This window comes from Prionailurus bengalensis, chromosome A1 (assembly GCF_016509475.1).
Source record: "Prionailurus bengalensis isolate Pbe53 chromosome A1, Fcat_Pben_1.1_paternal_pri, whole genome shotgun sequence".
Lineage (NCBI taxonomy): Eukaryota > Metazoa > Chordata > Mammalia > Carnivora > Felidae > Prionailurus > Prionailurus bengalensis.
Window position 1 is genome coordinate 27735179 of NC_057343.1, and position 144179 is coordinate 27879357.

General features: G+C 40.8%; 1 protein-coding gene across 3 annotated transcripts; it reads left to right on the forward strand.

Moving 5' to 3' along the window:
• The first annotated feature begins 21100 nt into the window (after positions 1–21100).
• Positions 21101–120704, forward strand: EPSTI1 (epithelial stromal interaction 1). Of its 3 annotated transcripts, XM_043579458.1 has the most exons (12): positions 21113–21437; positions 38198–38256; positions 39893–39976; positions 42724–42797; positions 43436–43519; positions 54090–54163; positions 73505–73598; positions 81406–81438; positions 84081–84164; positions 106936–107009; positions 113532–113631; positions 120159–120704. In XM_043579458.1, the coding sequence occupies exons 1-12, from the start codon at positions 21259–21261 to the stop codon at positions 120165–120167; spliced, it is 948 nt and encodes a 315-aa protein (XP_043435393.1). In that variant the 5' UTR covers positions 21113–21258; the 3' UTR covers positions 120168–120704. The 3 variants fall into 3 exon arrangements, with proteins under 3 accessions (XP_043435410.1, XP_043435402.1, XP_043435393.1); XM_043579467.1 differs by lacking the exon at positions 81406–81438 and having other exon boundaries at positions 21107–21437; XM_043579475.1 differs by lacking the exons at positions 81406–81438; positions 84081–84164 and having other exon boundaries at positions 21101–21437.
• The last annotated feature ends 23475 nt before the right edge of the window (positions 120705–144179 follow it).

The following is a 144179-nucleotide window of genomic DNA, read 5'->3' on the forward strand; positions in this document are numbered from 1 at the left end:
GTGGCAAGTGCAGCGAGCATAAAGGAAGATGGGTCTAAAAAAAGAAGAAAGGATTCACAGAAGACAGCGTTCAAGCTGACTATGGGAGAATGAATACAGATTTGCTGGATTGATAAGACTGAGACAGGCTTGGGGGAACAAGGTATGAGAAAGCAATGTGTATGAACGGTACTACAAGTAATTCAGTTCTGCTAAAGCTTAAAGTATAGACAAGAGAATATAGATAGATGAGAGTGGACAGATAACCAGAGGAGGGCCAGATATTAAACAGCTTTACTTAATAAGAAAAGGCATTTGGAATTGACCTTATAGGTAAAGCCAAGACATCAAAACATGTAGACTGTGGCAGTGACACGATCAGATCTACACGCTAAGAAGATCATTCTGGTAGTGGTGTGGGATTGATGGGTCAAAACAAAAGGAGGGAAATCTGCAAGAAAGTTATTTCAAAAGTCTCAGTAAGAAATGTCGGGTGCTGAACTAGGAACGTAGGCAAACACGGCAAGGAGGGATATGGTGACCTTTATTAGTTTCCTCCCCACTTCAATCCCTCTTGGCCCCACCCAAAGGGACCCAAGGATTGACTCTGCCCCCAACTGTCAGGGTCGGTCCTGAGTAACCTAAGCCAACCAAGGTATCACATCATTCTAAGCATATGTTTGTTTCATGGATGGCACATATCTCTTCTAGGACATTGGGGTTATAGAAAATATTTGCTGGGTGCTTCTGGGAGAGCAGCTTTTTCTCTCTTCTGCTAGACATGAACAGAGAAGCATAAAGACCTAACTGTGGTTGGCAATCGTGGGACAACCATGAGCTACGGTGACTGACCATTTTACTTCCCATCTCAAACTAGGTTACAGGTGAATGAATGTCAGTGCTATAAATAATTACGTTAGGACTTTAGGATGAAGCAAACACCGTTGAAAGCCACAAGGAGATTAAAAAGAAACTGAGGCCCTCATGATATTAACTACTATTTCAAGCTTCAATTAAAGTCTACCTCATCTCTGAACTTCTTAGTTTAAAGTAAAAATTCCCTTTGTTTTAATTTCTCTTTAAGTATTTAAAAAGCATAAAGGGGGGCGCCTGGGTGGCGCAGTCGGTTGAGCGTCCGACTTCAGCCAGGTCACGATCTCGCGGTCCTGGAGTTCCAGCCCCGCGTCAGGCTCTGGGCTGATGGCTCGGAGCCTGGAGCCTGTTTCCGATTCTGTGTCTCCCTCTCTCTCTGCCCCTCCCCCATTCATGCTCTGTCTCTCTCTGTCCCAAAAATAAATAAACGTTGAAAAAAAATAATAAAAATAAAAAGCATAAAGGTAGTAGAATGAACCCTCATATTCCGCAAATCCAGATTCAACAATTGTCAAGATTCTGCTGCAATTCTTCATCTATTTTCCTTTTCTGATGAAGTATTTTAAAGAAAATCAAGGTATCACGTCATTTCTGATTATTTCAGTAGGCGTTTCAGTGTGGACATGTTCTAATGTCATGTCGTTGTGAACCTAACAAAAATTGTTGATAGCCTTTTGTGTTGTCAGGGAGGAAGACTGTCCTCTGCCTTTCACAGTTCTTCTAGCTGGACTTGGCATCAAATTGACATGAGACGGATTAAGAGGAGAAAATCAAATTTAACAGGTGTACGTATGAGGAATCCATACAGACATCGAATTCTAAAGACAATGAGGCAACATGAAGTTTATATGAGCTAAGGAGAGGGGTAGGGTCTGAGGAGACAAAAAGTAGGAAGGCCACTAGCAGGAAGGTGAAAGGAGATGTTTTGGAAAAAGTTTGCTCTATTATACAGGTAAGTTTCTTAGGTAAATGGGAGTTTCTGTTAATAGCTCCCTTTCTGGTACGGGCTCTTCTTTCCAATGTATATCCAGGCAGTTGAGAATCAGGAAGAGGGCTTTTCCTCCATCTGCTGTGTTCAGATTATATTTAACTCAAAATAGTGTTCATGCCAAGGAGACCCACCTTGGGGCAGCCTGCCCTTGTCCAGTACAGTGTCATCTAATATCCAGTACTTATCCAAATTTCCCTGATTGTTACAAAAAAAACTTTAAAATAGCTGGTTTGTTCATGTTGGGATCCGAACAAAATCCAAACAAACATGCAGCAGCTGATGTTTATGTCACATTAGTCGCATTTAATCACAAAAATCCCTTTCCCCACATTTTTCATACCATTGACTTGTTGAAGAAACCATCACCCTAGTTTTAAGCCAGGTTTTAGTGGGATTTTCCATATTTGTCACCGAAGTAGTCTTACTAATCCAAGGGGAGAAATCTAAGGAGTGAAGAAATAGTGTCAAGAAGACAGGGGATTGAGCAGATAGAAGGGAAAAGGAAAAGGGAAGAGTTCGAAGTGATTCTTAGATTTCTGCCAGTGGCAACTACTGGGGTAGGAAAACACATATAGAAAAGAAAGAAAGAAAGAAAGAAAGAATGAATGAATTAGACTCTGTGCACACCAAGACTGAGAAAGCAGATGGGAGGAAGGGAGAGAAGGAGGAAACTACAAATAAAAAGCCAGAAAGGTAGAAGAGGTAGAAATCAGGAGAGAGTGGGGTCATGGAAACCAAGGAAATTTCAAAAAGGATGAAACAGTGGAAAATGCCAGATACCTGTAGGTAAACCAAGTAAGATGAGGGTCTAATGTGCCCATTGAATTTGACAAGTAGGTATGACATAGGCAGGCCAGGCCCGAGGACCCAGAAGGGGTCCCATAGGACCAGCCAAGGGGGTCCTTGGCTTCACGTAGGATAGAAATCAAACATCAGCTGGAAGGAAGTGAGAGCATTTCTTTATTGAAGATAGAGAAAGAATGCAGATACAGACAGAGCATCTGGGAAATTGGGAAAGGAAAGGAGAGTGAGTCTCTCCTTTGCTTGGGGTCTGCAGGGTTTTTTGAGAATTGTGGTCTCATGTACGTGTCCTCTCAGGCAACCAGGAACAAAGACAAAGACAAGTATCTAGGCATCCTCTGTAAGTCATTTATGTCCTGCAGCCGGTGGTGATCTTGTCAGGTATCTGGAGTCAGGGGTCTGGAAAACACACATGACAGTCTTAAAGTGACCTGGTCGCTCCTCAGATGTTATCTACTGTGCTGGAAGCTTCCAAAGAAATCATGAACTCTTTGACCCTTACAAAGAGGACATACCTATTATAAGGCATGTGGGGGGGGGGGGGTGCAGGTCCCAGCAAAAAAAAAAAAAAAAAAAAAAGGCAGGAAAATGAACAAAAAAGCAATTCTTCATGGAGTCCCCTTAGTTTCCCTATCTCAGGTGCTCACTTGTGACCAGAGCAAAAATAGTTTCATCCATCACCTCCCATCACACACTCTAGAATATTCTAAAAAATATTCTTCCAAAAAAAAAGTATGAGTTGAGCAATGTGGAATCCTATTCCCCTGTGCACTGATATCAGATAGTTTACATAGCACAAAGAGAAGGCAAAAAAACGAGTTAATTTGGATTTTATCACCCATCAGATGATTAGTTTTTTAAAATGACTATTGCTCACTCCATGATGGCTTGGATAATTGCTACAAAGTTCATCCCTTGGAACTTAAGTAGGAAGACAGTGAAATACTCTGCCTTCTTCCCCGTAATAAAATTCACTGAACTACCTAAGGCAAAGAAATACAGCTGAGGCGTGGTTTCAGGACTGTATTTCTAATCTGATAGGAGATTTTAAAAACAAAGAAAGAAGCCTCCAGGAAGTCACTAGGGGATAAGCCAAACAAAAATGCATTTTCAGTTTTTCGCTTCAACACGTATTTTCAGTTGACTGACTGCCAGTAGCTAGAAAGCTGGTTCTGGCCTATGTCAAAGGCAGTGAAGTAAGTGCCCTTCATGGAGGTGTCCACTCATGGAAAATGGGAATCTACATCATGTAGGCTCGTCTAATGGTCACCCAGAGCAGCTTCTGCTGTTCAGGTGCCAGCTAGAGATAATCCCATGAAAGAAAAGCTGGCACCCGTACGCACATGTTATTTTCTGGAGCCAATTTACATTTTGTGCTTTTGTCTTTCTGAGCCAGAACAGCATAAACAATGCCAAACCCGGTTTTCTGATTATTTTCAGGCTGATTGAATCTGGCACATGACATGGTTTTATCTAATTAACCCACATGTGGTACAAAACAAAACAAATTTGAAATGGAAAGCTCTTTCTGCTTTTATGGAAAGACGGAGGTGAATATATAATTATTTTGTCCTTGTCTCTCAGCCAGATTTATAGTTGAGAGAGGAGGTCTTTTTCTACCAGATAGCAAAACAAGTTCTTTGTATTACCTGACTATTATAATTAGAATTTATTATGTTTGACATGTTCCCGAATCTGGCCCTTCCTTTTTCTCTCTCTGTTCCAAAAGGAGAAGAAATGTGTGGAAGACGTGTTCCTAATTGTGGTATAATAAGAAATATAGTTGATCTTTGCCCCTGGTTCCTGTCACAGATCTCCTAAAACCCTCAGAATTGCTTCAGCAATACAGAGGAGCATCCCTTGCTATCCAAACTAAGCTGCTTTGGAGCGGCCAGAGTTTATGCTAATGAGTGGCTTAGGGTGGGGTCCCTGGATAGCCTCAGGATAAGGGGGGTCACAAAAACCAAGTAATTAGAAGGTTGCAAATTTCAGCCCCACCCACCAACCCAACCCACCAAGGAGGAAGGGGCTGGAGGCTGCACCTTAGGCTGTTAAAAAGTGCTGAACTAGGAGATTTGATGAGCTTCCAGGTCGGTGAACTCAGGAGCATCCTGCACCCCAGTTCTAAGGGGATAGAAACTCCTGTGCTTGGCACTCTTCTGGACTTTATCTTATGCACCTCTTTATCTGGCTGCTCATCTGTATCCTCTATAACATCCTTTAGAGGAAACTGGTTAACAAAAGTAAATGTTTCTCTGAGTTCTGTGACTTACTCTAGTAAATTAATCAAACCCAAGCAGGCAGTCTTAGGAACCTCCAAATTCTAGCCAGTCTATCAGAAGCACAGGTTACAACCTGGACTTGTATTTGGCATCTGAAGTGAGACTGAGGTTGCAATTTTGTGGGTCTGAGCCCTTGGCCTATGAGAGGTACAGATACGAAAAAGGGAAGATCAGAAAAACCCTGTGGTATTCAGTCAGAATCAGTGTAAATTCCGTTTTATATTTATCTCATAGTCTATCTGTATAAGTTTCTATTGCTACTATAAAATTACCACAAATTCAGTGACTTAAAACAACACTCATTTATTAATTGGCTCTTAGTTCTATAGGTCAGAAATCCAAGGGAGTTCAGTTGGGTTCTATGTTCAAGGTCTCACAAGACTAACATCAAGGTGTCCGTCAGGCTAGGCTTTTATCTGGAGGCTCTGGGAAAGAATCTGCTTTGGTCAGGTTGTTGACAGAATTTAGTTCCTTGTGGTTGTAGGACTGAGGTCCCTGTTTCTTTCTGGCTGTCAGACAGGGCCATTTTCAGCCACTGGAGGTCACCTGCATTCTTCAACATATTGTCCCTTCATCTTTATCTTTAAGCCAGCAACATTATGTCAAACCTTCTTGTGCTTCACATCTTTGACTTCTCTTCTGCTTCCAGCTGAAGAAAACTCTCTACTTTTAAAGAACTCACCTGAATAGGCAAGACTTACCTACCTGAAGCATCTGATTTGGCGCTTGAATGATATCTGCAAAACCACTTAAGAGCAGTACCTACATTAATGTTTGATTGAATAAATGAGAGACAAGAATCTTAGGGAAGCTATCTTTAGAATTCTTTTTTTCCCCATATTGTTATGGGAATCATGGGAATTAATCCCAATGGATTAAAATATCTGTATGGATGGATATGGAAGAGTGTGTGTGTGTGTGTGTGTGTGTGAGTGTGTGTATTTCCTATGCATGTCTTTGGAAAGAGCTTGGAAACAATGATACCCCAGTAAAAATATATGCACCTTGCACTCAAATGGTTTCTAAATATCATTCCTTACTAAATGGAGAGAGGGTTTCTTGGATAATTGTATGGTTGAAGCAGGAAAAGTACAAGATAAGCCTGGAACATCTTGTAACAGAAAGTAAGGAAGTACTCAAAAAATGATGGGGACAGGTCAAAAGTATCAGGAGCCAGCATGAAGGGATTTCTCATTGGCCAAATGTGGCAATCTAAATAAATAATGATAATAATGGATTATAACCCATTGAATAAAATAGATACCCATGAGTCCTTATTTGTATAAATGGATATATAAGGGAAAAGAGAAAACTCTTCCTTAAAGCAGAATGTCACCTAATAAGTGTTGAAGAGATGATGGAGCCAGAGATTAATTTTGCGATCACAAATGACTCAGGAAAAAAATATCAGGGAATGTTAAAACCAGTGTGTAAAAGTCTGATGAGGAAAGGGATATTTACATAGTCTCAGAGTATCTTCCCACAAATGACAGACCAGTTGCTTATTAATTATTCATTAAGTATACAATGGAGAAATTGAACATGTACTATTTTCAACAAATGATAATAGCATGACCAATTTTGGAATAAACTGCCATAATACATTTCCCAATCTGATGTACTGAGGAAAAAAGACAACCTCTGTTGTATTTCTGCCAAAATGCATAGCTTTATTGGAATCTTGAGGAACCATCAGACAAACCTTTGCAAAGAACACTGCAGAATTACTGGCCTGTACTCTTCAAAAAATGTCAAGGTCACTAGCAACAAGGAAAAAATCGGGAACAGGTCTAGCTTGAAAGAGATAAGAGTCACGACAGCTAGATTGTTCTAGACTGGATCTTTGATCACGAACAAAGGGGGCATGGGGAAAAAGTTTGCTCTTTGTTTGCTTAGCTATGAAGGATTTTTTGAGGCAAGTGGTAAAATTTAAGTGGCATATGTGGCCTAGATGGTAGTATGGTATCGATGTTAATTTCATGATTTTTATGTGTATACTATGGTTATGTCGAAGAGTGTCTCCATTTTTAGGAAATGCATGCTCAAGTATTTACGTGTAATGGGGCTGTGTGTTGCTGAAGGTTGAATTGCGATCCCCCAAAGAGATAATGTTGAAGATCTAACCCTATCCCTGTGAATGTGTCCTCATTTGGAAATGGGATCTTTGCAGATATAATCAAGGTAAACTTGAAGGCATACTGGTTAGGGTGGGTCCTAAATACAATGACTGGTGTCCTTATAAGGAGAGAGAGATTTAGAGGCACATGGACACACAAGGAAGGCCATGTGATGGCAGAGGCAGAGATAGGAGTGATACAGCTATAAGTCAAGGATTTCCAACAAATACCAGAAGCTAGAAGGCAAACACAGAACACATTGTCCCTCAGAGTATCCAGAAGGAACCAACCCTGTCAACACCTTGATTCCAAGCTTCCAGCCTCCAGAAATGTAAGAGAATACGTTTCTGTTGCTTCAAGCCACCCAGTTTATGGTACTTTTGTTACAACAGCCCTAGGAAACTAAGATAAATCAAATCACTTGCTTGCTATTAACAGCAGCATCTTATGTATATGATTTTCTGAACTTGAATATTTAAGGGGAACTGAAAGAGCTATACAATAATGTATTTCCATGTACATGTAAAAATATTTGTTCTTTCTCTATGCACATATCTTTAATCCACATACCAATGGAAGTCTTGCAAGTGATGTCACTGTGTCTGCTGTGGTCAGAATATGTGTGTTAGGGTTGAAATCCTAACCCCCAAAGTTGATGGCATTAGTGGGTAGGCCTTTAGAAAGGCAGTTAGGTCATGTAGGTGGAACCCTCATGAAGGGGCTTAGTGCTTTTATAACAGAGATTGACAGAGCTTTCTCCACTCCTTTTGCTATGTGAAGATACAAAACAACAAGTCTTACCCAGAAGGCCCTCACCTGACCATGCTGGCACTTTGCTCTTGGACTTCCAGGCTCTGGAACTGTAAGCAGTACATTTCTGTCTATAAGCCACCCAGCCTGCGGTATTTTGTTCTAGTAGGCCCAAACGGACTATGACAGTATCTTTTAATTTTTATTTTCTTACTGGATAGTATCTCCTTTAAAATGCCCAATACGATGAAGCAGAGTAAGATAGTGCAGAGGGTAGTAGAGAATTAAAGGAATTCGATTTGAAGCCTACTTTGGGAACTGACGTAACACAGGTAAAAATGCCTAACCATGTCTGACACACAGCAGTATGTACCCAGTAAATGTATATGTAAATATGTGCCCGCGCACACACACACACACACGTGTGTGTGTGTGTGTGTGTGTGTGTGTAAGAATTCTTATGCAATAGTTCTGAATTGCTTGCTTGAAATTAAAGATCAAGAAACTAACATTCTTCACAGGTTGTGTCAGGGTAAATAATGAGATAATAAATGGAAAATTTCTTTTTAACCTTGAACCTCTCCTGCAGAGAACATTTCCATTATCTGTAAAAATGCTACCATCACACTACTGCATGCTTACGATACTATTTATAGATCCAGGTTATTGGGTATGCCATTGTTAACTTGTTAAGTAATAACTATAAAAAACAAAAACCTTTATGATTTCCAGTGTGGAAGGATCACATTTGGCCCTGAAGTCATGTAAAAGCAAATGGGGAAGCGTGGTTTTACACAGAGGGAAACAGGTTCAGAGAGTCGCATAATTCGCTCAAGGTCATGCCGCTTTTAAGAAGAGACAACATGGGGAACTTTTCTTGTTTAAAATTCCTAAAGTGCCCGTGTCAGTCATCTCTTTGGAACACATCCTAGCCAGAAGTAAACACCTGGTTTGAAGCACAGATTGTTGATGGTACCAGAGAACGAATCCACCTATTACTATCATAACAGAATACTTTTGTTTGCTTCATTTATTTTCCCAGCGGGTTGAACATTCCTCTTGGCATATTCCGTAACTCAGGAGCATGTTTTTTTAAAATTTTTTTAATGTTTTCTAATTTATTTTTGAGACAGAGAGAGACAGAGCATGAGCAGCGGAGGGGCAGAGAGAGAGGGAGACACAGAATCTGAAGCAGGCTCCAGGCTCTGAGCTGTCAGCACAGAGCCCAACGCGGGGCTAGAACTCATGAACTGCGAGATCATGATCTGAGCCGAAGTCGGTCGCTTAACCGACTGAGCCACCCAGGCTCCCCTTTTTAATTTTGTTTTAATTTTTTTTGTTTTTTTTGTTTTTTTTTTTTTTGAGACAGAGAGAGACAGAGCATGAGCAGGGGAGGGGCAGAGAGAGAGAGGAGCATGTTTTTTTTCTTGGATTAAATACACCCCCTAAAAGGGAATAACAGCATGATGATGCAAGGCCATTTGCGTCTGAAAAGCATTGCTGACAAACACAACTAGGAAATACAAAACATTGGTTTTTTGTTAGGGTCCCGACTTCGTGTTTTGTGGCAGCCTCTGTGTGAGTATGTGAGGTTTTGAGACCAAATCTACTGGGTTGTTTTAATCTACCTTGAGCAGTAAAGAACCCCTATCTAGTACTGACAGAGTACGAACTGTGCCACTTCCCGCACATTTTTCTTGTTCTTCCTACTTTACAGCCGTGAGAAGTTATTGAATGCACAAGGGAGTATGGCTGATGTGGGCTTGCTTTTCAAAATACTTTTATTTCTATAACACTGTGCCACAAAACTCACGTCATCAAGCTGACGTCCCCATATTCCAGCCACAAGAACAGTGTGAGCTTCTCAGGGTCAGCTGCACGGGGGGCCAAGCAGAACCCACAGAATCTCTGACAAACAGATTTCCCAGATGTGTGTTCAGAAGGAGTTTTGAAAGCACTGTCGAACCAGAAATTTCTTACATCGATAAACAATGTTTATATCCTTACCTTTTCCACATTCTCCTAAAAAGTGTCAGGTATTCCATTCACGGAACAGCCTGTGTTTTAGAACACTCTGTGTGCATATTTTGTTGTCCTTTGTTCACAGGCCAGCCGATGAGTCTGCTCTATGTGGTACAACACCTACTCTATCACAAACCTCAAAAAAAAAAAACAAACCCGAATTGTTGTTCTGCGAGCAGCCAGCACTTAGTCTAGGCCTAATGTTCTGAGAAATGACCTACGGGAAGCAATACAAAATATAAGTTCAAGACTTCTCCCTATATATATTTTTTTTTTCAGTCTTCTAAGCTGTTGTTTTGTTACAGTTTAGTAACCTCTCTGTAATGTCCTTCTGGACAAAAAGCAAGCCAAGAGCTGCTCCTAAAGGAGCTGATAAGGATGCCTTATGAACTGTAGTGTTGTTTTTCATCCACAGTGCTGATTCTCAACCGTGGCTGTACATGGGAATCCCTGGCAAGTATGTAAAACCCCCAGTGTCCATGCAGTACCCCAGACCAATGAAATTGGAAATCTGGGGTGGGACCCAAGCCTCAGTGATTCTAAAGCTCTCCAAGTGATTCCAAAGTATAGCCAACATTGAGAACCACTGAGCTAGAATATAAAGAGTTGGTTCACCAACTGCAGTGTTGGTCAACAGCTTTTCCACCTTGTCTATGATTGTGTTCCTGATCGGACTTGAGTTTCGGAGGTTCGGGTATGTCTGTTTGTTCTTACACTCTCAGTGTTCACCCCACACCACCAAAACATTGGCCTGACTCGCTAATGCCCACTCCTGGGTACCTATACATTCTTACTAACTCATGGGCCTAGATCTGGAGTAAGCAGGGAGAGAATTCTAGTTCTCCTTCGATATTGATGTTTCTCTTCCATAGTGATAAAATTCCTTCTATAATTTAAAACTAGGGAAAAGGACACCCAAATTCTCTTTTCTGTTTAAACTCACTTTCTAGGTAGTCTCATCCAACCACTTGACTTTAAAAACACTTCATAAGCTAATGAGTTCCAAACTTGCATCTTCAGTCTGGACATCTTCCTTGAACCCACACTTGAACTTCAACAGCTTACTCTACTTGGATGTCTAATAGGCTCTTAAAACTCGACATGTCCAAACGTGAGCTCATGACAATACCCTTCCTCACCACCAATACCAGAAACACCCGTCTCACAGCCTTCCCTAACTTCATTGATGGTAACTCTATCTTCTAAGGCTGAAAACCTACATATCATCCTTGACTCTTTTTCTACAAGTCAAATCCAATCTGTTTCTGTTCATCCTACACTTAAAATCCTGTTCATTATACTTTTAAAATATATCAAGAATCTAGGCATTTCTCACCACCTCTACTGTGTGTGTGTGTGTGTGTGTGTGTGTGCACGTGTGCACATGTGCATGGTACAAGCCAACATCATTTCTCATCTGGATTATTGCACCTGCCTCTCAACTTGCCTCCCTGATTCTACTCTTGCTTTCCTTCCTGTCTATTCTCAAAATATCGGTGAGAGTGACCTTGTTAAAACATGCTATATCATGTTACTCCCCTGCACCAAATCCTCCAAATGCTTCCCATTTCACGCAGAGTAAAAGCCAAAAGCTTTACTATGACTTAAAGGACCCTATATGGTCTGGCCCCATATTAGGCTTTTATCCTCATTTCCTAGTGCTCTCTCCTTTTGCTCACATCAAACTTTTTGTTGTTTATCAAAGACAGACATTCTCTCACTTCAGGATATTTGACTATATTCCATTTGCTCAAGGCTGAAATTCAGCTGGGTTTCAACATGGGGCCCTAGGGAATGTTTTTGAACTGTATTAGCTTTTATTGGGTGGGACATATGCTGTGATTGGTCAGTACCTGTGTCATATTGGTTGTTCAATGTTTTGAGTATCAACACGCTCTTCCTGTACCCTTGAATCCCTGAGATCCCTATTGAGAGGTCACAAGAAGATATTCCCTGGCCACCCTATCTAAAATTTCATACAGATTTTACTTCCCATTCAATTTCCACTTTAATTTTTCTCCTTGTACTTATATTCGTTGTCCATTGCTGCATCATGTATTACCCCCAACATATAGTGGCTTAAAAAAAAACATTCAGTATGTGTTTCCCCCAACAGTTTCTGGAAGGCAGAAATTCAGGAGCAGCTTGGCTGTGTGGTTCTTGTTCACGTTGCACCAAGATGTCAGCTAGAGTTAGGGTCATCTTGATAGGGGCTGGAGGTTACACCAAATGGTCGTCTTCAAAGTTGGAGGAAACTACTTAAGGGCAAGAATAGCAGAACACAAGAATCATTAGGGGCCACCTTGGAGACCAGCTACCACAATACGACCACTGGTCCCCACAGGTTCACATGCAAGTTATCCTCATCTCCTCCCAAGACCCCCTCCCCCCAAGTCTCATGCCATTACAGCATCAGCTCAAAATCTAGACTCTTGTTATCTAAAGCAAGTCTGGTGCAGATGAGACTCCACACATGTAGTTCTTGTGTAGCTCATCCAGTATGGTTTCTCTTGACCTGAGACCTGTGAAGTAAAGGGTCAAGTTATCTCCTTCCAACGTATTCCACATAAAATGGTAGGATGTGCATAGGATAACCAGTATAGGTGTTTATTCAAAGGGGGAAAGTGGGAGGAAGTTGGTGCCATTGGGCTATAGCGATTCAAAAATCCAGCAAGATAGGGGTTGGTACTTCCTTGATTAGGACTCAAGGCATGAGAATAATTGTTTGTGGCATTTGGCTACACACTGTGGGCTTTAAGTTCTGCCCTTTGAGTTATGTTTCCTTTTCCATGAAAAGCAACCCATGTATGTGGTTGCTGGTGTTCCCCGCCTGATCTCTGTCATAATGAGACTTTTCATTTCATCATGAATCTGTCCCTTTCAGTCCAAACTGGTGGTATTTCTGAAAATAGAATTGTCTTAAAAAGTCTGAGGGGTTTTTTATAAATCTTACTTGGGCTTATCCCATTGGACAAAAACCATATCTTGTCTTCTATCTTCTTTGGTCTTCTGCCAGACTATTAAAGGACAACATTCTTAAGCTTCTGAAAGTTTTATTCTTTGACTGAATGGTTCCTTGAGATATTTATTTCCTTGGATTGTTCTGATGTCTTAACAAAGGAATTAATAGCCACTCTCGCATTTTCCACTTTAAATCAGGCTTTCATGATGGTTCTCTGATTTGATCTCTTCCTGGAGCCAATTCTTAACCTTAGCATAGTTTGCCATTTACAGAGGTTGAGAACTACCAAAATCAGCAATTCCTAGCTCCTTTTTGGGCAATAACCTTTCATTTAGGCTATCTCTATCTTCCCACATCTTACTATAAGCAGCAAGAAAGAATCAGGCAGCGGGGCGCCTGGGTGGCGCAGTCGGTTAAGCGTCCGACTTCAGCCAGGTCACGATCTCGCGGTCTGTGAGTTCGAGCCCCGCGTCGGGCTCTGGGCTGATGGCTCAGAGCCTGGAGCCTGTTTCTGATTCTGTGTCTCCCTCTCTCTCTGCCCCTCCCCCGTTCATGCTCTGTCTCTCTCTGTCCCAAAAATAAATAAACGTTAAAAAAAAAAAAATTAAAAAAAAAAAAAAAAAGAATGAATCAGGCAGGACCTTCCACACTCTGCCTGACTATCTCCTTACCCAGCTCACTTAGGTCATTAGGTACCTTTGCTTCCCACGTCACCACAGGTAACGGTGCTGCTATCTAACACCAAATATCAGGGACCCCTTCTATAATGTTCCTAAACTTGTGCCAGCATTGTCCTCAAAGACTTTCCAGCTTCTGCCCTCAGACCAGTTCTGAAGCCAAGCCCATGTTTTCATTTTAGACTGCACCAAACTTCCAGGTGCTATAATCTATAAGTTGTTTCCTGCTGCATTACAGTTTATCCCAAATTTGGGGTAGGAAGTGAGAATCACTGGAGGCCGGCTTGAAATCTGATTACCTCAGTATTTAACAGTATCTAACACATTACATATTTTACTTACTTGCTTTGTGAGTTGCCCATCTAGAATGAAAGAATGTGGCAGAGGGATTTTTTTTTTAATGTTTATCTATTTTAGAGACAGAGAGAGACAGAGCATGAGCAGGGGAGGGGCAGAGAGAGAGGGAGACACAGAATCGGAAGCAGGCTCCAGGCTCTGAGCTGTCAGCACAGAGCCCAACGCGGGGCCAGAACTCACAAACTGCGAGATCATGACATGAACCAAAGTTGGACACCTAACCAACTGAGCCACGCAGGTGCCCTGAGGGATTTTTGTTGGGTTTATCCACTACTGTAGCCTCAGTGTCTGGTTTATACTAGATACTCAAGAAATGTGTGTTAGGTGACTAAAGTAAGACTACACTTCCTGGCCTTTCTTGTAACTAGGTGTAGCTGTGCAACTAAATTTGACCAGTGAAGTGTGAGCAAAAGTGATGAGTACAATCTCTGGGTTGTACACCTAGAGGTAAACTCGCCCTGCAGTTTCCCTTTCTCCCTCCTCACTGGCTGGATTATTTATGCATTTGATGTAGATAAGGGAAGCACCCCAGAGAAGACAGAGCAACACAATAGAAGCCTGGACCCTTGACACCATAGTAAGTAACACCATCACTGTGCCAGCCCTGGCCTGCGTGTGCAGAGACTAGCACCTAAGAGACAATTTCTAAGCTGCTAAATCACAGTTATTTTGAGTCTCGACTATTGTGGCTGAACCTGTAGTTTAATCTAGGTGACGTGAGTGAGAGGGGCTGGATAGAAACACCATCACGCCTGAAAAGAGCTTGAGGAAGTTAGAGAAATGGCCAACTAGCCCTTTAGGATGACGACTATAGAACTTCTCATATGTAGTATTACACTGTAGGAATATACCACCGTTTATTCGTCGGTTATCTTGTCTTTGCCTTATTTCGCGTAGTTTTCTGGTTTTGTTAAGATATAATTGATATCCGCCGCTGTATAAGTTCAAAGTATACAGCAGGATGGTTTGATTTACAATCCATCTACTATTGATAGGTATGTAAATAGTTTCTGTTTTAAACTCTGATGAATCATGCTTGTACTGGACTTGGTGAGCACGTGAACAGTGGAATGTCTAGGTATGAAAATACTCGGCCTTAGAAGGTTCTGCCAATTTTCCAAAAAGGCACTAATTTACCAGTCCTCTAGTGGAGCACGAGAATTTCAGTTTCCCATCCTGACGCACGGTAGCTTTTTTTTTTCATTTTAGTAATTCTGTTGAGTGTATAGAGGTATCTCATTGTAATTGTAGTTTGCATTTCCATATATTTACTAGCCATTTGGCTGTCTTCTTTTTTTTGAAGTTTATTTACTTATTTTGAGGAGGGGGGAGGGGCAGAGAGAGAAAGAGAGAGAGAGAATTCCAAGTAGGCTCTGTGCTGTCAGTGTGGAGCCCAACGTGGGGCTTGAACCCATGAACCCAGAGATCATGACCTGAACCAAAACCAAGAGTTGGAGTCTTAACTGACTGAGCCACCCAGGTGCTCCTGCAAATTTAAATAGTATTGATCACTGTATTTATTGAGGATACCATGTTGGATACATGGTACTGAGCACTTTATGCTTACCTAACAGGTATGACAACTATCTTCAGTAGGTTTAGAACTCATTCCATTCTATAGTTGAAAAAACTGAAGCCCTGAGATGTTCAGTGGTTCACCCAAAGTCTCTCGTGTTATAAGTAGTGGAGACAAGATCTAAACACAGGTCGATCTGACAAAGCCTGAAGCGTGCATGCTGAACCCTTGTTGAATAACACGGGATTCACTCCCTTTCTTCAGACTGCATGAAACTTCATTATTGTAACCATTTTCATCACCCTCCCTTTGTTTTACTGGAGCCCCAAAAGAGAAGCCATATAGTTGGGAGGCTGCTGAGGACTACTCAGGAGAGTCTTGAACTCTAGCCGCTGTGGTATGCCTGCAGGGAATTCCTACCCCACATCGCACTCTTGGAAGCCTGCAAGGCCAAGGGAATTTCTAACATGACTCCTTTCTACAAGTAAAGCAAAATAGGAGGATCCTAAGTTTTATCCATAGAAATGGAACTCTTGTTGGCTGCCAGAAGATATTAGGGATGGACTACTGCCCCAGAATGTCTACAGAGTGCTCAGGGCCTTCCAGTTATGCCAACGGAATTCCAGCTTCACTGGGCACTGTACTCCTGTGACAGGCGTTTATATATTGGTAGGTAACACTATATACTGCTTTATTTCTATTCTGAAAGGGATTTCAAGATAAAACACACTGAGGATATAGCCCTATGATGTTTTAGCAATTGAAAGCTGGGAGCTGGTAGTACCAAAGTTAAGGACTCTTTGAGGACAAATTTAAGTATTATTGGAAACATATAAAGTGCTTGCATGGACAGCTCAAAAAAAGCCACAACACGATCTTCCATTTATATGGCATCAAGGTGCAATTTACGAACCACTTCCACAAATGTTATCTCATTTGGCCTTCACAAACCCCCGAAGGTAGATTGGACAGCTGGTCTTATTATGATTAATATTTCATCTTACAAATGAAGCAACCAAAGCTCAGAGAGTTTCAGTGTTTGCCCGAGGTCACAGAATTCTTAAATGGCTCTGCCGGGTCTCAAGTTCAGGTCTTTCTGCCCTTTGCCCCTATGCCATACTCTCTGTTACATACCTGGCTATACTTACAAAGGATGTGAATACCCACAGGAGTTGGCTTGGAGTTAAGACGTCAGGACAGTCAGAAGTTCCCTAAGAGAGGGCATTTTTGGAAAAGGCATAGTGGTGGGGTTTAAAATGGGTAGTGCTATGGAAAGTTTCTGTTTGGTTCATTTATCATGGCTAAAGAAACTCTTCAGGGGAATTTCTCTCCCATGCCACTGACAGAGTCTTCAGAACTTTCCCAGTGAAGGGAAATTTCTTTCATCCCTGTAGCCAGCAGAGGTCTGGTGACAGCTACCATACAGTGTGACAACTCAGAGATGGAAGCCATTACGCTTTCCTCAGATATGAATTTATAAACAAAGAAATGCAGCCACCTTCCGGAAGATCGCAAATATTATTAAAAGCACATTTCTCCTCATTTCCCCAAGTGACAGTATTCATTGTCATCAGAAAAACAGAGCGAACAAATGTACATCTTTCCGTTTCTACACTATGAAGCTCACTATTTTCACACAGTTAAAGAAGAGGAATTCTAACCCAAATTTAGCATGTTTTCTATTCACAAAAATTTGACATGTCGTACAAAGCACTGTCTATTGTAAAGATTATTTGACCACATAATTATAGGGATGAATGTTGGAGTGTAACGGTTTTTATTAATGTTGATTCTAATAGGTTTACAGACTTTGCCATAACCGTTCTGGGAAATAATACAAAGCTGCTCATGGGGGAAATTATAACAAATGAAAAGCATTCCAAATTCTGGATTTTGTCAAAAGATATATATTGTCACAATCATCTTCCAAAATGTAGAAAGCTCTATGTGGACTCAGAAGACCTAAATTCGGTTCTGCCACAAAGTTGTCACACAATACTGGAAGTCACTTGACTTCTCTAAGTCTCTGTTTCCTTCTGTCTAAAATGAGGTGATCTTAATCAAGGGGTTAGCATAAGAAGGTTCTGTCTGTTCCCCACTGTAGCTGCTGGGTCTGATGGAGTGAATGGTCTGTGCTTATTATTAATAAATATTTATTACCTGAACTTAAGGTGACTTATAATTGTAGCATTCCATGATTTATGGCATAAATTTAAAGAATTTCTAAAGAATGTGATATTGCCACAAATATGCTCTTATGCAAACATACACACACACACACACACACACACACAAAATGAGGAGTGCCTAGTAAAGTAGTCACTGATTCACGTAGATCCTTTGTTGGAAGAGAGAAATCAAATCTTTAACTGCTGTCCTCACCCTACTGGATTAATCTAACTTTTCACTGCAGAATCAAATTTAAGGAAGCATGATTTTTTGGAATTTTCAGAAATTAAGATTTTTCTCTTCCTTCCTTCCTTCCTTCCTCCCTCCCTCCCTCCCTCCCTCCCTCCCTCCCCCCCCCTCTTTCTTTCTTTCTTTCTTTCTTTCTTTCTTTCTTTCTTTCTTTCTTTCTTTCTTTCTTTCTTTCAGTAGGCTTCATGCCCAACACAGAGCCCAGTGTAGAGCTTGAACTCAGGACCTTGAAATCAAGACCCGAGCTGAGATCAAGAGTCCAATGCTTAACCAACTGAACCACCCAGGTACCCCTAGAAACTAAGATTTTCACTGAGACATTTTATGACAAGAAACAGCTGAGAATCTATGTCTGTATTTATTCACACTAATGAGAGAGTAATCGAAGGCAACTAATTTAAAAACCAGATATGTATCTTCATTTAGATCCTTGGAAGATAAAAGACATACTTGGATATGTTAGCATAAGCCCAAATTGGTGAAGTTTCTTTTTGATTTCATCTTATCTTTAATCTTATCCCAGCACGCTGGGCTAAAACTGCTCATTGTAGCCTTGAATTGCCATTTCCTATCAATGTCTCATTTTACAACGTTTTCCTTTGTGTATCCTTTTGAATCCTCTTTTTCTTTCCACTTTCGCTTCCCTCTTCCCCAACGAAAATATCTTTTGCTTAGATTAAACTCCTTTACCTAAGGAATGAATAAATGATTATTTCCCGGATGCAGTTACATTTTAAAAGAAAGCCATTTCCTAAGGGAATCTTTAATTGGCCAAATTTCAGGCCATTTAACAATCTCCCTAGATTTCAGGTAATCCCCCTTGTCCCTTAAAATATACAGGTAATTGTCTAGTACAATGATTCCTTGAACTTTCAAAGCCATGGAGCTCTTACTCAAACAAAACCAGGTAGCAATTCGGTAAACAGAAGAGATAAGGGCTGAGGCAGGGGTGGGGGTCCAGAATCTTCTCCACTCTCCCTATTTCTCTCCACTAGCCATTGCTACAGAGGCACACATCTCTGAGCAACCCTAGTAAAAGGCCAGCCCATATCTTCACACAAATACACAGACACATAAGGTGAAAGAATATGTGATATGCAAATAGATAACCCACTCTCAAGTATCCTAAAGGAGCCTGTAATGTCTACTGCAATAATAAACCACATTCACATTTTTTAACACTTTAGGAATGTAGCAAAATGACAAATGAACAGAATAAGCAATCTAGATTTTGCCTATTATCCTCTATTTCTATTTCATGTTTGCAACTTGGGTGTGCTACGCGGTTGGGTTTTAAAATAAATACGGTCAACCGAGTGTATTCCTTGAAGTCAGCGTTACTCGTACTAGTTCCTTTAGAAGAACTGATTTTCCTTTATTCAAACTTTGAATTGAATCCAATCACCAAAACAACTTCTTTCTTATCCTCTGAAATAAAAGTTCCAGTGGTATTTTCCCAGCAGTTGACAATTTGAAGAAAATTGCCTCCAGGAAGATCACCCAGATCCACTTTTGGGGGGACTCTGGAACTGCTTTTCTCACCCTGCAGGCACCTACAACCCGGAAGTTCCCCAATCAAAGTCTTTCACCCTTGCCAGAAACCTGTCCCTCCTCTTGGTTACTGATGAATGGTTCCGCTTTCCTCCTATACACAAAGCTAAAACCTTATAGTTACCATCAAACAGCAACCATTAAGTTACTGGGACTCTAAGCTAGGCATATTACCTAGATCAGGATTTTCCAACCTCAGGACTATTGACTTTTTGGGCAGGATGATTCTCTGTTCTGGGAGGCTGTCCAGTCCATTACAGTATATTTAGCAGCATCCCTGGCCTCTACCCACTAGATGCCAGTAGACATACCCCTCTCCCCCTTCTAGGCTTCACAAAAAATGTCTCCAGGCATCGTCAAATGTCTGCTGGAGGCAAAATCAACTGCGTTTGAGAAGCGTTGATGTGGATTGTCTCTTTATTCCTCACAGTATCCCACAAGGTACATACTGTAACTTCATTCCACATAATGCAGATCAGGAAACTGGGCCTCTAGGGAATTGAGTGACTTGTCCTTGGTCATGGGGCCGGTATGTGGCAGAGCTGGGTTTCAGAGTACTGTACAAACTGTCTCCCCATCTGTCCCATTTGCTACCTCTGGAGCTCAGGTCCCTTCTGCATCTACTTTTTGTTGTTGTTGTTGTTGTTTTTTTAATCCAACTATGTTAACCTTTCATTTGGAACGTCACGGGTTTTGTCCCCTCCTTCCTACTTCCCATGCTGTTGCCTTAGCTCAGATTTCCCACCTAGATTATAATAACTAGGCTTTGAGTTTCTCTCTCAGATTTCAGCCTCTTCGTTTTTCAATCTGTCTTTCACATTGCTGATAGAACTTTCTCAAACATATTATTACATAACTGCCCTAGGGAAAAACCTTCTGTGCCTCCCACGTTGCCCACAGCAGGGTTCTCGAACCAGCTGTGGTCCCAAACCAGCCCCATGGGTATCTCTAGGAAACTTGTTAGAAATGCAAATTCTTGGGCAAGCTGAGGGCTAGGCAGCAATGATTCTCCAGGCAGCCTTGCTCAGTAATTGATCAAACATTCAAGAAGTATTAGTTTCATAACCGGTCTGTGCAAGACATTGGGCAATGATTCGACTATGGAATGGAGATTTTTTTCCTTCCAAATTTGGACTTGCAAGACTCTGTATCTGTAGGTCTGGGGGGTGAGTCTCAGCATCCATATTTTTAGAAAGCTCCCAGACGATTCTGATGTGTAGTGGGTTGATCATGACTGTCCTAATGCTGGCTATACAAAAATGAGAGAAATCTCTTCCCTCCCATAACCTATGTGGTAGGAGACACGTAAGCAAACGCTAATGCCGCCATCATAAATAACAAGAGCTTGCTTCCCCTCTTTTGGGCTTTCTTTGGCTTTTGATTTCACTTTTGGCTTTTGATTCCACTTCACATTTCCTTCAACTTGAATGTATGTGCACAACAACGTAAAGCAAAATTTTGTTCAGATGATTTTATTTATTCACCTAATCTCTGACGTTCCAAGGTTAACCTATTGTTCAGGGTCTCAAATTTCCAGCAGTAACCTCAAATTAGGGGTTACCTATTACACAGGCCTAAAGTACCTTTGAGGGTTCTAGTCCCCTTGAGGCTACCTCCTCATCAGGCGTCCGTGGTTGACCACAGGTCTCTTCATTATTCTCTAAGGTGGCTGCGAGACCTTGAACCACCACGGGTAGGGGCGGAGCAGGCTCACTTCTCCCCGCCGCCAGGGCGGCGCAGCGAGAGCCCTCACCCGCGCTAAGGTCAGAGGGCGCCCGAGTGGAGAGCCCGAATGGGGAAGTCCTCCGGGGGCGGGCGCACCTGCCGCTGCTGGCGGGAAATCGAAACTCAAGCTGTTGAAACCGCTGCCCCTGCCCTTTCGAATCCCATCTCGAGACTCCCGAGGCGTCCCAGCCCGCGTCCCCGCCGCAGCGGCGGCCGGGCACCCGCGGACTCAGAGCTATGTTCACCCGCACTCGGGTGGTGGGCTCCGGGCTCGGCGCCCCCCCCGCTCCCCGCCCGGCCCGGGAGCCCCCCGGGCGGCCTCGGGAGCCGGGCCAGCTGCAAGGTCCCAGACCGGGTTCGCAGGCGACCCCCCAGAGCCCTTCGCAGGAGAGCCCACGGCTCGCCGGCCAGCGGTGGTAAGTACTTAACAACCCGGCTTGGGGGCGGGAGCCCAGACCTCAGACAGACTCGCGAGCACTTTCTTGATCATCGGAGTTTGAAACCACGGGGGCCCAGGAACGGGGTTTCTGAGAGAGTGCAGGCTCGTTTGCCTACCCAAAAGCTTTCAGGAATTATTACCTTATAACTTGAGTGTGCCAGTCTGCGGTTCTTTGCTAAATAACAGCTCTCGTTCCTTTCAAGAACATTGCTTCCCCGATTCTCGTGACTGGCTACAGGATTGAAAAGACGTGTGGCGAACTCGCCTGAGCTTCCTACGAACTTTACAGGTGTCTCCAGAACTCCTGCTCTTTAGCATGAATTATTGTTTTCCTTCCTGGTTTAAACCATCGATGCCCTTAAGTGGTGTCTCCGCGTCAGCTGCCGGGGCAAGGGCGGAGAGGGAATGTGTTATGGGGTAGATGCTCCAAATGCTGGCTCTGGGAGCACGCTTGCATCTCAACCAAGTTCCCAGATAAATGACCTCTTAGGACCAGAGGAGTGGGACCGGGTGAGGTCGAGAGTGGCCGCAGGGTTTCCTGTCATATAGGTAACCTTGACCTTGGTCTTTGGTTCAGAGTCTACAGTTGGTACCCTGAAAACGTTTGTTACGCCGCGTCAGTGATCCTCGCTTTCCTCCCAATGGAAGGAGCTTCTTTAACAGGATAGTATGGCTACACAGGGCTCCGGAAGTGCTGCTTCTGTGCATTGGAATCCTCTGAATAGTTTCATTTTCAGTTCCCCCCTTTCCATCAACCTGTAGTCGCACAAAAGACCTGCTGGTTGCCAAGGAACGGTGTATCACCATATGACCCGTAAACAGTAACTTTTCTTTCATCCCTTAACTTTGAAAGAAGTCATGAGTACTGGGCTTTTGATATTATTCCACTTAGGGTTGCCCTTAGATGGGGTGGGTGACCCGGGTGGTTGCAGTTAGAGATTGCCGCATTTGTCACCTTTGCGGAATGAGAGGTGTCTTGCTACGATAGAGGTTCATTAAATTCAAGTAATCTCAGTAAGCTGTAGCATTTAATGTAGCAGAGGTCATGGGCATACAGTCTCAGGTTGATGATGAACGCCCTTTACATGCCTTTTTGTTGTTAAAGAGCATCTAGTTAGATACAATCATTTATTTGCAAGCTCATATGATCTCATAAATATTAGCATTTGCATCTATCTGTTTTTTCTTTTTCTTTTTCCTTTCTTTCTTCTTTTTTTTTTTTTTTGGCTGTCAACATCCCCAGAATCTTGCTGGACCAAATTGCTCGGAAAGGGGCGGTTTTCTAATTCATTGTCCAGGCCTCAATACCTGAAGACCTCACTGCATACTATTTTGTGATTTTTAAGATTTGCCGATAGACCATTAGAGAGTACATGGGAGAGTTGGCTTTCACAGAGCTCTTTTATTTTTAAAAAATGCGAACCGGTTGCAATAAGTAGAGTGTTTTTTTTTTTAACGTTTATTTATTTTTGGGACAGAGAGAGACAGAGCATGAATGGGGGAGGGGCAGAGAGAGAGGGAGACACAGAATCAGAAGCAGGCTCCAGGCTCTGAGCCATCAGCCCAGAGCCTGACGCGGGCTCGAACTCACGGACTGTGAGATCGTGACCTGAGCTGAAGTCGGACACTTAACCGACTGAGCCACCCAGGCGCCCCAGCAATAAGTAGAGTGCTTTAGACTCATTCCCTTTTAGGTGTTCAGTAGAGGAGATCCTGTTTGGACCACTCCGAATTCTTACATCTCCATTAGTCACTTCTATTGTTTATTCTCACTTGTATCCTTTAATGCAACTGGAAAACCAAGGAAAATGGTTGAATGGTAAATAATGTCTTAGTAAAATGCACACACAAACCCTAAAAGAGGGCTTTATTCTTTTTTTTTTTTTTTTTTTTGAGCGGAATTATAGCATTTTCTGGTGGGAAGTAGAGAAAAAGGAAGGATGAAGTGCTTAATAAGCTTCATTTGTTCATTCTCAATATGCGCTATATACATGACAAAGGATTGGGATTTCACCTTGTATTGTGCACATCTTTCCATTAATTCCTTAGGGAAGTGCCAGTGAGGGCACAGGAGCATGGGCTTTGATGCCAGACTCCATGTTCTCATTCTGCCATTACTTGCTCTCTGAACTTCAGCAAGGTACTCAAGGACTTTATGCCTCAGTTTCCTCATTACTTGAAATGAGATAATACCAACCTCTGAGGGCTTCTTTATTTGTGTGTAGGTGTATGCGTAAAACAGAACTTCATGCCTGGCAGGAAGGAAATGTCCAGTAAATGTGGGATGCTGACAACCTTAAATTCATTTAACAGATGTTAATTGATCAAGTACTGTGCCGTCACCCTGAAGCGGAGTATTTGTACATTGTAAAAACACACTGGTTTAAAACACCTACTTCCATGTGGAGATGTTAAGGCAATCTCTTAATATTTTATTTTATTTTATTTTATTTTATTTTATTTTATTTTATTTTATTTTATTTTATTTTATTTTATTTTTTTCTCTTAATATTTTAAATGACTCCTGAGAACCTCCAAATAGACTCTAAGGCAAGGCTGTGTTCTTGACTATGTTTGGATTTAAATAATTATAAGTGCTAATTCATGTTGGCTTTCCCAATTATTTTTAGTTGGTGATTTTTATCTTGTCCCTAGGTATCATAAGCAATTTACACAGATTTAAAGAGAAGAAAGGCTTATATATACTTCGAATCCAAAGTAACAATTTACCTTCACTGTCCCTTTCAATATTTTGCTTTTGTAAAAAAAATTTTTTTAAATGTTTGTTTATTTTTGAGAGAGAGAGTGAGAGAGCACTAGCAGGGGAGGGTCAGAGAGAGAGAGAGAGAGAGAGAGAGAGAGAGAGAGAGAGGGAGACACAGAATCCAAAGCAGTCTCCAGGCTCTGAGTGTCGGCCCAGAGCCTGACATGGGGCTCGAACCCACAGACTACAAGATCATGACCGGGGCTAAAGTTGGATGCTTAAGCAACTGAGCCACCCAGGCGCCCCAATATTTTGCTTTTTGTAAATATCTCCCACTCACTTATATAATTTCTAGATAAGTATATGATTAAAGCATGGGTTTAATCTTATATATGAAGAAGGAGATTTTTCACCTGACTTTACCCAATTCTGGGCAATAGACTCTTGCTTGTGAAAACAACACAGGGTTCCCTCAGTTCAGGTACTTGTTTATAATCATACCCGGAAATAGTCCTTTAGCTTGATGCCATTTAAAGTAAATAAAAAGATATTCTGAAAATGAACCTATAATGTGGAATTTTGCTATACAATTTACTTTAACATCAGGTGAACTGAATTTGTATATAAATTAACATATTTGTGGCCTACTTTACGCTGAGAACTGAAGAGAGTTAAAGATAAGCAATAAAATAACATATGGAACAGTTAACATGTGAAAGTGTGTTATGTATATGAACTCAGTCCTCACAACAATCCTGTAAGAAGAGAGGATCTCTAGCTCTGGATATTTAATTACGAATTCAGGGACAAATAACTACTCAACAAGAGATAAGCCCTTATATGGCTTATAGTCTAATTGATGGGGTACACAGTTATTAGATAATTATAGGAATAACCCGATATGCACTATCAAGGGAAGCCAGGGCCTGAGTTCGTCTTGGGAGCAGGAGAAGCGTTACCAAGAAGTGATGTTTGCGCCGCAGTCTACAGGCTGGTTAGGAGGCGTGTGGTTTTTTTTCTGACATCAAACACATTATTCCAGCACCAACCAGCTTCAGTTCAATTCAGTTCTGACACTACCCAGAGTTAGTGCAGACCCCACAGGTTAGAGCTCAGTTTCACAAACCTGCCCCCGTTTCAGACACCAGCCACAAATGGGGTCCCCAGACTACCCACACTTCTGCCTGGCTGACTACAGATGTGGGGGTTTCCGTGACCTCTCTTCCCCTAGTTTTCTAGAACGAATCAGATAAATCGTGGAAACTGTTGTGCTTACGATTACAGTTTTATTATTAAGGATACAATTCCGGAACAACCAAATGGGACAGATGCAAGGGTAAGGTAGGAGGGTGGGGCATTGCACAGAACTTCCAGGCCCTGTTTAGGTGGGCCACCCTCTCCGCGCTTGGATGTGTTCACCATTCTGGGAGCTCCTCAGTCCTTACTCAAGAATTTTTATTCAGCTCCATTACACAGGCATAGTCGATTAAATCATCCTCTAATCTCATGGTTGGTTTTCCTGGCAAATCACTCCTATCCTGAAGCATTCTGGGGTCCTCTCGTTAGCATATAATCAACACTCTTATCACGTGGAATCCCAAGGATTTTTGGAGATCTGTGCCAGGAACCAGGGTTAAGGTCTAAGTATTTATCTTTTATTATACCACAGGAGTTTATGTGGCCCCTATGACAGCCAGGGAAACTTTGTGTTCAGATGTCCTTCAAAAGAACTTACTGTGGGGAGCATAGACAACTGGTAGCCCCAGCTGCCACCATCCATTATGCCCTTTGTTCTGAGAGCACTCTTATTCTGCACCCTTCCAGCCAGTGTCCGAACTTTCCAGGGTACTCATGGAAGCGTGTTCCTGGCCTATGTGGGACTTCTCTATTGGGCAGCTTTTGCCAGAAGACTCCCCACTGAACTCTCCGAGATTTTCTCAGAGCTATACAGCAGTCTGAGGCTCTTCCCGCTCAATCCCCGCCTCCCCTCTCTCCTTTCATAGGTATCAGACCTGCTCGTGTTCTTGAGGCTTTCACCGCCTACCCGCGCGCATTCCACTTTGGTCCTTCCTAAGCGTTTTCCCCCAAAACATCTCGCGTGTCTAACCCTGTCCTGATGTCTTCGAATTGGAGGACCCAAGCTGACACAGCCTCTCAGATACACCGCAGCCCTGATTACTAACTGCTTAGACTCGATGCTGTTGAAGTGCTATATAAGTATACTAGGGAAACCCACTCCTTTTTTTTATTTCCTCCCTTTGCGGTTCTAGTTCCCTCATTTCCTTACTCAAAGCTTCAATACTTTTCCCAGTTCGCTGTGCTCCAGGGAAGGAAATAAACCTGGTAACTCATACCCTTTGTCCTTTTCCCTTTGTCCTCGAAGTCTCAAGGAACAGTGAAGGGAAATAAAGGATGGCTTGATAAGACCACTTATTAATGGCCACTTCCCAATTTTTCTCTCTTTTCTCCTTAAAGAGCACTGTCAAACATTAGTATTAAGCATTTTATAGATATAGGATGGGGTATAAAGTGGAACATATAGTCATTAAGTTATAGCGTTCAATTTTTATGAGCATCACTATTGGAATAATTGTTGAGTATATTCTGAATCCTGAAATATAATGTCTTAGGGCTAAGACAGATCATCAAAAACTTATGTTCTTGACTCACCTCACTTGATTCTGAACTGGCTACATGAAATAGTCTTAAATTAAGTACAAGTTTTTACAAACGTATAAGAACTGCTTTCACTATTTCTTCTTCACCGCAATGCCCCAAATTTCTCTTCTGAATCCTCATATGACTCTGAGAAAGTAAGCTTTTGTTTATAGATGTTAAATGGCATGAAAGCATCAGGTTATTATTCCTCCCTGGGGATGGAGAGCTCCAGGCCCTTTTAGTGCTATGAAATAATAGTACATGGGAAGAGAAAAATCTATGATTGATTCCGATGAGTAATCTTCTTGACGGCTCAATATAGATGGCTATTCATTAGAGGACTATAACTCAATCTTCAGGCAAGGCTCATAAGCATTCAGAAAGTTTGTAAAACAACAGTGTTTAACTCTTAATGATAATTATATGGCTCAATGAGCTTGTTGGGTGTCTCAATGATTACTATATTCTACTAGCAAACTAATCAGTAGAACTCTGCCTATCTGACTTATTTTTGAAATGAGCTGTATGGCAAAGCATTCCAATACTGTGGTAGCTTAAAGTAAATTACTTGTGACCTAGAATAGTCAAAGTGGGCACCCCGAGAGAATAAAACCGAAATAACAATCAATAGCTTGAACTCTTATGTCTTGAACTCTTAACCATGTGCTAGACCTCGTACTATGCATGTCCTATAATTGCTTTTTCTTGATACAGTAAACACTTTGCCACTTTACAGTTGAGGAAACTGAGTCTTTGGAGATTAAATGATGTCCCGGAGTCTCATGGCTTTTTTTTTTTTTAGTAAAAGAAGCAGCACTCAAACCTGAGTCTATCTACCTAAGTCTAGATCCCGACCATGATGCGGAGCGGGAGGATGGAGTGGGAGTGCAGCTAGCTAAGCTTCCATCAATTGTCATATTTTCACATCAAGAAAATAGAAACTCTGTAGGCTAAAGGGAGTGGCATTGTACAAACGGTAATGTGACCTTTATGTACAGCTTTAAAATTATTTGGACAAAGAAGTCGTTTGCAAGAATGAAGTTTCTGTGGGGGTTCTCTTGAATCTGCTGCTTTTCTTAAATGACAGCTTGGTGGGCTTGCATTAAAATAATTCTCTTACTGTTTCTGTTTATGAGCAACCTAAACAGCATCCTGCCTTCCAGTGATCTTTCAGACTTCTGACCAAAGGCTAGTGTATGCAATGCATCTGACGTTCATGATCTGGTACAGGTGTGGGTAGGTAGGAGTTCATATATAACTGAAAAAGTCTTCACAAAACAACTCTCACCTTTCTTCTATGTGATGAACACTGACCTTTTCTACACTCATTTGTTAAAAATAAGCCCATTAAATTGGTTTCATGACCCATTAGTGGGTTACCTGTGTAGTGTGAAAATCATGGTTCTGTGCGTGGCAGAAGAGATTGCTGGAGTGGATGGAAAGGAGAGATAGTCTGGTTTGCTTAGATCCACTTTCTCTTCCTGTTTACACAGGAGGATCGAAATTATGGTTGTGTTTAGAAGGAATTTCCAACTTTTCTGCACTGGATTTCACCCCTCGGTATGGAATACATTTGGCATTCCGCCAAGTCTTGGGGCGCAATCACTTTTGCTCAAATACAATATCAAAAATGAGTGGGCATTTCTCAAAAAGTCTTTGACAGCTAAAACAGTGAAACAATAAATCAACAGGATGATGAAAGCCTGAAAATACATAATACCTGCAATGATCAGTAGACGCATGGCAGAAATGAGAAAAAAGAAACTTAGTTCAATTACACGGTAAGGTTACTTAACTCAAAGTCAGTAGAATGCTGTAAGGTTATACATATTGTTAAGGTTAATTGCGTCTATTCAGAATCTATTTGAATCTGAAACAAAAGCTTAACAGGAAAAAAAAATCATCAAAGATGAAGACTGCTTTTGAAGGGTCTGTTCTGTATCAGAGAATCAGCTAATGACGATCTTCCTTTGTTCTGTAATGTTCATAATTCCCCCCCCCCCCCAATACGAAACTTAAAAGGCAGTCTGTTAAAATCCTATAGAAAAACTAAAGACGTTTGTCATCATTAACACTCAAGGGCTAGTATTGCCCAGTGTATATTTTACTGGTGCACCAGAGAGTGGAAATCCTATGCGACCTAATCTTGTAAGCAAATCTGAGCCCCTAAATATTTCCTCATTGAAAAATTCTTTTTTTTTTTGGAATGTTTCCCCTGATTTTAAAAGTAAAGTTATATCTGCTTATTATAAGAACTCAAACATTACAAAAATAATATACAAAGTGAAAGTTCCCTGCAATTCTAACCCTTAGAAATAAACATTTCAAATGGTTTGATATGATGACATTTTAATTAATTAATTAATTAATTTTAATGTTTATTTTTGAGAGAGAGAGAGCGCATGAGTGGGGGAGGAACAGAGAGAGGAGACACAGAATCTGAAGCAGGCTCCAGGCTCTGAGCTGTCAGCACAGAGCCTGGTGCGGGGCTTGAACCCATGGACCGTGAGATCATGACCTGAGCCGAAGTCAGATGCTTAACCAATTGAGCCACCCAGGTGCCCCAAGACATATTTATTTTTAAAGTGTAGGCTGTGCTTTTTGACTCTTTAGGCCAAGTAGAAAGTCTTAGAGCCATTATGCCTTCTGATTTCTATTGCCAATAGAAGGTGACAGGCAGGAGAAGATATGTTCTCTTTCTAATCTTTATTTTAAAATGTGATTCCCCGCTAACTTACAGGCAGATTCTATTCTCACATTGATTTATTATTCAGTTGTGCAAGGAAACAGCCCTTGTTCTAACAATGGAATCTTGGATAATATCTTTTATGTAGTACTCTTCCCCCACGTTTCACCTGACTATCTAATCATGAGGAAGTCATCAATGTTTCACATTCAGATTGTGAGGCATTCTATAAATTCTATTAGACAGTTTACCTGGTGTATTAGGGTTCTCTAGAGAAACAGAACTAATAGATTACATATATGTACTATATATTATATATAGAGATTATCATTATAAATATATAATATTTATTACATATATAATATGTATTATATATGTAATATGCTTATATATTGTATATGTTTTATTAAGAGATTATTTCATATATATAAAGAAATTTATTATAAGGTTATAAGGTATTGGCTCACATAATTATGAAGGCTGAGAGGTCCCATGATCTGTCATCTGCAAGTTGGAGACCCAGGAAAGCCACTGTGTAGTTGGAAGTTCTAAAACCGAGAGAGCCATGGTGTACATTCCCCTCTAAGTGTGAAGGCCTGGGAACCAGGAGTACCAAGGGCAGGAGATCAATGTCTCAGCTCAGCCGTCAGGTTGAGATTGGTTTCCACCTTCCTCTGCCTTCCTTGTTCTGTTGAGGCCCTCAAGGGACTGGATGATGCCCCCCCCCCCCCAAAGAGGAAGGGCCATCTGCTTTACTCAGACCATGGATTCAGATGCTTACATTTTTCAGAAACACCCTCATGGACAACCCAGAAATAACGTTTAGCCAGACACGGGGGTATCCTGTTGCCAGGTCAAGTTGACACACAAAGTTAACCATCACACCTGGACTCTTCAGAATTGTTAGTCATGAAAGGAAGAAAAAAGTCAAGGAAACAGTCCTGGATTATAGGAGTCTATAGAGATTTGTCAAAAAATAGGCGTGTGTAATCCATGATTGGATCCAAGGTGTGGTGGGGGTAGGGAAGAATACTTAAAAAATTGGAACAGTTTAGAAATTTGTACAGAGACTACATAGTAATATTAATTTCCTTGGGTGTGATAGTTTTTAATGTGTAAGTAGGGGAATGTCTTTGTTCTTGAGAGACACAGGTTAAAGTATTCAGGGTTATGCATTAATGACTCTGCAGCTTGCTTTTATATTGTTTAGAAAAAATAAACATGAAGGGAGTGAAAGAAATATGGCCAAACGTGAGCAATCGGTAAATATAGGTAAATAGTATATGGGTTTTCATTTTACTAATATTTTAATTTTGCTTATAGGCTTAAAATGTAAGATACAAAAATAATTTCAGGTGATATTCTAAAGTTTTTTATGCCTCTCTCTTTTTTCCTTTATTCTTTTGGAATCTGGATAAATTAAAAGGAAGTTTGTCATGGAGCTGTATACTTAAGATTTGTGCAGTTTGCCTAAAAACATTATATCTCAATAAATAATTTAGCAAAAAACCTGGGCTCAGAACCATGCTGTCTTCTACAGAAGACTATATACTAATCTTTAACGAGAGATTTATCAACACTACTTTGTTTCATGTAGTGGTTCTTATGACTCCTAAGACATGGATGAAAGGAAAGAATCAGGAACTAGGATATAGATGTGAGTGGCAAATGCCAGAACCAGGAGGTAAAGAGACAGAAAAACTAACTCACATACATTGTTGAAGAAGATGGGGCAAAGAAATGGAATCGCAGCATATGATTCAGGACTAGGTTTTATTACATATGGTAAAAGAGGTGTCATATTACACATAGGTTATATGTAATTATTATATTACAATTACGTATAATACAATATCTCCAATTAGGTGTCTTGAGCAGAGGTGGCTTTGTCTATTTGTTTCTCGCCTATGAGAGAGGTCTGAAGGTAGCTAGCCTACGGGTGATGTAGTAAAAATAACAGGAAGCCATAATAGAACATATATTTTCTAGCATTTTCCTAAGTACTTTATGTCTGTACTCTAAGAAGTAGGTAGTGGTTAGCCCCATCTCACAGGTGAAAAAAAATAGAAAAACTTAGTAATTTGCCCAAAGTTGTAGGTAGAACGTAATGGAATTAGGGTTTCAAGCCAGGCAGTTTGGCAATAGATTACCACTAATGTGGAGGTTTTATAGTCCCAGAGCACCAGATTGCTTTTGTCTTTCTGTTCTGCCATTTTTAAAAATGTTTATCTATTTTGAGAGAGAGAGAGAGAGAGAGAGAGAGCGCGCGCGCGCACGCGCATGCACACGTGGGGGAAGGGCAGAAAGAGAGGGAGAGAATCTCAAACAGGTCTGCACTGTCCGTGCAGAGCCCTACACTGGGCTGGAACTCCCAAACTGTGAAATCATGACCGGAGCCAAAATCAAGAGTTGGATGCTTAATTGACTGAGCCACTCAGGTGCCCCTCAGTTCTACCATTTCTTTTCTTTTTTTCATTTATTTTGATAGAGATAATAGAGAGCGAGTGGGGGAGGGGCAGAGAGTGAGGGAGACAGAATCCCAGACGGGCTCTGTGCTGATGTGGGGCTCAAACTCAGGAACCGTGAGATCATGACCGGAGCTGAAGTCAAGAGTCAGATGCTTAACTAGTTGAGCCACCCAGGCGCCCCATTTCTGCCATTTCTGATGCATATCTTCCATATTCAAGTTGCCTTGTTGACCAAGATACCTGTCTGAGCACCAGCTACCACTTCAGCCTTCCAGGTAGGAGAAAGCAACAAAAAAAGCTTTTCCTCCCTGTTTCCATTTAAAGGAGCTTTCCTAGAAACCTTTCTCAATAGCTTCCCCTTACATTTCAGGTTTCCCAAACTTAATAGCATAGCTATAAAAAAGGTTGTGGACTGTAGTCTTTTAATTGGGTACTTTGTGAAGCTGAATAATACAAAGGTGCCATTTAATAAGAAGGAGGTGAAAAATCAATGGTTGGGTAGGGCCAGCATCTCTCCTAGTTTAAGAATTGAGGAGAGTCAGGCACCAGAACAGAAATTAATCATTTGATCATACTGTTTCTGGGATTTTGGAAATGCAAATGAGATAGCTAAGGAAGAAAAATTTAAATGTCCACATTCCTGTTCAAAGTATTGATTTTTGAGGACTATTGTTTATTTATTGTTTTAGAGTTTTGTTCTGGTTAATATTCTGTGCAAAGCTGTATTTTTATGCTTTGTACATGGTGCAGTATTGTTTAAAACTGTGAACAGTTGAAACACCTGACATAGTTGAGTGGCTACATTATGATGCATCCATGTTGTGAAATACTATGTAGCCATCTAATATTAAGCTTGTTACATGAATAGTTGGGAAAGCACCTACAAGTGAAAGTAAGACATAAAATTGGACTTAAGATATGTTTGCAACGGTGTAATAATATGTACAGAATATAGATAGGACTGAAATTCAGTCAAATGAAACTATATGTGATCTCTGAGGCGTCGGATTATGAGTGCCTTTTAAATACTTAAAAATATATTTTGTGATTTTCTTCTATAAGCATATGTCTTTCAAAATCAGAAATAAAAGATGAATTTTGTTTTTAAATGTTTTATGCAGAGATTTAGATAAAAATCCCTCATGCCTTGCATTTATCTCTGACCCAGGAGTCTCGTGGCTTTTGCCAGTATCTATGAAACGGTAACATGGCTAAGGTTAGCTTGTTAGGTTAAGCAAGTAGTTTGCAAGTAGGCTCAAATCAAGTCCCAGATCCAACATCTCTGTGTTCTGAAAATATGAATTCAATTTCATGCATTTTGCAAATATACCTAACAGTTGGTCCCCATCTCCACTCTCATCATTAGTTTTTGGCCTCTTAAAGATGGTGAGTCTCAATAATACTATGTTTCATATATATTCTTTGTATCTTTAGAGTGAATCCTTCTTGCTTTTCTCAAAGCCCTTATCATTTATGTCTGTATATGTATTTTAAGTGATTAAATGTGACATCTTTCAGGTCTACCCTGTATGGTTGTGCAGGTTGGTAACTACACAAACTTGTCTGGCTAAGGTAGTAATTTGGAGCTGAAATACATACCAAACCATGCACCCTAGTGTAGGGTTACCTCTACCTGAAAGAAGGAGCACTTTTTTCTCATTTGCATAAATTTTCCATATCCCACTAAACCACGAGCCTACATAGGAATGCTGGGATGGAGGGTGTGTGTGTGTGTGTGTGTGTGTGTGTGTGTGTGTGTGTGTGTGTGTATACCTTTTCGACTTTCCGTAAAGTTATTCTATGCACAAAGGTGCTGATGACCTGTGATCTCTTGCGTATCTTTTCCCTCTGGGTGTCTGTTCTGCCCTCTGGGTATCTATTCAATTGTCCACCAGAAGCTGTGGGTTCAAGAACTAACTTGCTTCACATCAGCTTCTTGGATGTGTAGACAATGTTTTGGGCTCTGCAGATTTTGAGGTCAAAGAATTCATGAGCCCTTCCTCACTGGAGTTGTGGAGTGCTGGATCAGGGTTGGTGTAACAGGTGTAGTGGTTAAGTATGATTTACTCAGCCGGATCTTGTTATTTTTTGTTTTTCTTGGGAATATGGTCTGTTTATTAAACTTTTGGAAACCTGAATGCTTCAAGTTTTGACACATGTTGGCTAAAAACAGTAAGCTTCAGATGCCTATATTGAAGGTCATATAACAAAAACCAATATGGAAAGCCATAGCAAGAAAATCCAGTGCCTTTGATTAACCAAAAATCTTTTTTTTTTTTTCAAGTTCATGCAAGGTTAAGGTTTTCTTGAACTAAGAAAACCTCAAACTAGTTTTTTGAAGAATGGTAGACTTTACATGTCTCCTATACTGCTTGAAAAGATCTGTTTGTTACTTAATCTTCTGTTTCTGAATTTTTGCTCCTATGTTTCTTTTTCAGTCAAACCAGTGTTGTTCCTAATTAGAAATTTAAATTACATCTGCTGCAGTTTGTACACACCAGGGGATATATTTATGTAATACTTTTAGCCAGCCAAGATATTTTTCATAACTTCAGCGTAACATTTTCATAGGGCGCTTATTGATGAGATGTTATAAAAATTGTGCAAGAATGGACACGAGAGAAGCAATTGTGTAGCTCAGGAGAGACCTTGCAAGAAAAACATTTCTTAAATATATTTTTCTTCTCTCTATTTTTTTTGTATGGTGCAGGAACACATTTTCTCTTTGTCTTCTGCTCTTCTTTATGTGTTCTCCCTCAGTATGTCTCCTGGATGTGTGCTGTTGGAAAGTGAAAATAATCTTACAAATTGTGAGATTTCATTAAATTTCAATGAGGTAATTAAGGAAACTCATTTTCAAAGATATACATTTACTTCAGTGGCTTGAATGTTGCTTAATCGGGAAATGCCCAGAATACTAAATATAGGCAGGTTGGGCTTGTCTGGATCAGCATCTTTGAGAGTCAGGCTGTTGAAAGGGAAGACATGCAGGTTAAAACAGCAGAGGCCCTTGCTGTGGGTGGAAATTAATTGGCTGAAAACATGAATAAGTTATACTTGTTATTCATGTCAAGAAAAAGGGAGGAGAGAAGGGACGGATATTTGTATCTATCAAGGCATTACTCTCTGCCACATGATAATAAAAAACCTAAAAAGCAGATCCTTAGAAGTAGGCTCCTCTTTCCATAGCAAGTCAGAGGACTAGAAGCCCAAATACTTGCCATGCTTTCTTCTGAATATTATGTTTCAGATTTGGCAATTTCAGCCGAGAAAATGTTACTGAGAAGGTTACTAAGGAATTCTCTAACATGAAACATTTATTACTGGGACCTCTCCTTGAGCCTGGGGTTATGTTAAAAGGCTTTCAAGTTAAAAGGCTTTGAATTTAGGTTTGGATAATTCTTTCCCTCTTTTCATGGCCCCACACTATGTCTGGGTACGTGTAGGCTACACAAATTGCAATAGATTGACCGCAGTTCTATTCCTAAAACTAAAGATGCTACTGTGATGTTATCAGACTTGAACATATTCAGATTAGATATTGTGGAATAAGATCTTTTACCTATAGAATGATTTTTCTTTCCAGATCTTTAACGAAATTTAAATTTTGGGCATAAGGGAGGCCCATGGGACTTGGAAAATTCTGTGAAGCTGTTCTTGGTAAAACCCTAGCAAAGAAACCCTTCTTTGGCCATTTCAGACCCTGTCTTTTAAACCTCAGCTGGCTATACTTCTCATTTCTATCCCTCTGTGACTGTCCCCCACCTTGAATTTCTACTTAATGTCCTCTTACTTTGACATTTGTTTGGATATTCTTGTATGCTCCAGAGGCTTCAGAAATTGTTCCTAACTAAAATATAAGCTCCATTAAAGTGGTTGGTCTGCTTTTTCATCTCCCTTCATTCTTCATAAACCCCTTAATGTGAGTCCATAAATAGGTGCTCAGTAAAGTAGGTTACTTTGGAAGTCTATCAAGAGGCTGGAAATGAGTGACGATCGTATCTTCTACTCTCTGTGTCAAGCTGAAGGGTTAGCTGCAAACACCCACCTAATCTAAAACAAAAGTCCTGCATTTGAGTCTGAGTACCATTGCTTAATTAACCTTGTGACCTTCGGTGTGTATCTGTATCTATATCTTTATCAATGATTTAATCCCTAAATTCCCATCAGTCTAAATGTTCAAATATAACTTGATTGATCTACAGCAGTGGTTCTCATAGTGTGGTCCCTAGATCAAGAACATCAACATTGGGGCGCCTGGGTGGCTCAGTCGGTTAAGCGTCCGACTTCGGCCCAGGTCATGATCTCGTGGTCTGTGAGTTCGAGCCCCGCGTCGGGCTCTGTGCTGACAGCTCAGAGCCTGGAACCTGCTTCAGATTCTGTGTCTCCCTCTCTCTATGACCCTCCCCCGTTCGTGCTCTGTCTCTCTCTGTCTCAAAAGTAAATGGATGTTAAAAAAAAAAAAATCAACATTACCTGGGAACTGTTAAAAATGCCAGTTCTCACCCCTCGCCCCTGCCCTCAGACCTACTGAATCAGGAACTCTGCGCTTTAACTGACCCTCCAGGTGATTCCGATGCGTGCTCAAGTTTGAGAACTGCCGATCAGTGTAGAGTCAAATCCCTGGGATGGCGAGAAGCTCTGTGCCACGATGTTGAGTAGAGTCAAATCCCTGGGATGGCGAGAAGCTCTGTGCCACGATGTGGCTAGACTTGAAGGATTGTGCAGTCATGTCACGGCGAGCATTTAAATCCAGTACCTTGCGTTTCATCTTTAAGGCTCTGTACAATGGCTCACCATTGCATCATATTCAAGTGTGTAGCCATTACCCACAGAATTGCAGCTCCCAAGCTCCTGTGAATTGAGGAGTGAAAAATCTTTCTTAGGGTGAACAAAGAATATGTAATGGACAAGAGATTAATTTTCAGTAGCAGCCTCCTCATTTTGTATTCATAACGTTGTATGCATGTGAGGCTACAAATGCAATGTCTGCTGATATATGTTAGGTAATTGGGCATCTTGCAGCCCCATTTGCATGCAAAGGTGATTGTACACTTCCCATTTACAAGTCTAAAATTAAAGCCCAGTTTGAAGCAGGCTGAAGTCTCACTGCTAGGAAAATAACAAGATAAGGAAGAAATGACTTCTGTTAATCAGCACTTTTGGCCTCTACTGTTCAATCTTTGCTAATTTGCCCTTTGAAATTGTACATTCTGTGTTGAAGAGAGAGAATTCTAAGAGTAGGGGTTTTAAAAAAAACAACCTTCACTTACAAGCTGATTGTGTGTATTCATAGCATTCCCCCTAAAATTGTACCCACACATATGCTGCAGTCTGTTGCTCTGTGAGGTATTGGTGCTCTTGTGGGGCCACATCCATCATCTCAAAGAAGAGCCTCTCTCCCCCTGCCAAACAGATTTACAGACTCGGTCTGTGGCATCATTTCATTTCAGTTCAGCCCACAGTCCTCAAGCAGGTACCCTGTGCCAGGCATTGTGCCAGAGGCTGGGTGGGTACAGATCAGTCAAGTTCCAGCCCTCAAAAGCTCACAGTATTTTAACAGCCTCCTGGAATCTCGGTGCTGTGTATATTTGGTTAAATGCCATCTTCCCAGATCCGCACCCCATGAATTAAAATGCTTCAAGGATGCTTCTCTGAGCTCCTGATTATGTTCTATCTGTGTCCCCAGGAGAAGAGGAGACCTAGTAGATCCATGCCTAGGAGAGTCAGAGCCTGGAAGCACAAGATGTGGCCACATGGCCACTCAGATGGGTCATGAAGAGAAGGTGGCTGCGTTGCAAGTGGCATGAATTTCCAGTTTGTAGGACCAAAGAATGCATGAATGTTTTCTGTACTCCCAACGTGGGTCATGATGGAAGAGAATGCCCGGCTAACGCCATCTCAAAGGGACTTGCCCCTGAGTGCCACCTGGAGGAACGGTGGATCCCTACAAAGACAGTTTACTAGAGCGAACTGTGAAGCAGTCCCTTGTCGGTCTTGATCAGTTGCTTTATATTTCCATATTTGGCCATGTGTACCTGTTTTACTTGACAACTAGATTGTAACCTCCCAGAGGACAGAGCTGGGTCTTAAGAAGATTATCTTCCACAGTACCTATTTGATGGTGACGATCATAAATACAGTATATTAGCAGCAAGAGTGTCTGGAAGTTATATGTATTCGTTTCTCATGATAATCAATTTTTTTCCTCTTTATTCCAGCACAGGCGCATATACCTTGATAACACCAAATGAAAACCGAAGAAATCAGATACAAAGGAGTATGTATATTTATTCATTTAACATTCAGAATGCTTCTCATCTTAGAGAGTAGGATTGATTTACTTTGGTTTATGGTTTTATTTTCTGGTACGAATAGACTCACCACATCTTACAGAGTTTTTTCTTTTTTTAACTTTAGCAGCTTTAATTATAGCTTTTAAAATTATTCTATTGTTAATCCTTCTAAATTAGTTTCTCTATGTTAATAGCAGAACTCATAGCACAATGGCAAATCTCAGATTTCTGTTGGACTTAAACAATTTCACATCTATTGCCAATAAATTATCTAGTTCCCATGAAATTGGGTTGACTGCAGATATTTTTACAGGACTATGAATACTTGCAGAGCAGACGAGTTATATATGAAACAGATCAGGACATAATCTGTCCCCTTCTTGATCTGTCCTGTCCCATCCCTTCTTTTTTTTTTTTTTTTAATTTTTTTTTTTCAACGTTTATTTATTTTTGGGACAGAGAGAGACAGAGCATGAACGGGGGAGGGGCAGAGAGAGAGGGAGACACAGAATCGGAAGCAGGATCCAGGCTCTGAGCAGTCAGCACAAGAGGCCAACACGGGGCGCAAACCCACAGGCCGTGAGATCGTGACCTGAGCCGAAGTCAGACGCTTAACTGACTGAGCCATCCAGGTGTCCCTCTCCTTTATTAGATCTTGATAGGAAATATAATATTGTGACTAAGAATGGACATACAGGCACAACAGGGAAGCAGGTGTCTAAATTAGAGACTTGAGTCTCCACCAGACATGTTGCACCCTGGATGGTACACCTGCATCAATGCAGAGTATGACGGTCACAGCTATGCAGAGACTGTGGGTATTGCCAGCAACTGAACCAGCGACCCAACTGAGTCCCAAAGGTTCTGGCATTTTACGAGCTTGTGATTTAAATACTTTCCAGGAATTTATGCCTTAGTGTGGTCTGGATTTGGGGTATGTTTCAGAAGTTTTTTTTTCCCCCCCTCTAATTAAAAATACTACATATGGACGTTTGAAACAATGGGGTCTAAGGTGGGGGAGATCTGGATGCGCACTGAAGAACAGAATTAGTATCTCGGGTGCCCCCTGCTGTCATGCAGAGCGTGTATTTGGGCAGTGAGCACTGCTCCACCTAGAGGAGGCTTTCCTGCCTGGTGGAATGGAGTGCAAGGGGCTGGCGCCCTCACCCCTAGTTGCGGTAAGCTTGGGGGACGTTCGAAACACAGTGCTGTGGGCATCAGAATTCTCTGGGGCTTTGTTTACTGTGTGCAAAGAGTTCTTACTGACATACGAATATTCTAGTTTTATACACACTCTCTATAGAAAATTCAAAAAGCTAATTGGATCTAGGGTTTTAAAAATGCCAGAATGAGTGGAAAAACAAAACTCCTTTATTTTAGTAAGAGGTCAGGATTTTCCAAATTTGGACTTTCAGTTCATACTCTTGGAGAGAGAGAGAGAGAGCCTCAGGGGTGGGCGCAGCGTCACCCCAAAGGGTGCCTTCCTTTCCTGGCTATTTTGTGCACTCATGCTTGCATGGAGTTAATTGCCCTCTGATGCTTGTTTCTTATGCTATCAACGGAACTGTTTTCTTTTCACATTCTAATAATTGATGATTTGACATTTCTCACCTGGCTTAGTTGCTGAGAAAGAGCTGGAAAATCTTGAGAAGTGGAAAGAACAACAGCGAGCGAAGCCTGTTACCCTGGTCCCAAGGCGCTTAGGTAAGCCAGTAAACCAGGTGCCTGGATCGGGGGAGACAGGGCCACCCAGGGATCCTGTTAGCGCCTTGCCTGCATCTGTCTTTGAACGTGCGTTATTGGTTTGGGGGTCATTGTGCTGCTTGGAATACAATGCATTTAAACTTGAAACTCTTAGGTATGCAGGTATGTTGTTTTGGATCTTCTGCGAGAAGCAAATGTATGATGCCCCAGTTATGTGGGAACAAAGTGATGGCTTAATTGCTGAATAATTTAGAGTCTCTTAGAGGATCACTTCTGAAGAAAGTACCTGGGACGCTGCATATGCCTTGTCATAGCACTCGACAGGACGGGAGTAAAAGCTATCACAAGCATATTAATCCTGGCAGTATTGAATGCTAATGGGAAAAAAAAAAAACAGATGGAGATTCAATTCTAAAACGAAGATGAGAGTGAGCTGGGGACACGGTGGTGGGTATAAAGAGAACTTCACCTGTGTTTTCATTCTACAGATAGAGACCTTTGGGCCCCCAGAGCACATGCCAGTGTGATGAATTGTGTGGGCTGCCTGTGCCTGGTGTTTGAATCATTCAACAGGGATGCCACCTAATGGGAATCATTCACATCCTTTCTTCGCTTTTCCTTTCTCCAGCAGCAGCTGGGAACTGAAAAGACTGGATACAGGGTTCCCACAGATTTCGTTAACAACAAATGCATTAGAGTCAGGGGTTACTTCCTGTCACCATAGTTTTAGGAAAGTATTTTTTCCAGGACAAAGGTAAAAATAAGCTAATTCGGAAATGATTTATTGGGTGAACGTAATGGTATTATCACTATCATTCCATTGTATTTCACAAGCGTCTAGGAGGTAAAAAAGAAAATCCTAGAATATATGAAACTTTGAGATGAGTTTGGAACAAAGCCTTCACATTCTTAGACATCTGACTTTCATTATTTCTTTTTTTAAATGTTTTTATTTATTTATTTATTTATTTATTTATTTATTTATTTATTTTAATTTTTTTTTTCAACGTTTATTTATTTTTGGGACAGAGAGAGACAGAGCATGAACGGGGGAGGGGCAGAGAGAGAGGGAGACACAGAATCGGAACAGGCTCCAGGCTCCGAGCCATCAGCCCAGAGCCCGACGCGGGGCTCGAACTCACGGACCGGGAGATCGTGACCTGGCTGAAGTCGGATGCTTAACCGACTGCGCCACCCAGGCGCCCCTGTTTTTATTTATTTTTGAGAGACAGAGCGAGCACATGCATGAGAGCATGAGTGGGGGAGGGGCAGAGGGGTGGGGGGCAGAGAATCTGAAGCAGGCTTTGTGCTAACAGCAGCAAGCCCCACGTGGGGCTTGAACTCACAAACTGTGAGATCGTGACCTGAGCTGAAGTCTGGATCTCAACTGAGCCACCTAAGAGCCCCTTTCTTTATTTGTTTTAACTCTCCACTCCTCCCCTATTCATCTGCCCTTTAAAATATTGGAATGGTTCCAGGAGATACTGACAGTGGCTGTAACATTAGATAATAGCTTCCATATTCCTCACTGTTTCTTTCCCTTTCCCCAGTTCCCCACAACAGAGACCGAAGGGCCACAACCAACTAGGCCTTATATATCTTTTGGGACTCAGAATAAATGTCTCTGTGGTGTGTTTATCAGTTCAATTACAAAAACTACAGTGAATGCAAATTGTTTTAATGCATCTTCTGTGCGAATGAATCTTTCAGAGAACTGACACTTTTAGTGACCAAAGCACCAGAGAATCATTTCAAAGGAATCTTTATAATACACATACCAAGCTTGCGTAAACACCAAGAAATCCCTAAACAGCAATTCTTAGATGATTGGCAAGCTGCAAGGATTTCTGTCCCCGAATTATTTTAGGTTTAAGAGAGAGTAGGCAAATAATCTCACTTCCATATTTTTCTCTTGAATACCTCAAGAAAGAAAACTAAGGGGTATGGATTGACAGTCACTAACTAAAATATTAGTAGTTTTAAAAACCTGGTTATTTTTTTTTTAATTTTTTTTAACATTTATTTATTTATTTTTTTCAACGTTTATTTATTTTTGGGACAGAGAGAGACAGAGCATGAACAGGGGAGGGGCAGAGAGAGAGGGAGACACAGAATCGGAAACAGGCTCCAGGCTCTGAGCCATCAGCCCAGAGCCTGACGCGGGGCTCGAACTCATGGACCACAAGATCGTGACCTGGCTGAAGTCGGAGGCTTAACTGACTGCGCCACCCAGGCGCCCCTAAAAACCTGGTTATAAAGACTATGTAATTTTCTGGTGGCAAGACCCCTGAGGATTTCCTACACTATGCTACTCAAGAATGAGGCAGTAGGGTCAGGAGAAGACAAGACAATCAAAGCAAAGCATCATCAGCCTGAGTAGGCTAAGGAACGGCCATCCTCAAGTAGGAGGAATGTTCTAGAGTATTTAAGAACGGCACTATTTAGCATGTACCTTCAGGTGTAAATTCAGTCTAAGTGAAAACGTGACTACCCACATGACTGAAAACCTTTGTAGGATTCTCCTCTCCTTTTAGGCATATGGTACCATGCTCTGTCCAGAGCATGTTTCTCTTTTAAGAAATTCCCATTCTCTAATGTCTTGTTAAGAAAACTGTTTATAGTTTTCCAGGGGCATGAAAATGTTAAAGAAACTCCTGGCGTAGACTTATCATGTATTAATTAGTCTCTGATGGCTGACATTTCAGCTTAATATTCATGTTTCACCTTTGTGACTTTTTTCCCCGTAGGTGGAAGCCAATCGGAAGCTGAAGTCAGGCAGAAACAACAACTCCAACTGATGCAATCGAAATACCAACAAAAGGTCAGAATCCGTCTCTTTTAGTTCAGTTTTGGCAAGGAATTTGAGTACTGGCACTTTCAGTCGCCATGAAATAATACATTTACCAAAAGCATAAAACCTTGAAACCAATTACAAAAGGAAACTCTCAAAATCAAAGAAGTCAGGAAGAAATGAAGAGATGACTCTCTAGACTTCTTATCCAAGCCGTACATCAGTCAGCAGGACTCTTCACAAAGGGATTTATTTTTTATAGTTCAACCCCTGCCACGTTTTGAAGGTTTTGCACCAAGAACATGGGTTTGCACAAAAGTAGTACAGAAAAGATTGAAGATGCCAGTGACTTTTTAAAAATAATGAGGCATATGAGTTTTATAATAAGGAAATATCATCTGCTGTCTCTCCTCCCCAACCTGGGTGGGTGGGGTGGGAGGACAGAGAGACAGAGACCAAGGAAGAACCATGAGAGAAATGTCACGGACAGGAGATGCAACCTGACAATTCTCTGTGATCTTAGTAGTGGGAAATGCCAGCCTATCATCATGGCGAGGTAGAACACAAACAATACTGTAATTTGTCTCTCATCATAATTTCGTGTTCCAGAGGTTCAGACTGAAAGATAGTAACTGTTTTTTGTCCTCTGTAATTTCAATACAATTTAGCTAAAAAGAGAAGAATCTGTAAGAATCAAGAAGCAAGTGGAAGAGGCCAGAATACAACAGATGAAGGCAGTTCAGAGACAGAAGGTAAGATAGTGGCAAGGATGGTGAGCTACCACTGACCGAAGGCTCCCTGTGTATGCCAGGCTGTCTTCTGCACACCGCCCATATGCAAATTCGTTCAATTCTCGAAACAGCCTTACGAGTATAGATTATTCTTATTACTTGCATTTACAAATGAGGAAACCGACACAGAGAGGGTAGGTAACTTGCCCAGGGGCTCACGGCCAGTAGATAGAAGTAGGATTCAAATACAGGCAGACTGGCCTCAGCGCTAGGTTTTTGGTTTTTTTGTTTTTTTTTTTTGTTTTTCCTGTGTTTGTTTAGTTCTTTTGAGAGAGAAGGAGAGAGGGAGACGGAGGGAGAGGGAGATGGTGAATCCCAAGCAGGCTCTGTGCTCTCGGTGCAGAGCCCGACGCACAAGCACAGCTCAAACGCAGGGAACTGTGACATCGTGACTTGAGCCGAAATCACGAGTTGGATGCTTAACCGACTGAGCCGCCCAGGTGCCCCTCAGAGCTGGAGTTCTTAGTGACCACACAATCTCACCTCCCAGGCAAGTGATCAAGTAGTGGCTGTCTACTTGACCAGAAGGCAAAGCGGTTAGTAACACCAGCAATTCACGGTGCACTGCCTTTTCCAGGGTGAGTGATAGGTGAACATGCCGCTCTTACCGGTGCAAGAAAAAGTGTGCATTTGCATTTCAGTATTAGTGACGTGATAAAGCTCACAGTGATGTGGTTAGTTTTGATAACTCTTTCTGGAGCTTGGCAAAAAATCTCTCTTAAAACATGCTTTTCGGCTACAGAAGAAGGAAGAATGTAGTGTTGTTCTACCCCCACCCTTCTTCCTCCTCCCATTCCCACAAGGTCCTAAGCTGTAGCAGGTTTTAAGTATTGGAGGTATGGGGGCGAGGGGTTGGCTCATGATACCGACCACCAAGTATGGCACCTGCTCAAGTGTAAGTCATGGAAACACACTTCCTATTCTTGCTGTCCTCCTGCCTGTCTGTCTGTGCAGCTCTTTCTCCCTCCCTCCTCCCTTTTGTTTTTTTCTTTTAAAGATTGAGTGTTGGTCAAAATTTAAGCCTGGTTACCAAGCAATGGATATTTTTTTTTTTAATTTTTTTTTCAACGTTTATTTATTTTGGGGACAGAGAGAGACAGAGCGTGAACGGGGGAGGGGCAGAGAGAGAGAGGGAGACACAGAATCGGAAACAGGCTCCAGGCTCTGAGCCATCAGCCCAGAGCCCGACGCGGGGCTCGAACTCACGGACCGCGAGATCGTGACCTGGCTGAAGTCGGACGCTCAACCGACTGCGCCACCCAGGCGCCCCAAGCAATGGATATTTTTACCAGTCACAGTTAATAAAGCCGAAAGGTGATGGCCTGTAAAACACATGAGAGTATATGAGCCTTACCTGCTGTTTACCTGGCTGGTGAGCAGACTGTCTTTCTTTATAAGGTGTCTTGTTGTATGATCTCGGGCAGCTCTCTGCCATGCCTCTACACTAAGCCCCACCTCCTCTTCTTCCCTCACGGCTCCGGGAACATCTGTCAAGTGCAGAGATGTGGGCTCTAGGGTAGAGATAAGACCGGACTTCTGCATGCGGAACTGTAATGAAATGCTGGAGGTGTAAGACAAAAGAATATAGGAACTTTGCTCGCAAAACTTGATTTGGCAGTCTGTTTCCAATTGATCAGCTATTACACCTTCACCGAAAAGATTTTTGTGACACTAATTTGTTTTTCATCTTCAAAAACATGATTTCGTCTTTCTACCTCTCTGTTCCCCACTCTTTTTCATCCAACTGCCCCCTCCCAATTTTTCTTCCAAGGGAAGTTCACACTTTGGTCTTGTGATTGTAGAGGAGACGGCCCCTTTACATAGTCCTGCATTTCAGTTGGAACTAAGAAAATCGTCAGATCATCACCAGGAATTGAATTAAGAGTCTTGTAGATCCTGAAGAACTACTGTGTTGCAACTTCTTATTCTAAAAGCCATTTATTAGTTGTCATTTAATCCCCATAGTTAGCTGACTTGTGGGTTATTTATAGCTCATTTCTTCATGGGATCAAATAATGTATACTATTCAGAAATGTTAGTGGCCGAAATGGTCTTCATTTTTTTTAAGCTTGTTTATTTATTTATTTTGGGGGGGGAGGGTGGGGGAGAGAAAGGGGGCAGAGAGAGGGAGAGACAGAATCCTAAGCAGGCTCCACACTGTCAGCACACAGCCCAACGAGGGGCCTGAACTCAGGAGTCGGGAATTCATGACCTGAGCTGAGATCAAGAGTTAGATAGATGCTTGGGTGGCTCAGTTGGTTAAGCGTCAGACTTTGGCTCAGGTCATGATGAGTTCAAGCCCAGCATCAGGCTCTCTGCTGTCAGACTTATGTCCCCAACTCTCGCTCTGCCCCTCCCTTGCTGGTTCTCTCTCTCTCTCTCTCTCTCTCTCAATATGTAAATAGACTTAAAAAAAGAATCAGAGTCTTACCCAACTGAGCCACCCAAGTGCCCCTGAAATGGTCTTATTTAACACTGAGTAAAAGCAGCATTTTCCTCTTTCCAAGTTGTACTATAACACTAGGTGTATAACAATCATTAACTACAGAAATCTTAATTGGATTTGCTTTTCTAATGTGATAATTGTAATGATTATTGGTATAATTTTGTCCAAAAGTGAGAGATGGGGAGAGAAAGTTGATATGTTGATCCTTCCCATTCAAAAGATGTTCCTTGAACCAGCCCTATGGGCATCACTTGTTAGAAATGCAGAATCTTGAGATCCCCAAACCTTTGAACCAGAACCTGCATTTTAATAAGCTTCCCAGTTTATTCTTGTGCATATAAAATCGAGGAGCATTAATGTAATCTACGTAACAAGATAAGGAGCAGCCTCCCCTGGTCCTTCTACGGACCTGATTTCTTTGGTTAATTGCCCTGCACTGCCACCGCGACCTAGCTGTTCTTATTGTACATAAATCTGTGGCTTTTCGTAGTAAATGTGAGCCTATTTAGTAGCATGTGTCAGATAAAAGAAAAATGGACATTAGCCATCTAGAAATGGCATACTTCACATTGCCAGTGTGAAAATGGCCAAGGGAAGCAATAATGGCTGTGCTTATGGAGCATTTATTCTTTAAAATGCACGGCAAACACACATATGGACACCAGCCTGCAAAATACCGCCCTCCCTCCCCAGGCGAATGGCTACTGTCCAGGAACACCGAGTCAAGTAGAAGCTGAGCAGCCTGTTGCCACCCGAGAACCCCTAGCTTGGCCTCTTGTCTTAACCCTGTTGCCCTTTAGTTTTCCGCTCTCCCAAGAAGGGTCACCTCCCCACCCAACCCTGGGCCTCTAATTGCTTACCACCTGTGTGTGAGTGAGGGTCAAGTAGACTATTCTCTGCTAGCACATGGGGGTGTTCTTTGATCTTTAATAAGCAGAAGGTTGTGAAAGGCAGCCAGCCCTTTAGTATCCGGTCTTGTCAATGGGTTCAGGAAGAGTTAGCCCTATAGGTGAGGGGGAAATTTGGAAAGGGCACTAGGATACGTTAGTCAAACTTTTATTCCTGGTCCTAGACTAGGTTGATGTTATGTATCCTTCCCCTGGTGTACGAGAGCCTGCTCAAATCCACCTGTGAGAGTGGATTGTTATGTTTTCAGGATTTTTGTAAACTAGTTGACTTCACTGTGGTAGCTTGAAACCCTCCCTGTTGGGAGTCTTTTCACCACGGAAATCAGTAAACGCTGCAAATCAACCTCCCCCTCCCCCTCTTTGCTAGAGGAGGTTGCTGAGTTTATCAGTATACCCCTGCTTGGCCCTAAGAGAGAGAGGGCCTCGCTCACCTCCCCCCACCACACACATTCCAAAGCCAAGTGCCTGGGGGCTAAAGAGGGCAACAGTTTCGTGAAGTATCTGGCATATTATATGTCTGATACTTATTGACTTAAAACTAGATTATAGCCCATGTGGTAGGCAGAGTAATGACCCCTCCCCTGCCCCTCCGTTCTAATCCCTGGAACCTAGGACTATGTTACGTTATGTGGCAAAGTGGAGGGATTACATTTGCAGGTGGAATTAAGGTTGCTAATCAACTTACTTTCAGGTGGAGCTCTGCACTCTCCAGGTGGGTCCAGTGTAATCACAAGGGTCCTTAACTTGGAAGAGGGGGGCAGGAGATTGAGAGCGTGAAGAGATGTTAGCAGGGGGAGATTTGGCCTGCCGCTGCTGGCTTTGAGATAGAGAGAAGGGACCACGAGCCAAGGAATGTAGATGGCCTCAAGAAGCTAGAAGAGGCAAGGACAGAGATTCTCCCCTGGAGTCTCCAGAAGGACAGCAGTCCCGCTGACGCCTTGATTTTAACCCAGTGAGACCACCTTGGACTTCTGACCTCCAGAGCTGTAAGATTATTAGTAAACTCGTGTTTTTTGAAGCCACTAAGTTTTGGCAAATGCGGCTTCATAATGATGTATTCATTTCTCTTTCTGGAATTCCATGAAACAGAGAGAATACCTCGAAAATCAGAACGTCAGAGTGAAAGGAAGTCGTTACATAAAAGCAGTGTACGAGTACTTTGTACATACGACTGCACATACAGGGGTACAAGTACTTTCTTTGCCACTGGATCCTGCAGCGTAAGTAGACAGATTTTCAGAATCCTCCCAGAAAGCCTTTTGCCTACAATTCTGCACTGTGGGAGCAGACCTCCACTGCGGTTTCCCCCCCATAATCCTATTGATGAATTAGGTAATACTTCGATTCCTCCTCCAACCCCCCCCCCCCCCCGCTTTCATAATACCCACAAACTTGCAAAATGAAAACCTTCTGGTTCCGTGTTAAAGAACCTCCCTACCCCCCGGATTACTCTGACTCTGCCTTTGTTCTACTTCTGTTTGAAATAATATTACACAGTGGCATCTAGTTTGCAAATACCTTCACTTAATACACAGAACCTCCTGGGGTATCATCACGTCAGAAAGGGCAGAAGCCAGCCCGAGATCTGAGTGGCACCTGATGGCTCTCCTTGTTTTTTTCTGCTAAACCAAAAGTCATAGAGCTGATCGTTATTTGGAGCACCGGGAGTCACTGGGTTTTATGCCGGCCCTGAGAAGCCTTGTTAGTTAATTTTCATGCTGTAAACTGAAGTGGGAACCAACGAGTAGAAAATAAGTAGATGCAGAGATGCATACTTATACATATTTTTAAGGAATCGCATGTCACTATTTCTAGCAAGCGTGTAATAGCAAGGGCTAACAGTTTAAGACAGATTGCAGGGTAAAGCCACACTGAGGAACCACTTTCAATATTGTCTTTATAAATTAGGAAAAATGTCCATTTCTGACATCTCAAGGAACACTGGTATTTCCCAGAAATATGGTTCCTATGTTTTGCATTTCATGGTGGATGAATTAGTGTGGGCAGTTAGAGCCTATTGTTAAAATCTAGTAGGATCCCGTTAATCCCCTAACGTTGGGATGTCTGTCTTTGAAATATAGAGGTAGTACTAAGAAGGTAAGCTGTTAGCTTCTCTATGCCTCACTTCCCTTATCTGCAAAATGGGTACAGTAATAATACAACGGACCGGAAGGCTTAGAGGATACGGTATGTGCAAAGCCCTTAGTACAACGCCTAGTACGTAGTAATCACCGACTAGGGGTTCCCTAACCTAATTCATTGTAAAGGAAAAGAAGTGCTTTAACACTATCTCGTTTGACTCTGTTGTATCAAGCTGTTTTGTGGAAGGCCAAGAATTATTCTTGTGTTACATATGAATTGGTTCCATTTTTTCATTTTTACTAAACCTACACGAACGAGGTTGCTGGCGAGAAACAAACACACATGACGTGTGTGTGTGTGTGTGTGTTGTAATTTTGCCCCACCAGATTTGTGGGCTTCCCGCTCAGCTGGGTCTCTAACAATACCTACTCTGCATTCCTGGCCCACCCCTAAGTACCAAGATCTTCCTCTCCTCATGTTCTTCTTACTGTCTTCTTTCATTTTCAGCTCACGATCTCCTCTCTCACTTGCTAGGCAAAAAAGTCCATCAGGCATAAGCACCTTTATCTCTCTGTTTCCTTTACTCTTCCTTCGCTGTTTTTACTCCTATCCCATCTCAGGAGAAATAAGAAAGGGTTTTCTTCATTGCTACGATAGATGCTTCCACCTGTGTTTGTTTTCTCCTCTTTCATCTCCTCAGGAACCTTGCTGCCCCATCGGTTAAGCCTCCTTTTGTCCTGTTTTGTCTCTGTCCCACCCCCACTCCCTCAGTCTCTTGGTGTAAAATCCTGCTCAAATCTCTTCTTTTAAAAACAAAGGATCTCTCCCTGTTCTGGTTTCCTTTCAACTCCTCTGTGCCACGCATCGTGGTTCAGCTGCTTGAAGGCCTTTCTACCACATTTGGTTCCCAAGTGCCAGTCTGTGGACTGACTTCTAGCAATCACCTGAACCAACGAATCTCTTGTTAAAAAAAAAAAAAAATGTCCCTTAGGTGATGCTGAGCGCAGCTGGCCTAGGAACCTGCTGTCTTTGTGTTCTCCCCTCTAACTGTTCCTTGGTGGACTGAGTTTGACTTCTGTCTCTAGTACTCCACGGTACTGATCTAGCTAAGAACACCAGAGGTGCTCTTAATTGAAAAAACCACCACCACCACCAACGATGGAGACTCTTTAATTCCTACCTTACTTAATTAAACTCTTCGTAATATCATAACTGTTAAGTACTCTGTCCTTCGAATTCCACCCCTCTGGATTTCCAGATCCGTTTCCCTCATGTTTTTCTGCTACTGATGTTCTATCCAGGTGCCACCTGTGGGGTCGCCTCTCATCCCTGTGCCTGTGCCACCATAGTCTTAGGTGAAAGTCCTCACTTTTCCACATTTAAGGATTAGTTATTGCTTGTGCTGGCGATTTTTGAAATCCGTGTCTCTAGCCCATATTCCTGAGTCCCAGAACCATGTATTATACCATATGCTCGATAGTTCTTTCCAGATGTTCCCCAAGTAGAGCTCAAATCCAGTAAGTTCAAAATGAAACTTCTGTTCATTCTGATGCTCTTAGTGGCCACCCTGTACCATTCCCCCTTGCCTCACCCATTCTCTATGGATGTAGTCTTCCTCCTCTTATTTTCCCCCTGTCCTATTATATCTGGCTCCTGAATGTTTCTGGAATTTGCCCGTCCTTCTCTGTCCCTGTTGCCGTAATTTGGGACTCCTAATTTATGGGCCGATTACCGTGAGAACCGCTCCATTGGTTTTTATGTTTGTGGTGCTTTCTGCAGCTCACTGTCTACACTGCTTCCAGAGTGAGCTGCTTACTGTCCTGCTTAAAATAACGTAATGGCTCATCATTGCCTTTACTGAAGCCCAAACTCCTTCACTTGGCATATAAATTCTTTTGTAACTACCCCTTCCCTTTTCCTCAACCGTCTCGTCCACCGTGTCACTACAAACACCTTTTAATTTATCCACGAGCTGCTCCAGGCTTCCTTAAATTGGCTAATTCTCTCATGCCTTTGTGTATTGAAAAAATTGTAAGTTATGGGAATATCCCTTCCCTCTCCGGGGCCACCACTAGCCCATCATTGCCTTTGTGCAAATTACAAGCAGATTCTTCATCCAGGTGGTCAGTTCTGCGGGTGCTCAGGTTGGTGATTGATAGTACTTTTGTGGAACATAGAAAAAGATACTTGTGCTGCGCTGAAGCACCCTGTGCTGGGATCTAGGGTTTGGTGAGCTGAATGCCAGCCCTCCTTTAGCCTCCCCAATCCCTTTGCCGGCCCCATGGGTAGTGAGCAACCTGTACAATGGAGTTAAGTTAAGCCCTGTTCCCATCACCTCTTCCTCCTCCTGGAAAACTTGCTTAGATTTGTCTAGAATTTCTACCTCTCGTTAGACCATGGTTCGTATCCTTAATTTGGTCATTAACCCCTTGGTGAATCTGAACAAAGCTATGGATGAGCCCACTCTCTGTAGAAATGAGCATACTCTTAACAGAGTTCGTCATGAACCCAGGGGTTAGAAACTACATTCTGAATGTCACTCAACTTGGCTCCTGTGCCCAGGGTGGGGTCTGCCACTTAGTAGACGCTGGATGAATGTTCATGGGACTGTTGAAAGAGTACCTACTTCCGTGCTTTTTCTCTGTTCATATTATTTGCAAACCTCTAACCCCCCAACGTATTTTACAGACTGTCATCATTGGTTCCTTGTCTGTGTTCCCAGCTAGCCTCTGAAATTTTCCAGAGGAGGCACTACTCTGCTCATATGTATTCTCAGCATCTAACATAGGACCAAGCATATAATAGGCATTTGATAAATGTTTGAGCAAATGAGATTTGGTAATATTAAATGATTTGTTTAAGGTCACTCGGTGAGGATGGGTCTAGAGCTGGTTACAGAATTTTTTCTTTTAGACCCCATGCTTCTAGACATTTTATACTTGTGTATATATGTATAAGTATGGTTGGATGACTTCTTAACTCTGTGCAAAATGAAAAGACCTAAACAGTATGACTAAACTTAAGGATTTGGATTATTATACTAAAACAGCTCCTACGTTGTTAGGTATTGACTATAATTTTTTTTTTGCAGATACTCTGGTATTTTGCAGTACTTCTCCAGCAACCTCTGAGAGATAAACAGACCTTTGTTGGACAGAATTTAGCTACTGAATAACTCATGAGTTAAAAGTTATCAGTTATTCATGAGTTGAATTCAATGCTAATCTATTAGTGACAAGATTAAAACTGGGTTTCCATTTTGTGACCTTGCTAAAGGAGCCCCGGTCTCCAGATCTTTGTGTGGTTTTCTTGCCATTTTTGAAGTAGCATTTCTTTTTTTTTTTTTTTTTTTTAAATTTTTTTTTTCAACGTTTTTTTATTCATTTTTGGGACAGAGAGAGAGACAGAGCATGAACGGGGGAGGGTCAGAGAGAGAGGGAGACACAGAATCAGAAACAGGCTCCAGGCTCTGAGCCATCAGCCCAGAGCCCGACGCGGGGCTTGAACTCACGGACCGCGAGATCGTGACCTGGCTGAAGTCGGACGCTCAACCGACTGCGCCACCCAGGCGCCCCTGAAGTAGCATTTCTAACAGTAGGCTAATGAATACCTACTGCGTGCTTACCGTTTTTTACCGCCCCCCACTTTTCTCCAGAGATGTAGGGGCTCCTCACAGTCCACCCTTTGGGTCTCATGAGTCAGGATTTTTTTCTAGGTTGAGATCCTGTTGATTTATTTTCACAATTCTCTATTTGTTTGCTTCCTAGAACTTGTTTAATTAATAATCCAATTGCTTTGTATTCTAATGGGTTCCTTTGGCAGTAAATTTCCTTTATGTTTTTTTTTTTTTTTTTTTTCCTGAAACTGAAATCCTCTGTTTCACCTTTCAAAATGGGACCAGTAAATGGTTCTGTGTGAATGAAGACTTTCATGGAAATGAACAATATGAACTGTTTTCCCCCCTCTTTGAAAGATGGGAGCCAAACTAATGTCAGGGTTTAGAAATGATGAGTTCCATTATTCCCTTTTCACAGGTCTTCCTGCCAGGAAAATCCAATTCCTTTTATTAAAGCAAACCCAGCTGCTTGCTGTCTCCCTTGGATTCATTTAAAACTTCAAGTCTCTCCTGTGTTGTAGAATTTGTTTCAACTCCCCATTAAGCTTGTTTTCTAAGAACTTTACTTGTTTTTCATAGGCAAGTTTTAAAAAACAAAAGCACAACAGTTTATGTCATAGTGAACAAAAAGCTCCAGGATTATTTAAATTGGATTAAAATATGCCAGAGCCTTGGTGACTGTAATCTCAAATATGAAGTCCTTTGTTTCTAGATTCTCCAAACAACTAATTAAAAAAAAGAACTCTTTTCCATTCCATTTTTTATGACATTTGCTGTTCAGTCTCTCAACAGCTTTAAGTATATGATTCTGAGTCAGAAGGGACTTGAGTTGGCTTACTTAAAATCTTTTTCCAAATGCTTTAGTGGGATGTGGGTTTATATGTATAAATTTTTTATGAACTACTTAACCATTGCTTATAATTTTCACTTAACATACTTGGTGTGGAAATTTCATGTTTCCCTTAAAACATCTTGAAAACACTTCTTAAAATATAAATGTTGCTATCATTTGAAGTAAAGAATAAAAATGTGAATACTGATTCTGCGATTATACCAATCAAGTTGAGAGAGGAACCATGGAAGGAACTTGGGACTCCTCACTTTCAGTAAATAGTGACCGTGGGTTGAAAGAGCACATCTGGGAGCAAACCATAAGAGACTCTTAAAAACTGAGAATAAACTGAGGGTTGATGGGGGAAGAGGGGTGGGAGGGAGGGGAAAGTGGGTGATAGGTGTGGAGGAGGGCACCTGTGGGGATGAGCACTGGGTGCTGTATGGAAACCAATTTGACAATAAATTTCATATTAAAAAAAAAAAGAAAAAGAAAAAGAAAGGGCACATCTTGGAAGCCCTGGTAGGTACCAAATTGAATAACTGAGGCCACTTGAACCTAAGGATTTGGGACCTTGGATAACTTTAATACCACGATTCTGCCTCAAGTTTCCCTAATAGATTGCATTTTGAAACTTGCAATTTCAGAGCAATAAACTAGAGGAGAAAAAAAGACTTCAAGAAAACCTCAGAAGAGAAGCATTTAGAGAGCACCAGCAGTAGTAAGTTTGTATCTTCAGAACTTTGTACCTTTAAGACATTGTTTACTCTGCTTTTGAATTCTAGGTAACTTTCCAAGACCTCTGCTTTGGATTATGGGCTGTTATATTAATTATGTCATTGAACTCTGTCATTATGTAAGGTTTGAGGTTGGATACCTCTGTACTCACCAGAGTATTCTTCATCGATTTGAAATAATACTGCTAAATTTGAGAAATCCTTGATTCTAAATAACTTGGAGGGCTGATTCTTTGGCAATCCAAGGTACTTCTGATTATGTTGACTTTCAAAACACTGATATAAGGAAGATAATATTTGAAAAGAAGCACTCTCAACAATAGCCAAATTGTGGGAAAAGCCTAAATGTCCATCAACTGATGAATGGATAAAGAAATTGTGGTTTATATACACAATGGAGTACTACGTGGCAATGAGAAAGAATGAAATATGGCCCTTTGTAGCAACGTGGTTGGAACTGGAGAGTGTGATGCTAAGTGAAATAAGCCATACAGAGAAAGACCAATACCATATGTTTTCACTCTTATGTGGATCCTGAGAAACTTAACAGAAACCCATGGGGGAGGGGAAGGGAAAAAAAAAAAAGAGGTTAGAGTGGGAGACAGCCAAAGCATAAGAGACTTTTAAAAACTGAGAACAGGGGTGCCTGGGTGGCGCAGTCGGTTAAGCGTCCGACTTCAGCCAGGTCACGATCTCGCGGTACGTGAGTTCTAGCCCCGCGTCAGGCTCTGGGCTGATGGCTCGGAGCCTGGAGCTTGTTTCCGATTCTGTGTCTCCCTCTCTCTCTGCCCCTCCCCCGTTCATGCTTTGTCTCTCTCTGTCCCAAAAATAAATAAAAAACGTTGAAAAAAAATTAAAAAAAAAAAACTGAGAACAAACTGAGGGTTGATGGGGGGTGTGAAGGAGGGGAGGGGAGGTGATGGGCATTGAAGAGGGCGTCTTTTGGGATGAGCACTGGGTGTTGTATGGAAACCAATTTGACAATAAATTTCATATATTAAAAATAAATAAATAAAAAATAAAAAAATAAATAAAAAAATAGGGATGCCAGTATCTCTCCCATAAGCCATTTGTAAGGATGAAATAAAATAGTTTACGTAAATGGCTTAAAAGTACCTGAATTCTATGGAGACAGAAATGAAACTTACAGGAGTCCTTGTTGAATGGATCAGACAACTTATATTTTGTAGAGACTGGGTAGTGATTCTGGTCCCACCCAAAATTAGCAATTGGCTTCCACTTTCAGATGGATTATCATCTGACTTCCTCCTGTTCTCTCTTCCCATTATTGTACCTCATTTTCAGAATTTCAGATCATTCTAATGTGGGTGTGAGCATATGTGACGCCCTAATGCGTGTTGCTCTTCTAAGTACAGGGTCCTCTGTTTTTCTCCTTCCGCCACAATTATCCTGCCTCTATCCTAAGCAGCTCCTCCTTGCTTTGAGTCTCAGAGAGAGGAGTGGGAAGAAGTTTCTCAGTGCTTTACTTCTTGGCAAATTAGGTTACTTGGCCTCTGCTACCCAGGCCACAAAATGGGAGATGGGGTGGGTTGGGTACAAGTGCCAATGAGTAACGTCATCTTTTTAAAGTTAAAATAGGCATTGCCCTCATTTGAGTCATTGATTCCATAGCGTGTCTTTCCCCGCTGTTCTTCTAAGATAGGCATGGGGGTGAGGGAGCTGGTGGGAAGCTAAACACCAGGAAAGATGAACTGTCTTAGAGCTGGCAGGAGGGAGGCAATAGATTAAGGGTATATTATTGCCTTTCCCTTCATTGCTTAGAGGATGGATGAGTGTATTTCTAGGCCAACCAGAGGAGTTGAAGGAAATAAGGGTACAGTTGTAGCCTAGAGACACAATAAGAACAAATGTATTTATCCCCATGTCATTCTAGTTTTAGGCTGGAGAAGGGAAGGCCTGCTTGCCAATGAGGGGTCTTAAGTACAGGACAAGGAAGTTGAACAAACCCATTCTCTGGAGAGTTTTAAACATGGTAAAGTGGAGAATAAGAGGTTCTCAGAGTCTGAAAGGACATGGGAGGTTGTGATACTCAGTCACCTTTCTTTCACAGTCCAGCTTGTTTTATTTTTTATTTTTGAGAGACAGAGAGGTGGAAAGAGGGAGAGGGGAAGGGGGAGAGAGAGAGAGAACCCACCTCCCCCCCACCTCATGTGTGCACAGGGGAGGGGCAGAGAGAGGGAGACAAAGGATCCAAAGCAGGTTCTGCTCTGGCAGCAGAGATACCCGTGCGGGGCTCAAACTCACGAACTGTGAGATCATGACCCGAGCTGAAGTCGGACGCTTAACTGATTGAGCCACCCAGACGCCCTGTCTTCCAGCTTCTTGAGGTGTGTTTTACTAAACACTGGAGATCAATCACCCTTTTTCTCTGAAGAAAAAAGTTTTACCCTTAGCCGCCTCCTATACCATCAGTGGAGCTGAATTCAATTACACGCACATTTCACTCTTGCTCTTTCTTCTGCTTATCATGAAAGTCCCAGTTAACCAGGAAAAAGGAGTTGAGTAAAAATGAGAAGTATCTCAAATTGATTTTTAAAGCGTATTGAGAAACATAAAAAAATATATGTGAGGGTTTTTTTTTGAAGAGTATTTTGTTTTGAACTACTTTTGAAATTAAAAGACTAATAGCTCATGAAATGAATGATCATTATATAGCTAGAAATATGAAAGGGACTCCTTGGAAAACATGGACCCTCTGTATAACAAGCCTTTATCATACCTTCTTATAATCGATTTTTTATGGTACAAAAATTGCCTAGGAGAACTGTTAGGATTGTTTTTTAAATTTTTTTTTACATTTATTATTTATTTTTGAGAAACAGAGTGAGACAGAGCGTGAGTGGGGGAGGGGCAGAAAGAGGGAGACACAGAATCTGAAGCAGGCTCCAGGCTCTGAGCTGTCAGCACAGAGCCTGAGGTGGGGCTCAAACCCACGAACTGTGAGATCATGACTTGAGCCGAAGTTGAACGCTCAGCCGTCTGAGCCACCCAGGCGCCCCAAACTGTTAGAATTTTAATAGCACAAAGATTTCACCAGACCAACCAGGCTACTCTCCGTTCCCCAATGCGCCCTTCCCCCACCAAAAAATTTACATTATCCTGAAGCTGTCAAACCAAGGAACACAAAATAGAACACAGCTAAAATTCTTTGAAACCCATCAATACCTCATGTCCTTGCTAGTTTCAGCATGCTGTGATATGTGGTTCAAATAGCAGACCAGGAATGGTGGTATGTGTGTGTGTATGTATGTGTGTGTGTGTGTGTGTGTGTTGTAGAGGAGTGCATCCATGGACTTGAGCAGACTATAAATCTAAGCTGCTGGAGAAAAAGCTCACGATAGTATCCTGGGGCACCACCAGGAGAATCTTAATGTGCTCTTTCTTAACACCTTATTCCTGACTTCGTTCATTTGCTTCTGATTATTTTTAGTGTTGTCAATTATTTAGCTAACAGGCAGAAAACTAGGCTTTTATTGACATCCAAAGGGACTCTCCTGAGTGTAATAATGAAGGCAGTTTATTGAATGCCTGTGAGGTTGCTTTCTAATTGTACGCATTAATCTGCCCATGCAAGCTGGCTGGAAATACACAAGCAGATTGCGTGTGCAGATGGAGCACACAGGATGGCTTTTGTGAAAAGACCTCTGGAATGTACTTCTGCAGTACTGTCTTTTCCTTAAAAATCGAAGGACTGTGACTATTTCAATTGGCAGCTGAGAGCACACCAGATTAATGGTGCATTAAGTCTGCTACTCTGGCTGGGGACAGATTCATTTCACAATTTAGAATTAGTTCTAGGATTCTTGAGCATGAAAAGCAAAGGGCAAAAATAGGCATCTAACCTTGGTGTAGTTTCCCCCATTATTTTTACTCTCTGTAACTACCTATAAAAAGTCAAATGTGGTACTTTTCAGGAAGGCCTTTTCTATTAATCATTATTACTGGTGGATTTGAGGGTTTGAGGTGATAGTTAATAAACTTTTGATTGTGCTTTTTAAAAAAATATCAAAGGGAGGACGTTGGGATATAGGTGATTTAAAAACACAGAGTAAATACATCTTCACTTTTAAAAATTTGAATGGTAGCTGATTTGGGGGGTTCTAGTCGTTTTTCTAATTATATTTTTTACATAGATATAGAGACAAGTTTGAATTTTGAGCCTATTTAACCAGTGGCGGGGGCTCACATAGGGTGGGAGCAATGGGATACATTTTGTGTGTGGGTCTTAGGAAAAAACAAGGTTCTCTTAAGGATATGCTGGAGAGCTAACAATTGGGTATCTTCCAAACATTTGAAATGTTAATTCATATCTAATAACCATTTAATGTAATAGATTATACATTTGCACAGTTTTTTTTTAAATACAAAATGCTTGGCTCTTTGAAATAAGCAAAATAATAATAAAAGCTGCTGTATTGCTGAGAGCCTCTGGAGTATCAAGAGTATTAGGTATATTATATGCATTTTTTATTTTTTATTTATTTATTTAAAAATTTTTTTTTTTAACGTTTATTTATTTTTGAGAGAGAGAGAGACAGAGCATGAATGGGGGAGGGGCAGAGAGAGAGGGAGACACAGAATCTGAAACAGGCTCCAGGCTCTGAGCTGTCAGCACAGAGCCCGATGCGGGGCTCGAACTCACGGATCGCGAGATCGTGACCTGAGCCGAAGTCGGACGCTTAACCGACTGAGCCACCCAGGCGCCCCTATTATATGCATTTTTAAATCTAACTTTCAGATCAGCCCTATGAGGGGTATATCCTCCTCATTTTACAGATGGAGGGTTGAGTAAATTACCTGAAGTCCCTAAGACCATAAGTGATGCAGCCAAATCTTGGTCTTGAGATTTGGGGGTCCAGGGGGGCTGGGGAAAATAGGTCATTGAGAGGTATGATCTAGTTGGAAGGTCAGGAATATCTGGCTAGGGTGGGGGGTGATAAGCCCTGGAGTTAAGGGGGGGGTAAAGTTCAGTTCAGAGAGCAAGATTTGGCCAGTGTTGACTTCTGTTTCCTTCTACCAAGATGTACATTTTGCCTAGGGTAGGTGAAAGAAAAACTGAGGAAATAAGTTGACTTTCTCTGATTTTCATCGTAGATGAATGCTATCCTTTTCCAGTCCCAACACTGGGTTAGTACCACACTTAAACTTACTGTAGGGTATGTGGGTTTTTGTGATGTTTCCAGGCAGTGCTCTGCTCCTACGTACTGTTTCCAATATTTCTAGGGGATGGGGCGGGGCGGGGGGGGGGGGGGTGGGGGAGGATGCTTAGTTCTTTAAAAACCTAGTTGAAAAAGCTCTTGGAACCAAGCTCTTTCCAAAACAGGACCTTCCTATTCCTCAACTGCCAAGCACTACCTTGAGCTCAGCCTGTCGATTGAAATGTTGGGAAGTTTACTTCATTTCCACCATCGGAACCATGCATCTCTTTTATTTCCATTTGAATAATAGTGTGATTAGGTCCTAAGAGGCACATCTTCATCTGTTTTAGTTTTCTAAGAATGGAGGATCTAGGCAGGTCTGCTGAATATGCACACTTAGGCCCCAAGTTTGCCTTCTAATGTGCTCACAAAACTTCTAATGCCCTTCATGGGAGCTTGCAAAAGACACTTAAGGGCTAAATCGATCCCTTATCCATATGGTAGGCTTAAATCCAACTTCACATTTTATAATCCAAGTAAGGTGAATTGAAAGTCATCCTATTCATAACTTTCTATCTTATGCTAATGAAGCGAACTTATAGATACAAAAATCCCCTATCTATTTTGTTCAGAATAAGACTGAATATTTTATGGGAAATCTGATCTGAGAGAATCCTTGCCTACTGAATGTTAAATCATGCTGACGGTTAAGACCGTATCAGTATTTCTATCACTGTCCGTTCTTCCTGTGGATGTCCCAGCACACATTAACTTTTTCATTCCCACTGCCACCACCTTCCGATAGGTATTCCTCACATTCCACTTGCCTTTATGGCTTCTGTCTCCTTGTCATCCCCTGGCATACTCGAATGGCTTCATTGCTGTCTTCACCAACTGTCTTTTTCTGTCTGTTATCTTACATGTTTTGTTGGATTTCATTTTCTAAAGCACGGCTTTCATCATGTCACTACCCTATTCTAAAAGGGTATTATTTCCCATTGCTTATAAAATGAATTCTAAACTTCTTAGCTGCATCTTGGGGGAACTGTGGGCCACCTTGGTAAGAAGATGTCAGAACATGCTAAGATTTGGGCCTGTGTCAGGTGACTGCAGGAGACTTTGCGGAAACGGGGCTTCATTCTGGGTTGAACGTTATCAGGAGGCAGGGTGATTGTGATTAGGTATCTTTATTTTATTTAAAAGGAGGGAAGACCTGAGTGGTTAATTGCAATTGTAATGTAATTGATAAAGAAGCAGTGTCACACAAATCAGGTAGGAATTTGGGGGTGTTTGGTCACTTTGGTGGTTTAGACAGGTTCATGTATCTTTTTTTGCTCAGACATGTTAATGAAGGGGTCTTATTTTTGTCAATATCCATCACAGCCCCAGGGTGACTCTTTTGATGTTGATACTGTGTGAATTGCTTTCACCAGGAGAACACCAAGGCCTAGCTCTGAGTGCTAGACTAGCTCCTGGATGTCAGGGACAGCTTCTAGCTTTCGCAATATGTAATTAATAATTAGTAAAAGGTGAGAGTTGACTAATGTCTTTTTTATAAACTAGTTTCCCTTAGTTATCTCATCACTGTGACCTGGTATACCTGGGGGGATATGTGTGCACCTCCCCTCCATCCTTCAGAAAAGCTGGCTGCAGAGCCAACTTTATCACTTCTGTGTGAGTTCTAAGATCCTTACTGAAAAAAAAAAAAATTAACACCAAATGAACTCCGACCAAACAAAGAATGAATCCAAGAAAAGGGAAGGGAGTAGGTATTAGAACAGTTGTGAACAAAGAATATAGTGACATGTATAGTCAGGTATGTGATAGACTTTTCTCTTTTCTAAAAATTAAGAATAAGCATGATCAAATTAATATAGAGGATTTTAGTGCTAGAAGAGGCACAAGGAAGAGGAGATAGGAAGTAACGTTGAGTGTTTTTTTCTTTGTACGAGTGAAGGCTTGTGAATTCCGCATATTGATAGAAGACTAATTTGTGTTTTATGTGTTTCATTATATGGGATATAGGAAATATAACATAAAAAGAGGTGAAAAAATACAGTGAAATACAATGAATACAATGAAAATTTGATCATTGTAACATAAGGCAGAAAAGAGGAAGAACTATGAACAAGTCAGCAATCACAGAAAAGGTATACATGCCAAATCTCCTTATTAAAAGAAACACTCTCGGGTGGCATAAAAAGATGAAATTCTAGCTATCTGCTACTATAAGAGATGCCATAAAACAAAAGAGATGAAAATAAAGGAATGGAAAGTATAACCATAAATGCTAACAATAGAAGGTAGATTAATTAATATCACTGTTAGTAGGAGACTAAATTCAAGGTGAAAAGCATTCAACAGGATGAAGAGTATTTTATAGAGATAAAATATGTCAGCCAAAAGATAATGTGAATAATGGGTCTTTATCAATTTGAAACCTATAAAACAAACTGCTAAAGTCTGTAATATAGATAATGGATTTGTCACCTTCTCTCTTTTTTCTTAAGTTTATTTTTGAGAGTGAGCAAACATAAGCGGGGGAGGGGCAGAGAGAGAGGAGACAGAGAATCCCAAGCAGGCTCTGTGCTGAGCCCACAGAGCCCGATGCAGGGCCTGAACTCATGAACCGCAAAATCATGACCTGAGCCGAAATCAAGAGTTGGACGCTTAACTGACTGAGCCACCGAAGTGCCTCAAATTTTCCTTTTTATTTAACTAATTCTCCATTGAAATTAGCAGATCATGTGAACCAAAAAATGATATAAGGAATAGAAGATTTGAATAATAATCAGTATGATTATATAGACAGTTATAAAGTGTTGTACCTGGTTTATGAAAATACAAAATCTTTACAAATATTGACGTAACTACGATTGGCCTTCACTAAGGTTTCAGAGTTTCTCAGAAAATCCCCCCAGTACTCCCAAATCCTAGAGAACCACCATTCCTAAGGAAAATGTAATAAAATCATAAATTAAGCAATAAGAAATGTTAATGTCAGGGGCGTCTGGCTGGCTCAGCTGGAGGAACATGTGACTCTTGATCTTGGGGTCAGGAGTTTGAGACCCATATTGGGTGTAGGGATTACTCAAATCAGCAAAAAAAAGAAATTTCATGTCTGTTCACATAAATGTTTTTCTAATCACTTTTCTGAATGACTGTTAGGGTACAAATTGAAACCAAAAACTGAAATCACAAATTACTTGGGGATAAAAGAATACAAGTTTTATTTATTTATTTATTTATTTATTTATTTATTTATTTTTAAATTTTTTTTTCAACGTTTTTTATTTATTTTTGGGACAGAGAGAAACAGAGCATGAACGGGGGAGGGGCAGAGAGAGAGAGGGAGACACAGATTCGGAAGCAGGCTCCAGGCTCCGAGCCATCAGCCCAGAGCCTGACGCGGGGCCCGAACTCACGGACCGCGAGATCGTGACCTGGCTGAAGTCAGACGCTTAACCGACTGCGCCACCCAGGCGCCCCAAGAATACAAGTTTTAAAGTATCCCATATTATATAAATCTATAGAATGTGGCTATAAAATTATTTAGAAAATAGTTTTAAAAGCATTTAGTAAAAACAGAAACAAACTAAACGTCGTATTAAGATAGTGTAGAACAATAAAATAAGTACAAATAGGTAGAAGGAAGGATAATACAGGAAAAAAAAGTTTTAAAATGTTTATTTATTTATTTTGAGAGAGAACACACGTGCAAGTAGGGAAGGGGCAGAAAGAGAGGGAAAGAGAATCCCAAGCAGGTTCCGTGCTGTCAGCACAGAACCCTACGCAGGGCTCAGTCTCAGGAACCATGAGATCATGACCCAAGCTGAAATCAAGAGTCTGATGCTTAACTGACTGGGCCACTGAGGCACCCCCACCCCCCAAATTTGTTTTAATGATGTAGAAAACGAATTTATCATCTGTAAATTAACCCCAAAACTAGTTTTTTGCTTTTTTAAAAAAATTCTTATAAAATTTCAGGCCGATTTTGAACTTGTCTGACTTAAAAATAAAAAAAGAAGAGCCCCAAGGATAAGAAAGGAAGTACAACCAGAATTCTGGAAGAGCAAAATACTCCTAATTATCCTACTTCTAATTGTTAATTTTTTGTCACCCAGATTTCCTCATTTATTTCCTGGGGAAAATATACATGACTAGACTTGAAGCCTGAATAGAGTAATAACTAGAAGTGGAAGAGAAAATACAGTTTGGTTTTTACCTAAAAAAAAAAGCCCAATTGGGTTTTTGTTTTGTTCTGTTTTTGTGTTTTCAGTGAGTTCTACTAAACCTTCAAGGAAGGTGTTAGATTTCATTTGAAATCCTAAGAAAGAAGCCAGCTTTTCCAGTGAAGTCTGGAACAGGGTGATGAGAATGCTTGTTATTACTGCCCTGTAACTAGAGACTGTTTCTATTTTTAACAAAGAAATAATCTAAATATTGCAAAGAAAGAGATCAGTGTCTCTGATTATCCGTCTAAACCATCCCGAAGGGATCAACCAAAAAGTTACTAGACCTAATACTAACACTTCAACTAACATGAATGAATCTAAAGCCAATATGCAAATATTTGTCTATCTTCTATACCATCAAAAGCTCATTAAAAAATATAATTAAAGAAAAAGCCCACTTAAAGTAATCATCCACTTTAAAACAGGTGAGTCGAATAGATAGATCCTACATAAGATACCTAAAAGAAGATGAAAATAAATGTAGACCATTAACTCTAGAAGGAAAAAAAAAGTCAGTATTATAAAGATAGTTCTCCTGAACAGGACCTTTTGTGGAATTTGATAAATCAAGTTTAAAGAGAAAATACTAAAAAAAAAATGATACACTTGAAAGAGAGAAATTGAATGGAGTTAGGAGAGGCTTGTTGTACCAGGTATTACGTGTACTAATATAAAAGTATGGTAGTAATAAAGTGTTATTGGAATTATAATAAATCTATTCAGTGAAAGAATCTAGAAGCAGGCCCATGAATATAAGGGCATTTAGTATTTAGGACTTCAGCTATTGATAAAAGTATCCTTTCAAATCAGTGTCAAAAAGACAATTTGACAAATTGTATTGAGCCAACACAATTAGAATATGATGAAGAATGTTTTTGGAAAGGAGATTCTACCCCCTAAATCATAAGTCACACACATAACTCAGAAGCCATGAGGAAAAATACAGATTTGACTGCAAGAAAAAATCGTGGTAGGTGACAACAGTCAACAGTATTACAAGTGAGTCTAGGAGAAAATATTTGCCTCAAGAGTAATGGACAAAGGCTTAATTTCACAAAGAACTCTTATAAATTAGTAAGAAAAAGACAACTCTAGAAAAATTGACAAATGGCTTGAACTAGCAGTTCAAAGACAAGAGATATAAAATCGATAAAAATATTTGGCCTCACTGATGATCAGAGAAACATAAAAAATTTTATTTTGACACTGGCCAAAATGTAAATGTATTGATAGTATCTAGCATTAGGCAATGGGCTTTCATGTATTCAACTGTGAGCACCTGGTATAGATCAAGCACTATACTAGGTTACTAGGTTCTAGACATGTATGATGAATAAAGCAAATCTAGCCCCATGACCAAGTGTGGAAATTCAGATAATAAACCAGATGACCAAGGAATATATAGGATAACAGACTATAATTCCTATGAGAGAACATAGGGGAAGATAATGATCTCTACCAGTGATCAAGAATACTGAAACTGGGAGGGGAGAATGTAGGGGAGACCTGCATCTCTGAGAAAATGACAGTTGAGTGGAGGGATGAGAAAGGAACGAGTCCTGCTGAGAACCAGGGAAGTGGGTCCTAGGCTGCGGGAGCAGCACCCAGTATATTCGGAAAGGAAGCTGATATATTTGGGTTGAAGTGGGGGAAGAGAGATCATGAAGTTGACAAGATTGGTAGGAGCCAGAGAGATCATGCAGGCCGTGGCACATAGTTTGGGTTTTATTTAAGCTACAGGAGCAAACCTTCAGAAGCTGTTTTATTGTTTTTAAAGAAGTGATTACTGCTTGCTGTGTCAAGAATAGATTTGAGGAGGCAAGAATGGAAATGGAGAAGCTAGAGACAACGTTACGGCGGTAGTCCAGGCAGGAGTTGGTGTTGGCTCTGATCAGAGTGATGTCCGTGTTCATGAATTTCATGTGAAGCCTGTCTACACCCCTGCCCGCATCCTCCTCCATGTCTACCATCCCCAAACACCTGATAGGTTATTTTTCCCCAAGTTTGATTCACTTGCTCTGGTGCCCATGCAGAGAAAGCAGATGGTCGGCTTTATCTTAGAGAGTCAAAGACATTTGTAAAGGAAAGATCGTAAAAATGCACTGTGGGCTCTAAGCTGCACAATAAATAGAGATGGGTAGGAACTGATGGTGAGAAGAAGGGAGGAATGATGGCTTGGAAATCCCAAACCGGGCAGAACATTGTTGTAGTGACGATGTTTGTGCCAAGAACACGGAATGATGGAAAGTTCTGTCCAAGAGTGGTGTTTGTCAGTTCTTCTGTTGGAGGGAGGATACTTGTTCATGACGGTAGAGTTTAGGGTAGGACTCTAGGAGTGTGGCTGAGGCAGACTGAAGAGGTGTTGGAGATGAGAAAATAAAAAGTGGAGCCTGGGAGCTGGAAGGCAAGGAGGAGATCCGGGACATCCATGTCTCCAACACTAGTTGAGATGGGGAGGAAGCCTGGTCGTGATGAATGAGAGATGCTTCGGACCAGAAGGTTTGGAATGTGTAATAGCAAAGAGGGGAGAAGAACGTAGGGTATACTGATGTCAAGGGCACTAACCGGAACAGACTTTTTTTTTGCAAGTGATGGAGGGAGAAGTAATTGTCTGAAGTAACGTGAGGAGCAAAGAAGAGGCCTGTGTTCCCCCCCCCACCCCCTCCAGTCACTGAGGAAAATGTATGAGAAATAAGATGCCTCCATTTAGGGAACTCGGAGGCAAATGCTGTCTTTAGGTTTTGTCTTCTCTTGGTTTCAGGTAAGGAAGAGAGCTGAGGGAGATTTCCTTTTTTTTTTTCTTTTGAAATAACTTTCAGCTTAGAGAAAGGTTACAAAAATAGTACAGAGTTTTGCACTGAGACTTTCTAGGTTCCCCTAATGTTAATATCTTGTATAAACCATAGTGCATTTATCAAACTAGGCAATTAAGATTGACACAATAAACTACAGGCTTTATTAGAATTTCACCAGTTTCTCCTCAATGTTCTTTTTTCTATTTTAGGATCTGATTCAGGATCACATAATATAATTAGTGGTCATGACTATTTAGTTTCCTCTAGTCTGTGACAGTGCCTCATTTTTGCCTTATGTTTCATGACCTTGACACTTTCAGTCAGTACTGGTTAGTTACTTTGTAGAATGTACCTCTAATTTGGGTTTATCTGATATTTTCTTATGATAAGATTGAGGTTTTAATTTTCAGAATACTAAGAGGTGATCCTGTGTCCTTGGAGCATCCTATCAAGAGGGTATATGATGTTGATGTCCTCATTACTGGTGATACTAGCTTTCATTATTTGGTCAGGGTGGTCTCCACTGTAAAGTTAATTGTTTTTTTCCCTTTGTAATTGATATTTTGTAGTTGGGGGAAATACTTTAAGACTATTCTAATATCCTGTTATCCTCAAACTTTTCCCCACTGATTTTAGCTTTGAGTGCTTATAAGTATATGAATGTTTTTTGTTCACACCCACTTATATGAAACTGACTCAGTCAAAACCATCTCTGTTTAGTTTATTCGATAACCCATATTACTAAGCATAAAGCGGAGACTGAGGAAGAATTTGTTGCTGGCACAAATGCGTATGTGAATGTAAGAATGATTACTTGCTCACCTAAACCTCACAGTGGCCAAGTTCAGGTTTGTGAAGCTATTGTAAAAGACAGGAAGAACGTATTGTTAGACAGTCCTCCTAGAGAAGGATTCCTAAGACACGCTAAGATTGTGTTTCCAAATGTGTGTGATAGCATGATTTAATCATTAAGTCAGAATCCTGTGGACCTCAGAGAATTACGCATGTTAAATATCCATTGGTACCTCTATAGTAGATCCCAAGATCACCAGGGGTGCTTTTGAGAAACACGGGTTCCCGGATCCGATACCAGACATGCTGACTTGGAAAGTTTAAGTCTTGAGTCCAGGGCTTGACAAGAAGCAGCGTAGATGATTCTTACGGTGTCAGCCACACGTGGGTCTTCCTGGTGGCATTTTGGAAATTACTGCTCTAAGGAATCCAGAATGGCATCTGCAAAACTTTTCCCCATAAGCACCACAATAGTGTGTATGCTTTTTCTCTCTTTGAGAAGCATTGCAAAATCACAGAAAATATGTATCAATCACTAAGGTCACACTTACGATTTTGCCTGCATTTGTTTCATTTTTAAAAAAGAAATTAAATGGCATAGTGATGGCTAAAGTGTTAGTTACCCTTTCACTCTCATCCCTTCCCTCCATTTTTTCTCTAACAGCAACAGTGTTCTGGTGTGTAACATTTGTCAGTGCCCTTCAGCAGAAGACCACCAGGGACATACCTGTAGTTGAACATTATGGGTTTATTACAAAAAAGGAAAACATGGGACACCTGGGTGGCTCAGTCGGTTAAGTGTCAGACTTCGGCTCAGGTCATGATCTCATGTCTCATAGGTTCAAGCCCCACGTCTGGCTCTGTGCTGACAGCTCAGAGCCTGGAGCCTGCTTCGGATTCTGTGTCTTCCTCTCTCTCTCTCTCTCTGCCCCTCTTCTACCCGTGTTCTCTCTCTCTCAAAAACAAACAACTAAAAAAGAAAAAAGGGAAAACACACACTGTAAGAAATGGAGGGATATCTCAGTAAGAGTGTTAGACATAACTGATGAGGATTTAGGTTTCAGTTAGGTAATTTGGGGAAGGGTCTAAAGAAGCAGGAGATTGCTCTAGATTGTGTGTTGTCAGCATGTGGGGACAATTCTGTGATTGGATGTCTCACTAAATGTTACCTATAGGGGGACAGCCTAGATGAGTATGACACTGTAATTGGTAAGGAAGTCTGCATTCATTTAGCAAGATGGGGGATATTTGGTAAGTTGTGAGGTCTACTTGGGTAAAGTGGATATTCTGTGGGACCATTTATGTCCATCAGTAGAACAACATGGCTTAGCTGTAAACGTCGGATTAGTTTGTAATAACATTGAGATTAAGATGTGTCAGAACAGTTCCTAAATATCTTGGGCTGCTTTTCTTTTTCTCATCATGTACATTGTTCCAATTTTATTACATATATGTGAATCCACACAAGGTACAGACTGTTGTTTTATGTCCTTCAGATACTTTGATCACTGTATCATACCTTTACAACTCCTCCCCCCCCCCCCCCCCCCCCCCCACCGCACCCCGACTGGATACTGTTTTTTGAGATTTCACCATATCGATTCTTGATGTAGATCTAGTTCATTCTCTTCTTCCTTTCCATTCTCATCTTCCCCTCACCCCACTCCACATCTTCTTTCTATCTCTGGGACTCTCTCTCTCTCTTTTTTTAATGTTTTACTTATCTTTGAGAATGAGAGACAGAGCACTAGCAGGGAAGGGGGCAGAAAGGGAGGGAGACACAGAATCCTAAGCAGACTCCAGGCTCTGAGTCGTTAGCACAGAGCCTGATACGGGGGTGTGAGATCAGGAGCCCAAGTCAGATGCTTAACTGACTGAGCCACCCAGGCGCTGCCCCCCACCCCTCTTTTTAAAATTCTATCTCTGGGACTGTTATAGCAGTGCTGGATTAAATTACCTTGTTCAGGTGTCTTTAAATACCTATGCAAGAGTTTCTCTAGAGTTGGTACCTAGGCATTATGCACATATTCATCTCTACTAAGCACTGTCAAGTTACTCCCTGAAGTGGTAACACCAATTTTCCCTTCCATTAGCAATTTATAAGAGGACCAGTTTTGTAAGACACCCTCCCCAGTATTTGGAAGGTTCATGCTTTTTTATGCTCTGAGCCTAGGTAGCTCCTAGGCCTAACAGGAAGACAGCTCCAGAATGAAGCCCCTTTCCCACTTTCCCCTTCCCTGACTAAGGTTCTGAAATATCTGCTTAGCTGAATCCTTGAGAATCCTTGTTTCTCATCTTCCTCAATTCTTCTTGGCTGCCTCTTACACTTTTGGAATTGATCACTTAATTGAGAAATGATTCTCTTGTACATATTTCTTTTCTTTCTTTTTGTTTTTAATTTACATCCAAATTAGCATATATTGCAACAATGATTTCAGGAGTAGATTCCTTAGTGCCCCTTACCCATTTAGCCCAGCCCCCCCTCCCACAACCCCTCCAAAATCCTCAGTGTGTTCTCCATATTTATGAGTCTCTTCTGTTTTCTCCCCCTCCCTGTTTTTATATTATTTTTGTTTCCCTTCCCTTATGTTCATCTGTTTTGTCTCTTAAAGTCCTCATATGAGTGAAATCACATGATATTTGTCTTTCTCTGACTAATTTCACTTAGCACAATACCCTCCAGTACCATCCACGTAGTTGAAAATGGCAAGATTTCATTCTTTTTGATTGCTGGGTAATACTCCATTGTGTATATGTGTGTATATATGTGTGTACACACATACACACACACATACACAATGGAGTATTATAATATATATATATATGCATACATATATGTGTATATATATATATATATATATATATATATATACACACACACACCACATCTTCCTTATCCATTCATCCATCAATGGACATTTGGGCTCTTTCCATACTTTGACCGTTGTTGATAGTGCTGCTATAAACATTGGGATGCGTGTGTCCTTCAAAACAGCATACTTGTATCCCTTGGATAAATACCTAGTAGTGCAATTGCTGGGTCATAGGGTAGTTCTATTTTAGTTTTTTAAGAAACCTCCATACTGTTTTCCAGAGTGGCTGCACCAGCTTGCATTCCCACCAACAATGCAAAAGAGATCCTTTTCCTCTGCATCCTCCCCAACATCTGTTGTTGTCTGACTTGTTAATGTGAGCCATTCTGACAGGAGTGAGGTGGTATCTCATTGTGGTTTTGACTTGTATTTCCCCGATGATGAGTGATGTGGAGCATTTTTTTCATGTGTCGGTTGGCCATCTGGATGTCTTCTTTGGAGAAGTGTCTATTCATGTCTTTTGCCCATTTCTTCACTGGATTATTTGTCTTTTGGGTGTTGAGTTTGATAAGTTATTTATAGATTTTGGATACTAACCCTTTATCTGATGTGTCCTTTGCAAATATCTTCTCCCATTCTGTCGGTTGCCTTTTAGTTTTGCTGATTGTTTCCTTCGCTGTGTTGTACATATTTCTTATGTTGTGTTATTAGGGTAGTATAGGGGTTGTGACAGACTTTAAAATATAGAATAGTTTGAATACTATGTTGTTTTTTTCTTGCTCATTTAAGGAATGGGTGAACAAGTTTGGGTGGAGGCCCTCTCCACTCAGATATTCAGGCACCAAGCCATATGGGCTCTCCTACCTTCAATATTACAACTTTTGGGTTTGTGCTGGGGGTAGTCTTTACTCCAGCCAGCCAGAAAGAGAAAAACATATGGAGGTGCATGTGTAAGAAGTTTGTAATTAGTCCTGGAAGGGGTGTGCATCACTTCCTTTCACAGTCTATTGGTCAAGACTCAACCCCGTGGCCAACCTTCACTGCAAGGGAGGCCAGGGTATGTAGTCAAGTTGTGTCACTAGAATAAGAGAACATGAATTTGATGGACATTTAGCAGTCCCTGCTGCATCTGAATTGTATTGAAGTGAGGTTAGGATAAGCTATGGGAATCACCCTAACAACAAACACAAAGTACCCTTGAAGATCTTAAGTTGGATGTGAGTGAACTAAATCTTCTAAACCAAGTCTGACTTAATTGGTTCATCCACTCTGTGGAGAGTAAAGGAAGGAGTCCTGTATTTATGCTTATGTCAGAATGATGAACAAAAGAGGGTCATCCCTTCTACAGGTGGCAGAGTCACAGGGATGACAAAGAGCAAGAAACTCCCAAGGGAAAGGAGAACCCGTCAGGGTTCTCAGTCTTGTTGGACTTCCCACCAGGAGATTCTCCTGGGGGGGGGGGGAAGAGAGAGAGAGGGAGACACAGAATCTGAAGCAAGCTCTAGGCTCTGAGCGGTCAGCACAGAGCCCGGTGCGGGGCTCGAACTCACTGACCATGAGATCATGACCTGAGCTGAAGTAGGATGCTTCACCGACTGAGCCACCCAGGCACTCTGAGATTCTCCCCCTTTTGCCCTCAAGAAGGTTCTTCTGTATTTTACTTTTATTAAATGTGACCATAATTGCCTACAAGTATCCCAGGTCAGTTTAGTCAATATATGGAAATTACATTCTATACCTAGGCCTATACTAACAGTTGAGAAATACCAGTGAGTTAGTTTAGTAACTTGGAACGTGGCTTGTCAATATGGTTCATCTTTGGGAATAATCCACATGCTCCACAGACCCGTACTTGAATTCCTGGGGCAGTCCTGTGGCCCTGTCATTATGATTTAATCCTGTGGCATAAGTGGGGCAGTGATAATTGGTAGAAGGGCCATGGCTAGTGGTTGGCTCTGCAGGCAGTTTTGTCCTTGGCACCAGCAGGTAAGAAGCCACTGTCAGAACACAACGTGGGGCTGCCCGTCAACTTGGTCTGAGGTTCTTTCCTTGTTTATCGCAGTGTTTCTTTTTCGCCGCTTTTCCTAGGTCTGAACTCAGGATATTCGGAAATCTCATCCAAACTTCTGGCAACTCTCTTCTTTTAACACTTTTGACTGATGACTTCATAAAGCCCCAGACAGTGGGGCAGCTTCCAGGCTCTGAGACTTCATTAGTCTCCTTGTCTATTCTGGGCAAGATAAGCAATCCTAGACAAATGGAGAGGCTGTTTGTCTCCAGTGCCGAAGCCTTATGTTTCTCAGGGTGATGTACGTCGCTTACCTTTTTGCTCTTCCTTTCCCAGCTCAAGCTTCTGACCTTGTTCAAATGCCATGTTCTATCTAAGTAATTATTTGAAGTGATGTTGGCATCCCTGTTTAGTTTTGAATTCCTTGTTTTGATTTTCCTCCACTGGATACCATTTATTTTTACCAGATCATTGATGCGTTTTTGGGTGTCCATATCTTAAGTGCTTGACAAGTTGAGGACTAAAATATCAGGGGGGAAGAAGGGGGCTAACTGAGGGAAGGAGGCAGGCAGTGAGAGGGCTGCAAGAGGCTGGTGCAATATGCATTAGGCCTCCATGAATGAAGTATTTGGTTGTGCATCGGAAATAAGGGGGGAAAATCCCACAAATTACATGGGGAAAGGACAAAGAAACGGAGATCAGTGGTAGGCCAAATGGGGAAGTCACTGAAATAAGGTCTAGGGAACAATTCTAGTGTTCTCTGCTTGACATAGGTGAGAGGAGAAATTGGGGTGATGGTTTGGGGTTTTTAAGGGAAAAACAAAGACCTTCTTAAAACTGAGGCTATTTCTCGGCCAATCTTTCTGAGCTAACAAGAGATGTCGGAAATGCAGGCCAGGACCAGCAGCATTTCTTACCTTCCATGGAAGGTACAAATCAAATGCGAAGGTGTGTCTGTGTGCATGTGTCTGTGTAAGGGGCTATAACTGCTTTCAGAATCCCATAGGGGCTCCACGATCCATATGTGGTTAAGAGTTACAGGATTGGAGGGCCTGTATCCCGAGAGCAGCCAAAGCCATGAGGGCAGCGAGAGGAGAAAGCGGGCGAAGGGCCACAGGAAACCAGCGTGGAATGCGGTCTCACAGGGGACCCAACGTGCCACGGCTCTATCGTGCGGTCTGAATGTCGGGCTTTAAATACTGAGACGGGAAGTTAGGACCCCACACTGTAGAATCTGAGGGAGCATTTCTCTCCATGTCAAGGAGATAAAAATGAAATCCCAGTTTCACGTGCCACAAACCTAATTTTATACTTTTGAGATGAATGTTCTTCAACAAGGCGGTCTTACGGTAGCGTTTTATTTTGGTTTTCTACGCGACCTTGTTCTCACACTAACCTTTTGTTCTACCCAGGACACTTTAAGTCATCACCCAATGAATGTCTTGGCTAGTATCCAGAGGCACGATGAGTAATGATATTTCTGTTTTTATGAAGGCCCTAACACCTGTTTGTGTCCCTGCTAGCAAAACTGCGGAGTTCCTGAGCAGACTGGACACAGAGTCGCCAGATAGAAGTACCTGTCAAAAGGCTCTTCATGACTCACAGTCTTCAACTTGGGTAAGTGGGAGGCCATGCAGGGTTGCTGTCTGGTACTTTATAAAGAGGCATTTGGTGAATGAAGGCTACGGGCACAGAGTGAGCTGTGTATAATAGATGGCTGGAACTAAAGGCAGATGGACCTGATCTGAAACTTAACGTCAGCTGTTGCTTCCTTGAGCTATAAAACAATGCTTGCACTTGGTTATCTACATTACGGGCACCTGGACTAAACACTACCCTTTGAAAAGCCTTTGATCTCATCCAGTCATCCATCCATTTATCTATCCAACAAATTTTATGTTTACGTAAGGTTACGTAAGGTCTACCAAGTGCATACAGTTTCTGCCTGGAAGGACTGTAATTTGGGTGGGACAGTTCATTGTATGGGCTGCCGTGGGTACTGCAGGATGTGGGCACAACATGCTAGAGGTGTCCCCCAGACATCAAGACATCCGGAAATACCTCACATGGGAAGCCAGCAGAATACCACTGCAGAAATTTGTATGCTGCATTGGAGATCTTGGACCTCATTCTTTGCGTGCTGAAGGCACTAAAAATTTTCAAACAGGGAAGGTTCAAAGTCAGCTTTGTATTTTAGTGGGGTCATACTTGTAACCATGTGAAGGATGGCTCTGAGGGAATGGAGAGGCAGAGAGGCCTCTGAGAGGCTCTGCATTAGTCCAGGTAAGGAATGATAAAGACATGAAATAGGGCAGTGGATGGGAGGATGGAGATGAGAGCACAGGTCAGAGAACCGTTTAAAAGGTGAATGGAAAGAGCCTACATGTCCATCAACTGACGGATGGCTAAAGTAGATGTGGTTTATGTATACAATGGAATACTACTTGGCAACGAGAAAGAATGAAATCTGGCCATTTGCAGCAACGTGGATGGAACTGGAGGGTATTATGCTAAGTGAAATAAGTCAGTCAGGGAAAGGCAGATACCGTATGTTTTCACTCATATGTGGATCTTGAGAAACTTAACAGAAGACCATGGGGGAGGGGAAGGGGGAAAAAAAGTTGGAGGGAGGCAAACCATAAGAGACTCTTAAGGACTGAGAACCAACTAAGGGGAGATGGGGGCTGGGGGAGAGGGGAAAGTGGGTGATGGGCATTGAGGAGGGCACCTGTTGGGTGAGCGCTGGGTGTTGTATGGAAACCAATTTGACAATAAATTATATTAAAAAAAAATAAAAGGTGAAGTTGGCAGGGCCTTGGTTATTGACTGGTTAACTGGGGACAACAAAGTAAGTACAATTCAGGATGCCTCTGGAAATGGTTGTAGTTGAAAGAAAGGATGGGTTTAAGTTTTTAAAAGTGTGCGCTTTAGTGACCATGATTTAAAATGTCGAGAAGCTATTATGACACTCCTTGGGATAAGTTCATTGTACTCTTACTTACAAATGTTTAAATGTTCCTCCCCCCACCCTCGTCCCCCGCTTCTAAGGTGGTGCTCCAAAGTCTAAGATTTGCCACGGGTCCTGTCACATCTGTCCTCTCTCCTCTCACTGCAGGGCATGAAAGGACAGACTTGAAAACTGTAGGTAGAGAGCTAAATCCTGTGTAGGGACAGTCCTTGACGTCTGTCCAGATACCCTGTGGCCGTGAGGGAGGGAGAGAAGACAGGAATTGGATAACTTTATCAACTGGGTGCTTGGCTGCCAGGATGGTCTTGACCCTGTTTGAAGGCTTCCCGAATCCTACGAAACACCCGGCAGAATTGTGTGTGCCTGACCTATTGATTTTGGTTTGTTTCTTCAAGTTAACAAGATCATCCTGAATTTTAATATTGTTGTCCATAACATGAGTAATGTCTCCCAGGACTGCGTTTTCTGTGGATTGATTAGTGCATTAGTCACAAGATCCTCAGAGCTATTAATAGAAAATATGGAGCAGCATTGGACCCAGGATGATTCTTTATGAACTGCATTCAATAGCTGCTCCCATTTTGACAGCAAACTATTAATAATTTGTTGGTGTTCAATATATAAGTGACTTTTTTTTTTTTACCAATATTGTACTCTTCTTCTGTCTAATCCATCTGTGTAGAATTCCTCTGAGAATGCTTTGCAGAACCATTTCTAATGCTTTAGGAATGACACACCTTTACAGTGCACTTTTGTAACATGGAAGGAAGACACCTGTAGTTTGCCTTAACTGTGGTCAATGTATAGAATGTCAATGTATAGAATTTCTATGGGGGTGTGATAAGCTACAAGCTTTCAAGTTTTTAAAAAAAAATTTAATTCTCACATAATGTACCTTTTCAGAGAAAGTTGTTCTTATTACATTTATTTACGTGTGGCTCTTCCATGGGCAGCTGGGAATTTAATACATACTCTATAATTACATCAGTGGAAAAGACGACAAGAATATTCCTTTAAGCGATACGTAAGAGAACTTCAGACCAAAGATACTTACAGTGTTTACTTACACATGGGTTGATACAGTTCTCTGTACCGTGTGTGTGCCTGTGAGAAGTGCCAGAAAATATGCCGCCTTCCTCAATCATAATCATTGAATATTTCTGGTTGTACCCTAAATGGTTTCCAGTCTGCTTTGTTGCCTCTTGCCGCCTCCTCTACAGCGAATAGTCGTTTAAAAACATCTCATCCGGTTGTTCCACTGCCCGTGGCTCCCTGTATCTTCAAGGATAAAGTCAGAATGCCTTAGCTTGAGCACAGAGCCCTTTCTGCCCTCTGCCTTCCTCCCTTCCCTCACGACTCCTTTCTGTACGTAGAATCTAGGTCTTGGCTACTCTAAGTAGGGTCCATGGACCAGTAGCGTGGGCCTCACCCGGGAGCCTCGAAGGGTGTAGATGAAGCTCAGGCGCCACTCCAGTCCTGAATATGAAGCTGAATTTTAACACGGTCTGGGGCGACTTGTGCACACATTAATGTCTGCGGAGCGCTGCTCTATAGCTTGTGCCTTTCCAGCCATTTCCTCTCACTTCTGCTTGGAACTCCTCGTGCGGATGGTTTAATTTTTATCCACGTGCCACACGTTTTTTCAAAAAAAGCCAACACTTGAAGGCCTGTGTCCCTTGCACTCCTTTAATCTCACTCCCGCTCCCAGTATTTTAAACTCTGTGTATTAATTTCCCATTGCTTATAAAATAAGGCCTGGCGATGTAATGCACAGCCTGTGGCCACAGTTAACAATACCGTACCGCGTATTTGGAAGTTGCTAAGAGAGATCTTAAAAGGTCCGTCACGAGAAAAACACTTTTGTAACTACGTGTGGTGACGGATACTAACTAGACTTATTGCCGTGATCGTTTTGCAGCACGACACGTTGCATCATTATGTTGCACACCTGAAACTAATATAATGTCATGTCAGTTATGGCTCAATAAAAAATTTTCCATCGCTGGTGTAACAAATTGCTAAGGACTTCGTGGCTCAACACAGCACAGATGTATTGTCTTACAGATCTGGAGGTCAGAAGTCAGGAATGAGTATGAAGGGGGTAAAATCAAGGTGTCAGCAAGGCTGGCTTCTTCAGGAGACTCTAGAGAGGAACCTGTCCCTTGCCTCTCCTAGCTCTCCTTGGCTGCGGGCACTCTCGCCCCCCCGGCATGTGGCTGCGTCCAACCTCTGCCCTCCTCCTCATGCTGCCTTCTTCCTGCTCTTCGGCTTTCTTGCCTTCCTCTTACAAGGACCCTTGTGATTCCACCTGGATCATCCAGGGTCCTTTTCCATCTCAGAATCCTCAATTTCTGCAAAGTCACCTTTGCTAGATAAGGTGACATTCACAGCTTCTAGGGATTGGGAAGTGGGCATCTTTGGGGGGGGGCATTATTCCTCCCACCACACTCGCCTAAGCGGTTTCTTTGTTATGTGGCTCCACGTACCTTTCAATGTAGGTGTTGCTGTTGCTTGGCTAACCAAGTTCAGATCTTGTTAATTTATCCCTTCCCCTCCATTCCCCTAATTATTCAGTATTTCAGGCTTTCTCTTACTGTAATGACTACATGAATTTTTTTCTCACTGCCAAGCCAGTTAGTATACTTCACAGTTTCTTTCTGTTAGGACTTCTTAAAATTTTTGCTTTAACATTTGCTTGGTTTCCTCTGAACGTTTGACTGGCTTCCTTCAGATTTTGTGACCGTTCCACAAAGTGTCTCTGATACAGATTTCCATACAGTTTTCCGTTTTGTGTCTGTCAGGTAACTTGTCAGTTTCGGATTTCTTTCCCTTCTGGAAACATCCCTCTTCTGCCTTAACCTGGCTGGTGGTTCATTTGGCCTCCTACACAGTGGTTGTTCTGGGACTTTGCCTTCACAGAATGGTTCTCAACCTCCTCTACACATCGGAATCATCTGGGGGACTTTAAAATTCACTGACGACTGGGTCGTACCCCCAGAGATGCTGCTGTATTGTGGCCTGGGCTTCAGGGCTTTTAAAGCTCCCCCGGTAATTCTAATGTGCAGCCTAGGATGCGAATCATTGTTTTAAAGTCATCTGGGGAATTGTTCTTACTGCTTTCCTGTGTGGGGTCCCCTGATTTCTAGGCCTCCTGTCTTCTATTTTCTTGTTTTATTTCCTTGTTTTGATGGAGCATGTTATTTAGTAGCTTCCCAGGAGAAGATGTATGGTCAGGTCATTGCGTGTCTGAAGGTATCTTTATTCAGCCCACACACTTAGCTTGTAATTTGCTGGTAAGTAATCCAAATTGGGAATCCTTTTCCTTCAGAATTTTGGAGGCCTTTCTAGTCTACTTTTGAGTATTTGTTCTTGAGCAATCCCAGGCCCTCTGAATTTCAGGCCTTATATATAAGGGCTTCTCCTTGCTTCCCCTGGAAATATTTTAGTATCTTCTTCTTTTTTCTGGTATTCTGTAATTTCACAATGATATGCCTTGGTATGAGGGTTATTAATATTCCTTTTCAGTCTGGAAACTCATTTCTAGTTCTAGGTGATTTTCTTGTGTTATTTCTTTGATTTATTTCTCTTCATTTTCTCTAAGGAATTCTTACTGAAATCCTAGGCCTCCTGGATTTATCTTCATTTTTGTGAAAAAAAAAATTTTTTTCTCCTTTAATTTATCTCTGACATTTTTTTCTACTTCTTGGCATATTGGGTTAGAAAAAAAAAAAAAACCCAGTCCTTTCCCCACTGAGTGTCTCCTTTCCTCTCACGTGACTACCACATGCACACTTCTGACAACAGATGTGGGGCGACTTGCTTTACCCCGAGTAATTCTGTGACACCAGCTGGGGATCCTACAATTTAATTCAGTTCTGACACTGTCTATCTGGAGGTTCCCAAGGTAAAGGAACCCGCAACCCTGCCCTCCCCTTAAGATGCCAAATTGCACGTAGTAGGTCCCCAGGTGACCCACAACTTCTGTCTAATATGGCTACAAATTGGGGGTTCCCATGACCCCCTCCTGGGTTCCCTTAATTTGCTAGAGTGACTCACAGAACTTGGGGAAACTTTTACATTTACCAGTTTACTAGAGGATATGATAAAGGATACAAATGAACAGCAAGATGAAGAGATACGTAGAGCAAGGTCTGGGAGTGTCCTGAATGCAGGCGCTTCTGTCCCTGTGAGTTGGGATATGGTGACCCTCGCAGTGTGAATGTATTCACTTACCTGGAAATTCCCCACCCTCAAGTACTTTGGGGATTTTGTGAAGGCCTCTTCACACAGGCAAGATCAATTATTGACTCCATATCCATCCCCTTTCCCCTCTCTGGAGGATTGGAGGGGATGGTTGGGTCTGGAAATTCCAAGCTTCTAATTGTGGCTTAGTCTTTCTGGTGACCAGTCCCCATTCAGGAGCCCACCCAGTGAGCCTCATTCGAACGAAAGATGCTCCTACTGCCCTGATAGCTTAGGAAATCACAAAAGTTTGAGGAGCTGTGTTCCAGGAACTGGGGTGGAGACGTGTGTGTGTGTGTGTGTGTGTGTGTGTGTGTGTGTATACATACATGTATATTTTTTTCTGTTTTCTCACACATTTTCTTGAGTATCTCCTAAATATTTTACTGGTCACATTTTTGGGAGGGGAGGGAAGATCTTTTGATTTTCCAAGAACTTCTTTTTTTTCTGTTGCTTCGTAAAACATAGCAACCTGTTTTTGTTTCATGGATGCAATATCCCCTTCTAGCTCTCGGAAGGAACCGTGCGGGGAGCAGAAGACGACTTCAGAGAAGGGGGCCCAGAGGCTCACCACTTAGTATGCAGCATTTTATACAGGCCTTTCATTCTCAACCTGGGTTTAACCACTGTGACCTTCTGTGCTAGGTGTGTCCGACTTAGTTTATCCAGAGAATACACTTCTGATTTACTGTCTGGGTTGGGAGAATTAGCGCCTGAATTCTCAGGGTGGGAGCTGGCGTAGGTACTTTCCTATCATCCATCTGCCATCCTTGATAGCTGTTACATGCGTGTCTTGGGCCCTCATGTTGCTCTGTGGAGAATATTGGCTTCTTGTGGGTATCCTACATCCCTACCAGAACACCTTCTGTTTTGCTCTTTTCCTCTTAGTCACTTACCATTTCTTCATCTACTTTGTCTTCATAGATTTTTGTCTGAGAATGCAGATGTCTCTTGGTTTCTGGATGTAGAGCTTGTTTCATTTTCTCTTCCGTTTAGCATAATTAAAAAATTTTTTAATGTTTATTTTTGAGAAGGGGGGCAGAGAGAGAGGGAGAAACAGAATCTGAAGTAGGTTCCAGGCTCTGAGCTGTCAGCATAGAGCCCGACGCAGGGCTTGAACTCACGAACCGTGAGATCATGATGACCTGAGCTGAAGTCAGACGCTTAACCGACTGAGCCACCCAGGCGCCCCAAATTTAGCGTAATTTTTGAGAGAAGGATGGTGCAGAAACATTTTTACTCCACCGTCTTGAAGTGGGGACTTCATGTTTGTCAGGGATTGAACTGTGATCTCCCAGGCCATCTCAGAATTCATATGTTGAAGTCCTAACCCTCACTACCTCAGAATGTGACCTTTCTAGGAGATTGGGTCTTTATAGAGGTAATCAACCTCTAATGAGGTCATTAGAAGGGGGCTGTAATCCAACAGGAAAGATGTCTTTATAAAAAGGGGAAATTTGGGACAGAGGGAAGATGATGTGAAGATACAGGGAGAAGGTGGCCATCTACATGCCAAGGAGAGAGGCTAGACCCTTTCCTCACAGCCCTCAGCAGGAACCAACAGCACAGATACCTTGATTTTGGACTCCAAGCCTCTAGAACTGCGAGACGATAAATTTCTGTTTTTTAAGCCTCCTGGACTGTGGTACTTCACGGCAACCCTTAACTAACTACTGCAATGCTATTTTTCCTTTGTTCACACACTGCCCGCGCCCCCCCCCCCCCCCCGCTTAGTCTGTTTCCTATTCACTCTTTAAAACACAACTCACCCACTTTAAAACACAAAGTGTCACCCACTTTGAGGAGGTGTTCTTGATCCAGTTTAATTAAATGTCCTTTTTAGCTTCTTCTGTCATAATACCCATCACGCTGTGCTTCAATCCTCAGTCCTCACATCAGGCTTCCACACTAGGCTATTAGTGACTTGCTGTCTGAGATATCATGTCTTATGACAGTGCCTGCACATAGAGGCTTAAATGTTACTTGTTGACTGGACGTATTATAAGCATAGCTTTTGGGGTAAAGCAAGTAAAAACGTGTATTTTAATTGAATAACAAAAATTTAGTATTAGTATTATACTAATACTTAGTGAATACAATGTTTTCAGTACAGTAATACTTCGTGTACGTGAACACAATGACAGAAATTTCTGGGATTTAGAACTGAGAAAAATAGTGATCAAAGGTTTTTTCCCCCCTGTTATTTTTGAGCAGAAACTTCCTGTCCTGCCTGGGAATCCTACCTCGGTAAGCCTTAAGATAGCAAGTAACTTTGAACTCTTCATAGTTGATGTGCCATGTGACTGCCCTTTTAAATGACATTTTGTGTCTAATCCCCCCTTTTTTCTTCTGAGTCAAAAACTAGCACCCATATTCTGATAAAAGACCAATTAAGTGGTTAAATTTTTTGTTTTTAATTTTTTCATTCATTTCGTTTATTCATCTTTGAGAGACAGAGTGCGAGCAGGGGAGGGTCAGAGCAAGAGGGAGACACAGAATCCGAAGCAGGCTCCAGGCTCCGAGCTGTCAGCACAGAGCCTGACACAGGGCTCGAACCCGCGAACTGTGAGATCATGACCTGAGCGGAAATCAGATGCTCAACTGACTGAGCCACGCAGGGGTCCCTAAGTGGTTAAGTTTAAAAGGAAGGTATGCAAATAGAATTTAGGTTCTCACTTAAGGCATCACATCTGCTTTCACCAAGTATTTTACTACTGCTTTTTTTTTTTTAATTTGTTTTTTCAACGTTTATTTATTTTTGGGACAGAGAGAGACAGAGCATGAACGGGGGAGGGGCAGAGAGAGAGGGAGACACAGAATCGGAAACAGGCTCCAGGCTCCGAGTCATCAGCCCAGAGCCCGACGCGGGGCTCGAACTCACGGACCGCGAGATCGTGACCTGGCTAAAGTCGGACGCTTAACCGACTGCGCCACCCAGGCGCCCCCTACTGCTTTTAATCTCTTGAGCAGAAGTTGTGTCCCCTGGTCCATTTTCCTCTTTGAGGTCGTATATGGAGTATTTGTGGCAAAGACTAGCTCTCTCTAGTGTAAAGTGAAGAGGTCACTGGAGAACCACTCTCTGCTTTCAGTGTCTTATCACAGTCCTCCTGTGTTTAGGACTTAGATAAGAGAAAATCCGAGGATATGTTTGTCTGTCCCATGAAGCAGGGTTTGAATGTGTGAGGACTTTCTGAACACAGCTGGAGTTCCAACATTCCAGTTGGTAGTGCTGTAGATGATCCCATTCCGAAAGCCTCCCCTCTTTCTGGCAAGTGCCTATTATTTGATGGAATATGGGTTTTTACAGTGACATAAATGGGGGAATGAATTAAGAAGTGCTTGAGAAAAATTATAGTAAGGAAAAAGGCGGGAACCAGCCTTCATAAGCTTTATGGATTATTAGTGTGAAGAACTAGGCCTGAAATATGTGGTCTGCTGCCATGATGCCTGCTGGTAGTTTTATGACAACAGTGGAATTTCCTACGTATTAGCTTATCAGGCTGCCCGCAGAGGGTGGGCTACAAATCACTGTGAGCAGAGAAAGCATATGACAAATGAACAGACAAACTACTTGGAATCTTATAAATTCCAGAATGCATGGTCACTTTGCCAGTGTGTGAAACCCCGCCATGGTGGGTCAGTGGGGCTGAAGGACACCTTACTGCGTGTACTGGTCCTCCTAAGACCGCCCCTTGAGACTCTAATTCAGCCAGAAGTAATGACTCCTGTGTTCCTGAACAGCCTTTGTTTTTCTTCTCAGAAATAAAAATAAGCTTCAGGTACTGCTTAGGGAGGCACGGACTTGGAAAGAAATGCATCTCTGGAATTCTATGGTATCAGTCACCAGTTGACAAGCTGTTTAATAGGGTACCATTAATGAGCAGTAGGCATGTCAGTGCTTCTAAAGTCACTGTCTCTATTGCTTATCTCTGATATTAACTGATCAGCTACTTGGAATATATATATATAATACATATATAATATGTATTATATATATTATATATATATTATACACATATATATTATACACACACAGACACACACACATATACACACATACACACACACACACAGAAGAATATAGCTTTGCTAGGCAAGGCCCACCTTCCAGAATCTACATGTGTGAGGCATTGTTTGAGTTCTCTATATGTTGGATGCAGCAGCATTTTAGCTGAGCAGCAAAGCAGTACAAAGGGCTGAAGGAAGGACGTTCCAGGCAAGGATGAGAACAGTGGATTTGGGGCTTCAGCGTCAGATAAACAGGAGTTTTAGATCCATCTTTGCCTCATGATCTTGTCAAGTTATTTCACGTATCCAAGTCCATTTCCTTATTCACAACATGAGGATAATATCTACTTCATAGAATTTAAAGGTTAAATAAAATAATAGAAATAACATGCCTGGCAGTTTAATGCATTGACACTGCCGTAAGTGATGTAAAGTCTCCTCTTCCTTGGTTAGCTTATTCTGAGTCCAGTTGGATCTCTGTGCTCTCTCCTTACCAGAGTCTAGTTAGAATTGTTGCCAGTTAGTTGGAATATCCTTGAAAAACATATTTAACTTTCCTCTGTTTCAATCCTTATCACTAGAAGAATAAACCATGTTGATTATCTCTGAGGGGACATTTTTTTAAGCTTAATTAAACAAACATTTAGATCATCCTTTAAAATGTGCTGGATGATTATGCTTATACTAGCCTTCTTTTTATATATCCCCAGGGACATCGTCAGACGATATGCATAAATCACTCAGTAAGCAAGTGTGTATGGAGAGCTTAGTGTATGCTTAGTACAGAGGTTGAGTTATTAGAACCAGTCCCCTGGTAGGGAGACTAGTAAATTGTGGTGGTGATGTTTTTTCCTATGATTTTTTTCCCTCTACATTCACAGGCCAGAAGCTGGGCTTACAAGGATTCTCTAAAGGAAGAAGAAAATAAGAAATTGCAAAAGATGAAGGAGGAACAACGTCAGAAGGTAGTCACAAGACCTTATTGGTCACTGCTAATTGTTTGCTTGTAGTACTAGATAATTTTTAAGGTTTTCTGAACAGAAATACTTACATATATGAAAATTGTGACAAAACCCATTAAATATAAAAGGTGAGATTTTGGTGTGTTTTAAGAGTATGGTGGGGTGTGGTCAAAACTTTGGGTCAAAACTCTCATGACACTTAGCCTCATGGGGTTTGCCATCTAGTATGTGTGCTGGAGGGAGGCCAGCAGTTTGCAGAGACGTTCTGATTTGCAAAATGCAATCACTGTCACTGCCATTTTTTCAAACCAAAGATGTCTGAAATTACAAATCATGTCCAGAGAATAATGAATAATAGATATCCATACAAAGTTATGAAACTGGCTTAAATGTTCACCTAAAAATACACCTGTTATACAACAAAAGATACTCCACACATATATACGAATTTGTGAGGTATTCCAAATTATTTTGAGCAACAGAAATCAGGGAAATGAAGGCAGAGCTTCGTAAGAAGAGCGCTTAAAGGGTAATTCTCGTCAGAATCTAAAACTTCTGGTATGTTGACTGAAAACATTCAATGTTGTGACTTGATGGTCCTACCTGCCTTTCCTACATCTGCTCAGATGGGGCCAGTGGCTCCTCAGCAAGGGATCAGACGATGATCAGTGGTTAGCTCCAAGGCACCACCTCATTCCAGATCCTTTAAAGAAGCAAAATAGACTATTCAGCTAGTTGGACACCATTACCTTCCCCATCATTATTTTCCAATTTGCCATATTGGTGGCTGATAAATCCTGTCCTTTTGTCCAGAATCTCTCTCAAAGCCATTTCTTCATTTGTACAATTAACTTGACTCCTAACTCCCATTTGATTTCCTTGATTCAGTTCAAATTATTTTCCTTATGCCTTTGCTGCACAACATAATTTATTATAGCAATTGTGTGTAAAATCGTTTTATGAAATAGGCTGTATGTATCGTCACTGCTATAATTTGACCCTTCTAAGTGCTACCCTCCTTCCAACAGTGGTCCCTCCTTCCTTGTTTGTTGTTTCTGCCAGCATGCAGTCTAAATGACTGTGTCACTCAACTGCTTTGTGCATAGGAGGTAATAATTAAATTATTGAAGGAAATAATAATGTAAGTTGTGTATTTAGTTATTAAGTTACTATGTAAAAAAGGAAGAAGCCAGAAAACATTTTTATTCCTTGGTGGGTTTTTTTTGTTTTTTTTTTTTTAATTTTTTTTCAACGTTTATTTATTTTTGGGACAGAGAGAGACAGAGCATGAACGGGGGAGGGGCAGAGAGAGAGGGAGACACAGAATCAGAAACAGGCTCCAGGCTCTGAGCCATCAGCCCAGAGCCTGACGCGAGGCTTGAACTCACGGACCGTGAGATCGTGACCTGGCTGAAGTCGGACGCTTAACCGACTGCGCCACCCAGGCGCCCCTCCTTGGTGTTTTTTTAATATCTTTGTTTTGACAAAGACCTAATAATGAAAGCACAATTAAATAATATTATAGTAATAGTCAGCAGTAATTAGCACATAGAAGCTAAGTCTGGTATATACTCGTGGTGTATTTTCAATAATGTCTGTCAAGGGATATGTAAATGTTAGTCTGTTTCTGTGACCTTTGAAGTCAATATCAAGTCCTGAGGTGTTTAGATACTGAGGAGAATGTTGTGAAGTCAGCGTAGGATATGATTTATATAAAAATAACTTCTAGTGAATTTTAAATAGCACTTTATAAAGTTTGGGGGCATATTTGGAACGTGAAAACCATTAAAAGTAGAACATTTCACAAAGAGAATGCTCAACAGATTAGAAAATCAGATCTGGGATTTAATTTTCAGGTTGAGCAGTTATTTTAAACAGTGAGAATTAAGCTTTTTATTTCTTAATCTTGTTTTTCTTCTAGAGTTAGACAAATATTGATACATACATATTTTCTGGTTATTGACTGAGCGTATGTTTCTTTTGCATAAATTATTTCCCTTTACTTACTGTAGCTTTCAGTAAAATGAATAACTTTGACATACACATAATTCCATCATTAGAGTTTTCAGCATCAGTAAAATATATGAGGGTATTTACCTTATTTTTATTTATCTTCTTTTTTCCACTCTATTATTTACATGTCCACATGTCCATTATTTGATTGGTAGAGTCTCATTCCGTATCACTTCAATGATTTAGCTTAAAAAAATAAGGATCATGTTTATGGTAAGAAGATACAGGAAAAAAAACATGTATAACATCACATCTATTCATGTGTTTGTTCTTTTCATTCATTCAACAAATATTTAGTGAATTCCCGCTATGAAGTGAGTCATCAGCAAATAATCTAGGTTAGGTTGAGATGATAGCACATTTATTTTGTTCTGTGTCTCTTTCATATTCTTTCATTACTCTGGGAACAGTAGGTTCTTCCTTAAGGTTACCCTTTCAGTATTTTACATTTGATTCAGTTTCTTCTAGAAATTTTTTTATAATTCCCCTTTCCCCCTATGCACTCAATATGTTCTTCTCTTTTCACTACTTTGTGTGTGTGTGTGTGTGTGTGTGTGTGTGTGTGTGTGTATGTGAACAGTTATACTTACTCTTGCCTTTCTAAAATAACCCCTTCCTTGATTCTGCTATCCTCAGAGATACTATCTTTTCTGTTTCTACCAGAAAAAAAAAAGACAAAGACTAAAGGTAATCTTCCTGTAATCACATATTTATTAGCCATTTTGCCCTTTGTTCCTTATGTTCTGGTTTATATTTAGCAATGATCATACTGAAACTGCTCTCCAAAGGTAAATCCCTTCTGACCATTCAATTCAGTGGTCTTTTGCAATCCCTGTCTCTCTCTCTAACTCTGTAACAGTATTTAATACCACTTTAAAGCTTTCCTTTTCTGGCTTTTTTTTCACTCTATTACTCTGGTGCATCTACCTCAGAGTAATCTATCCCAGTATTCAGCCAGCCAGCCAGCCAGCCAATCAACAAACATGTATTGAGCTCCTATTATATTTGGAGTCTTTTGTAAGGTGCTAGAGCAGGATAGACCAGAACCCTAACCTCCCAAAGTTTACTTTTTAATGGAGGAGATAGACAATTAAAAGGAGACAGAGAAATAAAACACTATATTTTTAAATTTATAGTGATCAATCACTTTGTAGTAATTAATGCTGTGAAGGGATATATTGTGTGTTGTGATAACTTCAGGGTGATGTATTGAATGCTATCGATTGCCTGCCTTTCTCTTAAAACACTGATTTTTTTTCCTCAGTATACATTTTACTTGGCATGGGCCATGTTTCAGAGAAGGCAGGCACTTCCTGGTTCCAGGGATCCAATCCCAAAGGATCTAACTGCTCCTGGGAGTTCCATTCTCCTCAGTGTGATTGGTTCAGCTATGGACATAGGAAATAGTTCCAATCAATGAGACTTACAGGAAACCTGTCATTTAGTTCAGATTTTTTTCAATATGAAATGGACCAGTCTTCCTATTCGGTGATTTTCAGCTTTATTTCTTTTTTTGTCTTTTTATTTTGTCCGATTCTACTATTTTCTCTGCTAGCTTTTTTGTTAGAATTTGGCGATATCTTTTTCTATCACTTAATTTGAACCTCTCTGTGTCATTTGGTTTAAATTATATTTCTAGTGATAAAAGGTGGCTGATTTTCTTTTTACCCAGTATCATAGTCTCTTTTAATTTAGTATATTCTCATTTATTGTGATTACTAGTGCTTTTGCACATATTCTTGGTACATAATTTACTTTGTAGCTATATTTTCTTGTTTTCTGTTCTTTATTTTTTTTTTTTGACTCTTTGAATTTCCTCTGTTCCATTTATTTACCTTTCCTCTTTTCTTTCCTCTCCTCTTTCCTTTCCCCTGGCTCCCTTCCCCAGTAGTAAGAAATTTCAGTGTTTTTATTATTTTATTTTTTACTTTCTATAATTTATTTATTTTTTATAATTTACATCCAAGTTAGTTAGCACATGGTGCAACAATGATTTCAGGAGTAGATTCCTTAAGCCCATTACCCATTTAGCCCACTCCCCCCCACACACAACCCCTCCAGCAACCCTCTGTTTGTTCTCTAAGAGTCTCTTATCTTGTCTTCCTCCCTGTTTTTATATTATTTTTGCTTCCCGTCCCTTATGTTCATCTGTTTTGTATCTTAAAGTCCTCATATGAGTGAAGTCATATGATATTTGTCCTTTTCTGACTAATTTCTCTTAGCATAATACCTTCTAGTTCCATCCACGTAGTTGCAAATGGCAAGATTTCATTCTTTTTGATTGCCAAATAATACTACACACACACACACACACACACACACACACACACACACACACCACATCTTCTTTATCCATTCATACATTGATGGATATTTGGGCTCTTTCCATACCTTGGCTATTGTTGATATTTCTGCTATAAACATTGAGGTGTATGTGCCCCTTCGAAACAGCATACCTGTATCCCTTGGATAAATACCTTGTAGTGCAATTGCTGGGTCATAGGGTGGTTCTATTTTTAATTTTTTGAGGAAACTCCATACTGTTTTCCAGAGTGACTGCACCAGCCTGCATTGCCACCAGCAGTGCAAAAGAGATCCTCTTTTTCCGCATCCTCCCCAACATCTGTTGTTGCCTGACTTGTTAATGTTAGCCATTCTGACAGGTGTTAGGTGGTATCTCATTGTGGTTTTGATTTGTATTTCCCTGATGATGAGTGATGTTGAGCATTTTTTCATGTGTCGGTTGGCCATCTGGATGTCTTCTTTGGAGAAGTGTCTATTCATGTCTTTTGCCCATTTCTTCGCTGGATTATTTGTCTTTTGGGTGTTGAGTTTAATAACTTCTCTATAGATTTTGGATACTAACCCTTTATCTGATATGTCCTTTGCAAATATCTTCTCCCATTCTGTCAGTTGCCTTTTAGTTTTGCTGATTGCTTCCTTGGCTTTGTGGAAGCTTTTAATTTTGATGAGGCCCCAGTAGTTCATTTTTGCTTTGGTTCCCCTTGCCTCTGGAGACATATTGAATAAGAAGTTGCTGCAGCCAGGGTCAAAGGTTTTTGCCTGGTTTCTCCTCGAGGATTTTGATGGATTCCTATCTTACATTTAGGTCTTTCATCCATTTTGAGTTTATTTTTGTGTATGGTGTAAGAAAGTGGCCCAGGTTCATTCTTCTATGTCGCTGTCCAGTTTTCCCAGCACCACTTGCTGAAGAGACTGTCTTTATTCCATTGGATATTCTTTCCTGCTTTGTCAAAGATAAGTTGGCTATACGTTTGTGGGTCCATTTCTGGGTTCTCTGTTCTGTTCCATTGACCTGAGTGTCTGTTTTTGTGCCAGTACAATACTGTCTTGATGATTACAGCTTTGTAATACAGTTTGAAGTCCGGGATTGTGACACCTCCAGCTTTGGTTTTCTTTTTCAAGACTTCTTTGGCTATTCAGGGTCTTTTCTGGTTCCATACAAATTTTAGGATTGTTTGTACTAGCTCTGTGAAGAATGCTGGTGTTATTTTGATAGGGATTGCATTGAATATGTAGATTGCTTTGGGTAGTATTGACATTTTAACAATATTTGTTCTTCCTATCCAGGAGCATGGAATATTTTTCCTTTTGTGTGTGTGTGTGTGTCTTCTTCAATTTCTTTCATAAGCTTTCTATAGTTTTTAGTGTGTAGATTTTTCACCTCTTTGGTTAGATTTATTCCTAGATATTTTGTGGGTTTTGGTGCAATTGTAAATGGGATCAATTCCTTGGTTTCTCTTTCTGTTGCTGCATTAATGGTGTATAGGAATGCAACAGATTTTTGTGCATTGATTTTATATCCTGAAACTTTGCTGAATTAATGGATCAGTTCTAGCAGTTTTTTGGTGAAATCTTTTGGGTTTTTCATATTGAGTATCATGTCATCTGCAAAGAGTGAAAGTTTGACCTCCTCCTGGCCGATTTGGATGCCTTTTATTTCTTTGTGTTGTCTGATTGCTGAGGCCAAGGCTTCCAAAACTATGTTGAATAACAGTGGTAAGAGTGGGCATCTCTGTCTTGTTCCTGACCTTATGGAACTGAGACCTTAAGCTCTTAGTTTTTCCCCATTGAGGATGGTATTAGCAGTGGGTCTTCCATATTTGGCTTTTATGATCTCGAGGTATGGTCCTTCTATCCCTACTTTCTTGAGGATTTGTATCAAGAAAGGATGCTGTATTTTGTCAAATGCTTTCTCTGCATCTATTGAGAGGATCATGTGGTTCTTGTCCTTTCTTTTATTGATGTGATGAATCACAGTAATTGTTTTGCGGATATTGAACCAGCCCTGCATCCCAGGTATAAATTCCACTTGGTCATGGTGAATAATTTTTTTAATGTATTGTTGAATGCAGTTGGCTAGTATCTTGTTGAGGGTTTTTGCATCCATGTTCATCAGGAAAATTAGTCTATAGTTCTCCTTTTTAGTGGGGTCTTTGTCTGGTTTTGGAATCAAGGTAATGCTGGCTTCATAGAAAGAGTTTGGAAGTTTTCCTTTCATTTCTAATTTTTGGAACAGCTTCAAGAGAATAGGTATTAAGTCTTTTTTAAATGTTTGGTAGAATTCCCCTGGAAAGCCATCTGGCCCTGGACTCTTGTTTTTTGGCAGATTTTTGATTACTAATTTGATTTCCTTACTGGTTATGGGTCTGTTCAAATTTTCTATTTCTTCCTGTTTCAGTTTTGGTAGTGTATACGTTTCTAGGAATTTGTCCATTTCTTCCAGATTGTCCATTTTATTGGCATATAATTGCTCATAATATTCTCTTGTTATTGTTTGTATTTCTGCTGTGTTGGCTGTGATCTCTCCTCTTTAAATCTTGCTTTTTATTTATTAGGGTCCTTTCCTTTTTCTTTCTGATCAAACTGGCTAGGGGTTTATCAATTTGGTTAATTCTTTGAAAGAACCAGCTCCTGGTTTTAATTGATATGGTCTATCATGTTTTTTTTGTTTTTTTTTTTGTTTTTTTGTTTTTTTTTTTTTGGTTTTGGTAGCATTGATTTCTACTCTGATCTTTATTATTTCCTGTCTTCTGCTGGTTTTGGGTTTTATTTGCTAATCTTTTTCCAGCTTTTTAAGGTGTAAGGTTAGTTGTGTATCTGTGACCTTTCTTCCTTCTGTAGGAAGGCCTGGATTGCTGTAAACTTCCCTCTTATAACTGCCTTTGCTGTGTCCCAGAGGTTTTGGGCTGTGGTGTTATCATTTTAATTGGGTCTGTGTACTTTTTAATTTCTTCTTTAACTTCTTGGTTAGACCATTCATTTCTTAGTAGGTTGGTCTTTAGTTGTCAAGTATTTGTTACCTTTCCACACTTTTTCTTGTGGTTGATTTTGAGTTTCGTAGCATTGTGGTCTGAAAATATGCATGGTATGATCTCAATCTTTTTGTACTTGTTGAGGGCTGCTTTGTGTCCCAGTATGTGATCTATTCTGGAGAATGTTCCAAGGGCACTGGAGAAGAATGTGCTGCTTCCACTGCTTTAGGAAGAAGAGTTCTGAATATATCTGTTAAGTCCATCCTGCCCAGTGTGTCATTCAAAGCCATTGTTTCCTTGTTGATTTTCTGTTTAGATGATCTGTCCATTGTTGTAAGTGGGGTGTTGAAGTCCCCTACTATGATGGTATTATTATCAATGATTTCTTTATGTTTGTGATTAATTATATATTTGGGTGCTTTCACATTTGGAGCATAAATGTTTATAATTGTTAGGTCTTCTTGGAGGATAGACCCCTTAATTATGATATAATGCCCTTCTTCATCTCTTTTTACAGTCTTTATTTTAAAGTCTAGATTGTCTGATATAAGTATGGCTAGTCTGGCTTTCTTTTGGTGACCATTAGCATGATAGATGGTTCTCCATCCCCTTACTTTCAATCTGAAAGTGTCTTTAGGTCTAAAGTGGGTCTCTTGTAAACAGCACATAAATGGATCTTGTTTCCTTATCCATTCTGTTACCCTGTGTCTTTTGATTGGAACATTTAGTCCATTGACATTTAGAGTGAGTACTGAAAGATATGAATTTATTGCCATTATGTTGCCTGTAGAGTTGGAGTTTCTGGTGGTGGTCTCTGGTCCTTTCTAGTCTTTGTTGCTTCCCACCGTCCCCCCCCCCAGTCTTTTCTCCCTTCAGAGAGTCCCCCTTAACATCTCTTGCAGGGCTGGTTTAGTGGCTATGAACTCCTTTAATTTTTTTTTTTAATTTTTTTCAACGTTTTTAATTTATTTTTGGGACAGAGAGAGACAGAGCATGAATGGGGGAGGGGCAGAGAGAGAGGGAGACACAGAATCAGAAACAGGCTCCAGGCTCTGAGCCATCAGCCCAGAGCCCGACGCGGGGCTCGAACTCACAGACCGTGAGATCGTGACCTGGCTGAAGTCGGACGCTTAACCGACTGCGCCACCCAGGCGCCCCTGAACTCCTTTAATTTTTGTCTGTCTGGGAAACATTTAATCTCCCCCTCTATTTTGAATGACAGCCTTGCTGGGTAAAGAATTCTTGGCTGCATATTTTTCTGATTCAGCACATTTGAGTATATCCTGCCACTCCTTTCTGGCCTGCCAGGTTTCTGTGGATAGGCCTGCTCTGAACCTCATCTGTCTTCCCTTGTAGGTTAAGGACTGTTTTTCCCTTGCTGCTTTCATGATTCTTTCCTTGACTGAGTATTTTGTGAATTTGCCAGTGATATGCCTGTTGATGTTTGGTTTTTGTTGGATCTAATGGGAGTCCTCTGTGCTTCCTAGATTTTGATGTCTGTGTCTTTACCCAGGTTAGGAAAATTTTCCTGTATGATTTTCCCTTCTACCCCTTTTTCTCTCTCTTCATTTTCTGGGGCTCCTATGATTCTGATGTTGTTCCTTTTTAATGTCACTGATTTCTCTAATTCTTAAATCATGCTGTTTTGCCTTAGTCTCCCTCTTTTTTTCTGCTTTATTGTTCTCCATGAGTTTGTCCTCTATATCACTGATTTGCTGCTCTGCCTTATCCATCCTTGCTGCTGCAGCATCCATGGAGATTGCAGCTCAGTTATAGCATGTTTTATTTCATCTTTATTAGCTTTTACTTCTTTTATCTCCACAGAAAGGGATTCTAATCTGTTTTCAACCCCAGCTAGTATTCTTATTATTGTGATTCTAAATTCTGTTTCAGACATCTTGCTTGTATCTGTGTTGATTAAGTCCTTGGCTGTCATTGCTTCTTTCTATTCTTTTTTTTGGAGTGAATTCCTTCATTTTGTCATTTTGAAGGAAGAAAAGGAATTAATAAGGTAAAAAAAAATTTAAATTAAAAAATTAAAAACAACACAAAATAAGTCAAATAAAGGATACTTGATCTTAGGTGTGTTATGGTCTGGTTGTTGAAAGGAGCTTGATAGATTAGAGAATAAAGGGAAAGATAAGAAAAGAAAAAAAAAAGGAAAATGTTTGAAAATTTGAAAAAATGAATACAGTGTAATAGAATAAAATGAAATTGTGGCAGTATAAAAATAGAATTTGAAATATTTACAAAAAAGGAAAACATTTAGTGGAAAAAAATTAAAGAAAAATATTTTTAGTAGAAATGTAAATAAAAAATAAATTTTTTCTCTTTCTGTATTCAAGTATAAGAAAAGAAAAGAAAAAAATTGAATAGACGGACCAGCAAACAAACTGAAGTACAATTGAAATTACATCAATTTCCCCTAGAAGTCGAACTATGAAGCACTTTGTAGTCCATAAACTAAGCAGGGTGGAGAGACTTGTGTTGTTCCTGAAGAGCAAGATTGGCCAAGTTGGGTAGGGCTTAGTGTAATGGCTCCATTCTCCACTAGATGGTGCTGCTCAGCTTACTGGGGTGGATTGTTGTGGCACCTGTAAGATGTGTATGTGCATGTGTGGGAGGGGGAAAAATTGCATCACCCAGCTACCCAGTCTCTAGTATTAGAACTCTTTGCTCTCCCCAACCAGCAATCATGCTCTTTTGTCTCTGGCTTCCATCCACTCCCCGCTTCTACACTGTCTGTGACCAATCTGTTAGGCTGCCAGGCGGCACTTCCCTCCTAAGTTTTATTTCAGCTGTGGCTGAGTTTCCCAACCCCTCACCTCTGAGGGACTGTGGCTTTGATGTGCTCAGCCCCTCTATGGGAGGGTCTCACTAAGCAATAGCCAAGTACCAGCCAACCCCCAGGAACATTTGGGAGACTGCGCTGCTGATGTCCAGAGACTGCGGCTGGGTGCTAGCCCACTCAAGAAAAAGTTCCACGATCATGTAGCAGCGGCGTTTCGGGGGTTATGGAAAATCTCAACGCACATCTGGTGCCAGGTTTCCCCCTTAATGTCCTTGTTCCATCTCCAGGTAATGTGGCTGTTCTCTGGGGTTCACTGGGACCTTTGCCTGTGGGGATGCTGAATAGCCTCTACCAGATACCCTCCCAGCAGGGCAACTGCCTCTGCCCGTGTGGCCTGAGGACCCCTCGGACCTGGCTCTCTGCTCCTGGAGATTTGCCCTTCCCACCAGAGCACCACCAGCATCGAGCTGCAGAGTTTCAGACTCTGCACTCCCTGTTTATAGAGTCTTAATGGGATTTAAATTCTCTCCTTTCTCCTCTCTCCCTTTTTTTTCCAGTCCCTTGTGTATTCTTTCTTTTCTCTCTAGCTGCTTTCGGGTGAGGGGCGGGGGGTGGTGAGGGGGGTGCTTTCCATGCTCTCCCCTCTCTCTGTCCTCTCTCTGCAAGCAAAAACAGGTCCCTGCCCTCTGCAGCTGTCTCCCCTGGTTCACCTCTCCATGCTGCTGGTACCTGCAGAGTTCTGTGGTTCAGGTTGTGCGGATTGTTGTGTTTATCCTCAAATCAGTTTTCTAGGTGTGCAGGATGGTTTAGTGTTGATCTGGCTGTATTTCAAGGATGAGAGGCACAAAAAAAAACCTTCCATGATGTTCTGCTATCTTGGCCCCTCCACCTCAGTGTTTTTATTTTTAATCTTGTATGACCTTTGACCCATTTAATTTCAAAATATATATCTCACTTTAGGGAATTTCTCTTATGTTTATTCTACTATATCGTCTCTGTTCTTTATTATTGGGATGTGTATCAAATGGATTTTGGAAATCTGTTCTTTATATCTCTTAATTGTTTTCCTGATACTTTCTGTCCGTTTGGCCTTTTTCATTGTGTTCTGGGAGAAATCTTTGATTAGATCATCCAGCTCACTAATTTATTTCATAAGTTTCCATTCTGCTTATTTGGCACATGTATTGAATTTGTTTCTTTACCAAGATTGCTGATTTGCTCATGACCATGTTATGTTTTAACAGTGCCATATTCTTTCTAGTCTCTTCATTGAGGGTAATTACACCAACATTAAAGTTTTCGATTTACTATTTTAGCTGTACTCTTTTCCTTTCCATTTTAAGTTTTATCTCCTGTGGTTTTCTTTCTTAAATGTACGATTCTTGGTTATCTTCTTTCTTTGGGCGTGCTGTCAAGTGGGGTATGTGGGAGCTCGGCTTCTGGGAGGAGTAGCCTGTTTTCCTCCTATAGTCAGTAGGCGTCAGGGACATCGTCCCGTTTCTCTGAGCCCGGACACCCCTCCTCTATTCACTGGTTAGCCAGTGGGCCATGTCCGTGCTGTCTCCTGTGTAGTGCAAGTGTGGGAGGAGAAAGGGCCCAGTTCCCAGCCGCTCTCACTGCACTTCTCCAACTCATCCTCTCAATGACCACCTCAGTATTCCCTCCTGGAGCTCTTTCAGAAGCACAGCTAACTCAGTCCAGTTTATCCTACACACGTGTTTCCCTGTGTAAGTTATCCTGCCTCCTTCCTACCATTCAGGAACTTAAACTTCTGATAGGCCAGTTGCACGTACCTATTTTGCATGTTTATTGACTTCTGTGTAGCCATTTGGAAAGTAAAAACAAGCCGAAAAGTAAGAAAACACTGAAATAAATGGGTGGCAGAGAAATTATTGTAGAATATATCAAAAAATTATGAGAGCATTTTATGGGGCGTGCTTGCAAAGTTGTATTTTGAGATGTTGTACTCAGAAAGGAAAAATCATAACTTTTAAATCCAATCAGTACTAAAAAAGAAATGAATTAAGCACCCAATCTAAGAATTTAGAACAAGAACAATAAACGACACTGAAGGAAGTAATTAAGATAAGAAACATAAATTCATAACAACTTCAAGAAACAGCTGTTATAAAAATCCAACAGTTTGTTTTTTGATAAGGTCACAAAATGAACAAATCTATGGCAAGTCCAATCAAGAAGAGATGAGTAAAAATGCAAATACGCAACATTAGAAATGAGGAGCCAGGACCGTACATTTGGAAAAGATTAAGCTTATATTACTAGAGATAATGCTATGTTAATAATTTGAATATGTGGATTAAGTGAAAGATTTTATAGGAAAATATAAAACTCTAAAATGACTCAGAGTTAAAATACATAAAGACAATTGCAAATGCATGTGATTTGTAAAGTTTTATGAGAATTACTCTCCCTCAACAAGCTAAACTTGGAAAATTTTACAGGCAAGTTCATTGGAATTTTCAAGGAACAGTTTTTTTTTCCTATGCTTTACAAATGGTTTTTGAGCAAGGAAAGAGATTAATTTAGAATTAATATTGAACTCGAATCTCTATATGTCACAACCTGATAAAGGGAGCACAAACATGGAAACTTGTAGAAATTAACATTTGAAAGAAAACTTTAGTTAATGATATTTTTTTCTCTTACATAATTTACCAAGGCAAAGTAAGGTTTATTCTAAGAACATAAAGATGACTAGCTATATGTTATAACTTTTTATATCTTTTCCCTCTGGTAGGGTAGGTTATGAAAGAAAACCCATTGGATTTTAGCAACAACAACAAAAAAAAGCGTTGATAAATTTTAATCTTTACTACTAATTAACAACAAAAAACCAATTATCATGAACTAGATATTTAAAAGATTGTGTTAACATACATGTAGTTTTCCAAACCAATAACCAACATTAATTCAATGGTGAAATATTAGAGCACTAAACAGTATCAGGATATCTGCAACACCTACTACCAACCAGTATTGTTCTGGAAATTCTAACCTAGTGCTTCATGGGTTAAAGTTATTTGATGGAAAAAAATTTTTTTTAAAGCTGAAAACTCTTAACATAGCGTGGAACAAAGTTTGGGAATTGTTTTAGCTAACTTGATAAGGCAAAAATACAAAACGGACCTTTTCTAATTATTGGAAATAAGTTATTATTTTTGGGTGAGAGCAATTTGCCTGTACAGCCTAAGAGAGTCTACTGAAAAATGATTAGAACAAATGAAATCAAAGAATTGGTTATAAAATAGAGGAATCAACAACTTTCTCAAATAGCAGCAAACATTAATTAGAAAATATAATAGAATAAAAAGTCCTTATCAAAAAGCAACTATGTGAAGAAATTACTCCATTCCCTCCCTTCCAAAAAAAAAAGTGAATAAGCCAAGAAAAAACCCCAGGACTTTCCTATGATCATGTCAGTTTGAATAATATAGAGATGGGTGATGGTTCCGAGTGGTAAAATTCAATATTGTCATAACTATAGTTCTGTTCAAGTTAATTTGTGAGGTTAGTGCAACTCCAATAAAATTTTCAGGGGAACGAGGTGGTTTGAAAAGACTGTTTCTACATTTCAACCGTGAGAATAATCACAAGACTAAACAAGAAGCTTTACAGAATATGGATAATAATTTGTGTGTGTGCTGGGGCAAGGAGAGCTTAAGGTATTAGCTGTTTAAAAATATCTGAAACTCCCTTGTACTGCTGTGCATAAGAGGTGAACTGAAGGGCTCTTTGACAATATCAAATTATAGTTTCCTAAATGTGAAAGTATTAGGTATAAAAGGTGTAAGTTTGTTGTGTGGAAATAATCAGAGGTCAGAGATGAATGCAAGGTGTACATACAGTGTTGTTTATTTTCAAAATGATGTTACTGGAAAGTTTGAAACCATTTGCTCAAGAGGTAAGAGAAGGTTTGAGAACTTTGACGTTCGGAATACCACGGCGCAACTGCTGTGGTTTTTTTTTTTTTTAATTTTTTTAAATTAAAAAATTTTTTTTCAATATATGAAGTTTATTGTCAAATTGGTTTCCATACAGCACCCAGTGCTCATCCCAAAAGGTGCCCTCTTCGATGCCCATCACCCACCCCCCTCTCCCTCCCAACCCCCATCAACCCTCAGTTTGTTCTCAGTTTTTAAGAGTCTCTTATGCTTTGGCTCTCTCCCACTCTAACCTCTTTTTTTTTTTTTTCCTTCCCCTCCCGCCACTGCTGTGTTTAAATGACATGGGAATGTGATCACCCATATAAAAATGAAACAAATAAGTTTTATTAAAAATAGACTCTGGGTGAATTTTGAAGGCTGCCTCTTCTTCTTGTACTTTGTGCAGATTATTTCATCCCCCTAAGCTTTATTATGTACGAGAGTTATTTGCCCCGTGATACTGTTTCTAGGGTCAGCGGAGAGAAAGCTTGTAGAAAGTTTATCTTAATGCCTGGCACGTGATAAGCACGTGATAATGCGACCTGGGCTGCTGATAGGAAGTTATAATCTATGTGTATAAATCAAGAGATGAAGGAAATACACTGACGTGTTATCAGTAGAGAGATTTTGTGAGTGATTATTATGTCTGGCTTTATCGCTTCTGTACTTTCTACGCTTTCTACAACGAACAAGTAACTTTTATGAGAAATATTTTTTTTTAAATTTTTTTTTCAACGTTTTTTATTTATTTTTGGGACAGAGAGAGACAGAGCATGAACGGGGAAGGGGCAGAGAGAGAGGGAGACACAGAATCGGAAACAGGCTCCAGGCTCCGAGCCATCAGCCCAGAGCCTGACGCGGGGCTCGAACTCACGGACCGTGAGATCGTGACCTGGCTGAAGTCGGACGCTTAACCGACTGCGCCACCCAGGCGCCCCGAGAAATATTTTTTTAAAAGAAGAAAGTTGACAGGCAGTATTTCTGGGCTGAGAGAGAGCTGTGTGATTCAATGATCATTAGTAGCTGGAAGTCCATATGTCTTTAGATTATAATGCTAGAACTAACAATAATTAGTAAAAGGGGAATGCACATTATTGCTATTTTTTTGACTCCCCTACTTTACCCATTAATATTTACTTCCTCTGATTTGGTTATCTCCTCTTAATTTCTTGAAGTAGTTTCCACTTTGTTCCCCAGTGAAGGCCATCTTTGCCCTTCTGGGCAAAGGTATTCCCGTGGGGGGCCCCAAAAGCAGGAGTTCTCTGAACTGCCCCCTCCCCCTGGAGCTCTGTCTCTTCTATTAAAAAACATTCAAAGGAAGGGGCTCTTTAACATTCATGACATCACCTCTCCTGCTTCCACTGTCCTTTTCCTCTTGAGTTGAGAGAACATCCTCTCCTGGGAAAAGTTTGTCCTGGCCAGGCGATGGCACTTCAAAGTTTACATAAAGCGGTCAAGCTGAACCATGTCGGAACGCGCCTCACTGGGATTCAGACATGATTTCAAAATGACCCTATCTTCGTCTTCAGTTACTGCACAAGAGCCTTCCTCTGGAGTATCCCTGTCCTTCTGGCCTCATCAGGTTTCTCCAGCGTCCAATTTGCACACACCTAGCTGTTGTGTGGTTGACCCTTTGGTTCAATGGACCACAGAGAAGTGATTTCTACAACCTCTGGCAGGAAGTGGTGAGCCCTCTACTTATTGCTGTTAGCTTGGGCCCCGGCACTGATCATTAGAGCTCCCCAGCCCTGTAGCCCATCCTCTGGCGAGAGCAACCCCCCCCCCCCCCCCGCCCAACACACACCCCGGAAGCGTGAGCAAAGGGAGAGGCATGGATGGCTGTGTTGTCTGAATTTCCTCCCACCACTTTGCCCAATGTTCACAGCAGATTCTGCTGTTAGCATCTCCAAAATGGTATTTTATTTATCCTATTTCTTTAGTGCCCTCTTAACGTGGAGCTCTGTTAACGTAGGGAGACGTGGGAAGCGTGGGGAGACATGGTCTCTTTCCTCTGGGAGTCTTCACGACATGCTTTCATTGTTGAGCCACACCCAGCACCATTTACTCCTTGTTTCTCGGCATCCCTTCCTGTGTAGCCCCAGGCCCTATTGCTTGAACTGGTGTTCAGCAACACATTTCTTTGGGCTCTGTCTCATCGTTGCTTCTGGGTCTGTCTCCCTCACTGCACTTTGGCTTCCTTCAGGGTGGAGCTGTGTCTGTTTGCATCTGTACCTTCAGCATGAATCCGGGTGTCTGGAAAATGCTCGCTGCTTAGCAAATCGGTGTGGAGCGGGACAGGACTTGACAGCGTCTCAGATGCCGTGTGTCACATTCCTCCTGCTTAAAGCATTTTGATTTCCTTAACGTCCAAAGCTCAGCCCTTGGAACAAGAACCACTTATTTGTATCTGTCCAACTAGATATTGCACTTCTGTATGAGAAGCCAGTAAATGAACCAAGGATGTGTTTATAAGGCATGCAGATGCATCTGCAGTGGCTATCAATTCAGCAGAACAAATGAATTAGTCGAAATTATCCTTCGTGGTACCAAAGGAGAACCAGCCTCTTCCTAGTAAATACGCTTTGCTAGATATAGAATAATAACCCTGAGTGCGGTGATGCCAGAGCCTCCCCGCTGCCATCTGGAGCAATGTTCTTGCATGGTGATGCCTCATCAGCTCTGCCCTGGTTTCCCGCCTGCTCTGGGTTTTCTCCTCTCCCTGGCCTTGCTCTGTCATAGGATGATGCACATCACTCTCTTCCCGTCCTCTTTTCTTCCTGCCTGGCAGTTCTTGGCTTCGTAATGTAGTGTTTTTCCTTTTTTGCACCTTCATGTATTAAAAACTGTATGAATTGATGAGGATTCTTTTTAAAGTTCGTTTATTTATTTTTAGGGAGAGAGCTGCGGGAAGGGCAGAGAGAGAGAGAGAGAGAGAGAGAGAGAGAGAGAGAGAGAGAAGAGAAGAGAAGAGAGAGAGAATGCCAAGGAGTGCACAGCCCGATGTGGGGCTCGAACCCACAAACCACGAGATCATGACCTGAGCCAAAGTTGGACTCAACCGACTGAACTGCTCAGGTGGCCCTCATTAGGATTTTTAAATAGAGGAAAACCTACAGAACCGGAAATGGTCTCCCACACAGATAAACCTCTGTGGTTGGTATGAGAAAGTAATATATGCACATGGATTAAAAGTCAGAAAGCAAAAATTATATACGATGTTAAAGCTTCCTACCCTGCCCATGCACTCCACGCTTCTCTTCCCAGCGATAATCACAGTTAACATTTTGGTGTATGTTTTTTTTTTTTATAAAATTGTTTTAAATATGATACACATCTATAGATAAAAGTTGAAATGATATATGTATATCTTTTCTATTTACGCGGAACAGTCCCAAGAAAAGTGCTCTGAACCTACCTTTTTTTCTATTTATTTTATTTATTTGCCCCATAAAAAATTTTTTTTGAGTACTTGACACACAATGTTACATTAGTTTTAGGTACACAACTTAGTAAATTGATAAGTTTATAATGTTGTACATTATACATTACAAGTGTGGCTACCCTCTGTCCCAGTACATCACTATTAAAATATCATTGACTGGGGGTGCCTGGGTGTCTCAGTTGGTTAAGCGTCCGACTTCAGCTCAGGTAATGAACTTGCAGCGTGTGAGTTCAAGCCCCACGTCGGGCTCTGTGCTGACAACTCGGAGCCCGGAGCCTGCTTTGGATTCTGTGTCTCCCTCTCTCTCTCTGCCCCTCCCCTGCTCACGCTCTGTCTCTCTCTGTCTCTCAATAATAAATAAACATTGGGGCGCCTGGGTGGCCAGTCGGTTAAGCGTCCGACTTCAGCCAGGTCACGATCTCGCGGTCCGTGAGTTCGAGCCCCGCGTTGAGCCGCGCGTCGGGCTCTGGGCTGATGGCTCAGAGCCTGGAGCCTGTTTCCGATTCTGTGTCTCTCTCTCTCTCTGTCCCTCCCCCGTTCATGCTCTGTCTCTCTCTGTTCCAAAAATAAATAAACGTTGAAAAAAAAATAATAAACATTAAAAAATTTTTTTTAAATATCATTGACTGTATTTTTATGTTGTACTTTTTATTCCCATGACTTGTTCATTCACCCATTTTGCCCAACCCCAAACCCCTCCACTCTGGCAGCCATCAGTTTGTTCTCTGAACCTTTTATTACTTAATGTATCTTAGAGATCCCTCCATAGGTATCTCTCCTCCTCTCCCATCTATCTTATTCTTTGTATCTCCTGCATAGTATTCCATTATGTAGATGGTTTAACTTTCTGGTCCAGTTCCTTATTAATGGGTAGAGACTTTCTCTTGAACTTTTACTGTTTCAGTAATACAACTGTGACTATCCCTGTACGTATATCTTTGAACAGTTCTGCAAAGGATGTGTATGTTTTCCATGTTGATTGTTGTTGCTAAATTGTCCTTCAAAAACTAAATTGGTTTTCACTAATTTAGATGTACCACCAAAGTGCTTGAGTGTACTTGATTCCCTGTCAATCTTTTCTAGTTTTTGCCAGTAGGATAGAAAAGTTTTCTCTCCTTGTTCTGATATTTCTTGGATTGTGTGTGAAGATGAGGACCATTTTGAATTTATAAGCAATCTGTACTTTATTTGTGAATATTCTCTTCCCATCCTTTGGTTCTTTTTCTGTTTGGTTGTTTTTTGTTTTTGTTTTTGTTTTTTCTCATTAGTTTAGATGAAGTCTTATCAACCTCCTCAGACCTTTCTTGAGCCTTGATCTAAAATTGTAACTGAGTCTCACCTCAGTGTGTTTAATGCTCTGCATAGGATTACAACTGGATATATTTCCCACTTGTTTGTGGGTTTCTCTTTTTCTAGAATAGAGACTCTTAATCATGGATCTCATCTGTCTTGTTCATTATTGTATCCCCATCACATAGATCCACACCTGGCTCATGATAAGCATTCAGGTGTTGTTGAGTGAATGAAAGAATAATTGAATTCGCCTATATGGGTTATACAAATTTTTTGTTTGTTTTCTAATTTTGTTTATGGAATTTTTCCCAGTGGCAGCTTTGAAGTGTTTATGCAACCACATTTATCAATAATTTTCCTTGATGATTTCAGAAACTTCCTTGTTCCACATTTATAAATAAATTTACCTCTGCCTCCTTTAAAGACTCCTGTGGCTCCATCTTCTAAGTTCAACTGTTAGACGTCTATAAAATTTATTTTGATATTTTAAAAATCTAGTTTTAATTTTTCTCACAACAGTTGGCTAGTTCCTTGTCATTCGTTGAATTGGCTCTCCTGCATGCATTTAGCATACAACTTTATGGTAAACTACATTTCCACGGGTTTCTGGCCTCAGTCAGATTGTTTTAATTGCCGCAGTTTCATGATATGTTTTCATATCTGGCGAAGCTGATCTCTCTCCTTTCTTTTCTGTTTTTCATGCTATGATTGCCTATTAGCTTTTTTCCAGATGAATTTCAGAATCATTTTGCCAAGGCTGAAAAAATATTTTAAAGCAATGCATAATAGTATTCACATATACTCAGAATATATGCCTTGTATAGTTTTTGTCTCATGTTTCGAGCTGATGAGAATTTAATTTGTTCAGAATTCATGTTATTAAACTTAGGATGGGCTGGATATCAGAAGTTGCTTGCTGGAGAAATGCATGTGAGAAGAGTTGGCATCCTTTGGCAAGAGGGATTTTGATTTAGGCTGGATATGCTGTTAGAACTTTTGAGTGTCAGTGGGTGCTATATTTCTGGATGTGGCGTTTATACTTGAGTGTGATGAACTACTGATGAGTTATCCTTAATCTTAACTGCCTGTTTTGGATGCATCTTGCAAGAGACACTAGATACAAAAGAAGCCTAAACTTTAGTCTTTCTTTTGCTACTAATGAGCCATTTAGCTCTTGATAAGTTAAACGGAGTTTCTGATCTTGTTCCCTCATCTGTAAAACTAGCATAATCTGCACTCAATTCATTCACTCATCAGATAATACCTTATTTTTCTGCCTACCTTTGGGAATTACTGTAAGGAACAAATAACAGAATTCTGGTAACATTTTTGTCTGAAAATGTTAAGTCCTGGTTAAGCATTGTTCCTTGAAAAACTTTTCATTTGCTTACCTCCAGTCCCCCTCTCCCCAAATCCCATCGAAAAGATGATAAAGGAAAAAAAAAAAAATTAAAGCCATAAGCCAGGAAGAGCAAAAAAAAAAACCAAACAAACAAAAAAACAAACAAAAAAACAAAACAAAACAGGCCAGCAATTACAGCAAAGAAAAGAAATCGGCAGAATTTCGGGAGCTGAAAAGTAGAGCAGAAAAAGCCAAACCTCATTTGCAAGATGTCGTGAGGTGCCAGTTGAAGCAGTCCCAGTGCCATTCGGGAATTGGAGGCACCTGGTGCGTCCAGAGCTGGGGTTGAAAAGATGATGATGAATTGGAAGTCTAAATGAGGACCTGTAGGACCCCAGGAGCCCCTCTCTTGCCACAGTGAATGTTGGAAAACGTGGTAAAGATGAGGGCTGAGGAAGGTGATGTACTTGGGAGGGGAAGTTGGGACTGGGATGGGGGTAGTAAGAGAGACATAAATCTTCTCCCATAGCAGGAAGTCAAAAGATAATATGTTTTTTAAAAGTTAAGACATAGAAGACTTTGCATGCTATTAAGAAGGAGGCAATTGAGAGGTGAAACGACACGCAGGAATTGAAAGTGATTCTGTGGGAGGGGCGCCGGGGTGGCTCAGTTGGTTTAGCGTCTGACTCCGGCTCAGATCACAGTCTCGTGGTCTGTGGGTTTGAGCCCCACATCGGACTCTGTGCTGACAGCTCAGAGCCTGGAGCCTGCTTCGGATTCTGTGCGCCACCCCCCTCTGCCCCTCCTGCACTCGCACTCTGCCTCACTCTGTCTCTCAAAAATAAATAAATGTTAAAAAAAAAAAAAAAAGAGAAAGAAAGAAAGTGATTCTGTGGTTGATGGGGAGGACAGGAGCTTATTCTTTTTTTTTTAAGTTTATTTATTTATTTTAAGAGAGACAGAGACAGGGTGTGTGGGGGAGTGGCAGAGACAGCAGGGGAGAGAGAGAATCCTAAGCAGGCTCTGGGCTGCCAATGCAGCACCCAATGCAGGGCTTGAACTCAAGAACTGTGAGATCATGACCTGAGTCAAAATTAGTGGGTCGCTTATCTGACTGAGCCACCCATGTGCCCCCTTTTATTTTTGTATAAGCCTTGGTAGTATTAATAACTAGCACGTTGCTTGGTAGACTTTTTTTTTTTAATTTTTTTTTCAATGTTTATTTATTTTTTGGGGGACAGAAAGAGACAGAGCATGAACGGGGCAGGGGCAGAGAGAGAGAGAGACACAGAATCGGAAACAGGCTCCATCCAGGCTCTGAGCCATCAGCCCAGAACCTGATGCGGGGCTCGAACTCCCAGACCGCGAGATCGTGACCTGGCTGAAGTCAGACGCTTAACCGACTGCGCCCCCCAGGCGCCCCCCTTGGTAGACTTTTAAAACTAGGCACATGTATTATAGTGACAAAAAATAAAATGAAATAAATGACTTCATGCCATTGTAGAAAAGTGAGTCTCTAGCACAAGGCTTGCATAAATGCCTATAGAATAGTTAAGTGAATATTATTCAGTTATTTAGAAAACTCTTTTTCCCTTGTTGATGGTGCTAGATAGGAATTAGAATTAAATAGTGTGCTTTATGGATTGACAAGTAATATATGTGGAATATCACAGCATATAAAACCAGTCTCTTTATTTTGAGGACTATAGCATGTCAGAAGGGCTTTGAATAAAGTTAAAAAAAATATACAAAATGTCTGTCTGGACTTTGGATTTACTTTATACTTTTAATTAAGGAAGTTTTAGGGTTAAAAATACATGTGTTGGTATGTTTTTATCAAGACGTGTCAGTATTTTCTCTACCAGAAAATTCTCTGACTCAGGCATTAATTTATGACACGGTCCTGATAACTCTCTTCCCTTTGCCTTTTTCTGTTTTTGAGAAGAGGTTAAAAATCAGTCTGCCTCAAGGAAGGCAGTTGAGTACTGGAGAAATCCTGGCACCTAGTTCTTTGGTTTAATATCAGAAACAGAGTAACACAGTTTGGAAGTTGCCTCTTCTAAGAGAATAATTGGAATGTCAGAAGCAGAGATCTAGTTGTAGCAACATGATCTCCTACCTGAGGCAAAGTACCCCTCCAGGGAGTCCTAAGTTCTGCTGGTATTAGAAGTAACGAGTCAATAATCGGTAAGTTGGTTATTTTCCAGGATGAAGGATGTTTTACCAACGGAATTGTACTACAAAATTGAGTCCAACATTTATTTGCAAGTTACTATAAATTTGGGGGGAAAGAAATGCTAGAGAAATACCCGGAAATAGTACTGTGTGGCATTTCTTCAAGAACTAATTTGATTTTTCTTTGTAAGACACAGGTGAGTTTGACTCACATTGCATTTTCCTCTGTGTATGTTGCACCTATTAGTCTAATATCTTGAGCATGCGCACTGGCTTTTTAATCTTACGATTTTACACTCACAGAGCTATTGTTTGACTGAGGCACAATCATTTTTGCTACCTAGTTATATAAGAAAATTCACATGGAAATGGTACTTAAGTAAAAGTTTCAAAAATGAAATATTATACCAGCTAAGGTTAAATATGTAATTGATTTGGGTATCTTCTGTACAACCGTGTTACTCGAAAGCCATATTTTAAAACTTTTATTGTTCTTAGAGTGAATTACTGGAATTTAACCGGCAGCAACAGGAGGAAGACAGAACCAGAACCCACCAGGCTGAACACAAGAGGTATAAATGGCTAATAAAATTAGCATCTTTGGTTAAAACAATTACTTACAAAGTTTCTGCAGTTGTTTTAAGACATCACTATAGTTATATTGAGTGTGTTTTAGAACCTGTATTACCTTTTTAATCTTTATATTATTTAATCTTTATATTATTGGGTATTATATGTATATGAGGATGCCCACTGTTACACGCGTGGGCGCGCACACACACACACACACACACACACACACAATCCAGTTTTTCTGGATAGGTGGCATAAATTCACACTAGAAAACAGAATCATGCTCTCAAGCTATTTATTTGGGTTATACTTAATTTGCCTCCCAGGGAACAAAGCATTTTAATACTTTGAGATGATCCTTTACTGTTTGTAGATCATTTTAGAATAATTGAACTCATCCAGATGCTGAGATACTCATACGAAAGCTCAGACAAGAACTATCTTATATTGACTAACATATTGGGGAAAATAGCTTAAAATAGAACCACTAAGCAAATTTCAAGTACTCTCTGTCTTATTCCTAACACCCAGTAAAATATCATACTGATACTGGCCTGGTATACTGACTCACATTGGTATACTGATATGATAGATACCTGTCATATCTATCCTTATTCTAGGATTCTCCTGGAGGCACTTGGGTTATCCTAGTTTATTGCAGTGTGGTTGAAGATCTCAGAAGTGTTTAATGTAGAGGCTCTTGTGATCTAAAGGAGCAAATTCTTTTTCTAAAACCGAGTGCTTTCACTTACAGGTTTAACCTTCCCACTGTTGCTAATGTGTAGTTTTAAATTGTGGTGCTTTCATTTTGTAATTGAGACTTTAAAAAGTGTTCACGGAAGCTCCCGATTCTGCTGGAGCTGTGAACTATGGATGGGTACTCATATTCTTTTGACTGGATTATTATTGTGCTTCCATAATCCAGTCAAAATAGTTTTAAAATGTCAAATGTGAATTTATATGTTTTTTTCCAATTAAAAGAAAACATCAAAACTCTGAGACACTGGTTAGGCTATTTTGTTAGGTAAGGGGTAACGGTTACTGCTACCTTTTGTTTTTGTTTTCATTTTAATAAAGTAGGTTATGAACTAGCTTAGTCTCTTATTGGTTTTTCTCATTTTCTGTTTAAAATTCTTTCTATTAAAAAAACTAAATAGAGGGGCGCCTGGGTGGCGCAGTCGGTTAAGCGTCCGACTTCAGCCAGTTCACGATCTCGTGGTCCGTGAGTTCGAGCCCCGCGTCGGGCTCTGGGCTGATGGCTCAGAGCCTGGAGCCTGTTTCCGATTCTGTGTCTCCCTCTCTCTCTGCCCCTGCCCCGTTCATGCTCTGTCTCTCTCTGTCCCAAAAATAAATAAAAAACGTTGAAAAAAAATTAAAAAAAAAAAAACCTAAATAGGGGCGCCTGGGTGGCTCAGTCGGTTAAGCATCCGACTTCGGCTCAGGTCATGATCTCACGGTTTGTGAGCTTGAGCCCTGTGTCGGGCTCTGTGCTCACAGCTCAGAGCCTGGAGCCTGCTTCGGATTCTGGGTCTCCTTCTTTCTGTGCCCCTCCCATGCTCATGCTCTGTTTCTCTCTGTCTCTCAATAATAAATAAATAAACGTTAAAAAAAAATTTAAAAAGCTAAATAGTGTATTTCTTTAACACCGGTTGTTAGTGGTAGCCAGTTATTTCTCTTTATTTCTCCCCCCCCCCCTTATTTCTCTTTATTTCTGAGGACTGATTGGATTGTAAAGCTTTAAACATCTTAAAGATAGTGTGATATGTCACATTAATAGGCCCTGTTGCTAAGAAATTCATCTTCAATGGGCCCTCCGATAAAAATGCAAGTTATTTGATCAGGGGTGGAAAGGATTACTTTCTTGTTATAGGAAACTTGGCCCTCATTCTTTAAGTGTATTTCCATACTGCTTGCATACCTAAATATTGGGGGGGGGGACTATTTATTTTCTATACTTTATTTTCTCTTTTTATGGATTCTAGTTAAATATAGATACAAATTTAATAGGAAATCTCTCTGGGCAATAAACTCAGTAACCACTTTTGAGATAACTGATCAAGGTTTTACACATATATTTTATGTTCTCAATCAGTTTTTGAAGACAGTGTGTGTTTGTATTGGGCTTTAGAGTTTATAGTGAGCTTTCCCATATTATATGAAAATACTCATTTGGTAGTCTTATAACGAATAAAATGCTGTGACCATTTCTGCTGAGGGCAGCAACACCAACTCTGTGTGTGTGTGTGTGTGTGTGTGTGTGTGTGTGTGTGTGTGTGTGACATAAGTCAGATTTTCTCCAGGGACATAATTTTATTGGAGTCAAAAAGACAATGTGCTTTCTACTGTTTAGAGGTGAGTTTTATAAGAGAAAGTTTATGGTATTCCTCACAGGTTTTTCAGTGTATCCAATACTGACTGAGCTTGGCTGCACCTGAACCTGACCCATCATAACTTTTTGAGTAAGAGAAGAAAGTTGAAACCTCAGAAAGAAAAGACAGAGCATGAGGGTCAAGGACTTGAAAGGATCTGGGCCATGAGCTGCAAACTGGAGTGAATTGAATCAATTTATTGAAACTTGAACCATCCTTAAGTAGTTTTTATCCATATATATATATATATATTTTAAATCTTTATTCACTTTTGAGAGAGAGAGTGTGAGCAGGGGAGGAGCAGAGAGAGAGGGAGAGACAGAATGCAAAGCAGGCTCCAGGCCCTGAGCTGGCAGCACAGAGCCTGACGCGGGGCTCGAACTCACGAACCGTGAGATCATGACCTGAGCCGAAGTCGGACGCTCAACCGACTGAGCCACCCAGGTGCCCCAGTTTTTATCGATATTAATCCTTAGAAGAAAATCCAGAGTACTGCAGTAAAGGGCATGCACTTTCTAACGCTAGTAAACAAAACTATATAAACAGGTACTTTTTCTTTTGTTTGTTTTTCTTGATTCCTACTGAGAATTCAATCTCTTTAGTAAGTGATGTCCTCTTAGTAACTGGTGCTCAGAAGTGAATCATACCACTTGCATACATGACAAGCCATCAGTCCTCCCAGTGTGTGAGCAAACTGAGAGCAGTGGACGACGGGCTGTTCTTCAGCCGGTACTCACCACCTTTGGGGGTTTCACGATGCAACTGCAGTCACAGAAGCAGACAGATGTGGGGACCACGCACCTGCATGATTCATGTATTCACCTTTTACGTATTAAGGCACACTGTGTGAAGGCTTTGTTCTAGGCACTGGGAACAGGTGTAAAATAGCAGAGAACATCCCTGACTGCATGGAAATTACAATCTGGAGACGAGAAATAGAAGTCAACAGGTTGATAGCAGTGGTATTTCAGACAATGATATGTACCGTGAGGAACACATCCGGGGTGAGATTAAGGGAGAGATGGGAGGTCATAGTTCTTCCATGAAGAGGTAACATGAAAGGACAAGAGACCATCACATAGAGATTGGGGTCCAAAGTATATACTTAGATGTCCCCTGTCATCTGGTATGGGAGAAAATGCAAAGGCCCTAAAGTGGGAGTGACTTTGGAGTTTGAGTCTTTAGTGATTGGATTGTAGATGGTGAGGAAGAGAATACGGTGAAATGAGGTTGGCGGGAGCCAGGAAGTACAAGGTTTTGGAAGCCAGTGATTTTATTCTAAGACTAATGGGAAATCATAGGAGGGTTTTAAGCAAAAGGAAGGCATGATCTCTTTTATAACTTAGTCAGGTGGTTGTGTGGAGACCAAATTATAGAGGGTGGGAGTGGAAGCAAAAGCAAGGTGGGAGAGGATAATGATTTGGACTAGAATGATGGCCATGGAAAGAAATGGGGGAATTCAGGATGTGTTTAGCGGGTAGAGTCAACAAAACTTCTAGTGGTTTGGATGTGGGGTGGATGGGGGATGTGGAAGGAAAGCCCATCTTTGCTGACAAAAATACTAGATGAAAACAGTCCCAGGCACATGGGCAATCCAGAATACCCTTGGTTGTGTGGTTAAGGAGGATGAGGATCAGTTTTCTCTCTCTTTTCTTTTTCATCATGATAAGTGTACTCTTTAATCTCTATCATCTATTTTATCCATACCCCACCCACCTCCCCTGTGGTAACCATGTTTATTCGTGATAGTTAAGAGCTTGTTCCTTGGTTTTCCTCTCTCTCTCTCTCTCTCTCTCAGTCTCTCTTTTTCCCTTTGCTTGTTTTGTTTCTTGAATTCCACATATGAGTGAAATCACATGGTTATTTGTCTTTCTCTGATTTATTTCTCTCGGCACTATAACTCTACCTCCATCCGTGTTGTTGCAAATGGCAAGATTTCATTCTTTTTGATGGCTGAATAATATTCCCGTGTATGTGTGTGTGTGTGTATACACATATGTGTGTGTATATGTGTATATATACACATACACATATACATATACATACACATATACATGTGTATATACACATACACACACACACACACACACACTCTTTATCCATTCATCTATCAGTGGACACTTGGGCTGCTTCCATAGTTTGGCTATTGTAGATAATACTTCAATAAACATAGGGGTTCATGTTTCCCTTTGAATTAGTGTTTTTGTATTCTTTGGGTGAATACCCAGTAGCACAATTACTGATCATAGGGGGTAGATCTACTTTTAAGGGCCGGATTTCTCTTAATATTCAGGTCTCTAGCTCAGTAACATACTGTTCAATCTGCATGCTGAGAAGTCTAGAAAAGGGGACATAAATATCATACTCTTCACTGAACCAGGCTGACTAGAATATGGCACTTGGGTATACTTTATGGTGAGTGAGGAAAAAAGAAAAACACTTCTAGCAGCTAAGATGTGACTACCACCTGATAGGTCTTGAAGTTGTTGAGAAAATAGCAACCCAGTAAGCCAGAGAGAGCATTCTGGGTCAACGTGCAGTTGGCATTTTAGCTAGCACTGAACATTTTAGCTAGGCACGAAACAAACCCAGCCTCTGGCTTTGCCACCCAACAGTCATTATCCTCAAGGTTCCCAAATTCCCCAGTCATTGACTTATAGCCACCTACCATGACTACTTTCTGTTAATCTTCATGACTGAAAAGGAGGCTGTGAATGGGGCCTGCCTACCCTTCCTTCCAGAAACATATATTGATCTGCTGCTATGCATCAGGCACTGTGTTTCTTTTCTTTTAAAATATTTTATTATTTTGGGGAGAGCACAAGTGGGGAAGGGGCAGAGAGAGGGGACAGAGGATCTGAAGCTGGGTCTGCACTGACAGGCTGACAGCAGTGAGCTGGATATGGGGCTTGAACTTATGAACTGCGAGATCATGACCTGAGCTGAAGTCGGGTGCTCAACTGACTGAGCCGCCCAGGTGCGCCAGACCTGTTTCTGCCAAGAAGCTTATGGTCTTAATGATGCTATTCCTTAAGAATCAGTTAACATCATAGGGTACCTATTACAGCATTGTTTCTTCAGCTTCCACGACCCTGACTCAACAATACATGGGCAACTGAGAGCATGGTGTTGCCTTTAATTTACTTTTTTTTTTTAAGTTTGTTTGTTTATTTTGAGATAGACACAGTATGAGTGGGAGAGGGAAGAGAGAGGGAGGGAGAATCCCAAGCAGGCTCCATGCGGCCAGCACAGAACCCAATGTGGGGTACGAACTCATGAATCATGAGATCATGACCTTAGCCAAAACCAAGAGCTGGATGCTTAACCGACTGAGCCACCCAGGCACCCCTAATTTACATTTTTTAATTCAAAAGTTGTAATATGTAACACACAGGAAAGTCCATGGATTAATTATAGGGGGAGCCTCTAAGTAGCCAGCTCTAGAAGTAGAATACAACCATCGGTTGTATTCTGACCTTTATGATAATCATTTTCTTGCCTTTCCTTAAGGTGTCAACTCCTATGTGTTAAATTTAATTTTTGAAATCAGTTGCTGCAAGCATCACCAAACACGAGGGAAAGCTCTGCCCATTCTTTCTTTTGAAAGGTCGAGTTTCCCTCTTCTGATATTTCCCCTTTCTTATACTCTCTTCCTATTTTCCTTCTACTCTTCACTTACAGGATTTACTTTAGCGAGACTGACAGTGGGGTACAGGGCATATGGGAGGGACATCTGTGTTGCAGCAGCAATGCCACAGAGCTACTTCGGGTTCCCCTTCACGTTTTAGGTCTTGCTGAAGCTTCCATCTTCCTTCAGCCTCTGGAGCTCACACCTGGCATGGCCCGCAAGGAGACAGTTGCTCGGGAACAAAGCTCTTGTTGAACTGGTAGAAGATGAGGGAATGAAGCTCTGAAGTTCAGAACTGTTCCCCCTCTGCCCACATCTGGCACCAGCTCCAGCCGATGGCTCTTAACAGCCTGTCATATTGTCATATGGTTAATGTGAGAAGAAGTTTCTGTAGATTTCTTCTAAGCGGTGGGGGTAGGGGAAAGCAATCCCCACGGTCAGTTCATACAGCACCTTAGGTTCTCAAAAATCTCTCAGCCCTGTAGCACGCTTTCCACTTACACACATTTTTCATTGTTTTAAAGGGTAAATAATGCTTTTCTGGACCGACTCCAAGGCAAAAGTCAACCAGGTGGCTTCGAGCACTTTGAAGGCCATTGGAATATGAATAGTGGTAACAGCTGGGTGAGTTTTTTCTTGTCTCTTAAAAAAAAATCTTTGAAAAGTAAAAACAATGAGAATTTTAAAAATATGTTGGGCCTTCTCCCAAGATATTATTTTTTTGGTGTGCTGTTCAGCTGTGTGATGGGCAGTCAGCCAGGGTGATTACTGTAAATTCCACAATAGTTTCTAGAGAGAAGGAGAAAGTCCAGGTTTCAGCTCTGGCCAATCACAATAAAAATGACACCTGCCCTTTGCTCTCAGGGTAATTGCCTGGACTGTAAGAATTTTTTTTATCACCCCTTTCCCAGACCCTACAACAAAAACAAATGAAAAAAAAATTTTTCAAGAAGACTTTAAGTGCAATATGGTTATAAAAATAGTAAGCATTCTCTAGTAATATAGTCTTTCGGTGAAACGACCACATCAAAGAAACCAGTATTTAATTTTTCACTACAAAATGACTTTTAAAAAACCCTACAGCAAAAGGCACTTTCTGAAAATGAAATGTCTTTCTGGATTTCTGTGAAGAAAACATTGCAACTGTGTTGTAATATGTGTTTAATGTGTTTTGCGTGCACAATATATCATCGAACCCACACCAGATCTTCTGAATGTATGATTGCAGGGTTTGCAACGCGTACAGAATCAAAACTAACTATAGTGGGTTTTATAATTTAATTTAAGCCAAGTACATATGTACCTACTAAAAGAAATGGAACAGGTAGAGATCTTTAAACTGGTAAAATACAACAAAACAAGTGCTTGCTGGCCCGGAAACTCTAGAGATCACCCTTTAATAAATATTTGATGGACAAAAGATAATTTTTGAGAAGACAATCTGTTGGAAATCTTGTGGATGTTTTCTTGAAAGGCGTTTAGTAGTTAAAATTGATGGATAGATCTAACAGTTCTCTTCAGTGTATACACTGGGGATGTCTTTCCATAACGCGTGCCCACGTGTATCACTGTGGCATTGAGAATAGGGACAAGATGGAAGAACAAGAAAAGAATCAAAACACAGTATCTTTCCATCATGAATTACAATTTACAAATTATTGACTTCCTTGTAAGAATATGTGAGTAGGAGTCATGTGGAAAATGGGGCATTGTGAGTGAGTTTGAGACGTTATCCAAATTCGTGGAATTTGTATGTCGTGAAACACGACTGGAAGTTTGATTTTGGACAGCACTTGGGACGTTCTCTCCTCTACCTACCAACTCTCAAAATTTAGAAACTACTTAGAAAAATACCTGGGATTGAGGGGAGGATAATGGGAGAGAGTAAATGAATACCACATGGACTGCTGTTAAGGGAATGAGAATTTGGGAATCTGGTTCACCACCGACCATTGGTAGGCCTTATGCAAGTGAGCTATGAATCTCTGCTTAGATTCTTCATGGGTAAAAAGAAAGGAACATCATTTTCTCATGATAGGAGTGAAGGCTATTAAAGTTTCCTTAGTAGGACAATCAGAACCAAGTCCAAAGTGGTTATCAGCTCTTCCCTTACTTGAAGGAAGCTGTGACAAAGATGAGAGTTTCTTCAGGTTCCCGACTCCACCTCCCTATAGACATCCTTACCTATATGCCTATTTTTCCTTGGAGACCAGATTCTTACTCCTCCACCTACTGAGGGACTTTGCTCTAATGACACTCCCCTCTCTTCTGAATCATCAAATATTCATCTCAACTAGAAAATTCCCATCAGCATAAAATAGAGATACAAATTATATTGATATCCCCCCCCCTCTTGCTACTGTTCTATTTCTTTGTTCCTCTTTCAAGCAGAACTCCAAGAAGTAGCTGTCCTTCAGCTTTTCTAATTTCTTTGTTCCCATTTCTCTTACACTTATTTAAATCAGAATTTAGACCTTATCCATCCAAACATAATGCTCTTGTCATGGTCGCTTACAATGTCCACATTACAAAGTCCGGTGGTTATTTTTCAGTCTTCGTCTTTTGATGTACCAGCCTCATTTGTCATGGCGAGTCATTCCCTCCTCTCTGAAACTGTTTACTTGGCTTCTGGGGCACTAGTCTGTCCTGAGTTTCCACCAACCTCAGTGGCTACTCCTTTTCATTCTCCTTTGCTGAATCCCCTGCATCTTGTCCTCTCACCATTGGAGCACCTCAGAGATCCACCTTGGACCGCCTTCTGAACTTTATGTTCACTTAATACCTTGGTGGCCTTATTGGTTATTATTACGTTAAATACAGTTTTTGTGCTTATTACTCCCATGTTTCTTTTTTTTTATTTTTTAATGTTTATTTTTGAGAGAGAGAGCAAGCACATGAGCAGGGGAGGAGCAGAGAGAGCAGGAGACACAGAATCTGAAGCAGGCTCCAGGCTCTGAGCTGTCAGCACAGAGCCTGACCCAGGGCTTGAACTCGAGAACCGCGAGATTATGACCTAGGCTGAAGTCAGACACTTAGCCGAATGAGCCACCCAGGCGCCCCTTATTACTCTCACATTTCTAATTCCACCCTCTACCTCTTCCTTGACTCCAGACTTGCATTATCGATTTGTCCACGCAACATCTCTACTTGTATGTCTAATGGACATTTCAACCTTCACATGTCTAAAACTTGGTAGGACGTGATTGTCCTACTAAGGAAACCTTTGATCCACTCTACCCAAAGGCTCCATCTGCACTCTTTGCTGTTTATATAATGGTACAACCCATCTCACATCTCATAACTGATCCATCAACAGATCTTTTTTTCTTTTCCTTCAAAATATATACAATCCAGTAGCTTCTCACCACTTCCACCACTATTACCCTGCTTCTAACCTCCATTATGTTTATCTAGATTCTCGAAAAAGTCTCCAAGATGGTTTCATTGCTTCCACACTTAGCCACTTAGAACCTATTCTCAATATAAGAGTGATCCCTTTGGAACAGAAGCCAGATCCTGTCACTTTCCTGCTTAAAATCCCCCAGTGGCTCCCATGACTCTCTAAATCCAATGGAGTGAAAGCCAAAGTCCATATAGTCACCTACGGGGTGCTACCTGATCTAGACCCCACTTTACCCCACTGGTGCTCTCCTGCCACTGCCCTTCTTTCTCATTCCTCTCAGCCATGCTAGTTTTCTTACTTCTCTTTGAAAACTTAAGGACCTGGATGCTTTCACCTTAAGGCCTTTGCACTGGCTGCTCCTTCTGTACCTTTGTCCATATGATTTATTCTCCAAGCATTTTGTAGAATTCCACCCCATTGAGGTTTCCTTGGCCATTTATTTAATGCTGCCACCTGTGCCCTCATCCCTGGCTCTAGCCATACGTTTTCCAACCTCCACTTCCTTTTCTCTGGCACTCTGCAGTTTCTTACATCTTTCTAATATTATTTGCTTATATGTATTGTTGACTGTTTACTCAGTCTCTCCCTGTGATAATGCATGTTCCGTATTGTGTCAATCAGGGTCCTTTGATTGTTTTGCTCACTGATCTATCCCAAGCATAAAACAGTAATTGGAACTTAGCACAGGCACAAGGAAACAGGTGGCTGTGATTGAAGGTTGGCCAAACAACAAAGATTTAGGACCAAATTATTTGATATACCAAAATGCTTAGATACCAAATTGAAAATAGCTATGTATAAAACATTCAATGGACCAAATTTTGGATTTGAGACAATAAGGGAAAACAAGAGACAAAGACAAACAAAAAGATTTGAAAAAAGAACAAAATAGAACTTCTAGGAATAAAGAAATTTAATCTTTGGAATTAAAGCACTCAATGAACTCATCACAATAAAAGGAATTCGAATTAGGAACTAAATCAAAATACCATTTCTCATCTATTATCTTGGCAAAAGAACAAAAGTTTGGCAATATACTCTGTTGGCAAGGCTGTGGGGATAAAGGTTCATTCACACACTGTTGGTGAGAATTCAAAATGATGTAAACGCTATCTAAATTAATTTGTCACTGGGGCGCCTGGGTGGCGCAGTCGGTTAAGCGTCCGACTTCAGCCAGGTCACGATCTCGCTGTCCGTGAGTTCGGGCCCCGCGTCGGGCTCTGGGCTGATGGCTCAGAGCCTGGAGCCTGTTTCCGATTCTGTGTCTCCCTCTCTCTCTGCCCCTCCCCCGTTCATGCTCTGTCTCTCTCTGTCCCACAAATAAATAAACGTTGAAAAAAAAAATTTAAATTAATTTGTCACTGTCTTTTCATAAAATAAAAACCAGACCTAGACATATTGCAGAAAAGTTGTACGAAATGTTGAAGGAACAGATAATTTCAAATGTCTAGAAAGTTTTCCAGATAAATGAGAAAAGAGAAAATATTCTCTCAAAGGATTAAGCAAGTGAATATAACTTGAATCAAAATTACGCAAACACTATACAGAAAAAAATATATGTATGTAAGCTCACTCATAAACAGATTGAAAATATCACAAATTTTGACAGATTTATCACAAATTAAAAAACAAAAAAACTGAGATGTTTATCTCATAAATTATAGGAAAAATACCACATGATCATCTCAATAGATACAGGAAAAAGAAACAACTTGATAAATTTCAATACTTGTGGTAAAAATTGCTAACAAAGGAGGAAGAGAAAGGACATTTCTTTAGCTAATAAACTGATCGAAATTCTATAATAAAAATACATCAAAAGCATTTCCTTTAAATCATATATAAAGGTTGAAAGGAAAAGAAACATTTATAATTAATAGATGATACAATCATTTACTCAGAAAATCTGAAGGAATTGATATTTAAGTTATTAGAATAAACGAGGAGCCAACAATGTTGGTAGATGCAGGATCAATATGTAAAAACTCACTTCATTTTTATACATTGTGAATAAACAAAAAATTTAATAAAAAGATAAAACCAAAAATGCACATAACCTTTAAAAATATATATAAATTTTTTATAGAAAGACCCTAAGGAACAAATGAATGAAGAAGTTATACCTTGTTTAATGGGTAGAAATAGGAATGAGCTCTCCAATTATCTATAGATTTCATTAAATCCTAATCAAAGCAAAGAACCAAGAATAGCCAATTCACTCCTAAAGATAAAGAAATATGTACGGGGACTTAGTTAAATATTTAATATGGTCTGGAATTGGCCCAGGTGGACCCAGCCATTTCTGGAATTCTGATGTATGACAGAAGGCAGAGCACATCATTGGGGGAAGATGAACTCTTTAACAAATTGCTGGCGGGACAAATTGAGAACCCACATGGCATTGTAACCAGTTAATTCCAGGTGGATTAAGGCTTATAAGTAGAAATGAAGACTTTTTAGATTTTGGAATAGACTACAAAATTGAGGATTTTGTAAGACCCCGGGTATAACCCAAAAACTAATGATAAATATGCATTAAAATGAAACATCTGTTCATGAAAGGACACCGTACAAAAGAAAGAAGTCATATATGAAGATTTTGTAAATAAGTGGACAAAACGTTAGTATACAGAGGTGTTTAGACTGTGTCATTTATTTAGAAGTTGGTTGCTGACACCTGAGCTACCTTGGGAATGATCGAGAGGAGCTCACAGATAGGGCTTGGAGGAAATACTGGAATCAGTAAAAGGTTCAAAAAGAAGAAAAGGAAGAAGGCAGAAAATATGACAAAACAATAATGAAAGCCAAAGAGAGAAAAACTTGATTTTTGAAACATCATATAAGCACTTAAGTAGCAGGCCTTTAATAAGTATATTTTGGGTAGACAAATGAGATTGATCTTTATCTTTAAATCTTTAACATTTAAGTCACATTCTTCTCATATTGCTTTATATATATGTATTTTTTTCTTTGATAATTTAAAATTGCTGTTACATTTAAAAAAATTTTGGTTTTCTCGACCCCTCGACTTTTCATGATGTACGTAGGGTAGGATGTTGAAAGAATCACTTCAAATTCTCTTTGATGTCAGTAGGTGAGACCCTTTGAAATGCTGTGGAACCCTAAATCCTATGTCTTCAAGGGCGTTTGAGCATTTGCCATGACCTATGAGGCAACATGAGATTTTAGTTTCCCAGAATGTTAGAACAGCAATAGTCTGAATGCCAAGTGTAACTTGGCCCCAGCATTCTGGAAGCCTGATGGAGAATTCTTGATCGTTTGCACATGGTAGGGGGCAGAGGGAACTCATTTAGTCTATCTCCCTAACTCAAGGTCCCCTTAGAAGTCAGCTTTCTGCTGTATAATATGGCACCATTCTACTCCATACATTTCCATTTAAATTGTTCTGCTTCACACTGTGCTTGTCCTGTCCTTGCTGTAACTATGGAGGTGGGTGACAATATTTGTGAACACTATTATTTGTGACCTATGTTAGCCTATCTCTAAGAACACAGCTGATGAGCTGTCATTCAACAAGCCATTACATTGTTGACAGAGACTATTTTGTGAATCCAATGCAATGGGACTTGAAAATTAAAACATGTCACTGGGACATTAAATCATTAAAAAATAGGCATTAAACTCAATATAGTAAGAGTATTCTTTGAAGGAGCTTCAGATTGGACTTTAAAAGGTTTTGAATTTTGTTTTGCTGCTTGTACTAATTTTTGTTTTCTTTTGCTTCCAGGATGTATGAGAAATATTTACTTACATCTGTCCTTTGTCAACGGACCTTGAAGAACATCACTCAATGCTTTTCCTTCATGCTGCTTTGTTTATCCTTACTGTTTTCACCTTGACTTCAACTGCCCACTCACTCAGCTGAACACGTGGGAATGACCCGTTTTCCCCTGTCATTATTTACACATGCTTGCAGGAGCTGATTGCTGAGCTCATAGTTAATTTCTACTTCCAGTGAAATGTTGCACTGTTTTTCTCATTAGTTTCACATCTTATTGGAAGTATAATTACAGCCATGTTAGTAAGATGAAAAAGGAGGGAATCATTTGCTGCTTTCAGGTGTATAAGAGCTATACGGGTGCTACAGGCTTATCTCTCTGAGTAGCTAACTCTTACGTAATTCTCAGATCAGGTTTGGGGAATCTTGGGCATTTTTTTTGGATTTTAAGCTCTACTTAATCCAGGGTACAAACTTGAGAAAAAGATAAAAAATAAATCTTTTATATTCTTTTGAACACACTTTTAAATAAATTTTGAAATACTTCTGTGTAAATGGTTTGTTTTATTTTTAATGAAAGGCTCTTGAGTTTTTCTCTCTTGATGGGTCTCATTTTTATATTCTTCTTCGTAGTTCATGTAGATTAATTGTAAGACCTTAATCACTATCGGATATGCCTTTGGTCTTGATTTACTTACTAATACTGTTCCTCTGCTTTTTCATAGCGGTTCAGTTAATTCCCTGAAAGGATGTTGTTTATATGAAAATCAGCTAGATACAAATGTAGATACAAAGTGTGCTTTATAGGTGTTTGGGAATCCTGTCTTTTCTCTATGCAACCTATTTATTATTTATGATAGCTAATTCAGTAGGCTTCTCTATTCTACTTTTATGACCTTTAACCAAGTTAAAAAACCTTAGAGTGTAAGAATATTGGTTTTCCATGCTTTATGCTCCACCCCACTCCATGTTATATAGGAAAGCATTGCATTTAGTCTTAGAATGAAAGTTGGAAGAGCAAATAATTTTTGCAGGTGGGCAATTAATACTGTTTTTTTAATGACGGGTAGTTGACATACAATGTTATATTAGTTTCATGTGTATAGTTTAGTGATTTGACATTTGTATGCATTGCAAACTGATCACCACAATTAGTCTAGTTACCCTCTATCATGTCGCAAAGTTAATACAATATAATTCAGTATATTCTCCATGTTGTACATTCTATCTCCATGACTTACTTATTTTATAATTGGCAGTTTGTGTTTCTTGATCCCTTTCATCCACTCCCCCATTTCTCCAAAACTCCTCTGACAACTTCTAATCTGTTCTCTGTATCTGTGTGTTTGGGTTTGTTTGTTTTGTTTATTTGTTTTGTTTTTAGGTTCCACATACAAGTGAAATAATGCAGTATTTGTCTTTCTCTGACTTATTTCACTTAGAATAATGCCTTCAAGGTCCATCCATGTTGTCACAAATGACAAGATTTCATTCTTTTTTATGGCTGAGTAGTATTCTGTTATATATATCTACCACATTGTCTTTATCCATTCATTCATTTTTTTAAAGAATTTTTTTAATGTTTATTTATTTTTGAAGGTGAGAGACACAGAGTGTGAGTGGGGGAGGAGCAGAGAGAGAGGGAGACACAGAATCTGAAGCAGGCTCCAGGTTCTGAGCTGTCAGCACAGAGCCCGACGCGGGGCTCGAGCTCACAAACCACTAGATTGTGACCTGAGCCGAAGTCGGACACTCAACCAACTGAGCCCCCCAGGTGCCCCTATCCATTCATTCATTGATGGGCATTTAAGCATTGTTTTCATATCCTAAAAAAATTTTTTTAATGTTTGTTTTTGAGAGAGGGAGAGAGAGAGAGACTGTAAGCAGGGGAGGGGCAGAGATGGAGACACAGAACTCGAAGCAGGCTTCCAATCTCCGTGCTGTCAGCACAGAACCTGACACAGGACTCAAACTCATGAACCATGAGATCATGACCTGAGCTGAAGTCAGACACTTAACCAAATAAGCCACCCAGGTGTCCCTGTTTTCATATCTTGGCAACTGTGAATAATGTGGCAATGAACATAGGGGTACATACATCTTCTCCAATTAGTGTTGTCATTTTCTTCAGATAGATATCCAGTAATGGAATTGCTGGATCATATGGTGGTTTTATTTATAAATTTTTGAGGAAACTCCATACTGTTTTGTATTGTGGCTGAGCTAATTTATATCACTACCAACAATGCATGAAGTTTCCCTTTTTCTCACATCCTTGCCAACACTAAATTCTTGTCTTTTGGTAGTAGCCATCTGACAGATGTAAAATGATATCTCCTGTTGTTTTGATTAGCCTTTCCCTGGTGATTAATGATGTTCAGCATCGTTTCATTTGCCTGTTGGCCATCTTTATGTCTTCATTGAAAAAATGTCTGTTCAACTCTTTTGCCCATTTCTTATTTGAGCTTTTCGTTTTGTTTTGTTACTGAGTTGTAGGAATTCTTTATATATTTTGGATATTAAACCCTTACTAAATACATGATTTGCAAATACCTTCTTCTATTCAGTAGGTTGCCTTTTCATTCTGTTGGTTTCCTTCACTATTCAGAAGCTTTTTAATTTGATGTAGTCTCATTTGTTTATTTTTGCTTTTGTTTCCCTTGCTTTTGGAATCAGAAAAAATATCCCTAAGACTGATGTCAAGGAGCTTACTGTAAAGAAGTTTTCCTTTGGGAGTTTTGTGGTCTCACGTCTTATATTCAAGGCTTTAATTGATTTGGGGTTAATTTTTGTTTATTGTATAAAATAATGGTCTAGTTTCATTATTATTATTTGCATGTAGCTCTCCAGTTTTCCTGGCGCCATTTGTTGAACAGTCATTTACCCATTGTGTATTTTTGCCTCCTTTGTCATAAATTAATTGGTCATACATGCACGGGCTTATTTCTGGGCTCTCTGTTCTGTTCCATTGATCTATGTGTCTGGTTTTATGCTAATACCATACTGTTTTGATTACTACAGCTTTGTATTATAGTTTGAAATCAGGGAGCCTGATACCTCTGGCTTGTTCTTTCTCAAGATTGTTTTGGATATTTGGAGTCTTTTGTGGTTCCATATAAATTTTAGAATTATTTGTTTTAGTTCTGTGAAAAATGCCGTGGGAATTTTTATAGGGATTGCATTGAATCTGTAGATTGCTTTGGGTAGTGTGGACATTTTAACAATGTTAATTCTTCCTTCTAACATATGAGCACAAAATACTTTCCATTATTTGTGTTGTCTTCAGTTTCTTTCATTAGTGTCTTACATCTTTCAGTGTATGGGTCTTTCACTTCCTTGGTTAAATTTATTCCTAGCTACTTTATTTTTTGGATGTGATTGTAAATAGAATCATTTTTAAAATTTCTTATTGTTCATTATTAGTGCATAGAAATGCCACAGATTTTTATATATTAATTTTGTATCCTGCAACTTTACTGAATTCATTTATTCTAATAGGGTTTTTTTTTTTTGGTAGAGTCTTTAGGGTTTTCCATATATAGTATCAAATCATCTGCAAATAGTAACAGTTTTACTTGTTCCTTTACAATTTGGATGCATTTTATTTCTTTTTCTTGACTAATTGCTCTGGCTAGGATTTCTAATATTATGTTGAATAAAAGGGGGGGGGAAGTGAGCATCCTTTTCTTGTTTTCGATCTTAGAAGAAAAGCTTTCAGCTTTTCACCATTGACTCTAATATTAGCTGTGGGTTATGAATGTTCCCTCTGTACTCACTTTATTGAGGTTTTATCATGAATGGATGTTGAATTGCATTAAATGCTTTTTCTGCACCTACTGTGATGATCCTATTTTTATCTTACATTTTATTAATGTGGTATATTGCAATTGATTTGTGGGTGTTGAACCATCCTTGCATCGCTGCAATAAATCCCACTTAATTGTGGTATATGATCCTTTTAGTGTTGTTGGATTTGGTTTGCTAAAATTTGGTGAGCCTTTTTACATTTGTGTTCACTAGGGACGTTGGCCTGTAATTTTGCTTTTTTTGTGATGGCCTTGTCTGGTTTTGGTGTCAGGGTAGTGCTTATAAAATGAGTTTGAAAGCATTGTCTTCAGTTTTTTTTTTGGAAGCCTGTCCCTCAGGCTGAAGCTCCAAGCTAAGTAAATAAGCCTTTTCATAGGAAGACTGGATTGTTTTTCAGTCTGCCATCTGTACAGTACCCTGGGGGTGATGGGCTTCCAAGAACTGTCTTTCTTATTGTTCTATTCCTGGGAAGCTCACAATGCTAGCCTCCTTGGCCACCAGGGCCAAGTGATTAAGGGGAATTCCTGTGTGTCCCTGTTGGCTTTAGCTAGGCAGTGGAAAGTGGGGTGGGGAATGCTCTCTGGCTTCAGAAAATGTCTTGACTGAATGTGCCCCAGGGGCTTCAGAAGTGCAGCAACAGAGTGCCTTGTCTGTGTGCATGTACCAGCTTTAGGCTGGGAGCAGAATGCCATGACTGCTACACTTGTTAGCCCCAGCCAAGGACTGGGGGAGTATTGCAACCTTCCACACTTCATAGACTTTAGCTGGGGAACAGGAGAATGCTGCCACTGTTCAAATTTGCCGGCTCCAGCCAGGGACTAGGGGAATGCTATGGCCACCTGTGCTCTCTGGCATCAGCAAGGCGGCAAGATAGTGCTGTGACCACTGGCTTCTGGCTGTCTTAGCAAAGTGCTGGGAGGGTTCTGTGTCCAGGCTCACCCATCTGTGCCAGCGGGCTAGACAGAGGGTCCAAAAATGACATCTGCCAATACCTCCATCTCTGGGGGGCGTTTCAGCTGTCTCCTATCCCTCCAGCAGCTTTAGGTTAGTAAATGTATCTCTTTCACATATAGTCTAGGTGCTTTTCAAACTGCTGTTTATTCCTGCTGGGTCATGGGACAAATGACACTGTATTGAGCCCTTTACATGGAAAATCTCAGTCTCCTACAGTACTTTGAGTCCCTTGGATGTCAGCCCTGTTGATTTTCTAAGTCAGATGTTTGGTGGAGGCGGGTGCTCATCTCTCTGGTGCAGATCCCAGGGGTTTGGGTACCAACCCCTCACTCCAGCAGAAGTGCCAGACTGGTGAGATAGGGATTGTAGGTCCCAAGCTGGGGGTGGGGTCTTTTGGTGAGACTGTGCCTGTACTTTGCTACCCATCTCAATGTTGGTCTTTTTATCCTTTTTGTGGAGAAGCAGTTCATCTAGTTTTCAGATCTTTATCAAAGAAAAAAAATGATCTGTATGTAGCTGTAGATTTGGTGTGTCCTTGGGAGGAAGTGAGTTCAGGATCTTCCTATGCCACCATCTTGTGGAAATCTCCCCAAAACTAATACTTCGTAGCATTAAGAGATCTTCTGTGCTGCCAATCACTCTTCAAATTGACTTTCCAAATGTGTATCCAGGGAAGCGTGGGGACTTCAGGTTCTAAGGCCAAGACTGAGGGGGGCTCATCGAAGCAGGACAAAGGTATAGTATAGAAAGGGCTGCATTGGGGGTGGTGGGGGCTGAGAACAGACGGTGCTCAGCTAGCTTCTCTGGAGTAAATAAGGTAGATACGCTTGGTTTTCCTCTCTTCTGCCAGCTGAAGCTGCGTTAGTGCTGTTGACGCTAATATAAAATGTTTGGTCCATTTGAAGTCTTTGTCATTGCCTAATATGGGGAAAACAAAATCCCTCAGCCTGGGCTGGAAGCATCGCCAAAACAATTGTAAATGTGTGAATGTTGCAGGCATTTTACTGCTGTGGCATGCCGCCATTTAAGCCCTACACCTGCCAGCCTGGCTACCTCAGAGTCCATAGTCATGTTCTGGTGTTTGCGTCTAGGGCCAACATTCTTCACTTGCTGCTATTTTCCAGTATGTAATCAGGAGTTGATGTAGGGGAAAGCGATGCCTTCTCACGTTAGTGGATCTCAGGACAGTTGGCATGAATTTCTCTTCCACTGCCTGCTGTATCCTGCCTCCCCAAGTGAAGATTTTGTTCAGGTCTTCGGTCTCACTAAAAAAAGAAAAAAACCATTGTGCCATTGTGCCATTGTGCAGGTAGGGAAAATTGTGACTTCGTGGCCAAAATTATCTAGAATATGTATGGGGTTGTAAACATCTTCCTTGAACAATTCTCTCTGTAGGTGGAAGGAAGCAGAAAAGACACACGAGTTGCTGTGTAAGGGAGCCTCCCATCAGCTTTTCACATTTAATCTGCCCTGTTGAATCAATTGGAATAAAATTTTGACTTGTGGATAACTTTGGAAAGGAATCTCAAAGTTCTCATCACAATTTCTATGCTTTTGAGGTGCTTTCTTCTGAAAAAGAGAATAAAAATGAGACAAATTGTTACAAAAGAGCTGTAGACATATGGAGGAGTAATAAAAAGCAAAAAACTAGTGATTTTTTCAGGTTATTTGTAAATAACCACAGTTATTATTTTGGCATGCACCCTTTCAGATACTTTTCTGTATGATTGTATATCAAAATCCCTGCAATAAAAATCCTTACAGATACTTGTCTGAAGATTGGATAAGGACAAACACCTTAATTAGAATTGGTGGTTTAAAGTAATCCGCATTTATAGAGGTTTTAATGTAGGTAGTCAAATTACTTTCTCAAAAGGTGGCACAAATATTTATTACCACCAGAGGCATGCCCTATAGCTAATACTGTTAGTGGTTTGTAAGTCGTTGCTTATATCCTAGGCAAAAAACAAAAACAAAAACAAAAACAAAAAAAACCCCACATCATTTGGAGAGCTTAACCGTTCTATTTTCCACAGGTTTACTGGTCATTCTTTATCTTCTGTGTGTGTGTGTTTGTGTGTGTGTGTGTGTGTATACAGTTGATTTTTGTTTAATGTTTTTATTTTTAAGAAAGACGGTGTGAGTGGGGGAGGGGCAGAGAGAGAGAGGGAGACACAGAATCTGAAGCCGACACCAGGCTCCGAGATGTCAGCACAGAGCGCAATGCAGGGCTCTGCTTCCTGAACCATCAGATTATGACCTGAGGTGAAGTTGGATGTTTAACTAACTGAGCCACCCAGGTGCCCCTGTATATAGTTGATTTATCAAAGATCTATGTAATGATACTGTGTTGTAAATATTCTAATTTTTATGGATCTTTTAATACAGCATTATTTGACTTAGTATTGAGTTTTAAATATTTATGTCTTTGGATATATCAGTCTTTTTTCCTTTGTGGTTTCCTCTTGGTCTTATGTTGATAGATTTTTTTTTTAATTTTAGTTAATTTTTTTATTTGATTATAGTTGACGCACAATGTTGCATTAGCTTCAGGTGTACAACTTAATGATTTGACAAGTTTATGTATTATGCTATGTTCAACACAAGTATAGCTACCATCTGTCTCATTACACTATTACAATATAATTGACCCTGTTCCTTATGCTTTGCTTTTTATTCCTGTCACTTACTCATTCCATAACTGGAGGTCTGTGTCTCCCTCTCGCCTTCACCCTTGCCCTGCATCCATACCCTTACCCTTGGGCAACCATCCATTTTCTGTCTATATTTATAGTTCTGATACTGCTTTTTGTTCATTTTTTTTAGGTTCTATTTATGAATGGAATCCTATGGTATTTGACTTTCTCAGTCTGACTTCTTTCACTCAGCCTTATACCCTCTAGGTTCATCCTTGTTGTCTCGACTGGCATGATCTCCTTCTTTTTTTGTAGTTGTGTAATATCGCATAGTATGTGTATGTGTGTGTATATGTATATACATACATGTATGGATACACACACATATACAGACACACCGTTTTCCTTATCTATTTGTCTATTAATGGACACTTAGTTTGCTTCTATGTCTTGGCTATGGTAAATAACAGAAGTGCATATATCTTTCCACGTTAGCATTTTTGTTTTCCCTGGGTATATTCCCAATAATGGAATTATTGGATCATATGATATTTCTATTTTTAATTTTTTTTGAGGAAACTTGATACTGTATTCCACAGTAGCTGTACCAATTTACATTCCCACCAACAGTGCACAAGGGGTCCTTTTTCTCTATATCCCCCACCAACACTTGTTGTTTCCTGTATTTTTTATTCTAGCCATTCTAATAGTTGTGAGGCGATATCTCATTGTGGTTTTGATTTGCATTTCTCTGATACTGATGTTGAGCATCTTTTCATGTATCTATTGGCCATCTGTATATCTCTACTTTGGAAAAATGTCTATTCAGGTTCTCTGCCCAATATTTAATCAGATTGCTGTGTGTGTGTGTGTGTGTATTGAGTTGTATAAGTTCTTTATATATTTTCTATACTAACCCCTTAGCAGAAATGTCATTTGCAAATGTCTTCTCTCATTCAGTAGGTTGTCTCTTTGTTTTCTTGAGGGTTTCCTTTACCGTGCAAAACCTTTTTATTTTGGTGTGGTCCCAATAGTTTAGTTTTGCTTTCGTTTCCCTTGTCTCAGGAGACCTATCTAGAAAAACGTTGCTGTGGCTAATGTCAGGGAAATTACTACCTGTGTTTGCTTCTAGAATTGTTATGGTTTCAGATCTTTTACTATGCAAAAAATTTTATTTTGATGTGGTCCCAATAGTTTAGTTTTGCTTTTGTTTCTCTTGTCTTGGGAGACCTATCTAGAAAAATGTTGCTGTGGCTGATGTCAGGGAAATTACTACCTGTGTTTGCTTCTAGAATTTTTATGGTTTCAGATCTTATGTTAAGGTCTTTAATCCATTTTGAGTTTATTTTTGTGTACAGTGTTAGAAAGTAGTCCAGTTTCATTTTTGTACATCCAGTTTTCACAGCACCGTTTATTATATTCTTGCCTCTTTTGTCATAGATTAATTGACCATATGAATATGGATTTATTTCTGGGCCCTCTATTTTGTTCTGTTGATCTATGTGTCTATTTTTGTTCCATCTGTTTTGATTACTACAACTTTGTAGTATATCTTGAAATCTGGAATTTGTAGTATATCTGGAAATCTGGAATCTCCAGCTTGGCTCTTGTTTCTCAGGATTGCTTTGGTCTATTCAGGGTCTACTGTGGTTGCATACACATTGTAGTATTATTCTAGTTTTGTGAAAAGCTGCTGTTGGTATTTTGATAGGGATTGCACTGAATCTGTAGATTGATTTGGGTAATATGGACATTTTGACAATATTAATTTTTCTAATTTGTGAGCATGGAATATCTTTCCATTTGTGTCATCTTCAATTTCCTTCATCAGTGTTTTATATTTTTCAGAGTACAGGTCTTTCACCTCTTTGGTTAAGTGTATTCCTAGGTATTTTATTCTTTTTGGTGCAATTATAAATGTGTTTTTTATTTTTTTTATTTATTTTTTATTTTTTTTTTCAACGTTTATTTATTTTTGGGACAGAGAGAGACAGAGCATGAACGGGGGAGGGGCAGAGAGAGAGGGAGACACAGAATCGGAAACAGGCTCCAGGCTCTGAGCCATCAGCCCAGAGCCCGACGCGGGGCTCGAACTCACGGACCGCGAGATCGTGACCTGGCTGAAGTCGGACGCTTAACCGACTGCGCCACCCAGGCGCCCCTAAATGTGTTTTTTAAAATTTCTTTTTCTGCAACTTTGTTGTTAAGGTATAAAAATGCTGCAAATTTCTGGGTATTAATTTTGTATCCTGCCATTCTACTGAGTTTGTTTATTACTCTAGTAGTTTTTTGGTAGAATATTTAGAAATTTCTATGTATACTATCCTGTTTTCTGCAAATAGTAACAGTTTAACTTCTTTACCAATATGGGTGCTTCTTATTTCTTTTTCTTTTCGGATTGCTGTGGCTATGACTTCTTCTATGTTGAACAAAAATGGTGAGAGTGGGCATACTTGCCTTATTCCTTACCTTAGAGGGAAAGCTGTCAGTTTTTCACCATTAAGGATGATGTTAGTTGTGGTTTTTCATATATGGCCTTCATTATTTTCAGGTATATTCCCTCTAATTCCATTTCATTGACAGTTTTTATCCTGAATGGATATTGAATCTTCTAAAATGCTTCTTCTGCATCTATTGAGATATCATATACTGTTTTTCTTTGTTTTGTTGTTGTGGTTTGTCACCTGATTGATATATGAATAGGGAACCATCCTGGCATCCCAGGAGTAAATACCACCTGATGGTGGTGAATTATCTTTTTAATGTATTGTTGTACGCAGTTTGCTAACATTTTGTTAAGGATTTTTGCATCTGTGTTCACCAGGGATATTGGCCTGTCGGTTTCTTTTTTTGTGGTGTCTTTGTCTGGTTTTGGTATCAGGATAATGCTAGCCTCATAGAATGTATTTGGAAATTTTCCTTCCACTTCTACTTTCTGGAATAGTTTGCAGATAATAGATTTTAATTCTTCTTTAAATGTCTGATAGATTTCACTTGTGAACCCATCTGGTCCTGGACTTTTATTTTTTGGTAGGTTTTTGATTACCATTTACATTTTGTTACTTGCAATCATTCTGTTCAGATTTTATATTTGTTTCTGATTCAGTTTTGGAATATTGTATGCTTCTAGGAATTAATCCAATCTTCTAGATTGTCCACTTTGTTGGCATATGCTTTTTCATAGTATTATAATCCTTTGCATTTCTGTGGTATCAGTTTTTACTTCTCTGTCATTTCAGATTTTACTTATTTGTATCCTTTCTCTTTTTCTCTTGATTAGTCTGGCTAAAGGCTTGTCAATTTTATCTTATCAAAGAACCAGCTCTTGGTTTCACTGATTTTTTTTTCTATTGTGTTTTTAGTGTCTATGTCATTTATTTCTGCTTTGATCTTTATTATTTCACTTCTTCTACTCACCTTGGGCTTTGTTCTTCTTTTCCTAGTTCTTTTAGAAGATTAGATTGAATTTTTCTGATTTCTTGAGGTAGGCCTGCATTGCTACTGTGTCCCAGAGATCTTGAATCACTGAGTTTTCATTCTCATTTGTCCCTATGTGTTTTAAAAATTTCTTCTTTGATTGTTTCATTGACCCATTGGTTGTTTAGTATCATGTTGTTTAGTCTCTGCATGTTTGTGTTTTTTCTAGTTATTTTTTTTCTCATGATTTATTTCTAGTTTCATACCATCATGGTATGATCTCAATCTTCTAAATTTATTGAGGTATTTTTTATGGCATCATATGTGATCCATTCTGGAAAACATTTCATGTGCACTTGAAAAGAATGTGCATTCTGTTGGTTTTGGATAGAATGTTCTGTATGTATCTGTTATGTCCATCTGGTCCATTGTATCAATCAAAGACATTGTTTCCTTCTTGATTTTCTGTCTGGATGATGTATCCATTGATGTAAGAGGAGTGGTAAAGTCCCCTACTGATACTGTATTACCATCAGTTTCTCTCTTCATGTCTGTTAATATTTGCTTTAAGTGCTTTGTATTTAGGTGCTTCAGTGTTGGGTGCATAGATATTTACAATTGTTTTATCCTATTGTTGGATTTATCCCTGTATCATGATGTAATGCCTTTCTTTGATTCTTATTACAGTGTTTTAAAGTCTATTTTGTTTAATATAAGTATTGCTACCCTGGATTTTTTCTCACATATCTTTGCATGATGAATGTTTTTCTGTTCATTCACTTTCAGTCTGTATATGCATCTTTAGGTCTGAGGTGAGTCTCTTGTAGGCAACATATATATGGGTCTTGTTTTCATATCCATTCTGCTACTCTGTCTTTTGATTGGAGCATTTAGGCCATTTAAATTTAAAGTAATTATTGATAGGTATATACTTGTTGGCATTAAAAATTTTTTTCTGATTGTTTTTATAATTCTTTGTTCCTTTCTTCTTGCTGTCTTTCTTCGTGATAGATGAGTATCTAGTGTTTTGTTTGGGTTTCTTTATTCTTTGTGCATCTATCATGGGTTTTGGGTTTGTGTTTACCATGAGGTTTATAAATGGCATCCTAAGTAAATAATAGTCCATATTAATTTGATGGTCATTTAAATTCAAACACATTCAAAAAAGAAAAAAAAAAGAATGGTTCTTCTAGTTCTCTTCCCTTTCTACTCCCTTCACATTTTATGTGTATGTTATCATTTTACATCCTTTTTTCATATTTTTCTTCTGTGTCATGACCATTTTTTAATGTTTTTTTAATTTATTTTTGAGAGAGAGACAGGGTGTGAGTGGGGGAGGGGCAGAGAGAGAGGGAGACACAGAAGGCCTCCTTGGGTTCATCTTACTTGGAACTCTGAGATTCTTGGGTTTGGAGGTCTATTTCCTTCCCTAGGTTAGGGGAGTTTTCAGTTATGGTTTCTTCAAATAAGTTTTCTACACCTTTCTCTCTCTCTTCTTTTTCTGGGACCCCTGTAATGTATTCACTTGATGTTGTCTAAGAGATCTCTTAATCTGCCTTCATTTTTTAACGTTCCTCTTTTTTTCTCTTCTTTTTGCCACTCAGCTTGTGTGCTTTCCGATTCCCTGTCTTCCAGATCACTGATACATTCTTCTGCATCCTCTAATCTGTTGGTTCTTTCTAGTGTGTTTTTTAATTTCAGTTACTGCATTCAATTCTGATTGATTCTTTTAAATATTTTCTATCTTTTTATTGAAGGTCTCACTGAGTTCTCCCATTCTTTTCTCTAGTGCAGTATCTTTAGAGTTATTAAATTGTTTATCAGGCATATTGATTATCTCTGTTTCATTTAGTTCTTTTTCTGAGCTTTTTTTTTTTTTCTTGTTCTTTCTGTTGAAATATATATCTCTTCCTCCCCATTTTGCTTGTCTTTCTGTGTTTGGTTCTATGGATTAGACAAAATGGCTTCTCCACCTAAAGCTGAAGGAGTGGTCTTGTGGATGATGTCCCTCCTGCAGACTGTGTGCTTTGTGACTGCTGGCTGGCTGGAGCTGTGGCTGTCTGTACTAGTTACTCTTTTAAACTGTGACTTTTTACATGGAGAATTAAAAAATAAAAGAGAAAAGAAAAACAGAACAAGAAAGAACAACACCCCCCCCCCAAAAAAAACCCCAAAATAAAAAAAAAACTTTTTAAAAGTAAAATAAAGTAAAAATGTAAACCCCCCACGAGATCACCACTTGTTTTTGTGCCCTCGCACTACAGGGTGGCTGGTGTGGGCTTGTCTGAGGTTGCAAGCTCACAGCTCACCCTGTGCTGGACCCTGCTCTGGTCTGGCCCTTTAAGGCGCAAGAGGCGAGAACAGTCCCGGGGTTCTTCGCCCCTTTTAAACCGCCGCTGCCCACCTCCGTGGTTCTGCAGCGTTGGCGCACGCGCGACTGGGGCTGGTGTAGGCTTGAGTGCCCTGTTCTTGCCGAGGTGGCAAGCTCCCTGTGAGGGTTAAAAAGTGCAGGTTAGAAGGGTTAGAAAGCCCCATGGCAGCCAGACCCGGCTCCAGTTGGAGCTTTTAAGGGGGAGGGGGAGAGAGCATTGTAGCAATTCCTTGGCCCTTTGAAACCTTGGCCTTTTCCGGTGTCCCAGTACAACCTGGGCTGGTGTGGGCCTGCAGTGCCAGGGCTTGCGGAGGTTTGCAAGCTTTTTGTGAGATCTGACCCATCAGTTACGGTGTTGAGACCCCCTCCTTATTGCATCAGTTTGGGCTTTTAAAGCGACAGGGGAGAGAGTGTTCCTACAGCTCCCGAGCTCTTTTACCCCCACCACCTGCTTTTTCTGTGCCCTATTGTAGAGGTGGGCTGATGTGGGGTTATGGACCCTGGGCTTGCTACGGTTGCAAGCTCACCGAGAGGACCGGACCCATCCCTTGGGGGGTCCCCACCGTGCTCTGGTCTAGGCTTGTAAGGTAAGGGGGGACCATGAAGGGTGTACCTGGAGAGCTTTCCCATCACTCCCCTACCGCTTGGCCGAGTTCTAGCACTCTTTTCTGTGCTAGTTCCTCTTTTAACCCCCATTTTTTTCCTGTGCCCAGAAGGACCTGTTTCTGATCCCTCCCTTACTTTCCTTCCTTCCCCACTGCCCTTCGCAGTGTCAGGGGGCGGGGCTGAGGTGGGGCTTCCGGTAAGGTAAGTTACTTACCACGTCTCTGTGTCTCCTGCTGTTCTTTCCCTGGTTGTTCGGCAGCGGTGCAGTCAGTGCTCGGTTTGCTTCCGGACCAGTCATTCTGTTAATAGGTGTGATTCGGTGTGTTGCGTGGAGGGGAGTTCAGAGTCTTCCCAGCCACCATCTTGAACTGGAACCTAGAAGTAGATTCCTGCTTGCTAGATTTTTTTTTTTTTTTAATACTTATTTATTTTTGAGAGACAGAGCCCACATGTGAGTCGGCAAGGGGAGGGGATGGAGATAGAGGGAGACAGAGGACCTGAAGAAAGGTCAGGGCAGAGCCTAGTGCGGGACTTGAACTCAGGAACTCAGAGATCATGACCTGAAGTCAGTTGCTTAAGGGCCCAGGCACCCCCCTGCACTGAGGGATTTTAAAAGGTGCAAAGCAGCGAGCCGTCCAGTGACTCATCACAAGAAAATGAAAACTGCTGGGGGTAGTTATGGACAATATGGGGCAGCTGGTCTTAATTCCATTCCTGGCATAGACCTGAGCACCCACGTTCGTTTTGTGTGTTGTTACACAGGAGAACTCCTGTGCTCTCCAAACACTTTAAGCTGGAAAAAAAAAAAAAAATGAGATTCTTTCGTCAGATTGGTTTTGTTAAATGTTTTAAAAATTTGGTGAGCTTATTTTTAACTTGACGATTTGGTTGGCTTTCGGAAAGTTAGGTATGTCTTTCAGGAAGAAGCCCTGCATTGGAATTGTTTTCTTTTTGAACAGTCCACTGTTTAACGGTGGAGCTTACAAAGGATCATAGATAATTTCTTTCTTCCCCTCACAGAAATACATGCTCAAAAGTGAGGGTTTTAAAGGCAAATGAAGGCAAACCGAGGAACCTTTTCAGTACACGTATTGCCATGTCATTGTGCCATCTTCTGGAGCAGAGGCTACAGGGAGACTGGTGTCGCTGCACCTCACATGTCCCAGCAAGCTGCTGCTTACGACTCCTTTGCTTCGCCTCCCAGAGCTGCGTGCATGCACTCAGGGCCTCTCTTGTGCCCAAAGAACTCTGTTGCAGCCAAGCTGTAGGAACTGTCCAGTCATCAGAGGGAAGACGTCTCCGTTTCGACATAAATGCTACGTGAGTGATCCCCACTGTATTATGAACTGGTTAGACCTTTTAATTACTACGAGTTAGAAACCATAATGGTGCCGAAATGGAACAGAAATTGTGCCTCGGTATTGGGGCCGCAGAAACAGATGAGAGAGGAATATTTGAAAGGGAACGTTGTGAATTAGGAAAGATCAGAGATCAAAATTTAAATACAGTATTTATATTCCGGTCTGTTTTGAATATGGGATGTGGAAACACAAAGATAAGTGGTAATTTCTGTCGTCAGGATACAGTTTCTTCCTCATGGTATCGTGGAAGTGATGGGAATCTTGTGAGGAAGTAGTTGTGGCATTTTAGGATTTCTGCTAGCCAAACAGAAAGCTTGGAATGCTAACACAAGTACTCAACACTTAGAGAAGGCAGATTTCAATGAATTCAAGACAAGATGGTTATCATTCTGTTACTGAAGGGGGAATTCAAAGGGATAGGTTAACTTTCAAAATTATAGTCTGTCTTTGCAATTACACGTTATCCATGCTGAAGACCAAAAGTGAGGGCATCTAGAGCCAACATGGAAGCACTCTCTCTGAGAAACTCAGATTTAAAAATTTTTTTTTCTTTTTTTCAATGTTTATTTATTTTTGGGACAGAGAGAGACAGAGCATGAACGGGGGAGGGGCAGAGAGAGAGGGAGACACAGAATCAGAAACAGGCTCCAGGCTCTGAGCCATCAGCCCAAAGCCCGACGCGGGGCTCGAACTCACGGACCGCGAGATCGTGACCTGGCTGAAGTCCGACGCTTAACCGACTGCGCCACCCAGGCGCCCCTCTGAGAAACTCAGATTTTAAAAGGGCACGTGCCAAAAAGTGGAAAGACCTGTCACCAAAAATTATGTGAAAGAGAGGCAATGGCCAGTAACAGGGAACAGAAGGACCAAAGGCCAGAGTGTGCTGAGGCTTTTGAGAAAAAAAAAAAAAGTTAAGGGCAGGATAATGGAGGACTTACAACTTCAGAGCGAGAACAAGAAGGAAGAGGCAGGCCGTGTTGCTTGCGGCCAATGGTGTGATGTTGATGGATAACGTGAAGAAAGCAGAACTTGTTTCCTGCTGTTTTTCCTGTCTTCTCTGTCAAGGAGAGCTGTCTTTGGACTAAACAGGGTAGAATGAATGTTGTTAAGAGTTGGAGGCCCAAGATGGGTGAAGAGATTCTGTGCGAGCCATGCGTTGTTTGTAAATGAGCCCAAGGTGCTGGCTCTGAATGAATTTCAGTGCAGGGCTCTGAGAAAATGTGCCGGTGAGTTTACCCACCCACGCAGGGAGAGCTTTGAGGGTGGAGGAAGGGAGAAAAGCAGGCTGGCTGAAGACAGGTAAATTCCACCACCTGGGAACTGTGGAATCCACACTTGGAAAGGACCTTAGATACCCAGTTCATTCCCTATCTGATACATTATTACATGTACGAGTAGGTGTTCTATGGATATTCAAGGGCGCATTTGATAGGCCCAGCTTATCTGTCTAGTATTTGATCCCTTTCCTTAGCAGCACAAAAAGCCCTTAATGTGGACATTGTTTCCCAGTTGTCAAAGAATCCATTCCTTTCTCCCTTTCTTTACGTTCTCTTTCCATAAACATTTGTCGACTGTATGTTGTATTGTCTAGGAAGATAAATAGGACATAGTTCTTGCCCTATAGTTCTTTAAAAATATATGAATTTACTTATTTGTTTATCCAACAAAGATTGACTGCCCCAATGTGTGCTGGGCACTCTTCCAGGTACTGGAAATAGGATTTTAAATAAAACCACAGCCCTGCCCTCATGAAGCTTATATTAGAGGACAGATAGAGGACTAGCAATAAACATAATATCTAAATTCTATAGTCTACTTGGAGGTGTATATGCCATAAGAGACGTGTCAACAGATGAGTCTGGTGACGGCTCTTTGGGGACAGGGGGTGCACAGAGGAAAGAGGAGTAAATTCTTCTGAGGTGCTTGAGGACCTGATCAGTGAACTGAATCTTGAAAGATGAATAGTTTTGAAAATAGCTGGTTGCTTTAGGGGAGGAGCGGAGCTGGCATTCCAGGAAGTAGGAGATATTTGATCAAAGAAGTGTGAATGGAAACAGTAGAATGTGTTAGAAGACGTCTGAGTAATCAGCATCATTTCATTTGATATCGACAAATAGAGGTAGAGATGTTTTTTTCTCCTTTTCCTCTTTTTCCTCCCTCTTTCACCCTCCTGCTCTCTCTTCTTCTTCTTGTAATGATTAATACTGTTGACTCCTTTGGAGTTTACCATCAGCTAAAATCCTGAATGTTTCCACTCACATTATGCCTGAGCCATATCACCCTAGTCTTTCTGTGTGGGAATACTTTGTATTTTATGAGTTTATGTTGTGTGTATTTTACGTTTTGAAAAAGAGTTGAAGTAACTGAAGTAACTAGACCAGAGAAGAGAAAACTCCAGAAACGGATAAAAGTCGTCTCCTCACAGTTGAAGATCCATCATGGGGAAGAGAGCTCTCTTTTCTCTTTTTGTGGCTGATCTTACTAGTGGGTGGGACTTCAGGGATGTAGAGTTCAACTCCATGCCAAGAAAAGCCTCTGGAAGTTGATTTGAGAAAAGGCCAGCTGCATTTTTCAAAGCTGCATTTGGATCTCCAGGAATCTGTTGGAGAGATGGGGAAGTCTTGGGCAACATACAGACTCCAGGGCCCCATCATGGACTTTGTGAGTAGGGGCAGGCATCTGTATTATAATAGGCTCCCAAAGAAATCCTATGCATACTGAGAATTTTAGGGAAAAGAGTTAATCATCTCTTCTTTGAGAGTCCTTTGCATCTTGGGAGCCTTTGTCCCTAGAAGGGGGAGTCAGAGAACATTCATTTTCTTTAAAGTGTGAGGAACCTGATGACTGTGGGTGTCATCATAGGGTGATCATAGTATTTACCACTCAAACCAGAACACTTTTGAGAAGGAAGAAAATGCTGAAAGTAACCATGTGTTTTTTGAAATATTTATTTAATGACTGATAGTTTCATTATGTTGATGAACCCATAAAAGTTATATTCAAGAATTGTTTAAAAATAGTTTTTCCCAAAACGTGTAATAACATAACTGTGCACAGTAAACTTTAATACGACTTTATATTGAAAAGTAAACATTAAAAAATATCAGAATCCTTATTCACCTCTTTAATCAGTTCCTTAAAACAAATATATCTCGCATACCACGGTACTGTATTTGTTCTGAAGCAAGTGGGATTTTTTTTTCTTATATGATCTTGTTATGTTGAACCAAAAGTTACCTGAATTTTTCTTCAAAATTACATTTTATGGCTAATAAATTTGAGATGAACCTTCAATTAACCTTTCTGTAGACCATATTGTGTTGGAGACTGTACTTTCTCTAGCATACTAATAGGATCGGAACACATTCTAAGTGGATGATATTCTCAATTCTAATGCAGTTTCAAGGGTATTCTTACTTCCATTCCTTTCCTCAAAAAGTATTTTTACAAGGCAAAGCTTGTCAAATTAGTTCTCTATTGTGCCATGTTTATATTTTGCAAAAACTTATTTCTCAGCTTTACCCTAGTCTGGTACAACGGAAGATAGGAAGGAACTCTATAAAAAAATTCTCTCTACAAACGGAGATATTCCAAAATGTAGTTCTAGAACTGCATATTTAAATCTTACACATCATTTGAGCTGCCATTATTTAATTTGTTCAGTTCTTCCCTTGCCCTTGTGGGTACAAATTTTAGCGTCTTGCTGTTTTTAAACCTCCTTACCAATAATCCCAATTTGCTGAAATTCTAGAAAACTGAAGTTTGATCATCTGCTCACTGAAAATGTTGATAACAACTTCTCCAAAACGGATTTAGAAGGATATGGCCCAAATCTAGAAGGTTTATTTATAAAGAGTTCAACACCATCATAGGACACTTAGATTGATTTACAAATTATTTTCTCAAAGGCTCATATTTTTCTAAAATCCTACTTATGGCAGCCAGCAAAAAGAGAAACCACGCATTGCTTGGTATTCAAAACCAGACTTTTCACAAAAAGTGTGTGGTTCAGTTATTCCAAGTACTATATACGTTATGCTATTTATAAACTCCTCAGCCATTGCTTATTTTGACAACTTGAGTACCATGTTGCACCACACTTAATTCCAAGCACATTTCTACTCCATCAGTGTTTTTTGCAAAAATGGGGTTTTACCATGGTACTGTGCTCCATCAAAATTTGTACTTATATCAGTATGCAAGGATAACTTTTATCTGTCGTTTGAACTCTCTAGGAACTGAATTTACAGCAGCAGTGACTCATTTAACGGAGTTTATCATGGCATCACACCCTGGTAATGTCAGGTGTTTACCTTCAACAGAATGAAATCCCAAATGCTTTACTGGTACCATGAATTAAAAAAAAAAAGAATTGGGGTGCCTGGGTCGGTTGAGCAAGTGACTTCGGCTCACGGTTTGTGAGTTCGAGCCCCCGCGTCGGGCTCTGTGCTGACAGCTCAGGGCCTGGAGCCTGCTTCCGATTCTGTGTCTCCCTCTCTCTGCCCCTCCCCCACTCATGCTCTGTCTGTCTCTATGTCAGAAATAAATAAATTAAAAAAAAAAAGGAATCATTATGGAAAATGACTGTTTTCCAGTTTGTAGCTTCTGATTACATTTCTGTAAAAGTGACGTCATTTAATTAACTTGAAGCGCTCTTCTGCCAGGGGAGCCAGCACATGAACAGCTGTCTTCACTTTTTCTATGTGCCCAAGAACAATAGAATGAAATTGATACAGTAAGTTGATTAATAAATAGAATACAGAGACATTAATAAATTAATAATTAATAAATAACTAGAATAAAACTGTAGAGCAACGTTTAATTGATCTAGATGAAAGTCTTGCTTTCCTGCATATTTTCCACAGCTGCGCGTGTCAGGTCATTGTGTTCCGGCACAGTCTTTGGGAGCTGACACTGACACTTGAGCAGATCTGCGTCTTCTGGTTTTTGTGGGATCAGCGATAGCATGTGACTCCTCTAGTAGAGGGTAAGTGTCGATCAACCTTTTGGAATTTATAGGTTTGTCACGGACTTTCTCATGAATAGAGTATTTGGTTTTCCATCAAACAGTCCTTTTCCTCTTTTTAACCCGTTAATGCCCAAACGTTCGTTGCCAATTTTTAAAGTGCCACCGTGTAACCACACAATTTAATAGTTGTAGATTCATCCTGCATGCCGTTAATGTTAAACCCACTGTAGGAAGAGTATTTGGATTTGTTTCCATATGCTATGTGATGGGACTGCTCAGTGCCCATTACCCATGTTTCATATACATCTAGACTAAGATTTCCCTGGTTTTCCACTGCACCCAATGGTGACCTGCTGACTTTGGGTATCTCTCACGTTAAGACGGCAGAGGCAGCTGCACCAAATCTCCTCTCATCATTATCCCAGATGGATGAGAGCTCTTCCCAGCTGCTGGTGTTCTGTCACTTTCTTTGGTAAGTGAGCACCCCACAAGCCGTCCTGGAAGGGGAGGTGTTACATTGGGTTGCGGGTTGAATTATTCAGAAGAAGATGCCGAGAGGAAGTTTGGGGTCTATTTTGGGGATCAAGAGGAAAGGGGAAGAGCGGGATTGGGTAGAGGAAGATGTCCAGATGTCATACAGGCTTGACAAAGCCTAGGCTAAACTAGCTGGGAACTCTGGAGTAAGGGTAACCCCTCGGAGGTGTTCGCGTTCGGCCAGAGAGCTGGACTTACACACACCCGCTTCTTGGTCACCAGGTGTGGGCTGTCCTGGAAGGTGTGTGAACTTCGATGGGGTCACTCTCTGAAGCTGAGGCTGACCCTGAAGAGGCTGACAGAGGCTGTCTGTTCACTGTGCTGCCCACACCTGGCCAGCAAGTTCCACCTTGAAGAAGCATCTTGACATCAGATAGCCTGCCATACGTCGTGTCTAGACAAGATTGGAAAAAATGAGATCGGTTACCTCCGGGCATCCTCTGATCTCACCAGAGTAAGAACTCCATTCACTACATAAGGGTCTCATGTGCTACCAGATGTGTAGAAAGCCGAAAGCACCAAGTGGCACCGGTCATTGCCGTGAGCTGCTTGGAAAGTCAACTCTGAGATGGAGATGAGCATCCAGGAGTTTGTTGGGGCGTGTTCTTGGGACCACCCACTCTGGGAGGGGAGCGAGGAAGGTGGCCTGGGCAGAAGGAGAAGCTGGCCTGTGAGGAGGGCCTCAACACAAGCCAACCCAATCTCCCGTGGGGAGCCTCGAAGCCAGGCCAGGTCTTTCTACCTCTCTGTAAACAAGTCATTGAACCTGGGCACCCTGGGAAGAGGATGTGGCCATGTTGAGATGCCACTTTTCATCTGAAGCAAGTCTGAGGAGGGCTGATGGCTGGGGCTTTCTCCGGAAGCCCTCCTGGAAGCTTCAGGAATAATCCTGATGGGTCTCTGAGGGGTACCTCACAGCATCCCCACTGGAAGCGGACTGAGCCTGTCCCGGCTAACTTAGGCCACTGGTACCGTTGCCGCTGCTGCTGCCACCCCTGCTGTTACTTAAAGAATCCTGAACAAATGCTGAAAAGAGGTCACGCCTGAGACAGCAGCTATACACGCGGCTGTCCCTGAGCAAATCAGGAGGCAGCCACCTTGTCTGTAGCAGAGTTCAAGGCATGATTTCCAGGAGAAAGGACGACTTAACGTTTACCAGCCTTGAAAGGTAAGGTGCCGGTTCAGAAATCTTGAATTTGCACTTGTGTCTCACTTAAATGCAAAAGGATTTAAGTCGATTATTTCATGTTTGTCTAGAGCGTGACAGTGCTTTTTTTATTTTGCAGTATTTGCTTCCATTTTCAGCAGCCCCCTTTCTGATCCTCGTGTCTACTGCCCTGTCCTGATCACTCAGTAGAACCCGCCACTGGCCAGGGCTGCGTGGCTGCAGGTTCCAGCATGCCCAGTGCCTGCACTGTTGGCCCCCACTCTGCCCGTGGCCTTGCTCTCCCTTAGGCTGTGAGCAGAGCATTTTTTCACAGCTGCCATAAGATGTAGACACTCATCCCCACCGATCCTTTCAAAGAGCCCAGGGACCCCAGGCCGCTCCAAATGAGATGCTTCTGCCAAAAGAACGCAGGGAGAGTGGCTCTGGCTACCAGAGGGAGGCTGGAGCATTTCCTTTCGTGATGAGCGCAAAGCAGGGTCGAGAGGAGGTTAAAATACCTTTTGTTAGCTCTCAGTCATTATCATGGCTGCCACACAGTGTTGTGGAATCATGAGGGAGGAAGACAGAGCAGAAGGAGTTTGGGACTCAGATGTCAGCAGGCGTGGGTCCCAGCCCCTCTCAGCCCCTGATATTCTGGTTCTCCCTGGACGGATAAGGTCTTATTCACCCTACACGCGTTGCCTAGGAAAGTGTTAGGTTCACGGTGGGTGCTCTTAAGCGTGTGCCTTTGTTTTCAGGGTTTTCCACCCCCGGACACAGCTCATGTAAAGAAAGAATAGGTGCGGGAAAAAAAGCTAAGGAGTTCTGGATTTCCATTCATGATGCACATTCTCTACCGCCACCCAAAGCACAATACCTTCCCTTGACATTGCATCTTGCAGCCCGCTGAAAAGATGTCTCCCAACCTCATACATCTGCCCGAGGGAAATGCTTATTTGGAATTGCTGGACACACGTGTGTTCCCCCTCAGAGCACACTTTATGTCCGGGAGAATAGAGTTCTGTGATTATTCAGACCGAAATACTGCTTCCCCATTCTCTCTTCTTGTTATCCTACTAGATACATGCCTACTAGATACATGCCCAGCCTTTCCTTCTGTTCTACATGTATTTGTGCTGCATTTTGTGTAATCTCTTCAAATATATTTGGAGTTTACTAATTTTCTCTCGAGCTGGTTCTCATCTACTATAACCTATTCATTGAGGTTTTTTTTAATTTTTTTTTAATGTTTATTTATTTTTGACACAGAGAGAGACAGAGCATGAACAGGGGAGGGTCAGAGAGAGAGGGAGACACAGAATCGGAAGCAGGCTCCAGGCTCTGAGCTGTCAGCACAGAGCCCGACATGTGGCTCGAACTCACGGACCGCGAGATCATGACCTGAGCCGAAGTCGGGCGCTTAACCGACTGAGTCACCCAGGCGCCCCTTCGTTGAGTTTTTAAATTGTAATAAACACTTTTCTGAAATACAACAGCTTATTAAAATAGACTTGTCCCTAATACCTTTTAGTGTGGTTAAAAAACACATGCCATGAATTCTATACTCTTAGCAAATTTTTAAGTGCATAGCCCTATGTTGTCAGCTGTATGCACAGTGCTGTACAGAAAATGTCCAAGAACTTTCTCGTCTTGCGTGATTGAGACTCTATAGCCGTTGAACAGCAGTTCCTCATTTCTCCCTCTTCCAGCCGCTGGCAGCCATCATTCTACTGTGCTTGCATGAGTTTGACTACTTTTGATACTTCCGACAAATGGAATCATGTGGTATTTGTCCTTCTTTGCCAGGCTTACCTCACATTATGAGATAATTACATCCTCAAAGTTGATCCACGCTGTAGCATATGACAGGATTTCTTTCTTTTTAAAAGCTGAATAATACCCCATTGTTTGTATATGCCACATTTTCTTTATCCATTCATCTGTTTATGGACACCAAGGTTGTTTCCATTTCTGGTGAGTAATGCTTTATGAACATGGAAGTGCGTGTATCTCTTTGAGATCCTGACTTCAATTCTTTTGGATAAATATCCTGAACTAGGATTGCTGGGTCATACAGTAGTTCTATTTTTAATATTTTGCGGACCCTCCATACTGTTTTCTGTAGCAGCTGCACTATTTTATATTCCCTCTAACAGCACATAGGGGTTCCAATTTCTCCACATCCTCACCAGTGGTTGTTATTTTTTGTTGTTTTGTTTTTTGAGAAT

Bases quoted from the DNA above. Each gene is read 5' to 3' on its own strand.
- EPSTI1 (XM_043579458.1), top strand. From the start codon at position 21,259: ATGTTCACCCGCACTCGGGTGGTGGGCTCCGGGCTCGGCGCCCCCCCC. The intron at 42,798-43,435 runs GTCAGAATCCGT...AATACAATTTAG, and splicing joins AATCGAAATACCAACAAAAG to CTAAAAAGAGAAGAATCTGT. The intron at 81,439-84,080 runs GTAAGCCTTAAG...CTACATTCACAG, and splicing joins TGCCTGGGAATCCTACCTCG to GCCAGAAGCTGGGCTTACAA.